At 44.4% G+C, this 142,921-nt stretch overlaps 8 protein-coding genes and 1 long non-coding RNA gene across 12 annotated transcripts in view; 5 read left to right on the forward strand and 4 right to left on the reverse strand.

The window, feature by feature from the left end:
- The first annotated feature begins 5,302 nt into the window (after positions 1–5,302).
- On the forward strand, positions 5,303–18,941 carry LOC131696465 (thrombopoietin-like). The gene is made up of 5 exons (XM_034029152.3): positions 5,303–5,864; positions 13,384–13,511; positions 14,330–14,416; positions 14,535–14,699; positions 15,899–18,941. Exons 1-5 carry the CDS (start codon positions 5,852–5,854, stop codon positions 16,055–16,057), a joined length of 552 nt encoding a protein of 183 aa, XP_033885043.1. The 5' UTR covers positions 5,303–5,851; the 3' UTR covers positions 16,058–18,941.
- Positions 18,942–19,203: 262 nt separating this feature from the next.
- Positions 19,204–28,309, forward strand: LOC117970535 (G2/M phase-specific E3 ubiquitin-protein ligase-like). Its single transcript, XM_059034252.1, has 10 exons — positions 19,204–21,678; positions 22,072–22,292; positions 22,623–22,785; positions 23,233–23,579; positions 23,726–23,827; positions 24,009–24,316; positions 24,423–24,604; positions 24,860–25,032; positions 25,385–25,599; positions 26,392–28,309. Exons 2-10 carry the CDS (start codon positions 22,198–22,200, stop codon positions 26,643–26,645), a joined length of 1,839 nt encoding a protein of 612 aa, XP_058890235.1. The 5' UTR covers positions 19,204–21,678; positions 22,072–22,197; the 3' UTR covers positions 26,646–28,309.
- Positions 28,310–28,712: 403 nt separating this feature from the next.
- Positions 28,713–32,009, reverse strand: LOC117417176 (uncharacterized). Of its 2 annotated transcripts, XM_034924657.2 has the most exons (3): positions 31,396–32,009; positions 30,307–30,684; positions 28,713–29,781 (listed from the first exon to the last, which is right to left on the reverse strand). In XM_034924657.2, exons 1-3 carry the CDS (start codon positions 31,788–31,790, stop codon positions 29,022–29,024), a joined length of 1,533 nt encoding a protein of 510 aa, XP_034780548.2. In that variant the 5' UTR covers positions 31,791–32,009; the 3' UTR covers positions 28,713–29,021. The 2 variants fall into 2 exon arrangements, with proteins under 2 accessions (XP_034780548.2, XP_034780549.2); XM_034924658.2 differs by lacking the exon at positions 31,396–32,009 and having other exon boundaries at positions 30,307–31,294.
- Positions 32,010–33,112: 1,103 nt separating this feature from the next.
- Positions 33,113–65,998, forward strand: zgc:153039 (uncharacterized protein LOC767698 homolog). The gene is made up of 13 exons (XM_059034245.1): positions 33,113–33,609; positions 34,924–35,058; positions 36,722–36,859; positions 37,488–37,787; positions 38,213–38,320; positions 38,966–39,077; positions 47,856–48,013; positions 50,780–50,862; positions 53,534–53,658; positions 58,307–58,499; positions 61,404–61,578; positions 61,790–61,936; positions 62,288–65,998. Exons 1-13 carry the CDS (start codon positions 33,387–33,389, stop codon positions 63,124–63,126), a joined length of 2,736 nt encoding a protein of 911 aa, XP_058890228.1. The 5' UTR covers positions 33,113–33,386; the 3' UTR covers positions 63,127–65,998.
- Positions 65,999–95,193: 29,195 nt separating this feature from the next.
- On the forward strand, positions 95,194–113,517 carry LOC117417174 (endothelin-converting enzyme-like 1). Its single transcript, XM_059034251.1, has 18 exons — positions 95,194–95,837; positions 97,885–98,818; positions 101,853–101,921; positions 102,993–103,103; positions 104,097–104,189; positions 104,762–104,886; positions 108,349–108,571; positions 108,951–109,049; positions 109,192–109,266; positions 109,511–109,614; positions 110,019–110,077; positions 110,541–110,592; positions 111,324–111,391; positions 111,481–111,605; positions 111,735–111,800; positions 111,968–112,063; positions 112,340–112,416; positions 112,565–113,517. The coding sequence occupies exons 2-18, from the start codon at positions 98,084–98,086 to the stop codon at positions 112,662–112,664; spliced, it is 2,277 nt and encodes a 758-aa protein (XP_058890234.1). The 5' UTR covers positions 95,194–95,837; positions 97,885–98,083; the 3' UTR covers positions 112,665–113,517.
- A 190-nt stretch (positions 113,518–113,707) lies between these two features.
- Positions 113,708–117,371, reverse strand: LOC131740034 (uncharacterized). The gene is made up of 4 exons (XR_009330658.1): positions 116,717–117,371; positions 116,474–116,546; positions 116,163–116,249; positions 113,708–115,640 (listed from the first exon to the last, which is right to left on the reverse strand). It is a non-coding gene; the product is annotated as an uncharacterized LOC131740034 (long non-coding RNA).
- Positions 117,372–118,873: 1,502 nt separating this feature from the next.
- Positions 118,874–122,433, forward strand: LOC117417105 (uncharacterized). Its single transcript, XM_034028902.3, has 2 exons — positions 118,874–119,072; positions 119,987–122,433. The coding sequence occupies exon 2, from the start codon at positions 120,019–120,021 to the stop codon at positions 121,279–121,281; it is 1,263 nt and encodes a 420-aa protein (XP_033884793.3). The 5' UTR covers positions 118,874–119,072; positions 119,987–120,018; the 3' UTR covers positions 121,282–122,433.
- Positions 122,434–124,479: 2,046 nt separating this feature from the next.
- Positions 124,480–133,748, reverse strand: LOC117417104 (PHD finger protein 23-like). Of its 2 annotated transcripts, none has more exons than XM_059034261.1 (6): positions 133,445–133,748; positions 133,215–133,246; positions 130,020–130,112; positions 127,097–128,342; positions 126,510–126,554; positions 124,480–125,990 (listed from the first exon to the last, which is right to left on the reverse strand). In XM_059034261.1, exons 1-6 carry the CDS (start codon positions 133,479–133,481, stop codon positions 125,764–125,766), a joined length of 1,680 nt encoding a protein of 559 aa, XP_058890244.1. In that variant the 5' UTR covers positions 133,482–133,748; the 3' UTR covers positions 124,480–125,763. The 2 variants fall into 2 exon arrangements, with proteins under 2 accessions (XP_058890244.1, XP_058890243.1); XM_059034260.1 differs by having other exon boundaries at positions 127,097–128,345; positions 133,445–133,747.
- A 2,150-nt stretch (positions 133,749–135,898) lies between these two features.
- LOC117416659 (ATP-binding cassette sub-family F member 3-like) overlaps positions 135,899–142,921 on the reverse strand; it is a 13,976-nt gene continuing 6,953 nt past the window's right edge. For both annotated transcript variants that reach the window (XM_034027968.3, XM_059034263.1), the window contains exons 12-21: positions 142,848–142,903; positions 142,027–142,227; positions 141,459–141,535; positions 141,003–141,047; positions 140,267–140,399; positions 139,808–139,896; positions 139,611–139,702; positions 138,957–139,089; positions 137,597–137,684; positions 135,899–136,888 (exon numbers count right to left, since the gene is read on the reverse strand). In XM_034027968.3, the coding sequence (XP_033883859.1) occupies positions 136,730–136,888; positions 137,597–137,684; positions 138,957–139,089; positions 139,611–139,702; positions 139,808–139,896; positions 140,267–140,399; positions 141,003–141,047; positions 141,459–141,535; positions 142,027–142,227; positions 142,848–142,903 (1,073 nt within the window). In that variant the 3' untranslated portion in view covers positions 135,899–136,729. The remainder of the gene's footprint in view (positions 136,889–137,596; positions 137,685–138,956; positions 139,090–139,610; positions 139,703–139,807; positions 139,897–140,266; positions 140,400–141,002; positions 141,048–141,458; positions 141,536–142,026; positions 142,228–142,847; positions 142,904–142,921) is intronic.

Below are 142,921 nucleotides of genomic sequence, written 5' to 3' on the forward strand. Positions count from 1 at the left end.
ACACACCCTTTCTATCAGCAGAAGAAACCAATTTGAACATACTGTATCGCCAAGCACAATGGAGACCCCATGCCTCATTTACGAGCTTAAACTCACGAGTTAAAGTTTAATATCCAAAACTGTTCTGGACTATTATTATAAAATGTGAATAGCGCACCGAGATTCAAAACATTACTGAAACATGGAAAATAAACCAGCTGCTTGCATGCATTAGTTTGAATCAACTGTAACACTTGAAATGTATTTGCTTACGATTGTAAGTCGCCCTGGATAAGGGCGTCTGCTAAGAAATAAATAATAATAATAATAACTTGATAAGCTCTGACTGAAACCCGAGAGACAGAAAGTGGCTTTTGTTTTACTTACTGTGCTGTTGTAATAGCATGTGCTGATGTGTAGAGCTGGGTGCTGATGTGTAGAGCTGGGTGCTGATGTGTAGAGCTGGGTGCTGATGTGTAGAGCTGGGTGCTGATGTGCAGAGCTGGGTGCTAGTCTTCTCCAATGAATACAGGCGCCATGATGTCGTGTTTAGAGGAAATCACAGCCGCTTCTGACTGCGCACCTTTCACAATGTTGTTAGGCTTTGCTTTTTTTTTTTTTTTTTTGACTCCCTTTGCTTTAGTTTTTATTAGAAAGGCCACAGCCGGTCAAATAAAAAGTCTTGAATGTTAAAAAAAAAAAAAACAGAGCAAGGGAAAGAGAAAGTTTTATGGCCTAGTCATTACTTTGTGTTGCCATGGAGATCTTCCACATGGTACCCAACAAAGATGATTTCATCTGCGGGGATTGGAGGGGTTTTAAAGAGGCAGAGCCCTGAAGGACTCCTGGGGTCTGAGGCTGCTTTACTGACAGCGCTCTGTCCTTTACTATTCTACCCTGTTTGAACTGCAGCTTATTACAAAACAACCCTTCTACTGTACATTCATGTGCACTTTCCAACAGGTACAGTCATCAACCAGTATCCTAATACACCATCACAACACTTTAGTATTAAAAATCAAGAAGCAAAATAAAAAAAGATGTAGTCTTTACTGAATACAACTGAAACCGTGCATTTGCATATTATTATTCATAGTAATGTAATATATGCATTGAAAAAGCAAGAACATTCTGCCATTTCTCATCATTAACCAAATTCAAAGCACCAAGGTCTAGCATTAGGGTATCAGAGAGTTCCTGGCCTGAGGAATAACAAGGAAACATATGGTATCTATTGAGCTTCTGAAAAGCTGTGTCTGCTTCAGCTCAGAAAGCAAGCTGGTTATCATGCCATCAGCTTTCTAGGGCCTAATGACATTTACTGTTTCTATGATTCACTATCTTCTGGGGAAAATGACCCTCTTAATTGATTAACACCCTTCGTAAGCATGTACCCCGCTAGTCCTTCTGCTGATAATGCTAAAATAAGAGGGAGTGCATTGAATTTGTTTGCCAGTGATCTGGGTTACTGGCTGTCTGTGTACGCAGTAAGAGCTGACCTGTATTACTGCACATCCCTTGTAAGCTAATAATCCTGGTGCCTCCCAGTTTCAATAGCACTGATGGAGATCTCAGCGATGATGCTGGCAGAGCTGGGGTTTGTTCAATAGCACTGATGGAGATCTCAGCGATGATGCTGGCAGAGCTGGGGTTTGTTCAATAGCACTGATGGAGATCTCAGCGATGATGCTGGGCAGAGCTGGGGTTTGCTGCTTTTCCATTAGTTCTGCTAGTGCAGAGACTTGATGTTGGACAAGGAGCTGGTAAAGTTGGTCCAAGAAAAAATAGGTCTATTGAAAAGCTCTTTACTGTAAAGTTCTAAAGTCAGCATCGTAGGGTTGTTTTGGTTCAATATTTAACTAAAAATTAATTCGTAAAAAAGATGGCCAAATTATTTGGTAGTTTAACTATACTATAAACCAAAAAAGAAACAGTGAAGACAATTCCTCCAATCTGATAAACATACAAAGGATATTTAACAGAAAACATGAAGTGGCGTCAGGATGTTGATGGCACTCAGTTTCACCCGCATGAATTCCATGATACATGAGATATGCAGGCATTGCAGTCATGTTTTGACAGTCAGAAATAAAAATGTTTTGCTAAAAATAAAAAATAAAGGTATCACTAGGCTGTTTAAAGATGTTCCAGATCAGGACTGGGTGACACATGATCCTAGAGATCTGGATCCAAATCAAGAACTCTGACCTCTATGTTGCAGGTTTGATCCCTTTTGTTTTTAATGGGATTCCCATTGTAGCACCAGTGCATGATTACCATTAGCAGATCACAGCATTACCAGCAATGGAAATGGATTCGGGACATCTATTGTAAAATGTACAGTCCTGATATGGTATACTGTATGCTGACATTACACCAGTGGTACATTCCATTGTGCTACCATCGCCTCCAGTGAGTATCATAAGCTACAGTCATTCTTACTTTGTGTGGAGTAGCATCTAATGGACTTGTTCAGTGGCATTATGGAGGATTTACAGTGATATTGCTACACAGGAAACGGCAGAATCACCATACAGGTACTTTGCATGGTCATCAGCACATTACACCTGCATAGACCCAGCCTCCTGCTGGACACTCAGCACGTTACACCTGCATAGACCCAGCCTCCTGCTGGACACTCAGCACATTACACCTGCATAGACCCAGCTTCCTGCTGGTAATCAGCACATTACACCTGCATAGACCCAGCCTAACAAGACATTTTTCAGGAAACTTGAAAAACAGCTTTTCCATTCAATGCAGAATTACATGTTTTAGCATGTCTAAGTAAGCTGAAGATTAGCAAACTTTTATTGACAATTATACAATGACAACAATCGTCCTGCCATTCATTTCAATTGGCGATGGGCCATCACGAGATATCACTGTGGTTCTCCCATTTTTCAAAATGAGCTCAAAGCCATTGTATGATCACAAAATCGCACTCCCAGAAGTGTGTCATTGTGGGATATCGCCTCTTCTATATATCGAGATGTGGGATATCCCAAAACAACCCACACTGTGGAGTACTATATTGTTTGAGTCCAGAAGGAAAATGTATCTGCTAGTGCCTTTATCAGTGTTGAAGACACTTGCCAAAATGCCTGTCTTAGTTTATTTTAAGTTGTAACAAAACAATTTTTATTAAGATATTAATAGTTATGGATGAGTGATAAACAAAGCAAAGTATCATTGATACAGGACCTGTCCAAAGACTGGGTTACTAAGTAATTAAAGGGGTGCTAACATTGTGATCCTGGGTTACTGAGTAATTAAAGGGGTGCTAACATTGGTGTGATATTGGGTTACTGAGTAATTAAAGGGGTGCTAACATTGTGATCCTGGGTTACTGAGTAATTAAAGGGGTGCTAACCTTGGTGTGATAGTGGATTACTGAGTAATTAACCTTGTTGTGATGATCTGAGTGGTTCTTAATGCAATTACTGATTTATTTATTTATTTATTTATTTTTTAATTGTGTTAAGATCTTTCACCTTAGTTCAGGAGCTGCTTTTCAGTTTGTTTCCTGCCATAGATAGATAGATAGATAGATAGATAGATAGATAGATAGATAGATAGATAGATAGATAGATAGATAGATAGATAGATGATAGATAGATACGGTGCCTATAGAAAGTCTACACCCCCTTGAACTTTTTTCACATTTTGTTGTGTCAGTGCCTCAGAGTTTCATGCATTTAAATTAGGATTTTTTCCACTTATCTACACACCATACTCCACACTGTTAAGGGATAAAAAAAGTTTTTATTGAGAAAAAAATTATATATTAAAAATACAAAACTGAAAGATCATAATTGGATAAGTCTCCACCCCCCTGAGTTAATACTTGGTGGAAGCACCTTTGGCAGCAATTACAGCTGTGAGTCTGTTGGGATAGGTCTCTACCAACTTTGCACACCTAGATTTGGCAATATTTGACCATTCTTCTTTACAAAACTGTTCAAGCTCTGTCAAGCTCCTTGGGGAGCGTTGATGGACAGCAATCTTCAAGTCATGCCACACATTTTCGATTGGATTTAGGTCAGGGCTCTGACTGGGCCACTCAAGGACATTTACCTTTTTTGTTCCGTAGCCACTCCAGTGTAGTTTTGGCTGTGTGCTTTGGGTCGTTGTCATGCTGAAAGGTGAACTTCTGTCCCAGTTTCAGCTTTCTTGCAGAGGGCAGCAGGTTTTCCTCAAGGACTTCTCTATACTTTGCTCCATTCATTTTCCCTTCTATCCTGACAAGTGCCCCAGTCCCTGCCGATGAGAAACATCCCCATAACATGATGCTGCCACCATCATGCTTCACAGTAGGGATGGTGTTCTTTGGGTGATGTGCTGTGTTGGGTTTGCACCAAACATAACGCTTTGCATTTAGGCCAGAAAGTTCCATTTTAGTTTCGTCAGACCACAAAACTTTTTGCCACATGGCTACAGAATCTCCTGAGTGTTTTTTTGTATACTTCAAATGGGATTCAAGGTGGGCTTTCTTGAGTAATGGCTTCCTTCTTGCCACCCTACCATACAGGCCAGATTTGTGGAGTGCTTGGGATATTGTTGTCACATGCACACTTTGACCATTCTTAGCCATAAAATCCTGTAGCTCTTGCAAAGTTGCCATTGGCCTCTTGGTAGCCTCTCTGATCAGTCTCCTTCTTGCTCGGTCATCCAGTTTGGAGGGACGGCCTGATCTAGGCAGGGTCTTAGTGGTGCCATACACCTTCCACTTCTTAATAATCGTCTTGACCGTGCTCCAAGGGATATTCAAGGCCTTTGATATTTTTTTATACCCATCCCCTGATCTGTGCCTTTCAACAACTTTGTCCCGGAGTTCTTTTGAAAGCGCCTTGGTGCTCATGGTTGAGTCTTTGCTTTGAAATGCACTACCCAGCAGCGGGAACCTACAGGAACTGCTGAATTTATCCTGAAATCATGTGAATCACAATTTCACAGGTTGAGGCCACTTAACTTGGTGTGTGATTTTGAGGGTGAATGGTTACACTTGAGCTAAGGAGGCTGTGTGGTCCAGTGGTTAAAGAAATGGGCTGATAACCAGGAAGTCCCCGGTTCAAATCTCACCTCAGCCACTGACTCATTGTGTGATCCTAAGCAAATCACTTAACCTGTTTGAGCAATATGAAAATGTTTGTAGTATAATATACTCTGTATGCAAGACATTCTGCAATGATACTATATATGTGCCTTATATTTTAATTGGTCAAAAAGCTGTATCTGTGATAGCCACACTGTTTTAAGATTTTTATTATATTGGTGCATCACACTGAGCGCAGGACACAGCCGCCGTTTACAAATGCACATTTCCAAGAGCTGGCTGGCACCTCGGAGCCTGTGTCGTGTCAAACATTAACCGGGAGCGGTTTCTCTTTGTCTGTTCGTATGCATTTAACCCTGAATGGAGAGGAGGGGGGTCGCTGCTCTAAATCAATGCGTGTGCAGTTTTTTGTTCTGGGAGAAACATTTACAAAGTCTCTTCTGTACTGCATGGTGGTTGTTTTATTTTGTTGAGGAAGTTCGTGGTGGCGGTGATAAGAAGTTTTAACTAATCCCTGTCTTTCAGACGTGTGTCTGTTTGACTGTTTCGTCGCTTCGCTGTGGGAGGAGGGAGGGAATGTCACACACACACAGGAAGATCGAAAACTAATTTGGGGATTGATGATCAGATGACATCGCCTTCTAGTGTTTTAACAATAATATATGAGAAAACATATTTGTAAAGGAAGACGCGTTGAGGACGTTTTGCGCAGATCTTTATCAGGTCAAGGACACAGCTTTCTCTTTTCCAGTCCCTCGCAATGTAAATGGAAATCAGATCTGGAAGTGGACGGCTCGGTGATTCGGGGAGCGGGTTATGGAGTTAAGTAGTAAGTGTGGATGGTTTTTTTTTTCTTCTTTTTATACATATTATAAGCAGTGGATAGAGCGTGAGTGCAGCTTTGGTCCCTTTTCACGAAGTTTTAACTGTATTTATTATTAACTTTGCTGTTTAAAATCATATTTAAGTATTTAAAATGTATCTAAATCCTTTTTGATATTCATGAAACTATATTCTGTACCGGAGATATCTTCTTTAACAACATCAGATTTAAGTTGTCAAATCAATCTTTAAATAACTTTAATGCTGTAAGAGCTCTGTGAACAGTTACTATATCACAGTGGTACAATTCAGTACGATACGCTTTACATCACTTTGCCCGATTTGTAAAATTGCTTCTTGCACGAATGGACAATTTCTACAGCAGGGGTTGCGGTTTAGACTACTCAATAGAAGTGCAATGCATGTGTTTTTGTGAATATACGTGTATGTGTATTTAAAAGTTTGCTCATGCCAAGTTCGAGTGAGGGAATAATTAACTGAGTGTCTCTTAGTGTGCGACAGAAAGAGAGAGAACTCGACCTAACTAGATGCGGTGCCGGTAATGGGCAAGCACACCCAGCACCCAAACCTGACACAGGTGTGTTGAGTGCAGAATATGAAGCGAGTCCTCAATGGGCGTTCTCGCAACAGCCACACAGGTGCAATATTTAACGAGAGAGGCGTTCTAGCTGTACAGCGCAGGAGTCTGTGTCTGGTTTTACTTGTCGAGTGGAAGATGTTTTTGTGTTTGTTTTTTTTGCTGCAAACCTGTCTGTTCACTTTCTAAGACCGTTCCATGTAGCTAATAGAACAGCAAGATGGGCGGTGCCACTAGAATCAAAGATCAGCAATCGAACCTCACCGAATTGTCACCCGCATTCCTTCAACATATTTGATACACTTGTTGGCTTCCAACAAACAGTGTTCAACGCATCAGTTGACACGAATGCAATACTATCACGTGTTGGAACAGAATTGTTCTTATGAAACACGAACACTTTCAGCTGAGCTGTAATCCATCACTGTGGACATAAACCTTAGGAGGGTTATACAAGCAAGGCTTTGAAGAGTTCTCGCTCACCTCTTCGGGTCCTGATTATTGCTTAGTTTCACATGGACTCTGTGAAGTCTCCTGATCCTTGTTTAGTTTCATGTGGACTCTGTGAAGCCTCCTGATCCTTGTTTAGTTTCACGTGGACTCTGTGAAGTCTCCTGATCATTGTTTAGTTTCACGTGGACTCTGTGAAGTCTCCTGATCACTGTTTAGTTTCACGTGGACTCTGTGAAGCCTCCTGATCATTGTTTAGTTTTACGTGGACTCAGTGAAGTCTCCTGATCCTTGTTTAGTTTCACGTGGACTCAGTGAAGTCTCCTGATCATTGTTTAGTTTCACGTGGACTCTGTGAAGTCTCCTGATCATTGTTTAGTTTTACGTGGACTCGTGAAGTCTCCTGATCATTGTTTAGTTTCACGTGGACTCTGTGAAGTTTATTGATCATTGTTTAGTTTCACGTGGACTCTGAAGTCTCCTGATCCTTACTTAGTTTCACGTGGACCCTGTGAAGTTTATGGATTCTGACACCACTCATCCTTCCTGGCAAAGCCGCTACAGCCTGAGGAGGTAATGAATGTGCCAGGCTCCTAGTTTACTGAAGATACTGGCAAGACTTGACCCAAGCATAGCAGAACTGGCTGGGATAACTTTTGGAGCCAGATCTCTAAAATGTGAAAACCAACACACTATAACACTAATTCAGCTAGTATTAAAGTCCTGCTGGTATGCATTTTAATAATGTAAACTATAATTGATGTTAGCATTGTTAACCCCACGATCTTGTATGTGCTGATTCCCCCACACTCTCACTACGTGCTTACGCTGCGCACCTCCTATGCTTCCCATAGACGCGTGCAGATCAGAGGAATGGTAGCCTTGGCAGAGCATTGATTTTCTCTTCCTAGTCATGGTCACGGCAGTACCTGGCAACACGCACTTCCTTTGTACCTGGCAGTGGGAACAAACACAGCTGTGTTTGGAAAGTGAAAGTGTTGGATGGACTCTGAGGGGCGTGTTTTCAGGCTGTTTACCGGCCACTATACTGGGGAATCGGTCACTAATGAATTCATATCGATAGGTAAATATTGGAGTAGCATTGCAACCATAGCCGTAATTTACATGGGGGGCGTGCATGTCCCCCTCACCTTTTCAATGACAGGGGAATGTCCCCCTCACCTTTTCAATGACAGGGGAATGTCCCCCTCACCTTTTCAATGACGGGGGAATGCCCCCCTCACCTTTTCAACGATAGGGGACATTCACCTTTTCAATGACGGGGGAATGTCCCCCTCACCTTTTCAATGACGGGGGAATGTCCCCCTCACCTTTTCAATGACGGGGGAATGTCCCCCTCACCTTTTCAATGACAGGGGAATGTCCCCCTCACCTTTTCAATGATGGGGGAATGTCCCCCTCACCTTTTCAATGACGGGGAATGTCCCCCTCACCTTTTCAATGATGGGGGAATGTCCACCTCACCTTTTTAATGACGGGGGAATGTCCCCTTCACCTTTCCAATGATGGGGGAATGTCCCCCTCACCTTTTCAATGATGGGGGAATGCCCCCGTCACCTCTTCAATGACGGGGGAATGTCCCCCTCACATTGCTGGAGTATTAAAACTTTTTGTGATATATTGAAGTGCTGATAGTTTTCCAGAGATTGTTATGTCATTAAGATGTGCCAGAGGCATACACAGCTAGGCTCTTTTTTGTCTGAATTATATATATATATATATATATATATATATATACAGGCGTGCTCAAATTTGTTGGTACCCCTCCACAAAAAACAAAGAATGCACAATTTTCTCTGAAATAACTTGAAACTGACAAAAGTAATTGGCATCCACCATTGTTTATTCCATATTTAATAGAAATAAGACTTTGCTTTTGATTTTTTATTCAACATAATATTGTAAATAATAAAACAAATGAAAATGGCATGGACAAAAATGATGGGACCACTAACCTAATATTTTGTTGCACAACCTTTAGAGGCAATCACTGCAATCAAACGTTTTCTGTAGCTCTCAATGAGACTTCTGCACCTGTTAACAGGTAGTTTGGCCCACTCTTCCTGAGCAAACTGCTCCAGCTGTCTCAGGTTTGATGGGTGCCTTCTCCAGACTGCAAGTTTCAGCTCTTTCCATAGATGTTCGATAGGATTCAGATCAGGACTCATAGAAGGCCACTTCAGAATAGTCCAATGTTTTGTTCTTATCCATTCTTGGGTGCTTTTAGCTGTGTGTTTTGGGTCATTATCCTGTTGGAGGACCCATGACCTGCGACTGAGACAGAGCTTTCTGACACTGGGCAGTATGTTTCGCTCCAGAATGCCTTGATAGTCTTGAGATTTCATTGTGCCCTGCACAGATTCAAGGCACCCTGTGCCAGGCGCAGCAAAGCAGCCCCAAAACATAACCGAGCCTCCTCCATGTTTCACTGTAGGTATGGTGTTCTTTTCTTTGAAAGCTTCATTTTTTCGTCTGTGAACATAGAGCTGATGTGACTTGCCAAAAAGCTCCAGTTTTGACTCATCTGTCCAAAGGACATTCTCCCAGAAGGATTGTGGCTTGTCAATATGCATTTTAGCAAATTCCAGTCTGGCTTTTTTATGTTTTTCTTTCAAAAGTAGAGTCTTCCTGGGTCTTCTTCCATGGAGCCCACTTTTGCTCAAAAAGCGACGGATGGTGCGATCAGAAACTGACGTACCTTCACCTTGGAGTTCAGCTTGTATCTCTTTGGCAGTTATCCTTGGTTCTTTTTCTACCATTCGCACTATCCTTCTGTTCACTCTGGGGTCGATTTTCCTCTTGCGGCCGCGCCCAGGGAGGTTGGCTACAGTTCCATGGGCCTTAAACTTCGTAATATTTAATATCCTTAATATTTGCAACTGTTGTCACAGGAACATCAAGCTGCTTGGAGATGGTCTTGTAGCCTTTACCTTTACCATGCTTGTCTATTATTTTCTTTCTGATCTCCTCAGACAACTCTCTCCTTTGCTTTCTCTGGTCCATGTTCAGTGTGGTGCACACAATGATACCAAACAGCACAGTGACTACTTTTCTCCATTTAAATAGGCTGAATGACTGATTACAAGATTGGAGACATGTGTGATACTAATTAAAGAAACTAATTAGTTTGAAATATCACTATAATCCAATTATTTATTATCTTTTCTAAGGGGTACCAACAAATGTGTCCAGGCCATTTTAGAATATCTCTGTAGAATAAGCAATAATTCATCGCTTTTCACAGCTTCTTTGCTTTATTCTATGACATACCAAAGGCATGCAAGTATACATGATAAAATAGCTTTTAATTTAATCACTTTTCAGGAGGAATGAAGCATTATTTCAGTGAGCTGTAAAGGTACCAACAAATTTGAGCATGTCTGTATATATATATATCCTGGAGCCTCCGATCACTGTAATGTTGGGGAAAAATGGCAAACGGATGGACAAACATAGAGGAGGATGCGCTACGTTGCTGTGTCCAAAACACAGGAACATGGTTTGAGTTTGTAATTCACCATAGCTCGTGTTATTTACTAATGTTATCACACTTTTTTTTAACTTTTCATTTTAAATTGAAACTGTAAACCTAAAACAGCTAAATGACCTTTGTGTCTTGTGTAAATAAATATAGACATTAATACAAACTAAATAAATTACCAATAATATTTTACATTATTATTATACCAAATTATATTACTGATTCTAAATTATTTTGTGTGTTTAAATACATGGCACAGACTATCACATCTCTATTTATCAATGTTCCAAAAACTCACTGTTGGTCACATTTTACTCAACTTTTTTAACTAATAAATAAACAATTACCATAACGAACATTATCATATATAACACCGTGTAACAATTTTTTTTTTTTTTTTTTTGTTCCTGGGTAGTAAGTGTTATTTCCTAATTGCTTATGCCTCAAAAGTATAGAAAATGGCTATTATTCCCCACAAACTTTGCTTTTGTGACCAGGACAGTGATATTTTGAAATTTACCTATTTCTAATGAGAAAACGGGCGAATTTGTGTCTTCGTTCACATAAAGTCAGAAAAAAACAACATATGAATCCAAATTAACATGTATTTATACTAAAGTAATACAAAAATGACTACAAAAGATTTAGAAGTGAGTAGTTTTTCGAGATTTACGATTATACTGTAAATCACTTTCACGAACCAGCCCCCAAATGTAGTCTCCCATCATGTTCTCGTTATACTGTCCTTCACTGACAGCTCATCCAGGAGCCTCAAAGCCGTGCTGCTCCATAATGGTAACAAGTACCCGTCTCTTCCCCTGGCTCACTCGGTGCACCTCAAAGAGGATTACAACAGCATCAAGACCTTGCTGGACGCCTTGAAGTATGATGAGTACGGCTGGGACCCCCGGAAGGTGCTGATGCCACCACTGCACATCAAATTGGGCCTTATGAAACAATTTGTCAGAGCTCTAGATAAGGAGTTTGGCAGCCTTCAAGTACCTTCAAGACTTCTTCCCTAAGCTGTCTGAGGCAAAGGTCAAAGCCGGTGTCTTCGTCAGACCACAGATAAAGAAGATCCTGGAGTGCAATGAATTCCCCAAGAAGCTCACTAGTAAGGAGAAAGCGGCTTGGAACAGCTTTGTCGCAGTGGTTCGGGGCTTCCTGGGCAATCACAAGGCCGAAAACTATGTGCAGCTGGTTGAGACTCTGGTGAAGAACTACGGCACAATGGGCTGTAGGATGTCCCTCAAAGTCCATATCCTTGATGCTCATCTTGATAAATTCAAGGAGAACATGGGAGCATACTCGGAGGAGCAAAGCGAGCGCTTCCACCAGGATATACTGGACTTTGAACGCCGCTACCAAGGACAGTATAACGAGAACATGATGGGAGACTACATTTGGGGGCTGGTTCGTGAAAGTGATTTACAGTATAATCGTAAATCTCGAAAAACTACTCACTTCTAAATCTTTTGTAGTCATTTTTGTATTACTTTAGTATAAATACATGTTAATTTGGATTCATATGTTGTTTTTTTCTGACTTTATGTGAACGAAAAGACACAAATTCACCCGTTTTCTCATTGGAAATAGGTAAATTTCAAAATATCACTGTCCTGGTCACAAAAGCAAAGTTTGTGGGGAATAATAGCCATTTTCTATACTTTTGAGGCATAAGCAATTAGGAAATAACACTTACTACCCAGGAACAAAAATTGTGTTACATAGTGTAATCATAGAAAAGTTGAGTGAATGACTTGGCTGGTCCTTAATAAAACAAGAAAATGAATGAACCATTCAGAAAATGAGGCCATTTAGCATCTGAGCTCATCTGGTTCCTAGTAGCTGACTGACTCTCTTTATCTTTGTAAAGTCGGTCTTAAAGGATCCCAGTGATTTGTGCCTCAACCACATGACTAGGTAACCCATTCCATCCTCTCACCGCTCTCTGTGTGAAGAACAGTCTCCTTCAGCAACATGACTAGGTAACTCATTCCATCCCCTCACCACTCTGTGTGGAGATGTGTCTCCTTCATCAACATGACTAGGTAACCCATTCCATCCCCTCACCACTCTGTGTGGATATGTGTCTCCTTCATCAACATGACTAGGTAACCCATTCTATCCCCTCACCACTCTGTGTGGAGATGTGTCTCCTTCATCAACATGACTTGGTAACCCATTCTATCCCCTCACCACTCTGTGTGGAGATGTGTCTCCTTCATCAACATGACTTGGTAACCCATTCCATCCCCTCACCACTCTGTGTGGAGATGTGTCTCCTTCATCAACATGACTAGGTAACCCATTCCACACCCTCACCACTCTGTGTGGAGATGTGTCTCCTTCATCAACATGACTTGGTAACCCATTCCATCCCCTCACCACTCTGTGTGGAGATGTGTCTCCTTCATCAACATGACTAGGTAACCCATTCTATCCCCTCACCACTCTGTGTGGAGATGTGTCTCTTTCATCAACATGACTAGGTAACCCATTCCACACCCTCACCACTCTGTGTGGAGATGTGTCTCCTTCAGGAACATGACTAGGTAACTCATTCCATCCCCTCACCACTCTGTGTGGAGATGTGTCTCCTTCAGGAACATGACTAGGTAACTCATTCCATCCCCTCACCACTCTGTGTGGAGATGTGTCTCCTTCATCAACATGACTAGGTAACTCATTCTATCCCCTCACCACTCTGTGTGGAGATGTGTCTCCTTCATCAACATGACTAGGTAACCCATTCCATCCCCTCACCACTCTGTGTGGAGATGTGTCTCCTTCATCAACATGACTTGGTAACCCATTCCACACCCTCACCACTCTGTGTGGAGATGTGTCTCCTCCCCTCTGTCCGGTGGTCCTGGTTTCTATGCTGTGTTTACAGTATTGGCTCAGGTTAACTCTGTCAACTCCAGTTCAATTTTAAACACTTCAAGCATGCTCCCTCCTTCTCTTTTTTTGTAGGACTTCTGTTGCTGGCAGCGATTCTGTTCCAAGTGCGAGAGATGCAGACGAGCCCCATTAACTTTGTGTGTAAACCTCGTGCCATGGAGGAGCAAATTGAAATGACAAAAGGCTTCCAGGATGCTTTGGTAAGATGAGGCACCGAGCAGATTGCAGATCTACTGGCAGGGGCCTCTTTGAGCTTCACAGCTTTGCTGGCCTTCACAAAACTATTGCGCTAATGATGATTTGGAGTTAACAGCTTTGAGAATCCAGCCCATAATGTTGCTGAAAAGAAACATTGAAGTAGTTTTCAAATAATCTTTACAAAAGCTAAAAAGGCAATGTTATGATTTTTTGTATGCCTATTAGTCTGTAACATGTACAGTGAATGGCTTAAATATTTGCAATTCCTAATTACAGTACAGCAAGCTGAGTCCCCTAGACTGCACTGACTTCTAGTCCAGTCTGTGCAGGATTCTGAGTGGTCCTGACCCCCTGATGTAACTCTGGCCATGGCCCTGACCCCCTGATGTAACTCTGGCTTTGGTCCTGAGCCCCCTGATGTAACTCTGGCTGTGGCCCTGACCCCCTGATGTAACTCTGACTGTGTCCCTGACCCTCTGATGTAACTCTGGCCGTGGTCCTGACCCCCTGGTGTAACTCTGGCCGTGGTCCTGACCCCCTGATGTAACTCTGGCCGTGGTCCTGACCCCCTGATGTAACTATGGCCGTGGTCCTGACCCCCTGATGTAACTCTGGCCGTGGTCCTGACCCCCTGATGTAACTCTGGCCGTGGCCCTGACCCCCTGATGTAACTCTGGCCGTGGTCCTGACCCCCTGATGTAACTCTGGCCGTGGTCCTGACCCCCTGATGTAACTCTGGCCGTGGTCCTGACCCCCTGATGTAACTCTGGCCGTGGTCCTGACCCCCTGATGTAACTCTGGCTGTGTCCCTGACCCACAGAACCAGTGCGGAATTCCCTCCCTGCTCCCGCAGAAAGTCACGTTGCCAAACGTGGGCTTCCAGATGACGCAGTGGGAACAGAAATCCGTAAGTAATTTGGGAGCAACGGGTTACGGAATTGATCCTATCGATTTTAAAGTAAAGCACTTTCCAGTGAAAGGCCCAGCCAATTAATTGATCCAGTTTTATGTTTGCTGACTGTCAGAGTGAAGTACAGAGGAATGAGATAATCTCTGCACTGACCATGCTCTCGGAGGCAGTGCAGGCAGTGAGGAGCACACCTCAGTCCCACTGCGTTCACGCCCTGCTAGAGAGAGTTGTCCAGAACATCAAGAACATGGTCCTGATCCTGCACAGCCTGCCCCTGCCGGTGAGCATCACACTGAGCAAGCACAGCAGCACTGAGCAAGAACACCAGCACTGCCACACCAGCACTGAGCAAGCACAGCAGCACTGAGCAAGCACACCTGCACTGCCACACCAGCACTGAGCAAGCACAGCAGCACTGAGCAAGCACACCTGCACTGAGCAAGGACACCAGCACTGACACACCAGCACTGAGCAAGCACAGCAGCACTGAGCAAGCACAGCAGCACTGAGCAAGCACACCTGCACTGAGCAAGCACAGCAGCACTGAGCAAGCACATCTGCACTGAGCAAGGACACCAGCACTGCCACACCAGCACTGAGCAAGCACAGCAGCAGTGAGCAAGCACAGCAGCACTGAGCAAGCACACCTGCACTGAGCAAGCACACCAGCACTGAGCAAGCACAGCAGCACTGCCACACCAGCACTGAGCAAGCACAGCAGCACTGAGCAAGCACACCTGCAGCAAGCACAGCAGCACTGAGCAAGCACACCTGCACTGCCACACCAGCACTGAGCAAGCACAGCAGCACTGAGCAAGCACACCTGCACTGAGCAAGGACACCAGCACTGACACACCAGCACTGAGCAAGCACAGCAGCACTGAGCAAGCACAGCAGCACTGAGCAAGGACACCAGCACTGCCACACCAGCACTGAGCAAGCACAGCAGCAATGAGCAAGCACACCTGCACTGAGCAAGCACAGCAGCACTGAGCAAGCACACCTGCACTGAGCAAGCACAGCAGCACTGAGCAAGCACACCAGCACTGAGCAAGCACACCCACACACTTACCCACACACTGTGGAGCCTGCTGACCATGCATGTTACTGTACTGTGGTGTCAGTGACACAGAGTGCAGACTCTTTGTTGTAGAGGAAGCCCATTCCTGCCTGGCTCTCCAGCTCATGCTGGGAAGTGAGAACACTGCAGGACCCCCGGCCACTCCCCCCCCCCCCTTCTCTCCCTCCCGCCCGCAGAGCACTGAGCCTGGGGTCCCTGTTTCCACTCACTCCTGAATAACAGGATATAATAATAATACTGACATCCATAGACATCACCCTGGATACTGAAAACAAAGCTCCTTCACAGTGCCCTCCGGTGTACAGTACATTACACTTAGTGTCCTACAGTATCTCCCAGGGCTTCAGATATCTCAGGTACGCCTGTCTGTCTGATTGATTGATTTATTCTGGTTGCAGGCAGCTGGAACCAGTGAAGAAACAGCACAGCTCCCTAAGAGCTCACTGACCAGCAGCCTGCACTGTGTACTGAGACGCTACACCTCCCTGACCAGGGGCAAGCTGCAGAGCTTCACTAAAGAGACAGCCCCTGAGATCTGCAAGGGGCGGAGGAGGTGACTCCCGGCCTGCCCCAGCGCTGGGGTGCAATCCCGTATTCCTGTGATTCCACAGACACTGCGATGTTTCATTGCCAAGGAGAGAAAGCCTGCTGCCAACTCCTTTCATGAAGCAACAATGGCCAAGCCTACAGCATCAACAATGCTAAATTGTGAGCTTATTGATGGAATGCATGAAAGTATACACAATCAGATGCAAACAAACATGTTGAGGCTTATTGAGGTTCCTCCAGGACCAAGCGGAAGGGTGCCAGCAGGCATGGGGTGTCAGATTGCAATTGGGTGTAAGTAGCAAGGGCCAGGAACGCCTGGCAGGGCAGGAGTGTGCAAGTTTGCAGTGTTGAAAGAGTGAAGCATACATGTGTAACCTTCCCCCCTCTGAAAACCTGCTCAGGGTTGTCTGTTCTGAGCTCACGGCTGGTTCCATGTATTTATATGCTGCTGTTGAAAGACCACTCCAAAGAGGTGCTGTGTATCCCGGTGTTAATGCTGCATTCTGCTGATCTTAACCCTTTCCCAACTATGGGCAGATATTGCCCATATTAATCAGTTAATCCAAGTACGTCTAAAGGTGTCTGCTGAGTTTGTATCACCCTGTGTAGGAGCAGCACCAGGCTCTCTGTATTTTATCACATTCTTTTGCTGAAGAATGACATACTGCCGTGTCTCTTTCTGTCTATGTAAATAGGGGGGATTTTCAAAACTCTTTACTGCAAAGTGTAAATTACTATTTTTATTTCACAAAATGAAACATAAGCATGCTTTGACCCAGAATACACTGGCGGGGTGAAATAGTCCAGGAAGTGTGAGTGAGAGAATTTCATTAAAGTTAGTACAACATCCATTGTGAACTCATCATGCTCTGCACCATCCACACTTCGTTTTGCCTTATTAAATATAAGATCTTTGGCTAACAAGGCTGTTTTAATGAATGACTTTATCCTTGAAACAAACTTAGATATTTTAACTTTAGTTGAGACATGGTTGAAGCAAGATGAAAATGTACCTCTGGTAGAGGCCTGTTCCACAGGTTTCTCCTTCAGTCAGAAGATGCCACCAATGGGAAGAGGCGGTGGTATTGCAACCATTTTTGGTAATAATTTTAATGTTAATTGTGAAAAAACAGATGGCTATACATCATTTGAAATACTATCTTTTAAGGTTCATGGTCAAACTTCTGGTCTCTGTTATATATCGTGCTCCTAGACCTAACGCTCTGTTTCTGTCTGAGTTTAGTGAGTTTTTATCAGCAATTGCTGTCAAGCATGATAGGATTCTACTTCTAGGTGATTTTAATGTACATGTTGATGTTGATAGAGGTCCCCTTGGTAGAGATTTGTTGGCATTACTAGAGTCATTTGGTTTTACTCAACATGTTAAAAGTCCTACTCATATTCATGGCCATACTCTAGACCTGGTTATTTCTCGTGGTCTGCATATTCAGAACATGTCCATTACTGATATAACAGTTTCTGACCACTCTGCTTTTATTTGTGAAATTGTATTACCTGGCTCTATAGTTAAGCCTGTAGGTTATGTTAAAACTAGATCTCTAAATTCATTATCATCTGATTAGTTCCTGGAAGCTTTGTCTGTTTCAGCTTTTATTCAGTCAGGAGTGGTCGGAGATTTGGTGGATAAATATAACACCACTCTGGCAAATAGTCTTGATACTATTGCACCTTATAAAATAAAGAAACAAAAATATGTTCTCCTTAGTTTAATGATACAACACGTATGCATAAACGTATGTGTCGCAAATTAGAACGCAGATGGAGATCGACTGGACTTCAGATATATTATCAAAGCTGGAAAGATAGTATCTTAACATATAGAATGTCACTGTCTTTAGCTCGATCTGTTTATTTCTCCGATCTTATTGACAAAAATAGGAACAATACAAGATTTATTTTTCAGTCAATAGCAAGATTAACAAATCCGCAATCAGAGTGCGTTACACAGAATATTCCTCCAGTAAGCTGTGACGAGTTTGTGAATCACTTCAATAAAAAAGTGACGACATTAGGAATCAGCTGAGCAACTACATACCTCATCGAGATAAGTTGACTGACATAAACAATGATACAAATATTCTTGGTCCGTCTGAACCCAACCAAATCTTACAGCACTTTTGCTTGACATGTGAACAAGAGCTGGATGCCATAATTAAAAAGATTAAACCCACAACATGTGCATTAGATCCCATTCCTACTACACTTTTGAGAAAAGTATATCCAAAAATAAATAACACAGTTTTAAATATTATTAACAGCTCACTCTCATCAAGTACTGTTCCAAATTCTTTGAAGACTGCGTAGTAAAACCCCTGCTCAAGAAGCCTACCCTTGATCCCAATGTGCTTAATAATTACAGGCCTATTTCTAATCTCCCTTTTTTTGTCCAAAGTGTTAGAAGAGTAGTGGCTGAACAATTAAATAGATTTCTTGCTGCACAGAATATTTCTGAGAAATTTCAGTCAGGTTTCAGGCCTTATCATAGCACCGAGACGGCACTAATTCGAGTGGTAAATGATATGTTGATGACTTCTGACATGGGCTCGCCTTCAGTACTTGTTCTACTGGATCTAAGTGCTGCTTTCAACACCATTGATCATTCTGTCTTAATTAATCGCCTTGAACATTTAGTGGGATTGTCAGGTACTGTCTTGTCCTGGTTCAGATCCTATCTCTCTAATAGGTTTCAGTTTGTTAAAGTTGAGGAGGCGACCTATTTTATGTCAAAGGTTACGTGTGGGGTTCCTCAGGGTTCAATTCTTGGCCCAATTCTGTTCTCTCTATATATGTTACCTTTGGGAAATATCATTCGTAGACACAGAGTTCATTTTCATTGCTATGCTGATGACACTCAGCTTTGCCTGTCTCTCAAACAGGGTGATGTATCTGCTGCTAATATTTTGAATACCTGCCTTGCTGACATTAAACATTGGATGTTTAAAAGCTTTTTAATGTTAAACTCAGACAAAACAGAATTGATGATAATGAGACCTCAGAAGCAATACAAGAACATAGATTCATCTGATTTTCTACTCGACGGTCTCTGTACAGATTCTAGAGCAGAGATAAAAAAAACCTAGGTGTCACTTTTGATTCAGACCTCTCCTTTGAATCACACATTAAAAATGTTACAAAAATGTTCTTTTTTCATTTAAGAAACATAGCTAGACTGAGAGGTATGCTTTCCAAGCAGAATGCAGAGAGATTGATGCATGCTTTTATATCTTCAAGGATTGATTAATGTAACAGCCTTTTTGCTGGTATTAGTAACAATGTTATATCTCGGCTGCAACTTGTACAGAATGCTGCTGCAAGGGTTTTAACTGGGAGTAAGAAACAAGATCATATCACCCCTGTGCTAGCGTCCTTGCATTTGCTTCCTGTTCGATTTAGGATCGATTTTAAGGTGCTATTATTATCCCACAAGGCTCTAAATTGCTTAGCTCCACCCTATTTAAAGGATCTTTTAAAACCATACGTTCCTAATCGTCCACTTCGATCACAGGATGCCAGGCTACTTTCCATACCAAGTATTCAGAAACAAAACTCAGGTGGTAGATGCTTGAGTTACATTGCACCGAAATTATGGAACGACTTCCCAGTACTATAAATGAAGCTCCTTCTGCCAATGCTTTTAAATCTCATTTAAAAACACACTTGTATAGCTTAGCTTACGCAAGTTTTTAAAGTGATATTCTCTCGCTTCTGTATTTGTAAGATATAATTGTATGTGTGTTTTATTGCTGATTATGTGTGTGTGTTTATTTGTTGATTATATATTTCTAGATGTGTTCTATTTTCTGATTATATATATTAGTATGTTTTTGTTTTTATCATGTAAAGCGCTTTGTGGCGACCCCCGGTAAAAGCGCTATACAAAAATAAAGATTGATTAATTGAAAGATCCACACGCTGAGAAAAAAAAAACGCCAAAGTCAAATAAAAAATTAGCAGGTTGGATTATATTATTATATTTACCACAGGCTAAAGTGTAGTAGATAAGTTATACAAAAAGTCAAACACTGCCTGAAACGTTTGCACGGTGTAAATTGTCAATTAATTAATAGGCTAAGCGCTTCTTTTGGTTGCCTCGCGGCGCTGTCTCCGCTGTCTAATCAGCATACGATGCCATGCATAATATGAGGGTCACTATGTTGGGCTAAGTTAATACAAAAACGTGTACAGGGCAGTATTAATTACATTTGCATACAAAGTAATTCCCAGTATCTAGCTGTGGTCAGTAATTCAGTCTTATGGCTTTATAGCTGATAGCCTACAGTGTATCAAACACAATGCCTAGCTGGGTCTGCGTGTATGTATGTGTTTTTTGTTTGTTTGTTATGTTTTTACTATTGTAGCGATCTCGGTACCACAAGCAGGTGCGTCCCACAGGGCGAGGCGCTCCACACTCCACACATAGGCGTGGGCGGGCGCGAACCCGCGACCTCTCGCACTAAATGTGCCTGTCTAACCTAATCTTAACACATTATTCACAAAACTATAACAACGACCTTTAATGTTATATGCACATCGATCTATTAACGACCTTCTGGTCACTCGGTGCAAACTGCAGTCTATCTCTATTTGTTTGACTTTAACTGATGAGCAACACATTGTGTTATGTCAAATTATAAACGTGTAGGGTTTTGTGGGTGAACTGCAGTTTGTCGAGTCGGAAATGATTTATGCGGTAGTCAATCACAGCACTGACAGCTTCAAACCTGGGTCAAGTTTTGGTAGGTGTACCACTTTCTGGTATGAGGGGCCGTTCAATTCAAAATTTCAACTTTCTGGCTATAACATATATCAGAACGGGTATAGCATATATCAGAATGGATATAGCATATGTTAGAATGTGTATTACATATATCAGAATGGATATAGCATATATCAGAATGGGTATAACATATATCAGAATGGATATAGCACATATCAGAATGGGTATAACATATATCAGAATGGATATAGCACATATCAGAATGGGTATAACATATATCAGAATGGATATAGCATATATCAGAATGGGTATAACATATATCAGAATGGATATAGCATATATCAGAATGGGTATAACATATATCAGAATGGATATAGCATATATCAGAATGGGTATAACATATATCAAACTTGTGTGGATATACAGCAAACTGGATACATCAAACTTGTGTGGATATACAGCAAACTGGATACATCAAACTTGTGTGGATATACAGCAAACTGGATACATCAAACTTTTTTTTTTTTTTTAAGAATTGACACGTGACACAGCAACAAATGCATGTGCTTCTGTAACCGTCATTTCATAATTATCTTCAGTAATGGCAGAGTCCGCGAAATCTGTAATTGATTTAGTCGACAAACTGGCAGGTGATAGGAGCCTGTTAACAACTTTAGCAAATGTTTTAGAAAACGCGGGTCGCAGGATGCACGAAGTCGTAAATGAAAATAATGTGGAAAAAGAATTAAAAACAATTTTTTTGAGACCAGCTTCATCAGTTGCCGCCGGGCCTACACATTCCGAAATCAGTAACACGTCAAGTCTTGCATCATCTTATTTCACGAGATCAACGATACGACCACCGCAAAGATTAACCCAACCAACCAAAAAGTAAGCATTACCTAGTTATATTTATTATTTTCAAGTGGGTTTTAAATTTTAATAACACGCATTTTGTGTGTAGGCCACACGGTAGTGTCCTATACACCTAGGCACGATAAACCAAATACGTGCATGCACGCCAAAAGAAGTGGTAATTCATAAATTCGTAACAGGCTTTTGTAACGGGAAAAAAAGTTAAGTTTAGTTTATATGTGAGCTACGTTGTTATATTATTGTTATTATTTTAAGTAATTTATATTTGTATACATTAATGGATGCTTGAAACAGCCATACTGAAATGTAACTTGAACGAGTACTACATTTTCACAAAAGTAAGCCTGTATACATGAATGAATAAATGCACATGTTATGAAAATAATGTGATATATTTCTTTGTTTAAGAAGGCGACCAACTTTCAAAGGTCCTGCTACTTTTACAAAGGAGGTAGTATTGCTGGGCGGACCTCACAACAATGTAGTTGTAAAAAACACGGAACCAAGCAATTACTCTATGAAAGTGGGCATGTGATGAATGCCTTTGAATTCCACAAGGAGTGGTCGGCTGAAGAACTTCTAGAGAATATTAGATCAGCTTTCAGCAGTCATCTTCCTCCAGGAGCTAAGTATGCATGTTTATTATTACTAATGCTACAGGGCAGATATACGTTAAGATGTACTATAGATGTTCTGCAATTTAGTGCTGTATAGGTAAAGTGTTGTGCTGTGGATTTTTACAATAGTTATACTATTAATATTAAAATCCACTGTGTATTTGTTACACTTGTATTATGTGTGAAAAATAAATACAAAAAGTGCCACACTGCTTGCACTTTACAAGTGTTTTAAAACATGTTTTGCTTTAATTATTTATTGGTGGTTGTTGAAAAACGTTTTGCAAGAACGCTATCCAAATATCTTACATTTAATGCAAGAAAAACCTTATTTAATTACAGTTTGGAAATACTCATGGCTTGCCACAATAAACTGATAGCTCCTTCTCTAATGAGGAACCAAACACTCAATGGTTGGATGATGAACAAAATATTTAAGCAACGCTCTGTCTATATTCGCCCCTCGGTTGAAATCTTGGATCTGCAAAGGCTGGACCAACAACCTGTAAGTTTTATTTTTCTTGTTTTGTGAAATATTTGCCTCATGTCTATGTTAGGATTAAGTTACTAGGGTTTAGAAGTTTTGCTGTGTTACTTCTAGGTAGATGACATGCAAATCATATATTATACTTTTCTATAATTTGTCAGGGACAGTAATAAGTTATCTGTTCATCTGAAATTGTGTATTTGAGGAAATGTCAGAGAAACAGTATCCATCTTTATTAATAAATTAAGCATTCTTTGGCAACATCTGTCATCGTAATGCAGTTACACAATTCTGTTTCAGGAATAATTTTTATCCTGTTTAAAGAAAATAATACCACAGATTTTTTACTTTAAAAAATAAGTATGTTTTTGATGTAATGTATAATAAAACAAATAGATTTTCTATTTTGAATATTCATACATAATTAAGTTTTTATTCATTTATTTCATTACTTTGCCATTTTAGGAAGACTGGGATAAAACTAATGTGCCAGATAATTCTCAGGATCCTAACTGTATTCGTGAAGAGACACTAGTTGCAGATGAAATACTTGGATGTTCCTCTGAACCTGTGACATCCAATCCAGATGGTCTGCATAATGCTGGAATCGCATTTCCAAACTATCTAGGCTTGGACAGTAATGATCTTCATGCAGTACAGGATGTTTGTGTTTCTGCAGACTCTGTACTAACACAGACACCAGTGTCATTTGGTGTAGAGGCATCTAAAATACACACTACACTGTTTCAGTCTACATCTGCCATGACTTTGGAAACTAATGTTCTGGAGAAAAAAGGATCAGATTGTTACAAGTAAGATATTGCTTCATTTTTCTCAGTTTGTCACCATAAATGTAACACCAGTGTAACACCAGCTTTGTTACCATTGAATTTAGGAGGAACGTGTATGTAAGCAGAAGAGTTTCAATAAAATATATTTTTATTTATTTTTCTTTTAGGCAGTATACATCACTTATCTATGATTGTATTGAGCTTAATTCTTCAAGTGATGAAGAAGGAGTACAGTTTGCTGAGAATTCATCTGTCCGCTTACATGATGGGTATTTTTTTCAAAATATTTATAATGTGTCAAAATGATTGCATTTCTCCCACTAATATTTTTGCAATGCTCAAGTGAACCCTATCGTATACAGACAAAAAATATAGTGTTTTATATTTTTAGCAAAAGTTGTGTTCACAAGCACAATGTATTAACTACCTAAATGTTCTTTTCTTTTATAGAGATCAAGTAACTCTTCATGATGTTATCACAAATCTTGCCCTACAAATAGATGAAGATGCAGTTTCAAAGTTCAATATTGATAGAATAAATATATGGGATGGTGCACTTCGTGGATTTAAGCGCAAAACATACAAGCCAGAAAATAGAATGTCTGTAATGTTTACTGACTCAGATGGCAACTCGGAAGGAGCTGTGGACAGAGGTGGTCCTACAAGGGAATTTCTAACTTTATTAATGCAGACACTACAGAACAGTAAAATATTTGAAGGTTCAGAAGACTGGAAAAATTTGACCTGCGATTCCCAAGGTAATTGCAGTTTTAGGTATTTAATTTGTTTTTTAATATTAATTTTCTTGCAATACACCCATCTATAATTTTTTCACATGCTTCATTCTTTTATGTATTTCAATAGCATTACGTGATGATGATTACTTTCTGGCTGGAAGAATTATAGCCGTATCTTTGGTGCATGGCGGACCATCCCCCAACTTTTTTTCTCTGACATTATATGACAGTCTAGCCTATGACCCTCAGCAGGTCACACCTTCTGTGAAAGACATCTGTGATTGTGATATTGCAGAGATAATTTTGGAGGTGCGTTCAAAGTTTTAACTTGAATACATTTAATGAGAATCTGTGTATCACTATTAATAATAATACTAATGTATTATTGGAAAATATTCCTCTTTACATAGATTTGTTGTGTGTTAGCAGTTTCTGACTATTGCCATGCTTCATGTTATTCTCATACACTCCCCCCACACACTAGTTTTTATAAAGGTTTGGCTGGTATGATGTTGTCATACCAATTCTGAGTTAAGTTTTATACTTATGTTTTGACTTTTTCAGATGGAGAATGTGTCAACACTAGAGGGGCTTAAAGATGTTGCAGCCAAGCATTGCAACCTTCTGCATGTGGCAGGATGTTACCGCTATTTACAAAATCTGCAAGACAGAGATGTACTTGTACAAGACTTCATGAAGTGGTATGTTTGTGGCCGAACAAGAAATTCCCTGGAAAGGTACATTTATTTTGTCATGCATTTCAGTAGATTACTATATTTATACTTGTCAGTTGAAAACATGAGTATATTAAATATGGAGTGAGAGTGTAGCAAATACCTGTTCAACCATTTAATTAATGCTTACATTAGCAATATTCACATTGAACTGTGAGTAATAGTTTGTTTAGATTTATAAAACATGTTACGTACACTGTCACAGTAAAGGTAGAAAATATTCTGTGTAGTTTTGTAAGAAATATCTGAACTGATGTCCAACTTTATTTATTAGTACGGTATGTGTTGACTGGTCACTAACATGAAGAAAGAAGCAGGCATTCTGTTTCTCATGTACTTTATATATGTTTCCTAGGTTAAAAGAGGGATTGAAGACGCTTGGTGTGCTTGACGCCATTGTTGCACATCCTGTTCTTTTCGCCAATTCATTTTGCTGGAGGGAGGAAGTGCTCACATCTGAACAGTTTTCAGAATTGTTCAAAATATCATTCAGCACTGCTGGAAGTAATAAAAGACGTGAGGAACAACGAATTGTGGGCTATTGGAGAGATTACCTACAGGATGTGGAAGGTAAAGATAATGTACTTGCATCAATGTGGAAGGGCTGCTGGGTCATTGCAGCTGACAAAGTGGATATGGTTTAAATGTAATATGTACTTTTTCTGCAAGAAAGTGTAAGGTTACCTTCACCCAAAATCCCTGTATACAGCTAGGTTGAGTCACTTGTCACCTGAAGCTGTCCTAGGAACCAAATTTTCATACCAAAATCGTAATCCCCAAAACTGTAATAAGCCAAACACGATAAAATGCTTGCAGTCAAACATGCAGCCTAATAATATACACCTGCTAATAAGCAAGTAATTACCTTCATATTGAAGGGATCAAGTTTGTTGCACCTAAGGTGACTAGCCATGGCCATCAATTGCAGACTTGCCATTCTGAGATATATACTCTGGCTCAGACCTATATGAAAGACATTTACTATATTATGGTATTCATAAAGGTGACAGTTGCGGGGCTGGGACAAGACCTAAAGCATCGTCAATTTTTACTACATTAATTGTTTTCTGTACCACAGCCACCAGCAAGCTTTGGGGGGAAAAAATGTAGGAATATTTAACGTTTAAAAAAATAAATACACATTTTTCATATTTAGATAAAGTGTTGGAATATAAAAATACCACAAATGCCTTAATATCCCTTTTTACAGTGTGGTAATTGTTTGAATGTAAAATGATTTTAAAGAATATGATGTAATCCATGTGTATAATTTTGCAAAAGAAAGTTTAACTTTGATGCACAACACTTGTTTATGCATTTATATAATTATTTACTTTTATTTTTCACTATTTTTATTTTCAGATGCGGAGTCCAACGTGTCATTAAGACAGATTCTAGCATTCATTACAGGAGCAGACAAAGAGCCACCTCTTGGTTTTCAACCACAACCGTCTGTTGAGTTCCTGCATGAGAATAATGAAGGATATATCTCCAACTTTCCACAAGCTAACACATGCTGCAATATTTTAAAGCTACCAATTTTGAAGTCCTTTGATGAATTTAAGAAGCAGATGGATTTTGCTATTCTCAACTCTCCAGGCTTTGGTCACCCCTGAGGCAGTCCTTCATACTCTTACCAACTCCATGTTCAGTTGGACAGTTTGGGACAGTTCAGGCTTTTAAACTCGCATCTCAATGCATTTAGGTATGTTTTACATCTCGGGTACCTCATTACTTGTTTAAGAGAAGTAGTACTGCACTTAACAGAATGCAATGAAGTGTGAGTTAAAAAGCCTGAACTGTCCCACTGAACATGGAGTCATATGGTCACCTTAAGTATAAAACAGTTCAGTGCAAATGTTTGGGACAACCACACTATTGTACAATTCTTTTTGTTTTGGTTAATTTAACAAGATGTGGTTGTAAACCAGTTTTTGAACACATGGTTGTTTAGTCTAAATGCAAGTTAATAAGCATCTTCATTGATTTTATAAGGCACCTGCAGCCAGAAAGCAGTTGCATGTTTATAGAAAGGGTTGCCATTGTTCTCATGTCCTCAGTGAGCCACCATAGAAATGTTTGTGTAGTAGCAGCTATTTGTTTGCAAAATGTAATTGTGTCAACAATGTAATTCACACATTATTAGTTAATGAAAGATACGTTTTCATAATTATAGATCTGGGTATGCAAACTTTTCTTAACAAAAAGGAATGTAATGTGACTGTTTGCCAAATTTGCTTATAGTCAAATGGTCTCAAAAGACAAATTCATTTTATTACAATTTCTTCATAGTCAATATCAATCAGATTATTTACCTTTTCTGCAAATGGATTTCAAATGTTTGCCCGCGATTGCAGTTTAACAAAAACAGGAAGTGCACAGAAATGTATTGTTTTATTTTTAAAATAATTGTTTCACACTGAATTTAGTTACCTAAACAATTTGCTCATACTCCAGAAGTTTACATGTGTATACATGGTGTCCTGCTATAATAATTTGGCCATCCCAATAAATTGTTAGTTAATGTTAGTTTGGTTCTGAAATTGACTAATAAAAACAAAAGCGATATACTTTATTGTAGCGCTTGGTTGAGCCACCGTTTGCAGTGCAAAGAGCTTCTAACCTGCATTGAATCTACTAGGTGTTGCGTCATTCTTTGGTCCAGGTTTCTCCAGATCGGTGCGAGTCTCCTTTAGTTCCAACATATTGGTGTGTGGGATGTGGATGGGTTTATCTCCACTGATGAGCCAGGCACTTACACAGGTGCTCAATTGGATTTGTGTCTGGGCTGTGGGGCACCCATGGAAGAAGTTCAATGCCTTCATTCCTTTTCAGACTGTGGCCACACAAGACACACTACTAGATGTTTATTGAAGGATATCTCAATTCTGCAGGGTGCATTAACATTTGAAAGAAAAATCTACTGCTGTGCCAAGATTTGATGCCCATACTCTTCAGAAGGATAGCGCTACATACCACTCCTTACATGTGACCAGTCTGGAAGAGAAATCAAATCAAAGCATTTGATTCCCCCCCCCCCCCCCCCCCCAATCTATTGCAACTAAAGGAAACTCAAACATGGATATGGAGAAACCTGAAGCACAGCATGGAACACTAGGTACTGTAGATTACAAAAACAGTAGAAATAACTGGTAAAATGTTGTGTTTTAACTTGTCAACACAGTTATAGTTATTATAAAGAGGTTACTTGATTATTACAAAAACTGGAAAGTATAACAATTGTAGATGTTGAATGAGAATTAAAAGCAACAATTTTGATCACATACTTTGACAGGTTCTTTTGTTAAGTGCATGAATATTTGAAAATTAATAATTTGAAATAAAATGACTAGTTGATTTATTATATTTTTAAAGTAAATGTTTTTGCATTACAATATTTGTTTTCTATCATTTTATTTAGCAATTCATTTTGTAGGTATTACTGAGCCCATTGGCATCTTATAAGTAAGATGTGAATGTTATTACATTTAAAAATAATGCATGTCTGTTTCTGAAGAAAATGTGTAATATTTAAAATTAAATGGTTACAGTGGAAATAAACACGCAAACTGAAGATAAAAAGCAAGGTATAGAGGATTACATGGAAATTTTTAACATGCACAAAAATAAAACCACGGCATATTTTGTTCTATGATATAGATGACTTAGAAAAGAAAAAAGCATGTTTTCAAAAAATAATTTTATTTCTCTTCCATACTTACATTGTCTCTGGCTAGATTTGCACCTTTAAACTTTTACAATTACTTTCAGAAAATCTGGAGAAGCTTTTGCTGTGGAGCAAAAAGCTTTAAAAATCACCCTGAAAATCTCCCATCTATCTGAGGTGCATTCTGTGTGACCATATACAGTTCAATTTGATGAACAGTCTTACACTCAGGAATCCTGAGTGTGTGACTGTTGGGCCACTCTTTAAATGTAATATTTGATGAGCAGTAGAAAGATTTTTTTGTACTTCTATGTGACTTCAAACATCACGCTTCATAACCAAAAACGCTCTGTAAAATATGACACGTGAACATATAATGATCTATTCCATAATTTAAATCATCAGTGCTCGGATCTACCATTGACTGGAGGTAGTTTATTTGCTCTTCAGACAGCAGTGTATTTTCATGCAATATATGGTCATTGGTATCATAGTCTGGATTTTGAGCACCATTGATATAATATTCTGATACAGGCACATCATGAAGAACAGTACTGTTCTGCAACATTCCTTCAGTCCACAACTGGTAAGGAGAACGATGTCCTTCAGTACTCAAGGTGTGGTTATTCCACTGGTGCACAAATTCTGTGACAGATCTATTGATCTTGCCCAAATAAACATAATGAAGAGCATAAATGTGGTACCCTCTTATAGATTCTAATATTCCCTGATTTTCCATCCAGTGAAACAAGTCACTGTAGTAGTGTATGACCACTCTGTTGAGCTCTGCCCACAGCCGCTCAATTCGTTGGTTATGAACACTCCTTCCCGCTATGAAGCTACCTCTATTTACACCCCTCATAGTAATCATAAAGCGGTCAACTCGAATATTCTCTCCCCCTAGATCCCCCCTAACTCGGTATGGTAGTCCAAATTTAGATACTCCATCTTCAAACAGTGTTAAAACTGTTTGGGACAAATTATTTGTGCAACATTTTAAGTAGATGAGAAGTCGACTGAAGCCATCCACACATCCATGGAAAATAAATCTCCATGACACTAGCTTGTGGTTACCATCAATGTGCCTGTGGAAACAATAGAAACTCAATTTAATTACAAATACAAGCTTCAACGTGGATATTTATAATTATGCATGCATGCTGCTGAGATCAGTATTTTCCATCTCTTGTGGCTCCAATAATACAAATGTCCTCCTTGGGTTGTGCTATATTTTAAAATAATAAAATGCCAACTTGAATTATAACTGACAACTGAAAGGAAAACAATTATGAAGTTATTTTTCGTAAGGATAAGGTAGTCAGTAACAAACTTCTTACATGCAAAACTACTGTACGTCTATGCAGATATTTGTGGCATTTTTAACCTGTCCTTGACCATTAGGTGGTCTTTTATCACATACAAGCTTGCAGAGGTGGGCCGAAATAAATAATCTACATAAAAAGATATGAATTTAAATAACTATGCAGCATAGGTTGTGTTACATATCTTGTTTGGTAATATTTGATTAAACTCCTGCGAGCAGCAAGCTTTCTATATGACATATTAGGGCGAGACAATGTCAGGAAATGGTTTAAAAAGAATATGCATACCATAAATGATTTGGCCCGGGCACATTGTAAACTCTGCGTCTAATTGCTCTTCGTTTTCTTACAGCTCTTCCAACTGGATCTAAAATAGAAAGCCGCTCCCGAACCCTCCACCTTTGCACTCTCACTCCTCTCTGCACAAGACTGCCCCTGACATAGCTTTCTCCAGCATTGGGAGTAAGAGACAAAACGTGTTGTATTTCATCATCAAGAATGTGATTACTCATGTCAGAAAATCTGTTGTGATGGGAGGTATCCATTCCCATTTCTTTTCTTCTGCGATACACAGTAGAAACGGAGACTCCCAGGCATTTTGCAATTGCTTTCCATGAAAATCCCATTTTCCGAAGAAAATCGATCTGGTTACTTCTGATTGAAAATCTAAACACACAATAGGAATTCAATATTGTTAGCGGGTCGCTGTACTAATGTTAGTGTGGCAGTATAACACATGGCCATTAAGATCAAAGTGTATGGATAATTTGTATGTAGCCTGTATAGGCAGGTCTACTTAGGCATTCATACAGGAAAGATAACAAAAATACTTATCTTAATACATACGTCCTTATTACACCTACGTAATGTATTACAAGAAAACCTGTAGCCTATAAGAGTATTTTTATGTTTTACAGAAATAAGTAGTGTTCAGATTAGAGTGATATGTCTACAAAAGATAGATTTGTGAGGAAATACATTTGGATTAAAAAAAATGCAATTTTGAGACAATACAAATCGGGGCAGGGCCAAAACCTACCACACGCTGGTCTAAATGATAGTAAAGTAAAGGGTAAGTAAGGGTAAGGGCAAGTGCACATTGGCCCTAATCTTAAAAATGCCGATGGATATATTTATATTTTCCCATCCCAATACATTCGTATTTATATAATGGTGTGTACTATTCAAAAAGTGTATGTGAATTCTGAACACGATAGAATTATAAATAGTTAAAAAAAACAACTTTTTCAAATGTCCCGATAACCCTAAACACGAATACCGGGCATTGTCAACATGTAACTCCACAGCACTTCATTGTTTAAATAAGTACATTCATATATGTGTGCACTTCCTTGTAAAGAAAGCTGTACTTTTTACCTTGGTATTCCCACGTGTCCTTGTCTCGCTGCCAAGGTTCTGTAGGTAGAGTCGCAAGTATTTACTTGCATAGAGTCAATATTAATGCGTAAAGATTCAACTGCACATTTCAGATCTGTGTGAATTTGTTCAAAGATGGAAATCAAACTTGGATGTTGAATATCAGCGTAGAAAAAAGAAATAAGAATTGCTGCTATAATTTCGAGATGACTCTCTAGTTTAAGAAACAAAACTTCCATCAGTATTATGTCTCTACGAAGTTCCGCTTGCTCTAGGCGTCTCAAACACGACTTCAAAGAAAGTAAAAACTCCTCAATATCGATTATTGATGCTACACATGTGTTAATCGGCAAACAGAAAAGAAAACAGCAAAACATAAAATTAATAAACGCCATGATAGGATTACCTTCGCCGCTGCACTTCACTTTTCCGACCCCTTTAATTGTATGTATATTATATATATATTTTAAATATCTATGGTACGTTTATACATCATGTATTAATCATTACATGGCTCCTATCACCTGCCAGTTTGTCGACTAAATCAATTACAGATTTCGCGGACTCTGCCATTACTGAAGATAATTATGAAATGACGGTTACAGAAGCACATGCATTTGTTGCTGTGTCACGTGTCAATTCTAAAAAAAAAAAAGTTTGATGTATCCAGTTTGCTGTATATCCACACAAGTTTGATGTATCCAGTTTGCTGTATATCCACACAAGTTTGATGTATCCAGTTTGCTGTATAGCCACACAAGTTTGATATATGTTATACCCATTCTGATATATGCTATATCCATTCTGATATATGTTATACCCATTCTGATATATGCTATATCCATTCTGATATATGTTATACCCATTCTGATATGTGCTATATCCATTCTGATATATGTTATACCCATTTTGATATGTGCTATATCCATTCTGATATATGTTATACCCATTCTGATATGTGCTATATCCATTCTGATATATGTTATACCCATTCTGATATGTGCTATATCCATTCTGATATATGTTATACCCATTTTGATATGTGCTATATCCATTCTGATATATGTTATACCCATTCTGATATGTGCTATATCCATTCTGATATATGTTATACCCATTTTGATATGTGCTATATCCATTCTGATATATGTTATACCCATTCTGATATGTGCTATATCCATTCTGATATATGTTATACCCATTCTGATATATGCTATATCCATTCTGATATATGTAATACACATTCTAACATATGCTATATCCATTCTGATATATGCTATACCCATTCTAACATATGCTATACCCATTCTAACATATGTTACACCCGTTCTGATATATGTTATAGCCAGAAAGTTGAAATTTTGAATTGAACGGCCCCTCATATTCTGGCCCTACACCGTACGCATGTTTTAACTAGCGCTGATGAAGCAGCCAAAATGTTTGCAATCGTGCTAGACTGCCAGAAGAAAACATTTGGTGAAATACTTATGAACCCGACCTACATGCAATCACTCTACACAAAGTAGCTGTAATAAAGCGGGGCGGATCTGCTATAGCCGGCTGCTGAACAACTTCTGCTTCAGAATGAAGTACTACAAGCACTCTGATTTGCCAGTTCACACTGGCTTGTTAAAGTTGCCACACAAGCAGATGAAGCGACAGTACTACCAGGGCCAACATATTATTACTAAGTACTGTGCTCTCAGCAGCACGGGGAATTACCATGCACTGCGGTCATATGACTGAAACCCGAATCACGTGATCTTTTCAACCAGGGAAATCACGGGAGTTACACGGTGGTGTAACAAGGATAGTGAAACTGGGAATTGCAGTTCCGCATTCTGGCTGAAAAATCGTCTTGTTTTCATCAGTTGAATGATTAGAGAGTTAGCAGCCTCGCTTGGTGTTTATGCGTCCAGAGAGTTTGATGCTTGCTGGCTCGGTGTCGTGTCGGCTCAGCGCAAGAGCGAAGATTATTACACTAGAAGAGAATGACAGACAGGACCCCGCTTTTGCATTACCGGCTTTCCTCCAGTATAACTGACGCGGACCGCCTGCGCCATGCCCCGGGAACCGGCGGGCGAGATGGGAGCCAGCTCCGTGGCTCAAGCAGCCGGACACAGACTCCACAGCCCCAGAAGCTCTCCACCTTTTTCGGGGTCGTTATCCCGACACTGCTCTCCATGTTTAGCGTCGTGGTGTTCCTCAGAATCGGTGAGTTAATTGTGATTCATTAATACTGTCCAGGAAATTAACTTAACAATACGAATAAAACAATTATACAAAATAAAATATATAAAAAATATTTCTGTTCAAACTTTTATAATCAATACAATAAATACATCCATCAATTAAATAAAATAATAAGCGAACACTACTAACTTACAGTAACACGTTGTGCTAGGTGTAGACCCTAAGTAAGTTAGCTATGCCACATACTTGTAAATATAGTGTTTTGATTTTCTGTTTTCAATTTATTTTCATCGACATACCAGCAGTCACTCCAATGGCAAACTCCTTGAAGAGTATGCCGCTACACGTTTCAGAGAGGCGATAATTACATAGGCCCTGTAGTAAATACATCTGGAAAACGAGGGCCAGAATATTTAGCAGGGCCAAAGTACTACAGTGACAGCTGGGTGTATCGTGTATTGATTTTATTAAGCAAACTCCTGTTGAGTTGGGTGAAGTGGAGTTCTGAATCATTGTGGCCAGGCAAAACCTATGACTACTTGCTATGTTAACTTTCATAAGTAACTTCGGGGGGGAACAATATATATAATATATATATATATATATATATATATATATATATATATATATATAACTAATACATTATGTGCCTGTATATTAGTCTTTACCTTTAGTCGTTTTATTAGTTGTTTTTACCTGTTTCTGTGGTTGTGTTTCTGCTTTGCTGTGTTGTTTTGTGAAGCGGTTTTGTCTCAGGTATGTTATTAGTTCAGCCTCTATTGCAGAAACACTCGAGTGGAGTTTGTCCAGGTTTTGCTGAAAAGAAATAAAAACGCTGGCAATGCCACCTGACCTCATGCTACCAGAAGGAACAGGAATGAAACCCCCAACACAGCTCTATAAACTGCAGCAGTTTGTGTTGGGAACCAGTGCTTACCTGGAGGGTTCAGTGTGTATGATCATGTTTATTATACTGTCATGACTACTCATGTGGCTGTGCTGTGCGTCACAAGCGCAGGTCTGGCGATTCAATGGGGGCGTGTGTCTTGGCTGTCTGCTGATTTGCAGCGGCTCCCCCAGCGAAAGGTCACCCTTTGACTGTCTGCTGTATAATAGATTAGTCTCAGATAAACCATCTTCTACAACTGATTAAACAGGCATCTGATCTATACAAACTGACCTGTATCTCATGTTTCAGCGTGTTTATTTTAACTTCAGGAACATTCTCTTTACAGAATAACAATGTAACTTGTAATGTACATGCGCTGGGTGGCAGCCTGCCGATGTAAAATCCCATTGTTATCTGAGCTTGCTGCATTGCGTTTCTCCCCGCAGGGTTCGCGGTGGGCCAGTCCGGTCTGTACCAGACCATCGCCATGTTCATCGTGGCCTACATCATCATCGGCATGACCGTGCTGTCAGTGTGCGCCATCTCCACCAATGGGGCGCTTGACGCAGGCGGCGCCTACTGTATCCTTCCAGTCAGAGTGGAGTCACGTGGCCTCCATCCAGTCGGCTTGCTTTACAGGACACGATGCAGTCAGATTCAGCTCATAGCGTTATGCTGTTATTAACCACAAGCCGATAATTAAATACTGAGCACTACTCCAAACATAGAAGACATTACCACTGTTAACGGCACCTTGCTCTGTGAATGTGAATTCTTACTGTTTGGGCTGTTTTCACTGAGTCTGTGAGTTAATTTGAGACGTGCTGGGTGTCTCTCATTGTTAGAAAAGATTGTGCAGTTTGGGCGAGAGGAACAGGAATCTGAGCACTTCTGCCTGTTCAAACTGCGTGAAATGAGTTCTCTTATAAGAGACACTACACACAATGTGATCATGTATTATAAAGTGCAGAACGAAATATGGCACTCAGGAATGATTACTAAACTGAGTGTTTGTTTTTGTACTTCCTCATATCTGATTTATGTCGTCACCCCCCCCCCCCCCCCCCCCAATCCACCCACACAGCTGTGGTAGAGATTCTCTGATTGTGTTGCTGGTACTGTAGCTGTGTCAGGACTCTAGGCTGTCGTGTTTAATAGGAGGAAGATTTTATCTTCTCTCTGCCTGGCACAGTGGCATGTTTCCAACAAGGAAACCAGGCTCTCCCTGGGCTGCCGAGTCTCTCACAAAACGAGCTGTGGGATTCCCCAGTGCGCAGCACGCAGCACACAGCACTCCTTTCTACACAGGCCACCTGCTTCAGAAAGAAGGAACTGCCACAACGGTTTACTTGGAAAGCTATTTTAGTGTTTGCCTTTTTAACTGAGCAAACACTTTGAGAAGCGACCTAGAGCAGCATCAGTTTCCAAATAGTATATCTAGTTTGTATTTTGTGCTTTTCTTTATGTTTTGTTCTGTTAATGCTTGTCACTCTCTCACAGTTAATGGATTTAGAAAAGGGTTTCATTCTTTCAGTTTCAGTCAGGTTTTGTGTTTTCTACAGTGATCATTTTAATAGTGTTAAACTCTTGACCCCACAGAAGTAGGAATAGTAATGGAGCGTTTGGGTCCCAGACTGTAGGCTGAAGGCTGGACTGTAATGAATCCCAGTATTATTTGCTTATTTATTATTCTCTGTTTATTTAGCAGATGCCTTTATCCAAGGCGACTTACAGAGACTAGGGTGTGTGAACTATGCATCAGCTGCAGAGTCACTTACAACTACGTCTCACCCGAAAGACGGAGCACAAGGAGGTTAAGTGACTTGCTCAGGGTCACACAATGAGTCAGTGGCTGAGGTGGGATTTGAACCGGGGACCTCCTGGTTACAAGCCCTTTTCTTTAACCACTGGACCACACAGCCTCCCAGTGCTAGCCTACTGAAGGGTGCGACGCTAAACTAAATCTAAAGAAATAATCAAGCCATATGCGGCACCACAGAGCATCATAGCTACTCTGTAGACATCAACAGCAGCAGCAGCAATTTGTTTATTACTGTATAATGCATTTATCACAATTCTGGGGGTTTAATCCCTTTTTTAAAACTCTGTATATCACTTAAAAGAACTGGAACCACCAAAGCCTTACCGCTGAGCTAAAGCAGCAGCAACTGCAGTGTAGCTCAGGCAGGTAGAGGTTCCGTGTCCCCTCTCGTGGTGTTTGTGTTTCCCTTGATTGCCCCGCAGACATGATCAGCCGCGCACTGGGGCCGGAGTTCGGGGGCAGCATTGGGATCATGTTCTTCCTGGCCAACGTGTGTGGGAGCGCCCTCTTCGTGCTGGGGCTGGTGGAGTCCATCATGGACACCTTTGGGGTCCCGCAAGGTAGGCATACTGCCCTGTCTTGAGTAATTCAGATATATAACAAAACCACAATTTTCTACACTGTTTTCAAGTTAGAATGTATAATTAATCAATGAAAAGATGAAAGGTTGGTGTCGTAGAAGAGTTTCTGCTGAAACTTTTATTCCTAGGAATCGCAGGACTGTCCTGTCTTCGTTATTCACAGCCAGGCACGTAAAAGCATTTTTAATTACTGATAGCAGAATTTAGCCAGAGACATCAACAGCACTTCCTCCAGAGAGTCAGAGCCCTGGGTCTGGTCAGCCCTTGAGAGTTTTGACTCTATGTGAATCTCCAGTCGAATGGCCACTACCTGCCTGCTTTGAGTCAGCACCTCTTTAGCCAATATTCAGGTGATGCATAAAGAAGATTGTGGGGCTTTAACGCATTCTATTTAGTCAGTGTGTCAAAACAACGAATTGGCCCACTGGTTACATTATTCACTTTGTATAATGGAGCAGGCTGCAGCACTAAACCTGTGTGGGTGTGTGTGGAATGCACTAGCCCAGAGGCAGGGTGCGGTTCTGTATTTCACACCCTGTCGAGTGTCCGGTGCATGGTTACGTGTGAACGGCTTGGCTTGTCTTGTTGTGTGTGTGTATATGTGCAGGTCCCGAGGCAGGGTTGGGCAGCAGCGTGCAGGTCCTGCCGCGCACGTACTGGTGGGAGCTGCTCTACGGCACGAGCATCCTGTTGTTGTGCCTCCTGGTGTGCCTGGTGGGCGCCCACATCTACGCCAAGGCCACCTTCATCATCTTCCTCATCGTCCTCGTGGCGCTGATCACCATCTTCATCAGCTTCTTCGTGGTCAAGCCCCACGAGGTCACCGTGCCCCTGCTCAACGGCACGGGCACCACCACCGCCAACTTCACAGGCTTCAAGCTGGCCACCCTGCAGGAGAACCTCATGGGTGAGTGCTGGGGCGAGGGGTATCAGATTAAAGGAGTGCGAAGCTACCCCATTGTCATTGCCCTCCTCCCTTTTTATTTTTGTGTTGAAGATCTCTTTGGTTCTTAGCTTGCTTTTTTATGCAACAGATGAAAAGGAGAAGTTGCTTCTGCTTCCTGGTACCCAACCCCTTCAAACTCGCTCCACTGGTTGAAGTGCAAAATCATGTTACCTACAGCAAATATATTAACACAAGGATGGAAATAGACTTCTATTGCCAAGTGGTTTCACACATTCCAGGTTTTAGTATGTGCTTGAGTAGCCACAGTGTGTATAGGTAACAAGCTCAGTTGTGTCTTATTAAACACAGTAATACCAGAAATGGATCAAACTGCTATACGATGAGAGTCTTAATAAAGCATACTGTCTTTCTTTCTGTCTCCCCAGGTGGCTACACCGTGGACTACACCACGGGCAACATGATGAGTTTTGCCACGGTGTTCGCTGTGATGTTTAACGGCTGCACTGGGATCATGGCCGGCTCTAATATGTCAGGTGAGACCAGCTGGAATGCAGTGTGCTGTTTGAAGTCTTGCCTGTTACAAACATGTTGGCTTCTGGCTTTAGAATATACATTGAAACCTTGCCTTTGCCAGAGGGAGGGCTTACAACTAAAGGCTAAAATATTTGTACCAAGTTTATTTTCAGGGATGGAAGTAAGACTCCCATTGCATAGCAGTTTGAGCCATTCCTGGTTTTACTATGATTTTAATAAGACACACCTGAGCTTGTTACCTTTACGTAGTGAAACTGCTATGCAATAGGAGTCTTATTCCCCTCCCTGATGTTAGTTTTTTTTTCATATTGTTCTAATTTACTGTGTTTTAGCTTTTAATAATAATTGTTGTATTAAATCCTAAAAAAAAAAAAAAGAAATATGCAAACAAGTAACATCTTGTTGAATTCAAATGTTCACTTTTCAGACGGCTTGGTAGTTGGTAGATGTCGCTCTTTTTAAAGGTAAGGTTTGCTTGTAATACTGAAGGGCTTTATACTGCTGTCAATAGTAGCAAGTCTGCAGTGTAACAAAAGGAAGTGTGATTAATTGAGGCAGGCCTTCTAGACAGTGAAGTATCCAGCTGTGCAGTGAATGTATCTGAAGAGCCCGCACTGTAAAGCCTGTGTCTGTCCTGCTTGCAGGGGATCTGAAGACCCCCAGTTACTCCATCCCCAGGGGCACCATCACTGCCGTCATGTTCACCTACATCATCTACAACCTGCTGTCCGTCATGGTGGCCTGCTCCTGCGACAGGTGAGAGCGCACTCGGGCTCCTCCACTCTCTCTCAGAGCCACGGCTGTTCCTTCCTGTACACCACTGACTTGCCCATGAAGAGGTGCTGTGTGGCTGGGTGGGTGTGAAAAGCCCTGTAATTAAACTGGGTGCTGCGAAGTTGCTTGAAGTCAGCCCCTCTCCCGTATTGTGTAGCAGTTCTTAGTACATGCTGTAGTTGTAATTCGAGGCTAGTTTCAGTATTAGTTAGAACAAAGGTATGGGGTTCATTACACACAGATACACAAGGGTGGTAACAGTGTAATCACTGCAGATATGAAGCTACACAATCGCAAAGTAATAGAGGCAGGAAAGCACTTGCATCATGGAGTTCCAAGCAGAATTGTGAAACGTTTCCGAACACGCCTGTGTCTTACGGAAGGGAGGAGTCCTCGAAACAGCCCTGCACTCGTCAGTCACAGGAGTCCTTGAAACAGACTTGCACTCGTCAGTCACAGGAGTCCTTGAAACAGACTTGCACTCATCTCAGTCACACCACTTCTCTATCTCTGGTTTGCATGTTCCGATCACTTCTCAAACACAAAGGGAATAGATTCCTTTTCTCCCAAGTGCAGTTACTGGAATGATTGTGTCTTGTGTGTGTCTGGTACGCCGTGGTGTGGATCTAGCAGTGAAAGGGGAAGCTGGGGCTGGAAAGGGAACCGTGCAGGTCAGCGGGGTTCCCATGAACACTGACTGCAGAAGAGCCAGCCCTCTGATGGGAACAGATCCAGTACAGGGTGCTGCTAACAATGCAGCTCCTTACCAGGTTAGATTAGTGAAGATACAGAGGCTGTGCAATGGTACCAGCATTGCACAGCATTGTGTAACAATGTATTGGAATGCACTCACAGTATGATCCAGTGCACTCTGAGGGTAATCCAGTGCAGTACCATTGCACCAGTTCAGTGCTGAATCAGGACCATTGTGCAATATCAGTTCCTAATCCACTGTGTTGCAATTGCTGGTAATGCTGTGGTCTGATGGGGATTTCTTTAGCGCAGTACCTGGACATTACCACCAGGAAGGGAAAGTGGATTTGAGAGATTGTAACATGAGACCCGTGTTGAGGTTCGCATAACCACCGCAGCTGAATAGGCTTGCAGACAGGCAGTCTCGGAACAGGAAGGCGCTTCAGATGGTCTAAATGGAGTTACCTGAAGAATGACAAACAATCAATAAGAAGCTGCAGCAAGAAACATTCTCGGCATTGAAACTCAAGTAGGAGGTTTTAAGAGACTTGTCTGGTACTGTTGAGCAGTGTTAACGTCTCTTTCCCCACTGGAAGACTGGGCACTGATCACTGGCTCCCCTGATCCACACACACAGGCACTGATCACTGGCTCCCCTGATCCACACACACAGGCACTGATCCACACACACAGGCACTGATCACTGGCTCCCCTGATCCACACACACAGGCACTGATCACTGGCTCCCCTGATCCACACACACAGGCACTGATCCAACCACGTAAATAACTATGTCAATATTTGGTAATCAGAGCAGCATTTATTAAATTCTGTCCTAAAAGTAATGTTTAAAACGAGAGTTGTCTGCATGCTGTCACATACAGTAAGTTGTTAAAACAGAATGGGATCTAAAGAGGGAGGGGGGGGGGGCTCCAAATCCCATCGCAGTATAATTAATCTTGCAGCTCCCCTCCTTCCACTGGGGCGTTTCATTGACTCTCTGATACTGACAAATAATACAGCTGTACCGAGATCCGCAGCTGTAAAATAATATCTGCTTGCTGGTTCCGTGTGTGGACACCAGGGGGCTCCCAAGATACATGCTTACAGAGTGGCATGCCACATAGCCATCTCAATTTGCTTCCTGTAGCTTTTTTATACTTCAACCTTGAAAGACGGAAAGTAATGGCACTGTGTGGTATCCACATGTTTCTGAGAAGTTTGAAGTCCTGGATGATGAGAAAGTGATTTTGCAGGTTCTGTGCTTTTCTCATTGTTATTATTATTATTATTTATTATTTGTTTATTTAGCAGACGCCTTTATCCAAGGCGACTTACAGAGACTAGGGTGTGTGAACTATGCATCAGCTGCAGAGTCACTTACAATTACATCTCACCCGAAAGACGGAGCACAAGGAGGTTAAGTGACTTGCTCAGGGTCACACAATGAGTCAGTGGCTGAGGTGGGATTTGAACCAGGGACCTTCTGGTTACAAGCCCGTTTCTTTAACCACTGGACCACACAGCCAAATTGTTATACTCTGCATTTCCCATAGTTTACCTTGATTTGCCATGTTTATGAATATGCTTTACCATACCTCTCTGGGCTGTGCCGTGCTTATCTATGCTTTACTATGCTATGCTTTTATTGTGGGGAAACTTTTTTTTTTTTAGGTAACAGTAGGAGTAAATGAGTACAACAAAAATGTATAGTACATGTGCTTCTCCAAGCCAAATCTGTCGACTGACTGACGGGTTATATTATAGCCAAATCCCTCCCTGACAGCTGGAATCGAACCCGCTGCTCAGGGCTGGAAAGCCAGGTCCCACATTGCTGATACACAGAGTCCCAGAGCTCCTTCCCAGTCTTGTGTTGTGCTATCTCTGTGTGTCTGCTGTCCTCCTCAGAGTGCTTTCTGTGTTCATGCTGTCTGGCTTGTTTGCAATGCGCTCTCCTATCCACTGCTAGTAGGAGCTGACCCGTGACCACGGCAGCTTGCTCCATACAATGAGAAGAGAGCCATTTATATAGAGCTCTTTCATGCACTGCAGAATCTCAGCCTGCTTTACCAAGGTGCACCGGCTTTAGCTGGCAAACGCACCGCACTGCTGTGTGTACGGACTGTGCCATCCCTGTGCCAGGTGGGCATTCGTCACGGTTCGTGTCATTGCAGTGCTTTTAAGGTATTGAACCCGATGCCAATGGGAGTCTGTCTGAGACCACCAGCACTGTGTTTGGTCTTCTGCTTGGATTGAACAGGTAACAGGAGGCTGTGTGGTCCAGTGGTTAAAGAAAATGGCTTGTAACTAGGAGGTCCCCGGTTCAAATCCCACCTCAGCCACTGACTCATTGTGTGATCCTGAGCAAGTCACTTAACCTCCTTTTGCTCCGTCTTTCGCGTGAGACGTAGTTGTAAGTGACTCTGCAACTGATGCATAGTTCACACACCCAGGTCTCTAAGTTGCCTTGGATAAAGGCATCTGCTAAATAAACAAATAAAATAAACAGCCCAGGCTGCGTTCCAAGCCTCCCTCAATCAATCAGCACATTCAGATTCATTTCGGGCACTGCTGCCAAATTAATCAGGTTAAACCGCTTTCACTCTAATTAGCACTGGGCACTTCACTTCAAATACAATTCGGATCTCTGCCCTCGCCGATTTCACTGACTTGCTGCATTTCATCCCAACACTGAGCTAGTGAGAAACTGGTCTGAACGCGGAACTCCTGGTTCCCAGTCCTCAGCTCTGCTCACACATTAAGGTGTGGGCTGTGTTGCAGCTCAAGGAGGAGATGCTGTGGGGAGGCAGGATTACTCTGAGCTTGTTAATTCTCTGCTTAAGCATTCCCCTGGGGGCATACAGATTAAATATGTGCTCCCTGCCTATCTCTCTTTCCAAACCTCTTTCAGTGTTCCATTTTGTCTATTTTTAATCTCTTCTCTTCTCTCTCTGACTCATCCACCCCTAACCCTGACCCTGTATTTCTAATCTCATAAAGCCTTGTGATTCTGCAAGCACAGTACACCTCAGAAGTTGTATATTGGTTTCTATAGGGCGCTATGTGCTGAAGGCATAGCTGTCCTACTATTTGTTTGTCTGCCACTAGAGGGCTTGGTGTCCAGTCCTGAAGGAGTTAAAGTCCGCTCTGCAATCCAGACTGTCTTCATTGAGTCTTCAGAAGAAATGAAAACAAACAATCACAAGTGAAGGAATCCATCAATGTCACTCCAGACAAATAGATATTGATTTTTGTGGCGAAAAAACATCAAATGAGATCATAGCTGCAAATGGGGTCTCAGACCTTTTTTATTTTAAACAAATCTGGAGACGTGTTGTTTATTCCAAGTCTCTGAGCAGCAGTGCACTGGGGAGGAGGGGAGGAGGGGGGGGGGGGTCCGGGGGCCCCCCAAAACCATATCGAGGTGGCACAGTGAGGTAATGGACTAGCCTTTCACCGCTGGAGACCCTGGGTTCAAACCTGCACCTGGTCCCAAGTACAATGAGTTAGGTGGTGCTCTTAGGGGGCTGCTTTAGACCAGCTATATTTTCTTAATACTTGATCCTCTTGCATGTGTGTGTGTGTGTGTGTGTGTGTGTGTGTGTGTGCGCTCTGTCATTCTTTAGCATTGGTACTGCTCAGATCAGGACGAGCACTGTACCCACCAGGTGGACTCTAGCAATGGGTTTAAATGAATGCAGATGTATTTATTGAATCAGCACGATCCTCTGGAGTTGCATGGCAGTCGCTGCTTATTAAAAACAAGCCCTCTCTATATAGGCTCAACTCAAATTCCCATACAGAACAATGTATTGCAGTTGACGTGACACTGAAATGACGTGGATTCACAAATGAAATGTGTCCCCCCAGCCGGGGCCCTGTCACATAGGCTGAACTGTTTGTTTCATCAAGAAGGGGTTATTCAGTTCCAGCCAGGAGCTGAAGGGCAGCATGTCTAACAGTTTTGAGCTATTGGTGAGACCAGAGACTGAGGAAGACCTGCCTTTAAACATGTTTAAAACCGCGGTCCAGACAAGCCATGCTGTCACAGTCAGGTGCTTCAGTTACTTTAAAAGGTCTTTACAGAGATCATTAGGTGTGAGTAAAGGACTACAGGGGAAAGAAGTTAGGAAGAACTGGTCTATGCAGTGGACCGTTCACCCAGTCACAATCCAGCGAATGCCAAGTTGTCTTCCTAGTGTAGAGCTGCCCCGAGATGAAGCTAGCTGACTGCGTTGATAGTCCTGGCTTGGAGCAGTGTGATTAGACTGGGAAGCACACTGGAAATTAGTGTGTGCAGATAGGTACTGAAGGGACTGTGAGTGTGTGCGGGTAGATACTGAAGGGACTGTGAGTGTGTGCAGATAGATTCTGAAGGGACTGTGTGTGTGTGTGTGCAGATAGATACTGGAGACACTGTGTGTGTGTGCAGATAGGTACTGAAGGGACTGTGTGTGTGTGTGTGCAGATAGATTCTGAAGGGACTGTGTGTGTGTGTGTGCAGATAGATACTGGAGACACTGTGTGTGTGTGCAGATAGGTACTGAAGGGACTGTGAGTGTGTGTGTGCAGATAGGTACTGAAGGGACTGTGAGTGTGTGCGGGTAGATACTGAAGGGACTGTGAGTGTGTGCAGATAGATTCTGAAGGGACTGTGTGTGTGTGTGTGCAGATAGATACTGGAGACACTGTGTGTGTGTGCAGATAGGTACTGAAGGGACTGTGTGTGTGTGTGTGCAGATAGATTCTGAAGGGACTGTGTGTGTGTGTGTGCAGATAGGTACTGAAGGGACTGTGTGTGTGTGCGTGTGTGTGTGTGTGCAGATAGATACTGAAGGGACTGTGTGTGTGTGTGTGCAGATAGGTACTGAAGGGACTGTGTGTGTGTGCGTGTGTGTGTGTGTGCAGATAGATACTGAAGGGACTGTGTGTGTGTGTGTGCAGATAGGTACTGAAGGGACTGTGTGTGTGTGCGTGTGTGTGTGTGTGCAGATAGATACTGAAGGGACTGTGTGTGTGTGCAGATAGATACTGAAGGCACTGTGAGTGTGTGTGTGTGCAGATAGATACTGAAGGGACTGTGTGTGTGTGTGTGCAGATAGATACTGAAGGGACTGTGTGTGTGCAGATAGATACTGAAGGCACTGTGAGTGTGTGTGTGTGCAGATAGATACTGAAGGGACTGTGTGTGTGTGTGTGCAGATAGACACTGAAGGGACTGTGAGTGTGTGTGTGCAGATAGACACTGAAGGGACTGTGAGTGTGCGGATAGATACTGAAGGGACTGTGAGTGTGTGTGTGTGCAGATAGATTCTGAAGGGACTGTGTGTGTGTGTGCAGATAGATACTGAAGGGACTGTGTGTGTGTGCAGATAGATTCTGAAGGGACTGTGTGTGTGTGTGCAGATAGATTCTGAAGGGACTGTGTGTGTGTGTGCAGATAGATACTGAAGGGACTGTGTGTGTGCAGATAGATTCTGAAGGGACTGTGTGTGTGTGTGCAGATAGACACTGAAGGGACTGTGAGTGTGTGAGTGTGCAGATAGACACTGAAGGGACTGTGAGTGTGCGGATAGATACTGTGAGTGGGTGGATAGATACTGAGGGACTGCGGCTGTCACTGGAATGAATAGGGTGCAGGGGGGGGGTTGAATATGTTTTGTTTTCCTGATGTTTTTGGCAATGTCCTTAAATGTCTGGTCACAGATTACTTCAGATGAGATATTGTCCAGCGCAGTCCCTGAATGGCAGGTTTGCATTACTGCAGGAGCGTCTGTGCCTTTAATCAAGCACACTCGCAATCTCCCGTCACGCAGTCTAGATGGCTCCAGCGTGTTATTAATCTTGTGTATGAAAGGTTATGTCAGCCGTGGCTCTGTGCTGTGATTTGGATTTTAACTGCAGGGCTTTTATTTAATTTTTTTCTCCCCCCGTTCATTAAACAATGTTGTCGCATATTTTATGATGTCTTTGTTTTCCAGGGCAGCAGTTGAAAATGTCAAACGCACAGAGATTTATATTGAAACCCCCCAGCCCCCCGGGAGAATTAATAACCAGAACTTGACAGCTGACATTGACTGCAATCTGAATACCCCGCGGTGCCATCATCCACCCCCCATCCTGCACGCTGGTGCACCAGGGCATCCTTGACTGCACCAAAGCGCATATGCATTGCTTCCCTTTGCCCTTTGAGTTGGATGGCACGTGTTTTACTCGGTACAGAGTGCACAGGCTGTGTGTAAGCACTTCTTGTGGGAGCCCAGTAAAATGGGACGTGAAGATTGATAATGTGGTCAGAACTGAGGCTGAGCAATCTTTTACTGGAGATTGTTTCCTTCCCTTTTCACACAGTATCCTGTGTCTCCTTTTTCAGCGTTGCAGTCTAATAAATAAGAAGTCCATTCTGTTGAAGTGGGACGCGTTGCTAGCACTAGTAGCCGGGTGTGATCGGGTTTACCTCGAGTGATAACCGGGGTTCCTGGGGATTTCACTGTGCATCTCAGCATGTCATTCATTTACCTGGCGTGGCCCAAGGGCACGATTTGCTTTAATAAGGCGGCCCAAGTAAAACTCAATTTCAAACTGTTGTACCTGTGTGCTGTTCTGTGCTCAGATGAGAACCCGGTTTGATTAGTTTCTCCAGTTCTGGTTGTTTTGCAGAGAAAGACAATTTTCATGACTCCAGCCAGCGGTGATAATCTCTGGAGCGCTGCTTTTAGTGCCACTTAGTTTCTTTGCGTGGAATAATTGTGTTCAAATCATTGTATCGACCTAGCAATACTTAATAGGGTTGTGATGATAAGAATTAAAACTGCTCAACCTGAAACAAACGTGATGAGATTTTTAATTAAAAGTGCTCTTCTGCCAGCCTGTTTTTTTAATTATATATATATATATATAATGTACATTAATGAATGAATATATGTTTTTCAATCTCTGTTAGATTTGTGACAGTCGCCTTCACACCAGCATTTCCAGTATATTTTCTTCCAGTCAGCCCCATTCATACAAATTCAGTATCTATCTCTTTCCTTGACTGTTGCTGGCTTCTTTAACCGTATTTCATAATAAATGGGTCTAACGGACTGGGCTGTGATTGAAGCACAGAGGCGGGGGTACATGTGTCTTTCGTGAGCACTAAACCATTCCAAAAGAAACGGCTGTTCAGCTGCTTTGTCTCGCAGTCTTTTAGAGCTTTATCCTATACATAGAGGATTCATACAGGGCTCCTCTAGTGCACAAGGACGTAACTCTCCTCCGAGTGGGTAAAGTACACTTTTTTATATTAGCCAGAGGGAGATGGATGCCTCCAAATGCTTCCTGTAGTTAGAGCTGTTTTTACAGACAAGTGCTTCATTCTTTACTTAAATGTGACTCTGCTAGTCTCTGCTGTCTGGGTTTGCCTGTATTGGTTGTTTGAAGCTAGGCTGTGCTGTCAATGGGAGCCTTTGTGAAGTCCCTCTGTATAGTGTATAGTGCAGGAATCCCATCATCCAATCATTCTGTTATTAGTGGTCAGGTTACTGGCGTGTGTGTGTGTGTGTGTGTGTTGTTATATAAATGGCTTGTTATTCTTTTTTTTTTATTGTTATTATTATATAAAGCCTTTTACCATTTACCATTTACCGTTTGGCAAGCTTCAGAGTTTTCCAAAATAAATAATTAGTAAGTAAATAAATAAGCAAACTCCTTGCCAAGCGCTTGTGCTGTTTGATTAATACAGAATGAATTGCTGGAGTTGAGCTTGTCATGTTAATGCACCACCATTATTCAGAAGGACTGAGGACAATATGATCCTCTGGAGTGCTGGCTCATTTTTCATCCAGATTGAAATGTTTCTCTGCTGCTCATTGTTCTTTTTCCATCATATTAATGCAGCAGACAAATTAAATAAATACACGTGCCTGGGAAAGCCGAGCAAAGAGCAGTCCTCCCCCCGGGTCGCAGGTTCAATTCCAGCACGCGGCCCAGGGGAACTGGAAACCCATAGGAGCGGGCCGTTTCACAGTCAGCCTGCTCTTCACTGCTACACTGGATCAGTTTTTTTATGTATTTATTTTTCTCCAGGCTCCTGCTGCAGCGAGACTACAGCTTCCTGCGGGACATCAATGTCTGGCACCCCTTTGTCACCGTCGGGGTCTACTCCTCCACCCTCTCCGCAGCCATGAGCAACCTGATTGGGGCATCCCGCATCCTGTACGCGATGGCCAGGGACGACCTGTTCGGTGAGTCCACCCTCGCCCAGTCCCATATCGACAGAAGCAGCTGAGGCCGCTCCCTCTAAGAACGCCCCGCTCCCCGTGGTTGTCACAATGGAGGGATTCCACCTTGTAATAAAAACAGTTCAATAAGAAGTTTATAAGATCAGTATGTGCCGATCAAACAGAACGTCATTGATACTGGTGTGGCGTGCTCTCGGTTATGGGATGACGTTGTCGCTAACGCAGATACAGTGCAGGCGGTTGTGGGTACGCACTCTTATGTCACACTTTATATTTTACACATATCAGGAAACTTGAGAAACTTAGTGCTTATATTATTCATCTGGACGTGTCACTTATCTGGTTTATCTGCAAGTTTGTTCATTTTCAATCTTACTTTAAAAAAATAAAATAAGTAAGAGATCCTTACAGAAGTGGCTCACGGAGTGAAGACACTCGCCCAACAAATTTTTTGAAACCCGAGCCAACCGAAGTTCTAGTTACAGATCACACCCAATTATAATTCATAAAGGCAGGTGGCAGTGACAGCCGTCGCTGTGTCAGTCATTAGGCTGCGAGTTCAGGAAGAGGTTCAAACAAAAAGAAAAAAGGAATCCTGCAGGTGCAGAGAACCTGAGCAGAAGAGCTGGAGTTTCCTGCGAGCCGCAGCCGGGAGAGGGAGAGGGAGAGGGAGAGGGAGAGGGAGAGGGAGAGGGAGAGGGAGAGGGAGAGGGAGAGGGAGAGGGTTCAGCGCCTTGATTGCTCTGCCCTAGGCTCCGGGAGACCCTGCTAATTGCCATTCAATTCTGCTGATCTCCATTCCTCCTTGATTACAGATTGCCAGTCTAAGATCTGTGGGCTCTCCTGTGGAGATCTGAACATTAGACTTGGCAGAAGGGGGCAGAGATAAAGAGGAGTGTTTCAGAAGTGATACAATTAAAGAGCTGAGAGTTTAAAATGTTGCCTGCTGTGAATAATGCACAGCGCCGAGCGGTCAGTGGGGCTCCGCCACCTGTTAGGAAGCAGCTAGGCAGCGGGGGACCTTCTGTTTTTAGTGTCTTCTAGAGTAGCACCAGCTCTATATTTCTGCAGGTCTCTCACGTCAGATCCCTGACACACACTAGAGGGTTGGCACCAAGGATGTACCTACTTCTGACCTGCAAGGCTCTGCTAGACTGGGGTTCGGCAAATAACTGTGAATGGCTGCCTCGTGTTGCACAATCCGTGGTATAGCGTTGCTGCATCGCGTATCCACCCAGAACTGTTGGATTCATTAGAATTTGTTCTTCATCTCTAATAATTATTCCATTATGATATACAATTATTCAAATCGATATGCAATACATACAGTAGCGGTATAAGTATGGTAAACTGTAAGTTTAGCATCAAATGATATTCTACCAGGACATATCAGATTACACTTAGAACATGATCAGGTAATTCACATTAAATAATAATAGATCAATGCATTTTGTAGGCCTGGTATATAGAAACTTCTACACATATTAGTTTACAGTTAAGTCTATTTACAGAACAAGAGGTATGTTTACCACAGATGTGCCGGATGTCTCCCCTGCCGAATTGAATGCTGTCTTGCCAGTTGTAAGGAGTGCCATTAACTAATCTCTTCATTATATAGGCTCCTTTGGATGCGGTCTGTGTTTCACGTTCCTGTCTCTCTCTACACAGCACTGCCCATATATGGTCATGTCAGCTTCTTCCACAGAATCAATTCCCTTCCCTCCCAGGAATAAACACATTGTTCAGGACACAGGACCGCACCCAAACGAGTTATATAATGCAGGAGTTTTTTTTGTTTTGTTTTTTTTTAAATAATTGTAGCCATGTGTTTTCAAACAGACGCATTTTACAAAGACTTCCCTTTCCCTCCACTCTGCCAACAGTTACAGCAGCGAGTGGGTGTTTGAGGCAGTGACGGAGTGCTTGGGTGTGTGCAGTGAAGTGCAGGGCAGGCTACGATTGGGGTGCCTGCTGTGTGTCGGTTTAATTGCAGTGCTCACCCACACTCAATTCAGAAAGCCTTTCCCTGTGCATGCCGACACTCTCTCTCTTGCTGTCACTGCCAGAGTGTTTTTACAGCCCTGATTTATTTTGCTACTGTAAATCGTGTCCCCTGAAATCCCTGGGTGCAGCCACCAAGCAGCGCACTTCTTTGCATAATCCAATAAATCGCATGATGCCGGTCCGCAGTACGCGGGGAGGGCCCTGCATCGCTCATACTGACTGACTTTCAAGGACAGGGAGAGGGGCAGTCGGGATGGCCCCTTGCTAATGACACCCTCTCGCTGGCACAGCACTGCAGTACAATAGGAAACAAGCTGCCCTTAATCTGCAGTGCCCCACCACCATGTTCCGCGAGATTCTAGAATATCGTTTTTACTACGTTGCTGCCCGCGCTTGGATGGGAGAGACCTGTAGACATTGCAAGTTGCTTTAGGGGAACCTGTCAACCACAGCAGTCCACTACGTTGCTGCATAGCCCAGCTCTCCAATTCCCTGAGCTGTGCCTTGTATCCTTGCCAGCACTGCTGCCAAGTGAATTTATTTACACTGAGCGTCCCATCGGAGCTGGCATGCTCCAGGGCCAAGTCTTCAGACTGGATGACACCACTGCCTGGTGAATTCTCAGAGCTGATGTATGCAGTTTTTGAAGGACAAAAGCCCTTTTTATTGTGGGGAAAAAAAAAAAACAGCAGAAGGTACTAGCTTGTTAATGTTGGCAAACGCGCTCTGCAGTACCCGAGCTGACGTTCTCTCCTTTTCCCCCAGGAAAGGTGCTGGCTCCAGCCAAGATGATGTCCCGCAGTGGCAATCCGTGGGCCGCCGTGCTCATCTCCTGGTTTCTAGTTCAGGTGGGTGCTCCTGGCTTTAGGGACACAGGTCTTGAAACTTGTGCCAGCCCTGTCGCCCCCACTCCTGGGTTCTGGCTCCTGGTAAACCTGCTCTTTAGTAACCTATCCCACTTCTCACAGCATGAATGCGTCACACCTGAGTCTGCAGGTGTGCTAATAAGGGTTCTGCATGCAGCTATAAGGGAGGAGTGATCTATTAACACCAGACTCCTGGCTCCTGATCATTTAAATACAAAAAATACTTCATTGAAGGTAGTTCTGAAACTCAGGACTGGGTGCAGCGGGGCTAGTGCGAGTTTCAAGCCATGGGTCCAGTTGCTACAGTTAGATCTGTCTAGTTAGGTCTTTGAGGGTGAATAAATCAATCATTGGTGATGTTGAAATGCGTCCACTGGCTCCTGACGTGTAAAAATCAACATGAAAATTATTTATTCCTAGACCAGTCTGCCACTTAAGTGTATTGACGTCTGCGCAGGAATGCAATGGGCTTTGACTGCGGAGGCTAACGGATAAGCAGCCACTCTGACCCTTGCAGGCAGTGCTACAGTAGACTGATTCATTCATTGATCATTCATTACCCACATGCAGTGTAGGTAACGACAGCCCCTGTGTGTGCATGGGCTGTGGATCTGTCCCAAAGCTGTAAAGGATTGACACGGGTATGAAAGAGAAATGTAAAACAAATGCACATTACATTAGAAAGGGACACAGTGCCTCTTTCGCTAGAACTGGGAGGTTAATACGTAAATCAGTCAACAAATAAGTAAAAGTAGTTTCCTCCCTTATAAAAGCCCTGCACAGTAAAAGCATGGCAAAGTGCATTAACGCATAGTGATGACATGGTAAAGCACAGATGGTACAAGCATATTCACGAACACGGCAAAGCACCATCCTCTCTGGTGACTTCATAGTATGACCATGTGGAAAAGCACATGGAAACTACAGCATCCCAGTGGAAATGTGCTGTGCTGAAGCGAAGGGTCTGTCTGCTGAGCGGTCAGAGACAGCAAGTGCTCCACGCCACTGCGGGCTGCACCGCTCCAGCAGCTCAGCGCTCCGTATTGACAGAAATCATCAGGGCTGAAAACACCACACAGCCGCATGATTAATACCTGCCTTCACTCCTGTAATTAGTTATCATTAGGGCTCCAGTCCTGGAGGGAGATGAAATGATTCAGGCCCCCAAATCGACAGGATGCCACAACTAATGGCAGCAATTGATTGGCAAGGTGTTCCGCGCTTTGTGTAATTTCATCAATTACACCCTTTTTCAGAACCAGACTTCTATTATTTTTTTTTTTTTTTTTAAGCTGTCGGTTCCGGCCGCTGGGCTAATACTCCTCTGGGCTCTGCACCGTTAGGCTGGAGATGAGCTCCTTTTAGTGACTTTCTAAAACACGCAGAATTAAAATAAGACACCTGAGACGCTCTGACACTTGTGTGGCCTAATAGCCCGTGTGAAGAAGTGCCTGTCACTGTGTGTGTGTGTGTGTGTGTGTGTGTGTGTGTGATCCTGCATGCCTCCCCACACTGAGACCAGCACAGGATGAACTGTGTGTGTGTGATCCTGCATGCCTCCCACACTGAGACCAGCACAGGATGGTGTGTGTGTGTGTGTGTGTGTGTGTGTGTGTGTGTGTGTGTGTGTGTGTGTGTGTGTGAGTGATTCTGCATGCCTCCCACACTGAGACCAGCACAGGATGAACTGTATGTGTGATCCTGCATGCCTCCCACACTGAGACCAGCACAGGATGGTGTGTGTGTGTGTGTGTGTGTGTGAGTGATTCTGCATGCCTCCCACACTGAGACCAGCACAGGATGAACTGTGTGTGTGATCCTGCATGCCTCCCACACTGAGACCAGCACAGGCTGCCCCCACCCAACAGTGAGGTGAAGGGGCTTCAGGATGTCACACTGTATTTTACAAGCTTCGCTGTCTTGAGAATCGGTTTTTAAATGCTTTTCCAAACTTTCAGGATCACCCAGGGGTCAGGGGCATCCGGCGTATCTCGATGAATGCGTTTTATCTGCCATTCAAGCTGGAATGAAAGCGCACATATTCAGCCTGGCCTTTCGCTCATGATTCCTGAGCACTCAGCCTAGCTCTCGCTGTGTTAAGTGGTATCCTGATCTTTGTTTTTGAAAGGAGCTCTAAAACTATAACTATATTATATTGTATATGAGTAGATGTCATGGGAAGGGTTTCTCTTATTGTTACAAGTTACAACTGTGCGGTATGTTTTATGTGTGGCATGACATCTACGTAGAAGATTTGCTGGAATTTTTACAAATCCTTGACCGTGATTGGGCGATACAGGATTTATAGTACAGTCTTAAATGACATGGATACTATAAACACTTCTTATTGAATGTTGATCTTACAGGGTTTTGACGTCAAAGTCTTATTGCATGGTTTCGATGTCAAAGCTGTGCAATACATCATTCTCGGTCTGATAGATAGAGACAGACAGACAGACAGATAGAGAGAGTAGTAATGTAAACCCAGGGTTCTTTGACACAAGCTTTGCTCTCATGGTTTATGATCGCTGTACCGTGGATGCGATGTATTTGCTAGTAATTTACTTCAGTATGTATGTTGTACTGTATTCTCTCTTCCTGGGCAGGTTTAGCTCTGATGCCAGTCTGTGCTCTGTGTGTTTGCTCTTTGCAGCTGGTGCTGTTCTCAGGGAAGCTCAACACCATCGCGGGGATCGTTGCTATCTTCTTCATGCTGGTGTACGCAGCCGTGGACCTGGCCTGCCTGGCGCTGGAGTGGGCCTCCGCACCTAACTTCAGGTACCATACCAGGGCACAGCTCTCCCGTCTCTGAGCGCGCCGCATCGTTAATATCACAGGTAGAGAGTTCACACTGTCGCTCGCACGGGCACAGCTCTCCCGTCTCTGAGCGCGTCGCATCGTTAATATCACAGGTAGAGAGTTCACACTGTCGCTCGCACGGGCACAGCTCTCCCGTCTCTGAGCGCGTCGCATCGTTAATATCACAGGTAGAGAGTTCACACTGTCGCTCGCACGGGCACAGCTCTCCCGTCTCTGAGCGCGCCGCATCGTTAATATCACAGGTAGAGAGTTCACACTGTCGCTCGCACGGGCACAGCTCTCCCGTCTCTGAGCGCGCCGCATCGTTAATATCACAGGTAGAGAGTTCATACTGTTGCTCGCACGGGCACAGCTCTCCCGTCTCTGAGCGCGCCGCATCGTTAATATCACAGGTAGAGAGTTCACACTGTCGCTCGCACGGGCACAGCTCTCCCGTCTCTGAGCGCGCCGCATCGTTAATATCACAGGTAGAGAGTTCACACTGTCGCTCGCACGGGCACAGCTCTCCCGTCTCTGAGCGCGTCGCATCGTTAATATCACAGGTAGAGAGTTCACACTGTCGCTCGCACGGGCACAGCTCTCCCGTCTCTGAGCGCGCCGCATCGTTAATATCACAGGTAGAGAGTTCACACTGTCGCTCGCACAGGCACAGCTCTCCCGTCTCTGAGCGCGCCGCATCGTTAATATCACAGGTAGAGAGTTCACACTGTCGCTCGCACGGGCACAGCTCTCCCGTCACTGAGCGCGTCGCATCGTTAATATCACAGGTAGAGAGTTCACACTGTCGCTCGCACGGGCACAGCTCTCCCGTCTCTGAGCGCGTCGCATCGTTAATATCACAGGTAGAGAGTTCACACTGTCGCTCGCACGGGCACAGCTCTCCCGCCTCTGAGCGCGTCGCATCGTTAATATCACAGGTAGAGAGTTCACACTGTCGCTCGCACGGGCACAGCTCTCCCGTCTCTGAGCGCGCCGCATCGTTAATATCACAGGTAGAGAGTTCACACTGTCGCTCGCACGGGCACAGCTCTCCCGTCTCTGAGCGCGTCGCATCGTTAATATCATAGGTAGAGAGTTCACACTGTCGCTCGCACGGGCACAGCTCTCCTGTCTCTGAGCGCGCCGCATCGTTAATATCACAGGTAGAGAGTTCACACTGTCGCTTGTATTGGTGTCTTTAGAGATGGGCTTGGACGTACAATATAAACATTACCTTTCATTAAAAACGTGTTTGGAAATGCTAGAGATGCACAGCACTCTCTGTTCTAATTGTGTGCACGGCTTGAAAATAAAAGGCTTGTTTCCGTGTGAGCTGATGTGATCCTATATGTGTACGAACCACACTGCCTCCCAGTCCCTGGACACCACTGTGCCCGTTAAGCCACTTGTTCTCCTCTTCTCTCTGTTTAGTGTAGCAAGCAAGAGGAGAAATAAGCCTCTCTTAATGTCACTAGATCTACAGCACGCCCACACTGACAGCCAGGGGCCCCACAGACTCTTAGCTTTGCAAAAGGTCAGGTGTGTTAGCTGTTAGGAGACTGGGCTTGCTGATCATTGTGTGAAATTACAGTGGAGCGGTGTTGGCATGGCACCCAGATGCATTGGCAAGCTGACTGGAGAAGTGATTCAGGGAGCTGGGGCTAAATAGGGATAGTAAGAGCTCGCACACACACACACAGACACATGCATGCATGATAAAATGCTGTTTGGTTCAGAAGAAGAGTTTTCAATTCTCTAAAGCAGGGGTCGGCAACCTTTCTAATGCGGCGTGCCAGATCTTATTTTTTCGAACTAATTAGAGGGTAGATTCTCTCTCTCTCTCTCTCTCTCTCTCTCTCTCTCTCTCTCTCTCTCTCTCTCTCTCTCTCTCTCTCTCTCAACCAAAGTCCACTTGTTTGTTTGCAGAGACTGAGTGAGTCGCACACTCGGGACGGCTCAATTGTATCCTTCATTTATTTTAGACTTGATGTTGAAGAGAGTAAAAAGCAAGCGAATGTGTCTTCATCAGGTGTTAGCGATTAAAATACATCAGCTGAATCCAATAAAATAGAATAAGTAATTAACTCATTAGTAAAGTATCTCAATTCAAGATAGGTCCTGACATACTTCAAATATGATAGTATAAATATAATTTGTTATTCAAAAAGTACAACCATGGAAACATGAAAGACCAAAAATTCGTAATAGGTCATCAATACATTCTCAAAGAGGACTCGGAGTAAGAAGATCATTGATATTACATATAGTCTCAGATTCAGCAAGTGAAAAGTAACAATTCAAGAGCTTTAACAACACAGATTATTACAATAATGTTGCAATTATTATACATACTAAAAATAACATTTTATCAGGTGATGTATAAAGGTGTTCCAATTTACAGAACAGAGTTGAGTTGAATTATTTTCCATGCTTCATTTGAAAGTGTCGTGACAACACTTTCACAGCAGAAAGCACAAACTGCACGATCCTTCTTGTGAACAATTCCAAATTCCTCTGTCCAACTAGCATGAAATGAACGCACAACAACTTTTGCTTTCTACAGACAGACATTTTGTCAAGCGCTCCCACCAGGTTTTTTTTTTTCTTATCTCACAGCAAGTACTGCCAAGTTATGCGATATATCATGCAAACGGCATACTGGGAAATAATCACACCACTAGATACGCGCAGATTAAATAAATAGATAAATAAATACTATGTTGTTATTTTAAAAATTAACAAACATGATTGTGGCAGAACGTAAAGTAAAAATATTTCTTAACTTTACGTTCTGGACTATAGCTGTGCGAGTGCCACACAAAACCTTCTCGCGTGCCATAAGCTGCCGACCCCTGCTGTAAAGCACCTGTGTGTGTAGTTAGAATTGGTCTGATCGCTCTGGTCTGGAGTTTGAACCCAGTGGCATACAGACTGATACACTGTGGACTCTCCTTCCGCTGTTATCAGGGGTTTGGTTGACAGCCACGAGAGCAAGTCAGAAGCCACTAACGAACCAGGCAGTCGTCGTTGTTTCTTTCAGACAAACTCAATTGTCTGTCTTGATGTCCTCAGGGACACGTACTGTAATTAGCATAATCAATTTAGCAGAATTACTTGTTCTTATTTCCATCTACTAAATACGGCACACTGCTAATCAGCTGTGATCTTGTTGGCATGGTAGCAACAAATAATGAAACCTAGCAGGGGGACAGGCTCCCACGTCCCAGCCACATTCCAGCTGGAGACGCTTCTCTCTGCACTCCTGCGCGCTCTCAGGAAGCTCTCTGTCTGTTTTTGATGAGCAATTGTTGGGTTTTAAAAGCGAGTTACTTTTACCTCCACATAAGGGCAGTCCATGTATACACTCCTGCGCTGCTTCCCCAGTCTCTGAGTTTACAGAGAGAGAGAGAGAACAGTCCAGCCAGGCTGGGATAAGCACGGTACAACCTCACAGTGAGATTCGCACAGATTATATTGTTCGATTGCATGCGATCACGTGCCAGCGGGAGGTGTGTGACTATCCAGAGAAAAGAGGGTTATTGGGGAAATTCACAAAACCATTTACTCCTGTGTCATATTCTACAAAGGGGGCAGCTCTCTTTGAGACACTGGGGGTGAAAGCCCATGTGAGTAGCTGTTTGACCAGTGGAAAGCAGGCATCGCTGTTGGCACAGCCAGACACGAGAGAGAAGCAAGCTGCTGAATCTCTCTCGGCTCCGCTCTGCTGGAACTAACTCTACTCTGCAGCTACAGTAAGCTTTTAGGATAATTACAAACCTAAAGAAGCAGTTGTTTGTCAGCAATCCACTGCTTTGTTTAAACAAACCGAGAGGAAAACCCCCACCCCCAACCTCCCCCCCCCCAGGTATGGGAGGCATATAGGCTTTTATTTTCTATAGTGCAATTTTCCCAGCTGGGTTCATTAATGATCGAGTCGAGTCATTCAAATGGTAATTACAATAGCCAGGAACAGGCTTAATGGATGTTTGTCATTAGGGTCTATTATTGCAGAAGGTTGGGGTCGTCCTGTGATTGATGACCCTGTCCTCACCACCGGGACGACTCAGATGTGTCATTTCCTCTCTCAATCCACGCTGCTATTTTATCAGTTTTAATTATGGTTATTTAGCTGGCTGTCTTTTTAAATATTCGTTATCTGTTTAAGTGCCTATCCGTTTGGTCCTGGGGTATTCATTTGTGTTCAGTTATGTTCTTGATGTTGTTTCCTGTTATGTTTTGGGGCCCATCATGTCGACCCACACCACACCATCGCCACGCCATCAATCTTGCTTTCTTGTTTTAAATGTATTTCTCTCTCTCTCTCTCTCTCTCTCTCTCTCTCTCTCTCTCTCTCTCTCTCTCTCTCTCTATGGATGAGATTAGAAGGATGGTTGTCTGACACAGCAGTATAGATTTGTTTAGCGGGGGGGTATAAAAATCTAACTGCACGCGTTTCGTTCCCCACTGTTATGAAGCCGTAGAAAATAAAGGTAATTCAGAAGTTAGAAACAAACAAACCCAGAAATGATGCTGTATGTGAATACCGTGTGTGTCTGTCTGTATAGTTTGGAGGTATGCAGCGATGGATAGATATTGATCTCCTCTCTCTCTCTCACTCTCTCTCCAGGCCCACGTTCCGCTACTTCACCTGGCACACCTGTGTGCTGGGGATTGTGGGCTGCGGCATCATGATGTTCCTCATTAACCCTATCTACGCCTCGGCCAGCATCGCCTTCATGCTGTTCCTGCTCGTCATCATCCACTACCTGTCTCCCACCAGCAGCTGGGGCTACATCAGTCAGGCCCTCATCTTCCACCAGGTACTTCCAGGCACTTCCAGGTCTTAAAAGGGTCATCAGGTTCATTACAGCTTTTAATAACATTTGGAGGAGGAGGAGGAGGAGGCGGGGGGGGGGGGGGGGGGATAGTGGTTCATATTTATTATGCTGGGGATGCATTATAGTGGACGCAGCTGTACGTCAGTACGCATATATATATATATATATATATATATATATATATATATATATATATATATATATATATATATATATATATAGAGAGAGAGAGAGAGAATGAGGGCCTCCTAGCAGTCTATCATTGTCAGGTGTGATTGTCACTGACGTGCTTCTTAATTTTTATAATTACATTTTTTGCATAATACAAAAACTTGGCTGTTTATTTCAGCTCGTACTTGATGAATGCATCAGGAATAAAAAATAAAAAAGCACCTGTGTGTGTGTGTGTATTACAAGCCCTGGACTTTAACCACTGGAGCACACTGCCTCCTCAAAGTAAACTATACATGAGCAGCTAAAATGAAGTGTTGTAGTAGCTAATCCATCACATTTACCCAGTGGTTCTCAACAGGGGGGGCGGGGGGGCCAATCCAGGGGGGGTGCGAGAAGCGTCCAAAAAAAAAAAAAAAAAAAAAAAAAGTAAAACGTTTTTTTATTTCTCAGATGTATACGTGACATGGCGTTCTGTAGATGGCACGGGTTGATTCACACTGTTGCTCGCACGGGCACGGGCATGTGCAAAATGCCTAAGATTTTTGTACAGCAGTGTGTGTGTGTCTATATATATATATATATATATATATATATATAATGTGTGTGTGTGTGTGTGTGTGTGTGTATATATATATATATATATATATATATATATATATATAATGTGTGTGTGTGTGTGTGTGTGTGTGTATATATATATATATATATATATATATATATATATAATGTGTGTGTGTGTGTGTGTGTGTATATATATATATATATATATATATATATATGTGTATATGTGTATATATATATATATATATATATATATATATATATATATATATACATATATACATACACTGGTGCACAATGAAAACGCAACAGTCTTACGTCAATAGCTCATTCGACACATACATAATGTTATTTACATTTTAAATAGTGACCAGATAGGTTTGTTGATTGTTTGAGTAGTATTGTTCCTGCGGATAACAAAATACTGAGCTCAAGTCATGTGTTTTCATAAAAACGCCAGGTGCTCAGTGTTTGGTATTTGAGTTGAGTTAAAATTGCCAAAATGGGTTGATTTTAAGATTGTGTATAAATAGCCATTCGAAAAGACATGATTTTAATTAACGCAACAACAGCGAAAGATATGACCACGTCCTGCTTGAGTAATGAAGATCGCCTGGTTGCTATCGGCACGATTGAAGGCAGCCTGTCTGTGAGAGAAGTTGCCCAGAGAATGAGATGTTCTGCATCAACAAACAGCAGACTAGTCCAGAGAAACCAGGAAACTGGCTCTGTGAGGGACAGGTCACGTCCTGGAAGGCAGAGGGTCTTATGCTGACTGTTGCGTTCTTCAAGCCAACCGGTGGGGCGGTGGAAGTGTGATGATGTGGGGAGGAATCTCTTTTAACACAAGAACGCCTCTGGTGCAGATTGAGGGCAACCTTACTGCTCATTGATACATTGATGAAGTCCTTGAGGCAACAGTTTCTCCGTTCCTGCAAGCCAATATGGAAGTGTGGATTTTCCAGCAGGACAATGCAAGACCACACAGTGCTAGGATTACAATTGCACGATTTCAAGAAAACAAAGTCAAGGTCTTGCTGTGGACAACTTTTGTCTCCTGACCCGAGTCCAATAGAACATCTGTGGAACCAGCTGACTGCAGCTGCACAGGAAGAGTGGTGGAACATCCCACAGCAGTCTCTCCAGAGGCTGATCAGGTCTATGCGTCAACGCTGCCAGGATTGTGTTAATGCTCAGGGAGGTCATACCTGATACAAACTTTTATTTTCATTTTGACAGTGTGTCACGTTTCATACTGAAAACTTATCATGATTCTTTGGTCTGTATTTTTGTTCACATTTTCTGTGATTTTGTTTGACATCTATGTTTGATTAAATATTTGATTTAAATATTTAATCAAATATTTGATTAAATCCATTAGACCTGAGTGTTGCATTTCTTTTGTGCATCAGTGTATCTATGTGTGTGTGTGTGTGTGTGTGTGTGTGTGTCTATATGTCTATTTGTCTATATATATATATATATATATATATATATATATATATATATATATATATATATATATATATATATATATATATTACACGCATGTATAATTGCAGAATGTGACAGTGTGCTGTTCCATAGCAGTTGAAGGTCTCGGATAGCGTTCGAGGTCTTAATCTGCCCCCCAGCACCTGCTTTGCATGTTCCTGTGAAACAGTCCTTAAATAGAATTACATTTCTGCAGTGTGGACTGCTGCAGTTTTATTGTGATTGATTTGAATATGTTAACAATATAATCTGGGCGATTCTAATGGGATTGGAGTTCTCGCATTGTAACCTAATCAGGCTGTGTGATGTGTGGCTCGTCTGTTTCCAAGGGCGACCTGGAGACATGCAGACACTTCGGTTTAATTTTATTAAAAAGTTTGTTCATCATATTCCTGTGGTGATGCAGAGAGACCCACGGGGGGGTCTCTCTGTATGCTGGTCTTGGAGCCACACACATCAGATAGCAAACTCCAACAAGGAAGTAAAAACTTTGACAGAAAACATATTGGAATATCGCTGAGTTTGATTGGTCAGGTTTGCTCAGTAAAGGGTCTGTGATTCAGTTGTTTTCCCAGCTATCTTGTGGAGAGATAAATATGCATTGTGGATTGTCAGGGCACTGACCTGTATTCGGTTTCATTGTGTGCGTGTGTGTAGGTGAGGAAGTACCTGCTGATGCTGGACGTGCGGAAGGACCACGTTAAGTTCTGGCGGCCGCAGGTGCTCCTGATGGTGGCCAACCCCCGGAGCAGCGTGGAGCTCATTGGTTTCGTGAATGACATCAAGAAGAGCGGCCTGTACGTGTTGGGCCATGTGGAGCTCGGGGACCTGGGTAAGAGACTGGGGTCTGCAGCAGGGGGAGAGCAGCTTGCACCCACCTTAGTGGAGAATATTCTAAGGAATATTGTAAAACTGCCCCTGTTAAAAATACTATGTATAAAATGTGAAGGCGGTGATAGAAGGTGAGTTGAGCAGCCCAGTAGATGTGTTGGCTGGGCCGGCTCTCTGCCTCCTCGATTTTAAAGCACTGTGCTTCCCTGCAGACACGCTGCCGTCGGACCCACTGCAGTCCCGCTACGACTCCTGGCTCACCCTCGTCGACAAGCTGAACATCAAGGCCTTCGTCAACCTCACCCTGGCTGACACCATCCGGCACGGGGTGCAGCAGCTGCTCTTCATCTCGGGCCTGGGTATGTGCGCACACTCACACAGACGCCATCTCACACCGCAGGGCTGGAAATCACTCCTATTGCACAGCAGTTTCACCCATTCCAGGGTTTAATACAAGCTTAATTAGCCATAGTGTATAGTTAACACGCTCAGGTGTGTCGCATTAAACTCATAGCGAAACCAGGAATGCATCAAACTGCTATGGAATAGGAGTCTTATTTCCATCCCTGCACAGGCTCTCAAACGCTCTAACTTACAGCTGTAACTCAAATTATCCAAATACAGAAATATTCATTCAGTAACGGCCTTCCGTTTCCTAGATAGATTCAGTTTGGACAATGTAAACAATCCCTTCTTCCTTCTCCCTCCAGGTGGAATGAGACCCAACACCATGGTCCTCGGATTCTATGACGACTGCGAGCCCCAGGACGGGCTGGAGGAGTTTGCAGGCATCGCGATGGACACCAGCCTCCCGGTCGAGGAACCGCGGCTGAACTTTCCGGTGCTCCGACGGACGGCCGGCAGGAAGGCGCTGTCGATGGAGGATTATGTGGCTGTGGTGTCGGACTCTGTGAAGATGCTGAAGAACGTGGCCCTGGCACGCTACTTCTCCGACTTCGACAGGAAGGAGGTGCTGGGCCGCAAAGCCGTGTTCGTGGACGTGTGGCCGCTGAACCTGATGCGGCCGGACAGCATCAACTACGTGGACACATGCAGCCTGTTCCTGCTGCAGCTGGCCTGCGTGCTCACCATGGTGCGGTCCTGGCGCCAGGCCCGGCTGCGCCTCTTCCTGTGCGTAGAGTCCGGCCGCAGCGTGCAAGGCCCCGAGGAGAAGCTCCGGCAGCTGCTCCGCGAGCTGCGCATCAAGGCAGACATCCACACCGTGGCCTGGGACTCCGTGGTGGCCCTGCACTGGCACAAACAGGCGGGGAGGAAGCCAGAGGAGGAGCTGGAGCTGGAGGAGGAGGACTTTGTGAACAGCTTCCCCAGCAACGCCACCCGCATCTCTGACGATTACCTGCAGGCCATCAACAGGATGATCCTGCAGCAGGCCTCGGAGCCAGCCGTGCGCTTCCTGTACCTGCCTCGACCCCCCGCGGACACCAGCCTGTACCACACCTACCTGCGCCACCTGGACATCATGACCAAAGACCTGGGACCCACTCTACTCATCCACGGAGTGACTCCCGTCACCAGCACTCACCTCTGAGCCTGCCTCGACCCCCCTGCAGACACCAGCCTCTACCACACCTACCTGCACCACCTGGACATCATGACCAAAGACCTGGGACCCACTCTACTCATCCACGGAGTGACTCCCGTCACCAGCACTCACCTCTGAGCCTGCCTCGACCCCCCTGCAGACACCAGCCTCTACCACACCCACCTGCACCACCTGAACATCATGACCAAAGACCTGTGACCCACTCTGCTCATCCACAGAGTGACTCCCGTCACCAGCACTCACCTCTGAGCTGGGGCCGACCATGCAGAGGGGAGTGTTTGTGATATCAGAGCACTTTTATAGTGACATGGAGTGGCATTAATCACACCGACGTGCTTAGTTAATAGAAACCGCAGGTGACTCGCAACATGGTTTTAATAACTCAAAGTCTGATAAAGTTGATAAATTAGTGTGGTTGATGTTACTGGTTAAAGTGTCACCCTCTTTGTATCCCGTGCCAGGGTGGGTGAACTAGGCTGGCATAATTACTACCACCACATCCCTGTTTAGTTATATACACATACACAAAAGAAAAGGTTTATGAAGAAGTTAAAGTAAAACTAGGACTGCCTGCCAAGTTCCTGTTTATTACATTGCTTTCGGTTTAATTCATTCCAATTGATTTATTTCTCCAGGATCAAGAAAACCTTTCAGAACGCGGGTCTCATTGGCAAGGGGGTCCTGGCAAGCGAGCAGCTGTCGTGTTTAGTTACTCTGGTTCTGACATCCAGACAACCCAGATCAATAGACTGCAGTACATAATGTTTAAACCGCTGTCAGTCACACAATGCAGTCCCAGCGTTACAATACAATCGCAGCCGATGCTTTGTGTTTGACATGATCAAGTGGCACTCAAAACCACTGTTAAACAAACATGCTGACTTGCTGCAGCTCCAACAAGATCATGTGCAGAATGCAACGTTTTGTCCGAAGCAGACCCTCTGTTCTGATTAAATATATAATGTTGCCTCTCTTCTGCAGGACAACTTGTCTGAAACCTTGCACACCGGTTCCATCACCTCTCCCAGAGGAAATAGATGAATATATCAAAGCTTAGCGTGGAATCAGAAAGTGAGCTGGGAAAGCAATTCAGCCCTCAGAAAATATGCGACATAAATTTCTCGAAACGGTTCCCTCTATTAAAGCGATAATCATGCAATCCACTCTTGTACAGGTCTTTTAAATGAGCCTATTTAGCATCAGAAAATGACGCATTAGTCATGGAGTATAATAGCCTGGTGAAATAATTACATTTTGGACACCTACATAAACTAGGGCTTTATATATTATGTATATGATTTAATAATATAATTATGCGTGTTAATTTTACATGAAACCTCACGATCGGATCTCTGCACTTTCTATTCAGTAGAGTAGAAAAACTGAAAGTGTGCTGGGGTAGCTGACTCCTGCTTATACCAGCCCAGATAACAAAGGGGGGCGCTGCAGTGGTGGTGTAAAAGGTGCTGATCTAGTTTACCCTCATTGAGCCATCCTGTCTGTATACCAAGAAGTGCCCGAGACAGCAGAGTTTGGCAGACTTTCAGGTGTTGTGGAACATTGTGTGACCGCTGCCTCGTAGTTCCTAAAGGAAATGTAAAAGGAACTGCAATGAAAGCGTAGGGTACAGCAGAGGGGAAACAGACTGCAGTAAGCACAAGGTTATAGTACAACTACATCAACCTGAAGAGCCCCATGAGGGTCTAATTTACCATTCCAGTGCAGGCACTGTGCTCCACTGTTTGTACCCATTTCAGTGCATCCTCATTTCAGATAAAGTTAACAGGAGTCTAGCAGGGGGTGGATCTTCTGCACAGCATAACCCAGAGAGGAAATGAACCTGGTGCTTCACTGCAGGCTGTTCTACACCTTCCTTAGCAATCGGGAAACACTGCAGGTTCCTTCCCAGGAGGATCAGAGCTCACTTTCTCAGTGAAAGCTTTGCTGGCGGACTGACTCAAATCCAGGTTTTCGTTCTTCACACAGATCTGCCAGCGGATTGCCTTGAACCAGGCTTCTCGAATTTGGTAGAGTGGCTTTCTTATGGGCTGTTGTTGTGTAGTGCAGCTAATCTTCAGTGCTGCTGCCTCTGGATCAGCAGGGACCCCCCTGTTGCTTTGTTTACACCAGCCGTCGCTCCCACTGAACTTGATTGATCGATGTGAGAGAGACGCTCACAGTACAGGTGCTCTGCTTCCAGCTTTCTTAAGAAAAGCTTTGCATGGTTCTCCTTTTTATTTAGATAGTTTTACCGTATGTACTTTTGAACAGCTGTCTGGAAAGTAATTTCTGGTTTCCGAGATGATGGATTTTGTGACAGTTGGCAGCGGTACGTTTAGTTTCCTCTTGGACTGAAATCAAATCAAAAATAAAAAGTATATCGTGTGGACACCGAGTGTGTCGTGTGGACACTGTGGGTATACTATGGGTGTTTGCCAGTTACTTAAAGCCATAAATATTTGCGACCAAAATATTTGCAGAATCACACCATAAAACCTATTTTGCTCCAGAAATGTTGGGGACCTGTTGCAATATATCAATGCACTTGCAATGCAAAGTTTGAGTTTTTCACACACAAAAACCGCATAATAAAAGGATGGCAAATATTTATGGCTTTACAGTACCTGAAACATTGAGTCCATTCTGTTTACATATATAAGCATATATTATGATTATGATTGTGATGCTGGGTGACTGTAAAGCCAGTTGTCTGTTTTGCAGTATGCGTGTGAGATGCTGCTGCATTCTGCTGTGTTGTAATGCAGTGAACCCTTCCCTGAGACAGTAGGTGCAATACCATCAATCAATGCAGTAAAATCTCTGTAGGTGTCAGGTACAAGGAGCTGTGTAGCACTGCTACCCACAGCCTGCTGTCTCCACTCCCTCGCCAGGTTCCATTGCTCTGTGGCACTGCTACCCACAGCCTGCTGTCTCCACTCCCTCGCCAGGTTCCATTGCTCTGTGGCACTGCTACCCACAGCCTGCTGTCTCCACTCCCTCGCCAGGTTCCATTGCTCTGTGGCACTGCTACCCACAGCCTGCTGTCTCCACTCCCTCGCCAGGTTCCATTGCTCTGTGGCACTGCTACCCACAGCCTGCTGTCTCCACTCCCTCGCCAGGTTCCATTGCTCTGTGGCACTGCTACCCACAGCCTGCTGTCTCCACTCCCTCGCCAGGTTCCATTGCTCTGTGGCACTGCTACCCACAGCATGCTGTCTCCACTCCCTCGCCAGGTTCCATTGCTCTGTGGCACTGCTACCCACAGCCTGCTGTCTCCACTCCCTCGCCAGGTTCCATTGCTCTGTGGCACTGCTACCCACAGCCTGCTGTCTCCACTCCCTCGCCAGGTTCCATTGCTCTGTGGCACTGCTACCCACAGCCTGCTGTCTCCACTCCCTCGCCAGGTTCCATTGCTCTGTGGCACTGCTACCCACAGCCTGCTGTCTCCACTCCCTCGCCAGGTTCCATTGCTCTGTGGCACTGCTACCCACAGCCTGCTGTCTCCACTCCCTCGCCAGGTTCCATTGCTCTGTGGCACTGCTACCCACAGCCTGCTGTCTCCACTCCCTCGCCAGGTTCCATTGCTCTGTGGCACTGCTACCCACAGCCTGCTGTCTCCACTCCCTCGCCAGGTTCCATTGCTCTGTGGCACTGCTACCCACAGCATGCTGTCTCCACTCCCTCGCCAGGTTCCATTGCTCTGTGGCACTGCTACCCACAGCATGCTGTCTCCACTCCCTCGCCAGGTTCCATTGCTCTGTGGCACTGCTACCCACAGCCTGCTGTCTCCACTCCCTCGCCAGGTTCCATTGCTCTGTGGCACTGCTACCCACAGCCTGCTGTCTCCACTCCCTCGCCAGGTTCCATTGCTCTGTGGCACTGCTACCCACAGCATGCTGTCTCCACTCCCTCGCCAGGTTCCATTGCTCTGTGGCACTGCTACCCACAGCATGCTGTCTCCACTCCCTCGCCAGGTTCCATTGCTCTGTGGCACTGCTACCCACAGCCTGCTGTCTCCACTCCCTCGCCAGGTTCCATTGCTCTGTGGAAGGTCAGTGTTTGTTTCTTCCACGGAGTGCCCAGCTGACTGTAACCACCCTGTGTACTGGTGTGGAATTCAAAATACAACAGCAATGCTGCTTCTGCTCCTGATGTAAATTATAACATGCATATGGTTTTGAAAGTGGCTAATATATAAAATATATGAACTCAGCAAGTGTTTTCTTAAGCCTTAATAATGATGATGGCATACTTCATTGAAAGTAAAACAATAAAAACGGAATATAAATGTGTGTTTGTGAGTGAAATTCTCCTGGTCAGATCTTTGAAAGATAAGGACTGCATTTAAAGATGCATTGTCTCTTCAATGCTTTTACTTCAGCCAGTTTAACTGCATTTTCATATGTGTGTTATTTGATTGTATCCTGTTTAATCCGTGTGGAGACTACACTGCATAGTGATGGTCCAGTGGTACAGACAGCTGGCTTCAATATTTCAATGAGATGCATCTCAATAACCTCCACTGATAAATGACACATGTACCTCTTCCACCCTGCGATCCCATTGGAGCCCAGCTCTCCTGATACAGGCTTGTGTGAATTGTAAACGGAAAGCAGATTACAGTAGTTCTGTATGGAGGTATCCTATAGGAATATTCGAGGAGTTCTTTGTAGACTTCATCTCTGCTTCTATTTGTATTGGATTTTCTTTCAAAGTACAGTAATGTATTAAGAGGGAAGTATAAACCATTGCTGTGTGTGCTGCCTTCTCTTCAGGGATCTGAACCCAGCTTCTGTCCCACACAGGTCAGCCACAAGTGTGTGTCTAATAAAACGTTGTGCTGATTGAGTGAGGGCGAGGTCAGTGTGTGAACCTGTATGAAGAGTGAGGGCGAGGTCAGTGTGCAGACCTGCATGAAGAGTGAGGGCGAGGTCAGTGTGCAGACCTGCATGAAGAGTGAGGTCAGTGTGCAGACCTGCATGAAGAGTGAGGTCAGTGTGCAGACCTGCATGAAGAGTGAGGTCAGTGTGCAGACCTGCATGAAGAGTGAGGGCGAGGTCAGTGTGCAGACCTGCATGAAGAGTGAGGGCGAGGTCAGTGTGTGGACCTGCATGAAGAGTGAGGGCGAGGTCAGTGTGCAGACCTGCATGAAGAGTGAGGGCGAGGTCAGTGTGCAGACCTGCATGAAGAGTGAGGTCAGTGTGCAGACCTGCATGAAGAGTGAGGTCAGTGTGCAGACCTGCATGAAGAGTGAGGGCGAGGTCAGTGTGCAGACCTGCATGAAGAGTGAGGTCAGTGTGCAGACCTGCATGAAGAGGGAGGTCAGTGTGCAGACCTGCATGAAGAGGGAGGGCGAGGTCAGTGTGCAGACCTGCATGAAGAGTGAGGTCAGTGTGCAGACCTGTATGAAGAGGGAGGGCGAGGTCAGTGTGCAGACCTGCATGAAGAGGGAGGGCGAGGTCAGTGTGCAGACCTGCATGAAGAGGGAGGGCGAGGTCAGTGTGCAGAAATTAACCAATTGTGTCAATTGTGTTAACCAAATGAGCCTACAAAACCATCCCTTGTTCTTGTAGATCAAATCTTTGCTTCAGTTTTTGATGAAGTTTGCAAACGTTGCTCTTGGTTTGCCCCGCATTGCAGACTTGCTGTACGAGAGAAAGCAGGCCAGTGTACACACAAGGGCTCCAGAAACACGGCACACGAGGAGAGCTTGGGATCTGTCTGGGATTCAGACCATCATCTTGAGTTTGCAGGGGTTATGCTGCTTCCCATGCAGGGGGCTGCAGAAAAGCACGTTGAACCCAGCGTGGGAGCTGGAGGCACTCAGTTAAGAGGTTGGGATTTCTCCAGGTTCACACAGCGGGTTAGTCCCCATAGTCTGGTTCTCCTTCTGGGAAACTCATTTCCGTGTTTGCTGGATTTATGTTTATGGATATTATAATTTCATCAGCCTGTCTACTGTATGTAGAAAGATTTACTCCAAGTTCCCTCATATCCAGCATGTCAGAAGTTGGTTGCAAAAAATAAAATACATTTTGTGCTGCAGACTCAGCCTAACTGCAAGGACTGTGCAGATTAACTACGTTTCGTTTATTTTTTTGATGAATGGCAGCATATGTTTAACATCAGCCAATGCCTGTCCCTTTGAAATATGAGCAGAGGTGAAGTAGAATTGGTGAAGGCCACGCTTTAATTTAATAAAACAATATGCTATAAACTCCTGCAGAATATATAGTATATTATAGATGGAGAAGATGGCTGGTCTCAATCTGCTCTCTACAAAAAAGAAAAAAAGTGAAATATACTGTATATTGCTATAAAGTTTCTGTATTATTTTGTACTGCACACTACAGCTTCGTTGCACTAGGCAGTTTGATTTGCATATGATTTGTACTCGAATAGCACTCTCTACAGACAATGCCCTGGCACTGGTTTCACAATGCCCTGGCACTGGCTTCACAATGCCCTGGCACTGGTTTCACTAGTTTCCCCTCTCCTGCAGGGTCTGTGCCAGCTGGCTTGGTTATAATTGGTTCATATGACCTTCAGATTGTATATGCTGCACAGCTGCTAAGTATTGAATGCCCACTAGGTGACGGTCATGTATATACAGCATTTGTGGTTAGTTCAGTGTGCATTCCCTGTGTGCTTCTGCTTGCTCGACCCAGGTAATTGAGACTGTGTGTGTAACTTTGAGCAGACAAACTGAAAGAACTTCTTCTCACAGTCATCGCTTTTAAAGAAAAATACGGGAAATTAAGAAGAACCAAAACCCCTTTAACATGGCTGGTCTACAGTACCTGGTCTGTGGCTTTGTGTGCACCAGCCTGAATCCCTGCACTCTGCGTATCATTAACAGCTTCAAATAAGAAACAAAACAACATCAATTATGCTTTTGCTCCATAATGAATGGAAGACTATTGTTGTTTCAGAATATTGACCGTTTTGTTTTTTTCTTTTAAACATTGGCGATTTTGCTCGGACACTCTCACATCTCACATCAGATTTTATTTATTTATTTTTGTCGTTAAAATCGACCCAGAAAAGAGCTGTGTGTTGAGTTACTGCAGCTTTAAAAGTGCTGCAACACTCCCGACTCCAGCCAGCAATTTTTATTATAGCTGTTATTTCACAGCGGAAGTGGCACTCTGAGAGTAATGCGCGGTGATTGCATGCCAAGTGCGAGTACAGTAGCGAGAAATTAGGCAATTAGCGCGGGCGATGTGACCCTCGGAGAGTGTAATCATTACCAGAAGCCCCTCAGGCACGACTCGACTCTTATTAGCGAGCACAGAGAGAGCTGTGACATTCAGGGGAGGTGGAGAGGAGCGGGCCTGCAGTGACACTCAATTCAGCCCAGGAGCTGCAATTCTGTCAGTTAACCCTAGACATGCTCCCCCAATCCCTAGGGCAGCTTCAAGCAACACGTCACAATAACCTACCGCACTCTGTATGAATTCTCAAGAAGCAATTCTCATGTACACTTCTGCCATCTGTTGTGAAGCCTGATCCCCAAAGCAAAGGCAGCTGTGATTCCATTTTATTACAATTTGAGTTTGCTGTAAACTGCAGCTGAGCTGTATTGCAAGTTGATGGGGTGGCTTCTGGTGTTATGATGTCATCTTGTGCCGGTTGGGGTCTGTCCAGACGTATTGTACCCAGGAACTAGTATTGAACATTAAAAGGGGTGTTTTATTATCTTGGAGATTCGCTCATATGCTTCATGCGCCGCGGGTTGACATCCATAGGCAAGGTAAGATACACTGCAATTCTGACAGATTATTGAAGTTTGGTTTATTTGTCATACGCAGTATGTAATGTAACTGCAGCTATTTGCAGCATGCGCAGCTGACAATGTAAAAGAAACATAACAGTGCAGCTTTCTTTTCTTTAAAAAAAAAAATCGCTGACTTCTGTGTTTAGTAAATCCTGATGAAGATGCGCTGCACTGAAACATTGATTTGACTTGTTCAATTTTTTTAAATGTTTAAATATTTTGGTGAACAAATCCTGAGTGTGGATTTCAAAGTGTATAAAGTCGCTGCACACATGCATCACCAGGAAGCTGACAAACGGAAGAAGGATCAGAACTTCATAGCGGCTGTGGTCGGTTTTGAAACACTCCTACGTCCTGCTCTGAAAATAGAACAGGAGATTGTCTGTTTAATTGGCCGGCTGGATTTCTGCCTCTTGAAGTTACTGAGCTGATTCGTAATTAATCTTTGAGACACAGAAATTAAAATCAGTATTGGGTGTCAATTTATCTAAGATTGAGGCAAACTTTGATCGTGGAAGCAGTAAGGATTGCTTCAAAGCAGCAAGGGGAGAGGGGAGAGGGACAGCAGGAGGAGAGGGACAGCGGACAACTTTGCTTGTTTTAGATGGTTAACTGATATGACCACACAGAATCCATAATATGGTGACAGGTGCATTTTATGCTGAAATTCACCCAGAATATAAACAGAGCACTGAAACATCTTTTCATTACAGCAACTCTCTATTAACACCTTTGAATTTCACACTGTCAACTCCTGCTAATTATACTGTACCGTCCCCCTGGACCTCTCACTCGCTTTCTAGATGAACTCAACAATCTCCTCTCCTCCCTCCCCTCTCTGTCTACCCCAACTGATTTCAATATCCATCTCTCCAACCCCGCCCACTCTGGATTCCTTCCTCTCCTTCACTCCTTCAACTTCTCCCTCTCTCTCTCTCTCTCTCCCTCTCCTCCTACCCACAAAGCTGTCTGTCAACTGGCCCTCATCTTCTCCAGGGCCTGCTGCCCCTCCACACTCTCTGTCACCCCTCTGGACCTCTCTGATCACTATTTCATCTCTCCCTACTCCACCTACCCCCTCTGTCGCCTCCCACCATAACCTCTGCTCTCTCTCCCCCTCTGTCCTTGCCTCCACCGCTCTCTCACCTCCCTCCTATCGGCTCCTTCTCCCAACTCTCTGTCCCGTCTCCCTCCTACCCTTCCTCTCTAAAACCCTCGAGCGGGCAGTACACCGCCAGCTCTCTGCTTTCCTGTCTAACCACTCGACCCTCTCCAATCTGGTTTCCGCTCTGCTCACTCCACTGAAACTGCTCTCCTGTCTGTCACTAACTCGCTAAACTGTGCCCGCGCTGCGCCTCTTTCCTCTTTTCTAATTCTCCTCAATCTCTCTGCTGCCTTTGACACTGTCGATCACTCTATTCTCCTATCAACTCTGGCTGACCTGGGAATCTCTGGCACTGCTCTAGCCTGATTCTCCTCCTACCTCTCTGACCGCACCTACCAGGTAACCTAGTGCAGCTCAACCTCCACACCTTGCCCTTTCTCAACAGGAGTCCCCCAAGGATCAGTCTTGGGTCCTCTCCTGTTCTCTCTCTACATCCGCTCCCTGGGCCCCCTCATTGCATCTTATGGTTTCTCATACCATTTCTATGCTGATGATGCTCAGATCTTCCTCTCCTTCCCTCCCTGACCTCACCATCCCCTCCCGTATCTCTACCTGTCTGTCTGCTCTTGGATGCACTCGCATCACCTCAAACTCAACCTCTGAATCTGACCTCCTTTTCTTCCCCTCCTCATCTTCCTGAGCAACATACAAAGAATCCGACCCTTCCTCACTATCTACTCGACGCGACTCCTCATCCAGGCCCTGGTACTCTCTCGCCTAGACTACTGCAACTCCCTCCTGGCTGGCCTCCCTGCGTCTGCCACCCGTCCGCTCCAGCTCATCAAGAACTCTGCTGCTCGCCTGGTGTTCTCTCTGCCATGCTACTTCACTGCTCCACTCACTCCACTGGCTCCCGATCACCACTCACATCCAGTTCGCCTCTTGTACTTGCCTCCTGATGCCTTGACCAGACTGCACCCAGCTACCTCCAGACCCTCATCTCTCTCTACACCCCCACCCGACCTCTCCACTCCGCCTGCACTAGAAGACTGGATCTACCTCCGCTACGCTCCTTCTCCACCCTCGCCCCGCAGTGTTGGAATGACCTTCCTACGGATGTCAGGACTGCCCAGTCCCTGACTCACCTTCCGGCGCCTCCTCAAGACACACCTCTTCAAACCTGTAAAACTCAATTCTTCCCTTCTGGATTATATAGCACTCTGCCTTTTAATGCACTTATAATTTGCACTTATCTGCTCCCTATTTTACTGTATTTAATCCTGCACTTAAACCGATCTGTGGTATTTTGTATTTCACTTGCACTCGTATCTAACCCTGATGTAACTATCAACACTGTTATCTGCTCTTGAACTGCCCCGATATCAAATCATACTGTGTTTTGTATTTGCTCTTATTAGGACTGAAGTCATTGTATTTTGTATCTTGCTCTTAATTGTACTGTAATTCTTTTAAATGTATTTTTTGTATACAACTGTAAGTTGCCCTGGGTAAGGGCATCTGCCAAGAAATAAATAATAATAACAACAAAGACAGTGGTCCATCGGTCTTGATTTCTATAGTTTTATTTTGAAAAACAAGCCCGTGGATGTGGGAGTAAAATTATGGGCCCTATTAACCCTTTCAAGAATGGAATATTGAAAACAGCAGGACACATAATCAATATATTTCACTGAAAATGTTTTCCATTTTTTTTTCCATTGCTTTATATGGGGGACCACATGGCATCCTCATGAGGTCCTCATGCATTTGCGTCTTCCGTATGTCCCCATGTGAGATCGGCGTGCATGAAAGGGTTAAGATAGAATGTCCCGGGACGTTCTGTGCTTGTTTCTATGCTGTTGAAATTGAAATAGTTTTATTCCTCTCACTACACAGGGCCCTTCCCACATCCTCTGCAAACCAACCCTCTCCAGATCCAGCACACATGAACATGACAATGGAAATAAGTGTGTGCTGTGGATGGATCATTGCAGAGCCCTGTCTGACTGAAGCAGCACTAAAGCAATTAAACTGCCAGGCTGAGTGGAGATGGCAGGGCTTCAGCCGAGCGCCTTTCAAGGGCTGCATAGTAAACACACTGGTTTATTTACCGGAGAGCTGCAGCCAGCATTGATGCCTGTGACAGCAGGACAGGGTGGGACCAGTCATGTACTTGCTTCTCCCAAGAGAGAGCGGCTCTTTTTAATTAGCCTGACTCAATCATCCCTTTCACTGAAAAAGAAAAAAAAGAATCCTGTTATCTGAATAATGGTTGTTTGTCAAAAGGCAGGGCTGTTAGTCTGTTAGAAAGCAGTAGTGTAGTTTAAAAACAGCCCTCTCATTTAAACAAAATGATCACTGGTACCCGGGGCCTGTATTTTAAAAACACAGTCGTTGCAAGGAGATGAATCTCGTGCTGTAAGAGCAGATATCCTGGCTAAGTGACTGGATTCAGGGGAAGCTGTGAAACGCCTGGAAGGCTGTTTCAATCGTGGAGGAAAGCATTTGCTTCTAATTGCTCAGCATTCTGCAGGAGGGTCTGCGCACAGCAGCACGCTGCCCAGTCTATTCACTTGGTCGGCATCCTGTTGCATTCTCCAGTGCTGGCAGTCAGAGTCTCGGGGAGTGAATCTAATCTTGGAAAGAGCATGGGGCTCTCAATTACCCAACATTGAGGGCAATAGGAAGAGGTCAGTCTCCCCACAGCAAAGGGGGGTGAAAGAGAACAGCCCATTGCGATTAAATGGACCACTTACCTGGATCAGGCAGCTTCTCGGATTAGCACAGAAAGAAGGCAACGGAAAGCTGAACTCATTTAAGAGAGGATATCTCTGCTTGTCTTTCTTATACGCTAGCAGGCTGCAGCTGTATGAAAGTGAAGCGCGTGATGACGGCAGGTGATGGACAGCAGCGGTCACGAACAGACACACGTGTGTGCCGTGCAGTTTAAAAGTGTTACTGTATGTGGAGAGGCATGTGAAGTCAAGCACTCCTCCACTACTGGAGTCCCTCACTGGGCAATGCCGTAGAACAATGATCCATGCACAGAGGTGCCTGTCTCTATGCTGGCGTCTTCCACAAGCGAGCTTCTTAACCACAATGCAAAACGGCCGGGCTCGTCTACATTCGTGGCTATAGGCTATAGAATCCGTAACGGCAGTGCGTCACACAACACACCTCCTGTTCCACTGACCAGGAGAGGAAGTGGGTGAGCTCTACACAGCCGTCCCTAGCCAGGTTACAGGGGGCTATCTCACAGCAAGTCTGCCCATGCAGGTTGTTCTCCAGGCCTGCCACTTCAGAGGGCAGTGGCTCTGGATTACTGCCCCACTGAGCCTCTGATACTGATGTCTCATAACAAGGGCTGTTACACAGAGTTCATTTGCTGGTAGCACTAATTGCATTCATTTAATAATAAAAAAGTGTTTAGATAAGGCGCTGGCCCGCTGCTAAATGCTGCTGATTGCCCTGAGCACCATTGTGTTTTAATGGTGGGGAAGGTTGGTCTTAAGACAATGATTTTAATTGTAGACCTTGAGGCAGTGAGCAGTTAGTGTGCATTGCAAGCCACATTAACAGATCAGAATTTGTCAGAATTCACCCTGAAAAGGTCGCAGGAAGCCCGGGGACGGCTCTTTTTTGCTTGCGTGCAAAATTGTTCTTTTTCTGGGAGGAAATGGGGGGGGGGATAGTTCCTTATTTCCTATCCACTTCCCAAACTTGTTTTGTGCCATTTTAAACAATACTGTATTTAAAGTAAGCTGACTAAATGCCCTACACAGAGAATAATCATTTGAGGCATGTCCACTGCCCACAGAAAGTTACTGTACACAATCCTTTAGAAACATCTAAAATAAACTTCATGAATTCAATGACAAACATTTCTTTTGCAATGCCTCCAAAAAGACTTGTCAAGCATTGCTTCAGTACAGTTTGTCGATGGAGTGCACTGTACTGTACATTCATTTTGCCCTGCCAGGGAGGAGAGTGGAAGGTAGGGGTGTTGCAGCCTGAGAGAAGAGAAAGCAGGCACACTGCACTCATGTGTGCACGACACTTTTTTAAAGATTCTTAAAGAGTGTGCAGAAAAGTACAGTCTGCCTCTTTTCTTTTCTCCAAGGAGAAAAGCACAGCATGCTAGTGAATTAGCCCACTGTGCCATCTCTCTTCCATGGAAAAGCCTCCTTTATCATTGTCTATATAGGAAATGATCCAATTCTTTGAAAATAATGTAAGGGATCAGCTGGATTTGAACACACTCATCCAAAGAGAACAGCTCTGCTCAGTGGTGAATTAGCCCACTGTGCCACCTCATAGAACAGATGGATAGATAGGAAAGTTAACAAGGTACAATTACACACACACTGACTGAAAGGGAACCGCTCTGTTCCAAAGATAGGGTGGAGTTGATAATCCCAGAGCAGGGATCAGATGTTTGCTGAACATTTCTAGCGTTTTAAATAAACTATTAACATAAAAGCCAGTTAGTAAGCTAGTTAACAGATAATAAAATAAAGAAAGCACCACTTGGATAAAGCATGATAGCCAGCACACAGCATTCCCTTCCCCCTTGTGAAAAGCAGCAATGAGCTCCTGACAGCCAGCACACAGCATTCCCTCCCCCCCTGTGAAAAACAGCAATGAGCTCCTGACAGCCAGCACACAGCATTCCCTCCCCCCCTGTGAAAAACAGCAATGAGCTCCTGACAGCCAGCACACAGCATTCTCTCCCCCCCTGTGAAAAACAGCAATGAGCTCCTGACAGCCAGCACACAGCATTCCCTCCCCCCCTGTGAAAAACAGCAATGAGCTCCTGACAGCCAGCACACAGCATTCCCTCCCCCCCTGTGAAAAGCAGCAATGAGCTCCTGACAGCCAGCACACAGCATTCCCTCCCCCCCTGTGAAAAGCAGCAATGAGATCCTGACAGCCAGCACACAGCATTCCCTCCCCCCCTGTGAAAAGCAGCAATGAGCTCCTGACAGCCAGCACACAGCATTCCCTCCCCCCCTGTGAAAAGCAGCAATGAGATCCTGACAGCCAGCACACAGCATTCCCTCCCCCCCTGTGAAAAACAGCAATGAGATCCTGACAGCCAGCACACAGCATTCCCTCCCCCCCTGTGAAAAGCAGCAATGAGATCCTGACAGCCAGCACACAGCATTCCCTCCCCCCCTGTGAAAAACAGCAATGAGCTCCTGACAGCCAGCACACAGCATTCCCTCCCCCCCTGTGAAAAACAGCAATGAGCTCCTGACAGCCAGCACACAGCATTCCCTCCCCCCCTGTGAAAAGCAGCAATGAGATCCTGACAGCCAGCACACAGCATTCCCTCCCCCCCTGTGAAAAACAGCAATGAGCTCCTGACAGCCAGCACACAGCATTCCCTCCCCCCCTGTGAAAAACAGCAATGAGCTCCTGACAGCCAGCACACAGCATTCCCTCCCCCCCTGTGAAAAGCAGCAATGAGCTCCTGACAGCCAGCACACAGCATTCCCTTCCCCCCTGTGAAAAACAGCAATGAGATCCTGACAGCCAGCACACAGCATTCCCTCCCCCCCTGTGAAAAGCAGCAATGAGATCCTGACAGCCAGCACACAGCATTCCCTCCCCCCCTGTGAAAAACAGCAATGAGCTGCCACTGGTGCTGCCAGACCATCTCCTATGAATTTGTGTAAGTAATTCAATTTCAGAATGGATTGCACATCATGTTTATCGGGAGCTGCCAGGCGTGCTGTCTCCCTCACAGGGCTCTGTGAGACGGGGCTCTGAGTGCAATGGGGCTCTGAGTGAGATGGGGCTTTGTGTGAGACGGGGCTTTGTGTGAGACGGGGCTCTGCGTGCGACGGGGTTCTGTGTGAGATGGGGCTCTGAGTGAGACGGGGCTGTGTGTGAGACGGGGCTCTGAGTGAGACGGGGCTCTGTGCGACGGGGCTCTGAGTGAGACAGGGCTCTGTGCGACGGGGCTCTGAGTGAGACGGGGCTCTGAGTGCAATAGGGCTCTGTGTGAGACGGGGCTCTGCGTGCGACGGGGTTCTGTGTGAGACGGGGCTCTGAGTGCAATAAGGCTCTGTGTGAGACGGGGCTCTGCGTGCGACGGGGTTCTGTGTGAGACGGGGCTCTTTGTGCGACGGGGCTCTGTGTGAGATGGGGTTCTGAGTGCGACGGGGCTCTGAGTGAGACGTGGCTCTGAGACAGCAGCAGGTCAACTTGTAGGAGCCCCTCACTGCTGATGGATCCAGCTAATGAAAGCCAGGTGTTATTGTGTCACTGCAGACAGGGAGGGATGGAAAGAGGCAGCTAGCTGTTCCACCACTTCACACCCACTCATGATTTCTGGATGACCCCGCAGTGTGGATCATGCAACTAGAAAGGAAGATAAACTTCAATGAAAGTGGTGCAGTGATTTAATACATACAGCAGGGAATTACAGATTCTGCAGCGTAGAGCCAATGATGTGCTCTTTCTGCTGCTCCCCCCTCCCTTCATTACAGCCTCTTACTCAGAGAACTCGTCTCCTTCCCAGAACTACTTGACCTTGGTAATATATGACATCATTTATTTTTTGTGTTAGAAGGAATTATGCAATAAGTCATGAAAGCATGCAGTCATTGATTGTTGAATCAGTTTACATTAAGGGTTTCATATAGCATAGCTGTGATTTGTTATCAATAGCTAGGATTCCACCTAACCCAGATTTACCGGTACTGTATCTGCATGATATCTTCATCAAATGCATGTAAACACGAAGGAAAATAATTAAGTAATGGTTGCATGTCCACCTCTATAGGAGGGTGGGGGTCATCCCACAGTGACGCTTACAACACCAGCTGGACAGTAAACTCATAACAGCTACAAGCAATCCCCCACAGCTTCACAGCAATCCTAGCAATGCCATCCCACAGTGACGCTTACAAAACCAGCTGGACAGTAAACTCATAACAGCTACAAGTAACCCCCAACAGCTTCACAGCAATCCTAGCAATGCCATCCCACAGTGACGCTTACCAAACCAGCTGGACAGTAAACTCATAACAGCTACAAGTAACCCCCAACAGCTTCACAGCAATCCTAGCAATGCCATCCCACAGTGACGCTTACAAAACCAGCTGGACAGTAAACTCATAACAGCTACAAGCAATCCCTCACAGCTTCACAGCAATCCTAGCAATGCCAGAAACATTGCACCACCACACCCCACTGGAGATTGAAGAGAACACTGTGTTGGGGAATCCTAACCGGAGCCTGTGTCCCAGACTGCTTGGACTTCACCCTCCCTGACACTGATTTACACAGGCAGCTCATTGCTGGCAGATCGGCACAATGTAACAAGAGTGACACATATGTCATCTCTATTAGCCGTGCATAATCTCTCCCGTGTATGCCATTACTGGAGGAGGTAATTTAACACAGAGTATCCTGTCACTGTTACAGGCGATCGTGTCACCCAAACTAATGGATAGGAGATGGAATACATTAACTTACATTAACTCATGGAACACACACAAAAAAAAAAGAGATTGCTTCCGCCTGGGAATAAATAAATTCTATTACTCTCTTGATTAAAAAATAATCTTAAAAGGCTGCAGTGTGGCTCACAGGACTATCAGTGGGATAGGAAAGTGCGTTTCCAGGCCAGGACTGCAGTGTGTTTATTGTCCAGTAGGTGGTGCAGAACCCCCAAGCACAGGGTGGCATCTGCATGTAGTATTAAAGTGGGATTTGGAGAATTTTACTTCAAACACCGGTCACTCTGTATAAGCAGGTTACCTTTTTTACATTGCTCTTAACCGCGTGTATCTAAGAGTAACTGCAGTCTAACACACCGCGCTGATGTTTCCTGCACTTTGCCTGCGCTGTCTCTCGCGCGACCAATGCTACGTCTTTACAAGCGGCACACAGTGCCTACATTTATAAAGTCATGGCATGCAACGCCTTCGCTCTGCAGGAAATGGAATGGGATCTCTTTCTGCAGTGACGAATGCTTTTGCCTCAAAAGCATTTTCATTTTCTGCCCCTTGATGTTAAAATGATTGTTTTTTTTGGAGATTAAATATGTGCTAAATCCAGGGACTGTTTTGAATGCCTTGGTGATTCTTTATCACATGGAAAGACTGCAAGGTGAGCTGAATCTTGACTGCACGTGTTTGGATTCTGGCTGCAGAGACAAAAAAAACACAAACAACTCATTTCAAAACTTCCAGCACATCGCCTGTACCCTATCCTACCCTTGTGTACTGAATGCACACTATCCTACCCTTGTGTACTGAATGCACACTATCTTACCCTTGTGTACTGAATGCACACTATCCTACCCTTGTGTATTGAATGCACACTATCCTACCCTTGTGTACTGAATGCACACTATCCTACCCTTGTGTACTGAATGCACACTATCTTACCCTTGTGTACTGAATGCACACTATCCTACCCTTGTGTACTGAATGCACACTATCCTACCCTTGTGTATTGAATGCACACTATCCTACCCTTGTGTACTGAATGCACACTATCTTACCCTTGTGTACTGAATGCACACTATCTTACCCTTGTGTATTGAATGCACACTATCCTACCCTTGTGTACTGAATACACACTATCCTACCCTTGTGTACTGAATACACACTATCCTACCCTTGTGTACTGAATGCACACTATCTTACCCTTGTGTACTGAATGCACACTATCTTACCCTTGTGTATTGAATGCACACTATCCTACCCTTGTGTACTGAATGCACGCTACCCTACCCTTGTGTACTGAATGCACGCTACCTTAGCCTTGTGTACTGAATACACGCTATCCTACCCTTGTGTATTGAATACACGCTATCCTACCCTTGTGTACTGAATGCACACTATCCTACCCTTGTGTATTGAATACACGCTATCCTACCCTTGTGTATTGAAGACAGTGCTTAGGAAGGTCCTGCAGTTCATAATCACAGGCCCCATGCTGCTTCACATTGCAGGTAGTTTGCTGAGGGGTGGAGCCACAGCCGCACACGAATCACGTTGTCATCAGAATTCTGCTCTGAGGAGTTCTGATGCCATGCCCTTGGCTTCATCCTTATTTTTCATTATCAGTTCGGAGGAGTAGCCAGGTTTCCATGGGAACCAGACCAGTGTCAAGGTGACAAACGATACAGTATATATTTATATATACTTTGTTATAAAGTTATGGTGAGGAAAAAATATCACACTGGACCTAACAGGTTATAATAATAAAAAAAAAAACATAAAAAACTTCAAATAATAAAATAATAACCCCATAATATACAGGCAGTGCAAGAGGGACTTTCCCATGTCCCTGGTCAGGTCTGCCTTAACATTGAGATTACAAATAAATGACTCCACGCTTGCTTTGTGTCTTGATTTTCACACTTTGTACCCGAGGCATTGCCCCCATAGTCCAGCCTGATCGCAGCATAGCACAAAAGGACCTCAACAGGGTTAATAATCTAAAGGGCCCCAGAAGGGAGCAGGGCTCCCCAATTTGCCTGATCTGTACCTCTAAAACACTGTACACTTACTTTTAATAAAATAACTGCAGCATCAAAATCCATTTTAAATAAGAAATAAAAAGGGGGTTATTATTACACACTATAATGGCTGTAGCGCACAGTCCTGACCCTACCCACTAGCTGCTGTTCTTCCCCTGGTGTCCCGGTGCTACAGGCATTTCACTGACCTGCCTGGAATCTTTCTTATACAACAGACCCTACTAAACCAGGTAGGCAAGCTTTTCCAACATCTAAAAGATGTTTTAACTCAAATCTGCCCCTAAGCAAAGTGGAGTGCTCTAGCCTTCAAGCATTTATCTTACCTGTGATCACCTGCACGGACTTGGTGCTTGGCAGGCTAAGAGCATTAGGAGGTCTCAGTGGCACTAAGCAGCATTTAATCATGAGTGCTATCCATGAGAAATCCCCTTCAATTCCCTCTAAAAGAGAGATGCATGAAGTAGCTTTCTGCCGTGGAGCTGAGAAACTCTATTAGCTAAAGGGCCATTATCTCTCTGGGAGTAAATGATTATTTATGCACACTTGAACAGTAGAGCCAGCGCGTGTAATTCACTGTAAGCAGGCATCATTAGAATTGTAAATCAATGGCAGAGCAGGCATTAGGAGTTTAGAGTGAAGAGTACAGTATATCTTCACAGGAGTGTGGAGTCAGGGAGGGGTTTGAGGCTGCTATCACTGAGCTCCGTGAGCTTGTCACTCACACCGCATCGTTCACTAGCGCTGTCCCTGTCATGGATATCCATCTATCATCAGGCTCGCTGTGGAAAACGCCAGCACTTGAAAGGAATGGAATCTGCCATTAGAGAGCATGCCTGCCCTGGGAATGTGAAAGCACTGTGCTGCTGGGTCGTTTGAAAAGCTCCTGATGTCATCAGGCATCTTCAGCGAGATGTTAGAATATGTGAAAAATGTGGTTTGAATTTTGCTTTGCTCTTTACACTTCATGCACAGAGAAGTGTAACTTGCCACAGCTTAGACCAAAACAGACAGAATTATTAACACTGCTTCCCACTGCACACCTGGCCTGAAAGGTTCAGCAGCATGTAGTTTTGGAGGAAGGAACCCTGTCCAGTGATATGCTTGTTTCTGCAGTCTCGTGGCAGTCTGACATGGGCATGGTGTCTAGCCAGCTCGCTCGCTCTGAGCCACATCTCCTGATCCACCCTGACTGTGTAAGAAGATCATGACTGATTGAAACTATAGTAGCGCTTTCAAGGAATATCACTTTGTGACAGAGCATTAAAATAATAATGATAATAATGTAATAATGTACTTTTCTTAGTAATATCCATTGGTATGCACTCTCTTCGTCCTTCTCAAATGCACGCCTGGACTCCCTCAGCACTGCTGCTCATTTGCATTTACCCGACAGCATGCTGTCTCCCTCACACATTGCTGCGGTTTGGACAGAGATGTTTTTGTGCGGTTTCTCAGTGTTAAAGGCAGATTCGCAGCGTTGTTTTGATTCTTTTTATGTCAGCAGGCTCTCTCTCTCTCTCTCTCTCTCTCTCTCTCTCTCTCTCTCTCTCTCTCTCTCTCTCTCTCTCTCTCTCTCTCTCTCTCTCTCTCTCTCTCTCTCTCTCTCTCTCTCTCTCTCTCTCTCTCTCTCTCTCTCTCTCTCTCTCTCAGGTAATTCCAGGCCCTGCTCACCATCTGATTACCCTTCCAGCCGGAGATGATGGAATGGAAGCAGGGGGTCCCGGTAATGGAAAATCGAGGTGCCATTTGAAAGATGACATTGAACTATTGAGGGGCACATTACACCTGCAGTCCAGATTAGTGCTGATTAGTGCTGTAGATTTGGATTGCTGCTTGGGATTGATTGAGGATGATGTCACTGCCTATTTCAAAGGGGGTTACCGATGACGGTTAGGGCCTCCTATGCTCTGAACTCGGCAGAGAACCCATCAAGGCCGTCTCTGCTGCTTTGCATTTTCGATGAATGCAGTCCCAATGAGCTAGCAGCGGGAGTCGGGGGAATGCTATTTGTTACCTGCTGCTAATGTGTGAGTGCGGCCCAGCGTGAGCCGAGGTAAACGAAGCTGTGGAGCTGCAGCAGCAGCCTGTCCCCAGGGGAGAGTCATCCTTCACTGAGAGGCAGTGACAGGGGCACAGCAGCCAGACAGCCTCCCCATGCCAGCGTGTAGAGAAGGGCTTGAGTTTCTCGATTTAACAGGAACCCTGCACTATACCTACACCACCTCAACACAGCTCCTCAAGGAGCTCCACATGTTCTCGGTTCGAAGTCCGATGTAGAAACTCTAATCACCGCAGGTTAAACCCGAAGACCCAGGCGATGTGTTTTCAGATGGAAAGCAGTACTGATTTCTAATAGTTAAGAATGTGTGGGCTCAAATACAAACCACAGCAAGTGCTGGGTACTAGGACCAATGACATCATAGTAATCTCTCTCTCTCTCTCTCTCTCTCTCTCTCTCTCTCTCTCTCTCTCTCTCTCTCTCTCTCTCTCTCTCTCTCTCTCTCTCTCTCTCTCTCTCTCTCTCTCTCTCTCTCTCTCTCTCTCTCTCTCTCTCTCTCTCAAAGCGCTGGGTAATTGTACAGAAAAGCTGTTAGCCATTCCCAGTGTGGCTTCTGTAATGCACTGCCTCATTACACTGTGCCACAGAAAGACACCTCATGCTAAAAGTAGATGCGATATGCATAGTGCAAATGGCATCCCCTTCCCTCATGTATATATTTAGTATCCATAACGGGCATCATGCACTCTCATGTAGACAAGGGTCCTTCTCTCTTCCCAGAGTTGCTCTGCGCTGCTCTGTCGTTAATGCTATGTCATTATACCTGCAGCTTTTTTGTTTTGTTTTAGTACAAAAATAAAGCTGAAAGTGCTATTCTGAAGAGGACCCTAATTGTCAGATAAGTGATGCGCTGAAACACATTACCTGAGAGAGAGAGAGAGAGAGCGAGCGAGCGAGCAAAACAACGCTGCGAATCTGCCTTTAACACTGAGAAACCGCACAAAAACATCTCTGTCCAAACCGCAGCAATGTGTGAGGGAGACAGCATGCTGTCGGGTAAATGCAAATGAGCAGCAGTGCTGAGGGAGTCCAGGCGTGCATTTGAGAAGGACGAAGAGAGTGCATACCAATGGATATTACTAAGAAAAGTACATTATGCTATTATCATTATTATTTTAATGCTCTGTCACAAAGTGATATTCCTTGAAAGCGCTACTATAGCTTCAATCAGTCATGATCTTCTTACACAGTCAGGATGGATCAGGAGATGTGGCTCAGCCAGCTCTGCTCTGATACACTCGAGTAGTTGTTTTCTTTCTTGTTTTAGTCAGAGACCTGGGTGGGAGGGGCAAACAGCAGCCTTGCTCATGTGTAAAATAGCTATATGAAAAAAAAAGTTTATACTTCAATAAGCATGCAGTCCATTCACAGATGTAAGCACTTTCAATTTAGAGCTAGTCCATCTATCCTATTGCCATACTGTACCTCTGAATGCATATGTGATACTGTAGTTTCCCGACACCTTCAGAAAGGCTGCATCCTGTGACACACTATAACTGCATGCAAAGCCTTCACAATCCCTGTGAAAACCAACATAACATGCATTTCAGAACATGTGTGTCTTTGGATTCTTCAGATATTATATTGTGCTGTATATTGATGTGTTACAGTCGTCTGAAATGTGTTTGCATCAGATCGTTTGTATCAGATGGCTTTGTATTTTACTATGTATTCTAAGACAGTATGGTATGAGGTCAGAGCGCCCTCTTAGCTGTGGAGTGGATATCAGCTTGTACCATACAGCACTCCATGCGCATTACAGATCACATAAATCCACATACACAGGAATCCACTGTGCCCGAGTCTACACAAGCAGCCTGCATTGTTATAGAATGGGACACACTGGTTACTCAGAGCATGTTAGCTATAGACACAGGAATCCACTGTGCCCGAGTCTACACAAACAGCCTGCATTGTTATAGAATGGGACACGCTGGTTACTCAGCACTATAGTCTGTAAGATTGTTGCTGCTAATTGAAAATAAATTGGAACTCAAACTCCTGGATGACTTTGGTAACACTTCTAAGTAATAAAATGCAATCCAAGCAGATTTGAATTAAACTACAACAATGCAATTACTGTTGTTTAATCAAACAATGTGCTGATTGTCAGCAAATACATTCAGCATTAAGCTTTTATCAGGTGTGATCCAGACAGGGCTGGTTGGAAGAAATTATATATATGAGTCTTATAACAGAAGAGCGTTATAAACGGGGGAGAGGGAGAGGGAGGGGGAGAGGGAGAGGGAGAGGGTGGGGGAGGGGGTGGGGGGTGTTGCGAGACACATAACAACACACACCTGACAAATACAAAATACAATAACTCCCTCTCTATAATGCATATATAGTGAAGCAAAAATGCAACTTTCCATGAATTAACCATGCATAAAGCACCATGTAATCAACGCTATATTTTTTACAAAAAAAAAAGTAACATTCCCACTCGTGGATCATTTTAATTAGCAGTTTTTAAACTATAAATAGCCGGGCTAAACAGCGGTCGGGAGTTCAGTTCGAAGCGACAGACAAGCAAACCAAATGAGAGAAGGAGAGCGGGACAGGAGAGGGGAAGAGGGAATGGGCTCGCCCCAGGTTCGGCTGCAGGAGCGGGGCTGAAGCATCTCGTCTCCCGGAGAAAGTCACAGGAAAAAAGTAAATACATTAGGAAAGATAACCACGTAATAGAGCTGCGTTGTCCTCCGACGCTGTAGCTCTGGGTTTGGCTGCATGGCGGAGCTGCAGCGTGTTCGTCTTCGCTGACGGCACACGCTTCGGAGGACAGCGTGTGTTAGTGTTCGCACGCTTCGGAGGACAGCGTGTGTTAGTGTTCGCACGCTTCGGAGGACAGCGTGTGTTAGTGTTCGCACGCTTCGGAGGACAGCGTGTGTTAGTGTTCGCACGCTTCGGAGGACAGCGTGTGTTAGTGTTCGCACGCTTCGGAGGACAGCGTGTGTTAGTGTTCGCACGCTTCGGAGGACAGCGTGTGTTAGTGTTCGCACGCTTCGGAGGACAGCGTGTGTTGGTCTTCGTCGCTTCCGAGTCAGCGCGGGGGTGGTAGCGGTGGGCTGAGCCTAAATACAATTGGGCATTTCAAATTGGGAGAAAAACAGGTTAAAAATTAATTGGTGACTACTAAATTAAAAAAAAAAAAAAGAAATATTGCATGAATCACTAGTATAGGGAATTGGGGGTACATGCTGTAGGAGAGTTATATGCGAGGTGCGTATAACCGAGAGCCTTATAGCGAGGGAGCACTTGTATATATAAAATGGTAAAAATGACTCTAATTACTGCGAGTGATAACTGACAACTGTAAACAATTTGAAAGGTCTGTACGTTTCAGAGATTCATCCTATTCAATGCTGAATACCTGCAGAGATTCATGCTTATCTGCAAAGTGGTCACAGTGGATTAGAATGTCTAAAGCTAACCCAGTAGATCACTTCCGTGGTACAACAATCCAGTAGATCACATCCATGATACAATAACCCAGTAGATCGCTTCCAGTATTCCAATTCCAGTTTTAGAAAAAAAATACTTTTTAAATTTCTGTTTTGTTAAATTTTGTATTTGAAAATGTATATATTTTTAATTTAATGGTTTAATTTGTTCTTTTTTGTGTATTGTATTGTATGTATCACTTCTGTTGCCCAGTAACCCAGCAGATCACTTCTCTCTTCAGAAAAGTCTAAGGTCCATATTTGCATAACAGGAACATAAAGTGTGCGCACATACACTGGAAACAGCACAACAGTCCCTTCTCTCATTTGTTGTACAGTATTTAATGGATAATTAAGAGGCTAATGACTTAGGAAATGCATTCATGTGATTAGACCAAGCAGTAATCACACAACATTAGACAAATCTAACTTCACTAAATACAGAAGCAGGCAGTTCAGCAAGAACAACAGAAAGCATACAATGCCCTGTGGACCATAGTGGCCTGCAATGCACAGCCAGCTCCTAGGAAAGCTGACCGACTATGATTCAGTAAAAAGGATCGTCTCAGAATGTGAAAGAGGTGTTTCAATCCACTCCAGGTGAGTCAGACCCTGGGTGACAGGCACGGTGTGTTTATTATTTCAGAATGTGAAAGACGTGTTTCAATCCACTCCAGGTGAGTCAGACCCTGGGTAACAGGCACGGTGTGTTTATTATTTCAGAATGTGAAAGAGGTGTTTCAATCCACTCCAGGTGAGTCAGACCCTGGGTAACAGGCACGGTGTGTTTATTATTTCAGAATGTGAAAGACGTGTTTCAATCCACTCCAGGTGAGTCAGACCCTGGGTAACAGGCACGGTGTGTTTATTATTTCAGAATGTGAAAGAGGTGTTTCAGTCCACTCCAGGTGAGTCAGACCCTGGGTAACAGGCACGGTGTGTTTATTATTTCAGAATGTGAAAGACGTGTTTCAATCCACTCCAGGTGAGTCAGACCCTGGGTAACAGGCACTGTGTGTTTATTATTTCAGAATGTGAAAGAGGTGTTTCAATCCACTCCAGGTGAGTCAGACCCTGGGTAACAGGCACGGTGTGTTTATTATTTCAGAATGTGAAAGAGGTGTTTCAATCCACTCCAGGTGAGTCAGACCCTGGGTAACAGGCACTGTGTGTTTATTATTTCAGAATGTGAAAGAGGTGTTTCAATCCACTCCAGGTGAGTCAGACCCTGGGTAACAGGCACGGTGTGTTTATTATTTCAGAATGTGAAAGACGTGTTTCAATCCACTCCAGGTGAGTCAGACCCTGGGTAACAGGCACGGTGTGTTTATTATTTCAGAATGTGAAAGAGGTGTTTCAATCCACTCCAGGTGAGTCAGACCCTGGGTAACAGGCACGGTGTGTTTATTATTTCACAATGTGAAAGAGGTGTTTCAATCCACTCCAGGTGAGTCAGACCCTGGGTAACAGGCACTGTGTGTTTATTATTTCACAATGTGAAAGAGGTGTTTCAATCCACTCCAGGTGAGTCAGACTCTGGGTAACAGGCACGGTGTGTTTATTATTTTCCCACATTCCCATTTTTCTCTCTTCCTCTCCTACCGTACCGCCACATGTTTCCTATTCTGTTGAGTTTAATGCAGGAGCCAGTCAGGCTCACTCGCTCACAATCCACAATAATGCAATAAGGCATTGGCTGCATGCTTCATCTGGCTGATTTAATAGAAAAGTGATATTTATGGTTTTGTAAGAAAAGCTCAGTGACCCAGGACTGACCCGACGGTGTTTGTCTTAATCATGAACTGCAGAGGAGAGGAATAAACACACTGCACTCACACTGTATAACTTCAGCACTCACACTGCACTCGCACTGCACTCACACTGTATAACCTCAGCACTCACACTGCACTCACACTGTATAACCTCAGCACTCACACTGCACTCACACTGCACTCACACTGTATAACCTCAGCACTCACACTGCACTCACACTGTATAACCTCAGCACTCACACTGCACTCACACTGTATAACCTCAGCACTCACACTGCACTCACACTGTATAACCTCAGCACTCACACTGCACTCACACTGTATAACCTCAGCACTCACACTGCACTCACACTGTATAACCTCAGCACTCACACTGCACTCACACTGTATAACCTCAGCACTCACACTGCACTCACACTGTATAACCTCAGCACTCACACTGCACTCACACTGTATAACCTCAGCACTCACACTGCACTCGCACTGCACTCACACTGTATAACCTCAGCACTCACACTGCACTCACACTGTATAACCTCAGCACTCACACTGCACTCGCACTGCACTCACACTGTATAACCTCAGTACTCACACTGCACTCACACTGTATAACCTCAGCACTCACACTGCACTCACACTGTATAACCTCAGCACTCACACTGCACTCACACTGTATAACCTCAGCACTCACACTGTATGACCTCAGCACTCACTGGAGATGTATTGTATTGGTTTAGTTTTTCCCCAGAGTTTCCACATACCTAGTTCCTTTGCATATCCCACATTCAGGGCTTGTTGGTTCACTTGCCATTTCAGAATGTTTGCTGCTGTTTTTTTTTTTTTGTTCATTTCAAAAGTTTGCACCATTTTGAAAAAGCAAAAATCATGTTACCGAACTAGTAAGAAACAACATGCAGGTTTTAAAGCATTATACTTTTTCCACATATTAAATGGAAATAGAAACCAATGACAGCACAGGAACGGACCCATTCAGCACCAAAGAGTTATCTCTGAAAGAATGATCAGTCGTGTAACAGACTGAGACCCACCTGACCTCCATAAGGTTGAGCAGCCTTACTTATATACATGCATACATACAGAACAACATTTACTAATACAGCTGAATAACCTTGCAGGTCCTCTGCAGTATGCTACAGTCAATGTTGTATAAATAATGGAACAGGAGTGTACTGCACTACAGCAAAGTTAACATAGCCCCCTCCTGTAATTTAAAGTCTACACAGTTGACCTTTCAAAAGTTGCGCTTCCTCACAAAGTAATAACCACCTGCAATCCACCACAAAGCTATAAAGCTGAAGAAGTTCAAGAAAAGAAAAAAAAAATGAACAAATAATAAAGCGATGTAGAGATAAAAGTGAACACCGGGGTAGCATTTCAGACATCTCCGTCTCAGCTGCTCTAGCACAAGATAATAACACACAAATAATCCCAACTCTGTTGAATTCCCAGCTACAGTCATCAGTCATCAGTCATGGGGGATTCGGAGCTGGGGAATCTATTTTTCTGGAGGGTTGTCATTAAAGTCTTCCAGCTGTGTGAGGTGTCAGGAGACAAGCATTTGAAATCAGTATAAATGAGCAGGAGACCATACTGCAGTGACCGACCTGGAGAGACTCGCACAGCACTGCAGTGACCGACCTGGAGAGACTCGCACAGCACTGCAGTGACCGACCTGGAGAGACTCACACATACAGCACTGCAGTGACCGACCTGGAGAGACTCGCACAGCACTGCAGTGACCGACCTGGAGAGACTCACACATACAGCACTGCAGTGACCGACGTGGAGGGACTCACACTTACAGCACTGCAGTGACCGACCTGGAGAGACTCACACATACAGCACTGCAGTGACCGACCTGGAGAGACTCACACATACAGCACTGCAGTGACCGACCTGGAGAGACTCACACATACAGCACTGCAGTGACCGACGTGGAGGGACTCACACATACAGCACTGCAGTGACCGACCTGGAGAGACTCACACATACAGCACTGCAGTGACCGACCTGGAGAGACTCACACATACAGCACTGCAGTGATCAACCTGGAGAGACTCACACAAAACTGCAGTGACCAACCTGGAGGACTCACACATACAGCACTGCAGTGACTGACCTGGAGACCGACTTGCTTCCAATCCTCACCTGTAAAGACTGTGGTACTCTGTGTAAGACGCCCACATTCAAACCACTTGCTTCAGTCTTCCATTTGTCTGACTGCACTATATTGAGTTTGAACAGTGTGAAAGAAGTTTAATAAACACTGGGAGATGTCTCATAATAAAAACATGCTTTGTGAAGGAAATCTCTGAAATCCCTTCCATCTGAGAGGGAGAGAGTCAAAATCAGGCATTTGAACAAAAACCATGCACATTACCCTCAAATCTGCAGATACCCCTGAAATCTAAACACTGCCTGGGTTCACTGACTGGGCATCCTGTCCTGGGATATGTGGCCCTCCCCCTCCCCCCAGAGCAACACTCCTGTTACAAACACCTGTAATTAGTGCTTCAGCCCGGCAATAAGCTTTCTCGTTGAATTCATAGGGCCGAGTCAGTTCCCAATAGAAACTTGAACTTGAATTCCTAATGAACAGGCATTGACTTTTTATGACTTTCTGTTCCAGCTTAAGTACCACTAGACATAATTGTCTTAGAAATGTAATTGTATTCCATTCACAGTCTGCAGCTATCATTTGTCTACCTTAATAATAAGCACTCGAGAAATCACAAAAAAAATGAATAATTTGGAAATGTTAACCCGTTTTCCTAGTTGTGATGCATCCCATACAAAAAAATTAAAATAAAAACACAATTCTGACTATTGTGCGTGAACCCCATTCACCATGTCGAGTGTCACTGACAGACACAATGAGCTCATAAGGGTCCCCCAGACAAGTACTGGCTGTTTCTGACTGCATCTGTACCAGTTATACCACCAACTGGACTCTGATGCATCAAGCACATACACCAGCTCCACCTGCTGGACAGTTACCACATTGCACTTCCCATAATGAAATGAATTGCTGTGTTTGGCAGGTTGCCCTTGGAAAGGAGGTCCCTGTCTCAATGGGAATACATCAATCTTCATACCACCCTTTATCAAGCACTGCTTTTACACCATAACGATCTCATTACATTCCCTAAAAACCATGAGCTGGAACAATCCGCTAGGGAACAGGTTGCTTTTCATGACCTGTTTTAAAAGATGCAACTACCTTGAGGAAGTAGAGTTTCTCATGATACAGAGGAAATGTTTGTCTTTCACATGCCCTTACTTCTGGAATTGAGAACGTGCCTCTGGAGAGCTGAGGGTTTCGGAAGCACCTGGAAGACTAGAGAAGACAGAGGGAGGCTGGGGAGGTACGTGACCTCTTTGCTCTGCACTCAACATCTATAATGTGTTACTGCATTAACTGCGCAGATTAACAACTAGTCACCAATAAGGGCAATATTGGGAAATAATGTGCATGGAATATTAAGCACTATCTGGTCCCTTATCTTCTGAGCTCCGCGGAGTGTTCCCCTGCACACAGTGTCTGAAGGAGTTCAGCACACAGCAGATGGCAATCCTGCCAATGCTAGATCCCAGCGTTCCAGGAAATCCCAGTCTGGGTGAAGAAGGTCCAGGTGGCACCCTGTAGAAACCATCAGTGTTGATCCGGCGTTCTGTATAAGGGAGAACCGCTTAAAAAAATAGCAAATCTTAGAAGCAACCTTTAGTCTGTGATTTTCAAAAAGAAATGTGTTAATTAACTGGAAAGCATTCCCAAGGCCCTCTGACCTTGTTATCTAATAAACACAGAGGCTGTGTCATGCACACTATTGTTTAATATTTATAGCTTTGATTTATACTGGAGCAGTTTATCCCGCTACCATGATAAACACTTAAAGATATTACAAATGCTAAGATCAATTTAAAATGAAAGATGTGCTGTGGAGAGTGCTGTCAGGTCTTTAGCCCTCCTGCAGCACTCTGCTTTATCGCTTTGAGGGTTAAGCTGCTGTTTATAAACATCATATTTCAAGGTATAACAATAACTAAGACTTTGGAATCAATTATCTTGCCTCTTGTGAGCACAGGGTACAAGCCTCCCTTTGCAGTGCAGACTCAGGCAGTCCAGCAGGGAGCTTGATTAGACACACCTGGGTAATCACTGGGTAATCAGGTGGGATTCGGTGATGGATTCACCTGTAGGAAGCTCAGACAGTCTCAGTGGGTAATCAGGTGAGATTCGGTGATGGATTCACCTGTAGGAAGCTCAGACAGTCTCAGTGGGTAATCAGGTGGGATTCGGTGCTGGATTCACCTGTAGGAAGCTCAGACAGTCTCAGTGGGTAATCAGGTGGGATTCGGTGATGGATTCACCTGTAGGAAGCTCAGACAGTCTCAGTGGGTAATCAGGTGGGATTCGGTGATGGATTCACCTGTAGGAAGCTCAGACAGTCTCAGTGGGTAATCAGGTGAGATTCGGTGATGGATTCACCTGTAGGAAGCTCAGACAGTCTCAGTGGGTAATCAGGTGAGATTCGGTGCTGGGTCCACCTGTAGGAAGCTCAGACAGGGGAGGCATGTTGTAATAAAACAAATGCAATGCTTTTTCCTGGGTGTTTGGTTGTAGTGCCGTCCACACTATCAATGAGAAACCCAGTCGCTGTTTTATTCAAAGGATTCTGCTGTCCCTGTGAATATTCTCAATTCCAATCAGGAGGACACCATTGAGACAGCTAACCCAGTGGCAGGTACGCACTCCCCGAGGGGCCCCTTGCTCATACTGTAAGTGGAAATGCTATTACTATTAAAATGTACCCCTGACACCAGACCACATCAGAACAGCTCCCCAGCGTGCTAGTCTGATACTTCTCATTATTGCCTCTGACACGGTCAGTGTTTCCACTGAATACAAATACACTGAGAGCTAAATCCTCCTCCTTTCACTCCTTTATAGCCAATGTAACGCTCACAAAGTCAATTAGCTTGTTTGTGTCAAGCTGATGATTAATAAAACAGCCTTCCAAGTGGCATTGATTATTCAATTTAATTAAATAAAATTAGCATTTTGCTATTACTTTAATGAACAGTAAGACAGTTTACTAAATTAGTCCCTAAGAAAATACGCCCTCCTCCCTCCTTGTTTAAAACACACACAATATGATCTATTGATTACTTTGCAGGACAGCAGTGCTCTGAATGAAGCTGTATGTACTGTATGCATTTTATATACATTAAACAGAAGTCAGCTTTTAAATATCACAGCTGTTTCTTACTTCTGGTGTACTTATGCAAGACGACTTATTGTTCATTAGTGTAACGCATGTTTAGTTAAACTGCCTTTTTAACTTGGCAAAAAATTGTTGCTCAATTCGTGCCTTGTCTTTGTTTGACTATATATTATAAAAGTATAGTACAGGTTGCTGATTTTAAACCCCTCAAGGTCAGAGCAGCCAGTCAGCCCGCTCGTGGAAGCTTGTATCGTACAGCCCCTACTCGATATTCTCTATGTAATACAGCATTGATAAACACACAGGTCAGTCATTTCATAATTCACTACAAACTCTTCAGCTTCAGTCTTCTTCAATGAGCATGCATGAAATGAAGCTGAGAGAAATGAATCTGGGTAGACTGCTGTGTGTTGTGTGTGTGTGTGTGTGTGTGTGTGTGTTGTGTGTGTGTGTGTTGTGTGTGTGTGTGTGTGTTGTGTGTGTGTGTGTGTATATACAAGTTCCACCTCCCTGCTGTGTGACTCTTGTTTCTGATCAAATACAGCCAAAGCAGGGAGTCCGCTGCATATAAATGACCTGCTGTTTTGTTGCTTTTCATTTGTCATACAGCGCAGTGTATGCCGTGGCTGGGGGAGGGACAGCGGCATGGTTAGGGTTAAATGCTATTGGAAATGCAGGAGGCTCTTTCTCTTGAGCGGTTTCTGTGTCTTTGGCACCAGCGGTGTTTGTTTTAGTAACTGCTTGATAACCAGTAATTTGAGACCCCGGCGTTTCCTTTTAGCTGGAAATCAAGTACCATGAATCAAACAAAGAACGTACATGAAAACATCAGATAATCCCTGTGTGAATCGAGGGTTCCATAATATATTCTAATAAGGATGCCCTCGCTCTGGTTAAATATAATCAAGGAGCTGCTGTCCTTAAACACTCAGCAAAAATAAAAGAGAAGAAAAAATATATATTTTATTTCACTTCATTACTTTGTTTGTTTTTTCTTCATTAAAGCAGCTACATGGAACGCAGCACCATAATTACATTGTATTTACATCAGCTAAATCACACAACAAAACTGCATTTAGATAGTACTGTAGTGGGGAATGCGGCAGTGGGGGGTTCATTTAATGAAGGGGGGGGGTGCAAACACAGGCACACACACACACACACTTAACAACAGGGTTCAGACCCTGGAGTCTAATCAAAAGGATACAAAAGAGCTTTCCCTTTAACAAGACCACACTCCCAACCCTTTTAATGCACCGACCTCTGATCGTCCCTGGACAAGAGCGGGTTGAAAGAACACTCCCTTGAAAGAAAACAAGAAAGAAAGAAAGAAAGAAAGAAAGAAAGAAAGAAAGAAAGAAAGAACGTCAACTCCTTGCATGATGCTCCCTTGCTTGTATCATTTAGTTCAGTGGCTGCTACTCATTCCAGTAAATGGACTATGAGGTAAGATTTTAATGGCATGGGCTACAAGAAAGCTTATTTGCATAATCATTGTGTATCTAATGTTTACACACACAGAGCGCTGGCGCAGTTGACAGCTCCGTACAGGACAGTGTGATCTCGTTTCACAGCTGCAGTACTGAGCTCTCACCACTGACTTTACTGAGACAGGTGGGGAGGACAGGCTCCCAGTCTAGAGCTCAGAGCAGCTCCCACTCCCTCTCTCCCTCTCTCCCTCTCGCTCTCTCACAGTCTCAACACTTGTACATGTGCTGGACCTGCACACTGCTGCTGCTCCCACTCTCTGTAATCTGCAGAGCTCTCCTCACCTCCGCTGCACATCTTACTCAGGGTAAGTGTCTTCCTCTGTCTCTACTTTTGTATTAGAAGCTGTGCAGTATGTGTGCATGTTATATTTGAGATACACACAGTATAATGAATCTATGAGGGCGGCTCTGCTTGAAAGGGTAGCACTCGATACAAAAAGGGAACCAAAAACTTCATTTGTTTGCAGAAATGATTCTTTTCTAGCAAGTGCAGGCACCTTTAAATGCAGAAAAGGCTCACTCGGTTCAAACAGTCTAGATTGTTGTACAGGCTAAAAACCAAAGATACAAAATTAAATGTATCTATAAAAACAAATTAAAAAAACAAGGTATATAAGTCTATCAGCAAGTCAGACTTAAATAAATAAAATTAGATTTTGTTTAAAATAATAATTATTATGTATTTGCCAGGAAACAATAGATAGATAGATAGATAGATAGATAGATAGATAGATAGATAGATAGATAGATAGATTGATTGATTTAGTTGGAGAAAATATAGATAGAAAAGATGTCTAAGTAAAGAAAGTGACAACGCCTGTAAGACAGGGCTGGATATTGATGGGTAAACGGGTGACAGAGAATGAGGTGCAAGTAAGTAAGAAATTAATGAAATCTAGCCAGATAAGTGGGGTTATACACCCACCACAGTGATATCAGACTACATTTTGGGAGGATGCTAGCCTGTTTTGTTCAAATTGTTTATTAGTTTTTCCGGGAGGTCAGTGCAGGAGTCCTTGTTTTAGATTAGATTACTGTGGAGATGAATTACAGCCACCCAGATTAGCTACTTCTGAATCCCAGGGCTGCTTCTCATTTCAATTGCTTCAGTCCGTGCCTGCCTGTATCAGGACTACCTGGGACTCTGGCAGTAATACAGTCTGTCCACAGATGTCTGTTGGAGATTGTGGAGCGGATCAGAGTGGCAACAGTTGTGTTTAACAATGCTGTGTTTTATAAATGCATCCAGATTGTAACATCTGAAATTCTATAAGAATTATTTTTGTTAAAAAAAACATATTTTTTAAACGTGTTTTTTTTTATTACATTAGTATAGTCCACTCCTCATACCATGAGTCCATTAAGACTGAAATAAAATGAATGTTACAAAACTAGAAACTAACAATTCAGGCACTTTGTAGTCCTCAGATGAACCTTGATTAAGCAAGTAAAAAAGAAGGGTGGGTTGGGGGGAGCGCAATACAATCCCAGGTGAACAATGTGACAGTGTTTTATGGCATCAAGCATTTCATTAGAATAAAGGTCAGCAAGGAAGTTTTCTCCTGTACTTCGAACCCCTTGCATCAACAGGCTTTGCTTTGGGCGTTGTTTATGCTGCACCCTATCACTGCATCCGTGTTTCGTCTCACCTTCATTCATCCGATTCTCCCCTTGAAGGAAATTAGAATTGCACTTAGCTTTTTTCCCCTGCTCTGACTCTGTGCCCGGGTGAGGAACGTTTTTACTTAGCCAGATGTCTGTGGCTCGTTGCCAGGTTTAATAGGACAGAGCTGCGAACCTGCTCTTTGGGGATTGATATTCTGCTTTTAATTTTCATTAGCAGGAAAGCGGATCCGAAATGTCTGAAACAACAGTGAAGCTTTTAAACATACCGTGCACCACTTTGTTTGAAAAATATTCAACAAATCAATGAGGAATGAGAAAACTTGTTTTAAATGTACCGCTATCCATTTCATCAGCAGTCGATACCACGCAGGGTTTTAAATGTACCGTTATCCATTTCATCAGCATCAATTTTAGTAATGCTATAAAACAGTGCATATATTTCCCTATGCCACTCTGGGGAGCTAGTTCATGTCATTTCTTGGCAGGTTTTTAACCCGTGACCCTTGTGACGTTAGAGGTCAGTGCTTTGTCTAGGGTACCACTGACACTCATATTAACCCCCCGTCTACCGCCCCCCCCGCCCCCCCCTTCCTCCATGCAGATTACTGCCAGGCAGCAGATCTATATATTTCACGAGTCGACTGCAATGTTAGAGCCAAAATATTTTACGAGTTTAAAACGTCACAGAATTGAATGAAGTTTTCTTGTCTTTTTCTTATCCTCTAGGAAGTCATCCTCCAGCACATGAAGACAGAAAGCATGTTCAAAGAAATGGGATTGTACTGAAATACAAGACTTTTTTGTTGGTGGTGGAAGAGGAGGAGGAGGACGAGGCATGACATGGCATTGAATTAAACTGCATCCTTCCTGCTGGATATCAGAACCCTTGTCTTTCATTGCTTGCTGTAACACCGTTCGAAGCACCATGGATAACACCTATTCCCTGACTGCTCACTACGACGAGTTCCAGGAGGTGAAGTACGTGAGCAAGTACACCAGCGGCAGCACCCTGAGCAATGGGCTGAACCTGCACCTGGCTGGCAGGAAGCAGCCCGGGAGCGCCCTGCCACGCTGGAGCAAGCGGGAGATCTGCCTCATGTCCGCCCTGGTCTTCGCTGCGGGGCTGTGCGTCATCCTGGGCAGCATGCTGGTGCTCAAGTACCTGTCCCTGGAGCCGGAGAGCCACTGCCTGGAGGACTGCCAGAAGAAGAAGGCCTTCCTCAGGGCCTCTCGCTTCATCTCGGGAAACATCGACCCCACCATCGACCCCTGCACAGACTTCTACTCCTTCGCCTGCGGGGGCTGGCTGCGGCGCCACGGCATCCCTGAGGACAAGCTGAGCTACGGGATCATCAGCGCCATCGGGGAGCAGAACGAGGAGAAGCTGCAGAGCCTCCTGCTGCGGCCGGTGCGCCGCAAGGACAGGGGCTCGGCCGAGAGGAAGGTCAAGGAGTTCTACCGCTCCTGCGTGGACATGCGGGAGATCGACCGGCTTGGGGCCCTGCCCATGATGGATGTGATCGAGAGCTGTGGGGGCTGGGACCTGGTGGGGGACTTCAACGAGCTGCTCTACAGGACCCAGGGGGTCTACAGCACGGCCGTGTTCTTCTCTCTGACCGTCAGTGTGGACGATAAAAACTCCTCCAGGAACGCCATCAGGGTAAGTCCAGGGAGCGATAAGAACTCCTCCAGGAACGCCATCAAGGTGAGTCCAGGGAGTGATGAGAACTCCTCCCGGAATGCCATCAGGGTGAGTCCAGGGGATGATAAGAACTCCTCCAGTAACGCCATCAGGGTGGGTCCAGGGAGTGATAAGAACTCCTCCAGTAACGCCATCAGGGTGAGCCCAGGGAGTGATAAGAACTCCTCCAGGAATGCCATCAGGGTGAGTCCAGGGAGCGATAAGAACTCCTCCAGGAACGCCATCAGGGTGAGTCCAGGGAGTGATGAGAACTCCTCCAGGAATGCCATCAGGGTGAGTCCAGGGAGCGATAAGAACTCCTCCAGGAATGCCATCAGGGTGAGTCCAGGGAGCGATAAGAACTCCTCCAGGAACGCAATCAGGGTGAGTCCAGGGAGCGAAGGCACACGAGCCAATCCAGCACTTGTATTCTTGTACTGTAGCATTCTCTCGCTGGAGATCCTAGTTAGGCTAAGGATGGCTTAATCACAGACAGCACTAATGCAAACTAGCAAACTAAGAAGCTGCCCTCGTGCACTAGAGCTAGAGCGCAGTCACAGAGCGAGGATTGCCTAGATCACGGTGGGTACTACTGCTTGAATCAATGTTTGCCATCCGCTGTCCCGACTACATCAGAAGAAACACACCAAGGTGCTGCCTTGTCTGTGAGATGATTGGTTCTGATAAGATCTCTGAAATTGGAAGGCAGTGAAGCACTACATTCCCAGGAACAGTTTAACTGAACCCATACAGTAAGCACCTCACTGTGTGGTTTTGCATTCACTGAATATATGAAGTATAGTTTACTGCCAGGACCTTTTCTGAAAGGCTTAACTTCCAACACGTTTGACAATATAAACAGCACAGGGGGAAGGAGTGGAGCTTGGCTCCATTCAGGACAGACATACCCAGATAATATTAACATGCAGCCAGCATAGCGGCCGCTACGCGCAGACAGGGGGAAATCAATTCTTGAGGTAAAGTGGGCTCCACCATTCAATCCTCTTGAGTAAAAATAAAGAAAGGGAAAGACCAAACACCAAGATTAACAGCAGTCTTTATTCAGGAGGACTGGAGATGCATTATTGGAGGCAGCCGGCTTGGCTGAGCTGTTTTAATGACTATGCCAATGCACGTGGAAGGACAGTTCAGATAGTCCCGATGGCCGAGACTGCGCTGGCTATTCTGTACCATTGCGCTTTACACAGTTGGGCTGTTTAAAGTAATTCCATAATGGAGCATGGTTTATACTTGAAATTTACTATTGATGAATGATGATTAACTTGATGATTAACTTGTACAAGTTCTGAACAGATCCAAACTAACATTGGGATTGGTAGTAAATATACTGTAACACATGAGCTAGTGTCATTGTCCACTGCTATAGAATAACGGTACTATAGTGTCACTGAAGCATTTATTACAAGTGGTTTCCAGCAGATTTTATTTAATTTGCTTTTAAATTATTTGCCTGTTTCCTTATCGGTAATGAAATGCACAATGACCATTTGTCTGTGTGATATAGGATATATATATATATATATATATATATATATATATATATATATATATATATATATATATATATATATATATATACACAATAGGCAAAGATAAATGTGCGTGTGTGTGCGTGTGCGTGTGTGTGCGTGACTGCGTGACTGCATGCGTGTGTGTGTGCATGTGTGTGTGTGCGCGTGTACTGCACATTCTGCTCTAAGAATGACTGATGGCATACGCTCACATGTCAGGCATCACTGAAACTAATGGGGCGTGACAGTCCCAGGCTTGCGATAATAAAGTGTTCTTCAGATGAATGGTGGAAGAGCTTGATGAGCGAAGGGGCTGATCAGTTCAAGTGCTCTCCTGATTGTTTAGGGTGGATTTTCTGCACTGTTTCTCATTGACACAGTGGTTACCCACCGCACCCTTCCCATCAAGATCCCCAACAGTCCTGTACAATAAAATGAACCCCTGCACCTGATTGTAATGAAACAAATCATAAATAAATAGCAGTGTAAGCCCTTGTGATGCGCTGCAAGTTCCACAATATCCAGTAGTTACAGAGACACCACAAGACATCCGTATTAGTTGATCTCCCCGTTTCCTAGTTTTGTGTTTCCCCATCACCATATTTAACTCAATACATAACAAACAGACCCAGAGAATCACAACTCAAGCAGATAATGTGTGCTCATTTATCACAGTGGCAACAACAACCCCTCTGTCGTAATACAATAACTGAGCTACCATTCAAGGCGCGTGATCATTTCAAACACTTGATTCAGATAGCAACGTTACACACATCATAAAGACTAGTTTTACACAGTAGCACTATATAATCAGTAACGTACTGTCATTTCCATAACACCTGTGCTGTGAACTCATGCATGCGGCAATGCTCAAGCTGTGCAACCTGTACTTATCTTTCATTTCATCATATTATAGACTATCAAGGAGAAAGTTGTTTTTCTACATGCATGCTTGTGTGCTTGCTCGAAGCCCAGACCTTTATAGCGGGGATCTGTTTAGCAGGCACTGTCTGCTCTGTGCCACAGATCTGTTTAGCAGGCACTGTCTGCTCTGTGCCACAGATCTGTTTAGCAGGCACTGTCTGATATGTGCCACAGATCTGTTTAACAGGGACTGTCTGCTCTGTGCCACAGATCTGTTTAGCAGGCACTGTCTGCTCTGTGCCACAGATCTGTTTAGCAGGCACTGTCTGATATGTGCCACATAAGGTATCACAGGAGATATAAAGATATTAAATAATAGTTTTATTAGGACGTACAGTATAGTGGTAGTTTACTGCTCCAATAAATAATTCAGACATCATTTGAACAAAGACAGCTATAGGTTATTGAGTTTTTGGAACAGCGCTGATATCTGGTTTCAGTAAATGTGTAATTGCTCATAACAGTTAAACACTAATTCATGCCACAGAATTCTTTTGAAATAAAAACATTACCATAATGAGCATAAAATAAATGATTTATTTATGTTTGTATTTCAGATTGACCAGGAAGGGCTCACCTTACCAGAAAGGACCCTCTACCTGGGGCAGGATGAAGACAGTATCAAGGTGAGCTGTCTGTCTGTCTGCCTGTCTGTCTGCCTGTCTGTCTGCCTGCCTGTCAGGGGACCATATAAGGAGCTGCATCGGTGTGCTCAGCTGCAGACTACATACAAAGGGTGGGGTTTATTCCTCATGGGAAGGTTGAAGACTGAAGATACTGTGAGTCCAGTGTTATAAAAACAGTACAAGTGCATTAGGCAATATGAAGACTGTTCAGAGTATGTGCTGCTGTCCATACTTCAATTAAAGGACTTGTCCAATAAGCTGTCAACTGAGCACTTGACATAGCCTCCAGTCTCTGATTGGAGGAGGGCTTGCAGGGGGGCGGGTGCATGGATGGCCCTCTGCTTTTGCATTGAAGAGAATGAGCCGGCCCTGCTTTTCACATCCTGAGCTGCTGAGCTGCTGAGCTGCATGTTCCTAGTCTGGTTACATCAACAGCTTTTTAAATCTGGTCTGAAATGAGTTTCCCAGAAGCAAAGTCACACAACGCAATTAAAATGTAAAAAATAAGCTGTCCTAGAAATGTGACTTTTGTTTCTGGTAGAGAGAGGGTGAGACTATGAACAAAAAGCCGTTTGCAGTTGGTACTAAAAGGGTCAAATAAAATAATTAAAAAAAAACTGCAGGCCTGTCTGTAAGCTGCCCAGAACTGCGCGGTCCTCCGACGCTGTAGCTCTGAGGTGGCTGCATGGCGGGCCTGCAGAGTGAAAAGAAGAAGTCGGCTGACTGCACACGTTTCGGAGGACACGTGTGTCCGTCTTCGTCTCTCCCGAGTCAGCGCGGGGGTGGCAGCGGTGAGCCGGGTTGAAATAAGAAAAATAGTTGGGCTTTCCAAATTGGGGAGAAAAAACGAGAAAAAATAATTGCAGATTCCAAATTTAAAAAAAAAAAAAATGAACTGCTGTCCGGCTGGTAGCCAGTGTTGAATGAGTCAGTTTGTTCAGAATGTTAATTAGTGCATTGGGCTACAAACACTAATGATGAGGATAATGATGGTAATGATGGTGATAATGATATACACACTATGAATCGTAGATCGGCTTCATTAATCAGAGCCTGTGCTTTTCTGTACAGATTTTAGCTGCCTACAAGACTCTGATGGAGAGACTGGTGAGTCTGTTGGGAGCTGAAAACGCCATGCAGAAATGTGAGGAGATCCTGCTGCTGGAGATGCGACTGGCCAATGTGAGTGACCTCTGTATACTCTACTGGCCAATGTGAGTGACCTCTCTATACTCTACTGGCCAATGTGAGTGACCTCTGTATACTCTACTGGCCAATGTGAGTGACCTCTGTATACTCTACTGGTCAATGGGAGTGACCTCTTTGAACCATCATTTAACCTCTCTACACCTCTGACATACAAAAAAAAACTGGACCTCCGAACAGACGGGGTGGGTGTTAAAGGTGTAAACTCTGTTTAGAAATCCTCTATTCATCCAATAGGAAACATTAATATTATTACTACTATAGTATTGACAACCAACTAGTATTGTGCGTCTATTGCAGGAATACTGTATCCTGATAATACTGTATCCTGATTTATCTAACTTGGGCTCAATTGATGGTACTGGCATTAAGTGTCTTGGGAAGTCATATTGAATTCCCACCTTCATCAAAACCGGGACGATCCGGGGAAAGCAGGGACAGGTGGGAACCCTACTATACTCAATTCCTGTCATACAGAATAACCAGGCAATGCCTGTCCGCATCTTGGCTGGAACTGCAGTCTGCTGACCTTGACTAGGATTCAGTGGAAGGACAAAGTGGCAGTGCCATTTAAAGCAAGGTTTATTATTGTAATGGTGTGCAGTTTTATTTAAATTTTTTTCGATACAGTCACAGCTGAATCCAGGGATTTTCTGGTTTCTTTTACAGATGAGAGAAGCGCTCGAGCCATTTGTGCAAAGTGCCTTCATTTAGCTGGTGTGCGAATTCCAGTTCCATTTGACTTTCACTAGGGTTTTATGATTCTGCCAACCGTAGCTGTTTTTGTTTTTTGTTTTTTAAACAGGATGGCTCGCATTTATTTCCTTTTTTTCTCCCCGAGTTGTGTGTGTGCTTCCCTGAAGATAGCTTTTACACAGAGGGATAGAGTTGTTTGTAGTTCCTCTCTGGGTAATGTGTGCTGGGTCTGCAGTCTTAGTGATAACGCTTCTTTTTTCCATTTGTGCTCAGATAACTATTTCAGAGTTTGATGAACAAAGAAGAGATATCAGCACCATGTATAACAGAATTACCCTCAGGCAATTACAGAGGATAGCACCAAGCGTAAGTGATTTTAATAAATCTGTTATCCACTCCCACACCCCTGTCTCTATCACGGGAGTCTTCACGGGTTGATAAAATGGGATGCTATTTGGGTAATGCTGCATTTTGCATATAAAATATGTGGTTTTATATCTTAAAATGTCTGAAGCTGGAATTGGCCCATGCCCATTTCTGCTCTCTGTATAAGTTGTATGTAAAGTACAGCAGCCGTGTATATGGCTTCAGCAATGGTCTATTATTCAGGGGTGTGCTGATACTCGCACTCGGAATTGCCCTTAATAAGTCTTTATAGACAAGTATTAAATAAATCCATTCAGAAGTCAATTCCCATTGATCGGTAGTCGATTGTAAAGGTGAGGGAAGGACAGCTTTTCTTGTTTTGAAATCAAAACCTCGATGAGTGGATTTATTGAATGCCTGCCGATAGCACTTCTTAAAGGCAATTGCGAGTACGAGTGCCAGCACAGCGTTATTCTATTTAAAAACCCTGCTGATTGCAGGAATTAGTACCGCTGGGTCTTCTGTGGAATTGTTTTCCTAAACCCATTCTGCGTTGTGTGTTTGTGTTGCAGCTACACTGGAAACGTTTGCTGGACAGGATATTCCACGACAACTTGTCAGAAGACGAGGAGATCGTCGTGCTTGCCACGGATTACATGCAGAAAGTGTCTGACATCATCAAGACCACCCCGAAAAGGTACCGGGGGGACGGGGGGGCGGGGGTCAGCGGAGTCATTAATCTGCAGCTCGGTCAACTCTGCATACAACAGCATTCAATAGAAATGCACATATCAAAATGCAAAGCATTTATAAAACTGTCGGGAGACGATTCAGAAAAATAATGCATTCCAAAAAAATAGGGCAGTACATTCCATACTTTAAATGAGAACTTCTTGCAACCGGAGATGAGGGTGGGAGTCGATTCTCTATTGGCAATGGTCGTGCCGAGGGAAATGCTGATATTATAACCCTAAACACTGTTTGGGTAAGAAGACGTTTCTCAATGTAAGGGATCTTATCAGAGCCACAGCACAAGAAAGCCCTGGGAGTCTTAATCAGCCTTCCGCTAATGTAAAAGCACAGGGGCTATCAAACCCAAGCACAACTAAAACCTCGCAGGGCTAATTTGAATGCACCAGGGTGTTCTAACTGGTTTAGTCTCATCTGAGTACACAGATGGCTTAAGATAATTGCTATTGATCTCCTCCAACCTCTTTTACTGTGAAAGTCAATAAACATATTGGAATTCCTCACTGAGCTCCGAGGAGACGAGAGGAATCTTGTTAAAGACTCCAGACATGGCTCTGCTAGGGACTGGTACAGCAGCGATGACTCTCTCTACACCTCACATCCGTCTGTCTGTCTGTATGAGGGACTGGTACAGCAGCGATGACTCTCTCTACACCTCACATCCGTCTGTCTCTGTATGAGGGACTGGCACAGCAGCGATGACTCTCTCTACACCTCACATCCGTCTGTCTGTCTGTATGAGGGACTGGTACAGCAGCGATGACTCTCTCAACACCTCACATCCGTCTGTCTCTGTATGAGGGACTGGCACAGCAGCGATGACTCTCTCTACACCTCACATCCGTCTGTCTGTCTGTATGAGGGACTGGTACAGCAGCGATGACTCTCTCAACACCTCACATCCGTCTGTCTGTCTGTATGAGGGACTGGTACAGCAGTGATGACTCTCTCTACACCTCACATCCGTCTGTCTGTCTGTATGAGGGACTGGCACAGCAGCGATGACTCACTCAACACCTCACATCCGTCTGTCTGTCTGTATGAGGGACTGGCACAGCAGCGATGACTCTCTCTACACCTCACATCCATCTGTCTGTCTGTCTGTATGTCTATGCATCTCTCTATCTGCATATCTGTTTGTCTCTCCATGTAGGTAATGTAGCTGAACAGATGAACTTCACACGTAAACACAATCCATTGCACCGTCAGAAAAGCACTCCACTGTAAACTCCTCCTCGTCAATATTATTATTATTATTATTATTATGGTGATAATGATTATTATTAGTATTATTATTGATTATGGTGATGATTATTATTGTTGTTGTTATTATTATTGATTATGGTGTTGATTAGTATTATTTTTCTTGATGATGATGATTCTTATTATTATGTTGGTGTTTGGCTGGTGCCCCCAGTCTCTGTATCCCATTCAGAGCAGCCCCCCCACCCCACCTCTCCAGTATGCATTACATTCCTGTATTACGCCACTGTTCCACAGCAAGCTGCCTTGTTGTGTTTTCCTGTGATTGCATGTACACCTGCGTTCCTGTCTTAGGGATTGCTGTTCATTTGCAGTGTTAACAATGCTTGTGTTTACAGGGCTCAGTTGCACGCCAAAGTAAAGACCTCTGATAACTCTGGCCATTATGTTGTTTTCTTTTTGCATATTTTATTGTTTATGTTCAGATTCCTTGGGTTACAGTTGATTCTCTTTTTGTCCCACTTGGAAATCACTGGTGGCTCACCGGTTAGGGGGTATTCACAGTAGCTTTGATTTACTGGAAAAACTACAACAGTATCAGGGCTCATGACACCCGTGAAACACCTGGCTGCTGAATCCTCCCTTTACAGCATCACCTGTGAAACACCTGGCTGCTGAATCCTCCCTTTACAGCATCACCTGTGAAACACCTGTCTGCTGAATCCTCCCTTTAGAGCATCACCTGTGAAACACCTGGCTGCTGAATCCTCCCTTTACAGCATCACCTGTGAAACACCTGGCTGCTGAATCCTCCCTTTAGAGCATCACCTGTGAAACACCTGGCTGCTGAATCCTCCCTTTACAGCATCACCTGTGAAACACCTGGCTGCTGAATCCTCCCTTTACAGCATCCCCTGTGAAACACCTGTCTGCTGAATCCTCCCTTTAGAGCATCACCTGTGAAACACCTGGCTGCTGAATCCTCCCTTTAGAGCATCACCTGTGAAACACCTGGCTGCTGAATCCTCCCTTTACAGCATCACCTGTGAAACACCTGGCTGCTGAATCCTCCCTTTACAGCATCACCTGTGAAACACCTGGCTGCTGAATCCTCCCTTTACATCATCACCTGTGAAACACCTGGCTGCTGAATCCTCCCTTTAGAGCATCACCTGTGAAACACCTGGCTGCTGAATCCTCCCTTTAGAGCATCACCTGTGAAACACCTGGCTGCTGAATCCTCCCTTTACAGCATCACCTGTGAAACACCTGGCTGCTGAATCCTCCCTTTACAGCATCACCTGTGAAACACCTGTCTGCTGAATCCTCCCTTTACAGCATCACCTGTGAAACACCTGGCTGCTGAATCCTCCCTTTACAGCATCACCTGTGAAACACCTGGCTGCTGAATCCTCCCTTTAGAGCATCACCTGTGAAACACCTGGCTGCTGAATCCTCCCTTTACAGCATCACCTGTGAAACACCTGGCTGCTGAATCCTCCCTTTAGAGCATCACCTGTGAAACACCTGGCTGCTGAATCCTCCCTTTTAGAGATGTGATTGCAAAGGGGAATGTTATCAGCCTTTGAGAATTCCAAGCTGAAATATTTAATGTTCTTTAAATGCTTTCAGCTGCCTTCAAAAGTTCAGAGTGCACATTCCCCCCTCCCTCTCCTGGTGTGTACGCGCATGGCACCGCAGTTTCAGACACTGAACGCTCCAGAATACAGATCACTCGGGGCTCAGACTCATCCTTAAGGGACCTTTTATATTCTGATTAAGAAGATTGACTCAGTCAATGAAAAATGAATGAGAAACAGCCCTAAAAGGATGTGCAGAACACACACAGACACACAGACACACACTCTCTCTAATACACTTACAGGCAGGCTACAGTAATTCAATTACACCAGTTCTGCTGCTTTTCAGTTTGCGATGGAGGGAAGTGCTTTTTCATTTTTCTCTGCAGCAGACACTGCTGCTAATGTAGGGTACAAATCTTTTGTCTAAATCGTGTATCAGTAGAAAATACAACCTGCCCAGGCTTCATTGGTTTTCAAGCTCTCAGGATGAGATGCCTCATGACTCCTTCCTCCCTTTGGTTACTGTGTGGTGTCAGGGCGTCTGCTAAGAAATAAATAAATGAAATTAAATTAAATGAATGGCGTTATGGAAAGCTCACTGTGCCCCCCTGTCCTCCTCTCAGGGTCCTGCACAACTACATGCTGTGGCGCATCGTGGCGGCGCTGAGCGAGCATCTGTCCACACCGTTCCGCAACACCATCCATGAGTTCTCCCACGAGATCGAGGGCACGGAGCAGCAGCTGGAGCTGGGTCGCATGTGCCTGAACCAGGCCAACAAGCACTTCGGCATGGCGCTGGGGGCCCTCTTCGTGGAGGAGTACTTCTCCTCTGCCAGCAAGGCCAAGGTGGGCTTCTCCACACTGGGGTGGTGGGTTCATTCAGGGGATCGGGGTGCAAGATCAGGTGCTCCTGGCCAACAAGCCATGCAGTACACAGTGCTGCGGTCTGCAGTCCACCAGAATGTATTGATACTGTAGGACAGGGGGTGGCAACAAGGACCATTCCCAGTCTGGGTCAATCCAACTTGAACCAATCAAACCCCCATCCAGGCTCTGGAGTCCTCCTTGTTATCAGCTCCATATAGAGTACCGAGCAGTCCTGCCAGCCCCTTTCACTGACGAGCTCTCTCTCAATCAGCTCACCACTGAGTCGGCTCCACTCCGAGTCCACTCTATTAGCCTTGCAGTGGAATAGCGTGTGACGATGCTGGTGTGTGCGTTGCAGGTGCAGCAGCTGGTGGAACACATCAAACACTCGCTGGACCGGCGGCTGCAGGAGCTCGACTGGATGGACGAGGTGACCAAAGAGGCGGCCAGGGCCAAGGTACGAGCCCCTAGCGTCCTTCCTCCTCCTCTGCACAAAAAATAAAGAAATCAGAGCATCAAACTGAGCTGAACCTGCTCTAAAGACAGGTATTCTCTGGGTATCGGCATTTCCAACTTTTTATTTTTTCTTTTTTCTTCAGCTGCGCCTTATGATGGTGATGATTGGTTACCCGGACTACCTGCTGAAGCCAGAAGCCATCGATGCAGAATACGGGGTGGGTCCAGCTAGTAACCTGGCTCATGTTCTGAGTGCAGGGCGGCTGTAGCGTTGTATCGTCATTGCATTGTTTCTATTAAGGGGACCAGAAGGTCAGTGATTGCTGAAAGAATTCAGTACTACATTTGTGGAAGCCAGAACGTAATGCATATATGAAGATGATGCTGGAATCTCTAATGATGTATTTAGCTGGCCTGGTGTTTATTGCGCTTGTGTGACTCATCTCTCTCGCTCTCTCTCAGTTTGAAGTGAGTGAGAAAACGTACTTCAAGAATGTGCTGAACAGCATCAAGTTCAACATCAAGCTCTCTGTGAAGAAGATACACCAGGAGGTGGACAAAACAGCGTGAGTAACCCTGTCCTGGGACAGAGCATAGTCTCTTCTGTAGGGCAGGGAACCCAACTCTACCCAAAGCAACAGCATGGAAGGTTATCTTCAAAATATGCAGAAGCCCTAAAAAGTGGCGGAGTAAAATCGTAATGTTAAAAAAAAAGACACGGACAAAGACTTGTCATCTTTTGACTCGTGTTTAAAATTACAGATGTTCATCAAAATATGATGCAACCTAATTGGCCTGAAAACCTTAATTATAAAAGCAGCCAAGTTAATGCTTGGTCCGCTCTGTTTCTCTACCCTACCTTCAAAAACAAATTAGCATGAAAAGAATGTTCTATTTGAACATGTCACCTGCTTTGCTAAACCCCATCCCCACCCAACTTCATCACATGTCTACCTCTGCTCTGTTGTAGATGGCTCCTGCCCCCCCAGGCCCTCAATGCATACTACCTGCCCAATAAGAATCAAATGGGTAAGTAGAGAAACCGTCAAGGAGACAAAGTCTGTGAGTCAGGAACATGACAACTAGACTAGTTACTGTAACCTACTAGTTTGCGCTAGTCTTAAAAATGTGCACAGTATGTGACTGAAAGTTGTTATGGGCCCCACTTGTTCATACATGCAGGTTTAAACTTTTGTGTTTGGCTTGCAAACAGAATATGAGGACTGCAAAGTTTGTGCAGCAGTGGTGTGCATTACAGGGTTAAAGAAGGAACCGCAGGGAGCTGCAGTGGGACAGGATGAACACTCGAATGATTGTACTAGCAGCTTTAATAAACCATACTTAGGACTCTGATTTCCAATTCGCTGGCTGGGGTTGATGCAAGCTTACCGTGCACCGGTGCTTTAAATAAACACGTTTACAGCAGTAATGAACACTCCATTAAGTGTGCTACACCAGGTGATTCATCACTCACACTCTGTCTCTCTCTTAGTTTTCCCAGCTGGAATACTGCAGCCCACCCTTTACGACCCAGAATTTCCTCAGTGAGTATAAAACCACCCCCTCACAAAATGATCGCTCTCCAGCTATTGCACCGCTGTAGTGCTATAGTTGCACTCCCACGCTGTCATTTCACAAAGAATAATGACTTTAGTCTTATTTTTACATTAAATATACCTTTCCCCTCCGTATGTGAGCTCCCACTCCAGTGATGTGAGCCCAAAGCATATTTGCATTCAGTGATGTGTGAAATTTCAAAAAGCACTGAGATGTACCTGAATAAATGGTTTCAGAATTGGGGAGTGGAGGGGAGGAGGGGTATCATCTGTTTGAAGAAAGACCAGTAATTGTGGCGCTGAATGAAAACCAACCAAGTGAAGAATACTTTGACGAACGTTTAATGGGATATATTGCATGTGAAAGGCAGGTACGGCAGGTGCAAGAATACACGATCCCACGATCCAAGCGCCCTCATCAAATAAAACAACTGCATTTTCAAACAAATATAAAAGAATGGAATCATAAACCGATACCATCAAAAATCCACATTTCCCTTAGCAGTCAAACACCTGGCAAGATGGGTATTCACCACCCCTAAAAGAGTTCCTCCAATCAGAACCTGTGAACGTGCTCCCATGAATGACAGCCTGTGACACGCCGCTCAGCTGGATTGACCAGGCATGGGCAGAGATTACAAACACACACGCACTATGGAACTTCATGGGAGTGCATTACCCTATATCTGTGTCATGTCCTTGTTTTAATGGTATTTCAGGTCTTTAAACTACGGTGGGATTGGTGCTATCATTGGGCATGAGCTGACGCATGGCTATGATGACTGGGGTAAGACAGCAGCGTTGCAATACACACGCAGAGCAGCATGCAGCAACAATACACCTGCACCCGTGATTCACTCTGCTCCCTCGTTACAGGCGGACAGTACGATCGCTATGGCAACCTGAAGCAGTGGTGGACAGATGAGTCCTACTATAAATTCCAGAAGAAGGCTGAATGCATCGTGCGGCTGTACGACAACTTCACCGTCTATAACCAAAGGGTAACTTTCACTGGCTGTGCTGGTCACCAATCTATTCATTCACCTTTAGGGTCCTGGTCATCTTTAAATCGCCTTGCCCGTCGAGTATTATCAGTAACTAGGAATCTCTGTTCATCTCTCTCTCCACAGGTCAATGGCAAACTCACTCTCGGGGAGAACATTGCAGATATGGGAGGCCTCAAACTATCCTATTATGTAAGTCTGGTTATTTACTATCTCCTTGTTATGTGTATGGCTTTTGGCAGCCCTCCTGGAGCTGTAATTTAACACGCATCTGAAATGTCCCAAGACTGCATATCAATATAATGTCTGCCTGTCCCCGGACCGGTATCAGTGTGTGCCTCTTTCTCGTTCTGCCACAGGCCTATCAGAAGTGGATCCGAGAGCACGGCCCAGAGCAGCCCCTCCCAGGCCTCAAATACACTCACGAGCAGCTGCTGTTCATCGCGTTTGCCCAGGTACTGTAATGATCTGAAAGCAGCAAGGCTCAACCCTGGGAATCAGAACCAGCGAGCTTAAGTTCACAACTGCATTCTACTACTGCAGTGTTTGCTAAGGTTCCTGAACGTTGATGAGCTAAAAGACTGGAGAGGTTGATGTGTGGCAAACTCATTCGTATAATGTTTGGTTCGTTCCAACGCAGCCCAGATCTCGCTGGATATGTGCTGGAGTCTGGACTGAGAGTAGATCTGCCTCTGCTCTGACACTGTCCCTCTCCTCTCTCCTGTGTACAGAACTGGTGCATGAAGAGGCGATCGCAGTCCACCTACCTGCAGCTCCTGACAGACAAGCATGCCCCTGAGCATTACAGGTAAGCCAGCTGGACACTGATAGAAAAGAAAAAACTCATTGACACTTACTTTACAGCCTGCTGGTTTCCGCCTGTTATTGAGGTGATTGCTGTACATGTTGGGTATTGTGGCTTTGCTGAAGCAGCGGTCTCTCTCTGGTCCCTGCAGGGTGATCGGCAGCGTGTCCCAGTTTGACGAGTTTGGCAGAGTGTTCCATTGTCCCAGGGCGTCTCCGATGCACCCCATCCACAAGTGTTCAGTGTGGTGACCGACCCCGGAGTCAGAACCCCGCACCTACTCTGTGCCCCATTTATTTATTTATTTATTTTCTATTTGCTCATTTTTGTTTCCTGCTTCCCTTTTGGATGTTATTTTTATATATTGTATACTGTATGTTTATTACCATCCCATGTATTCTTTGTAATGACACGTATTATAATAACTGGTTTGTTGTATGTCTTAACAAAGCAATTTCTGCACACTGCTTTGTAGCCGTTGAGTTTTTGCTGATGGATATAAAACACCAGGAATTTAAAGGAGAACACAGCAGCACATATCAAGTTAGAGGAAAGGCAGGATAAAGTTACATTCAAATCACAAACTTCTGGAGTGAGTTTGGAGGGGAGGGCTGAATATTTGCTTCTAATGCAAGAGGTGTTTGAGCAGAGTTTGTACAGGGAACATATATTCAGCGTCACCAGAAAGACTTTTCCTTTTAGTACTTCCATTAACATGTATTTTTACAACGCTGGCTTGCTAAAAAAAATGGAATCAAACCCTCCTGTCTGCATCACAGAAAGGAGAGGCTGCTGAGCAGGGATTCGATGGGACTTTGAGAGTGCATTGCTGCAATGAAATCAACACATGTTTAACAGGGAATACTGGCATGCTGTGTTTGAATACTGAATGTAATTTGTAAAATGAACTGAGATGTTTTTGTATTTTATGATCGGTGGTCAGTGTTGTGTCCTGAAGCACCCCTATGGAATGATGTAACTACACACTGTCATTAATGACTGTGCTTTTTGACTTAACATTGTGTGCACATTTTATTTATCGCTTTTCAACCTGAAATCTCTATAAAGTAAAAATATAAATAAAAATCCAGATGTATTCATTCACTTTGCCTCTGTCTCCCTGTATCTTAAAAAAAACGCTGTACTACTGATTTCATGAGATATTTAGTTAAAAAAAAAATCATTTCACTTCAGTACCATTAAGAAGGAGACAGCCATTCAATTTCAATAAAAAAAAAAAAAAAAACATTTCAATCTGGTTAGTAACAAACATTGATTAGATACTGCATTTTATATATTGATCAGATACTGCATTTTATATATTGATCAGATACTGCATTTTATATATTGATCAGATACTGCGTTTTAAGTATTGATCAGATACTGCGTTTTAAGTATTGATCAGATACTGCGTTTTAAGTATTGATCAGATACTGCATTTTATATATTGATCAGATACTGCATTTTATATATTGATCAGATACTGCATTTTATATATTGATCAGATACTGCATTTTATATATTGATCAGATACTGCGTTTTAAATATTGATCAGATACTGCATTTTAAATATTGATCAGATACTGCATTTTATATATTGATCAGATACTGCATTTTATTTTACACAAGTAAAAATATAGAAGTACTAGTGTTACGTATTTATAAAGACATTAACAATCTTGCAGTAAATACTTTATATACAAATGAAATAAGTTAACTGCATTATATAATAAGTACAGGTACTTCCAGCAGACTCTTCTAGTCAGTCACTGGAACAGCAGTGGCTCTATTTGCTGTGGCCACTGGGATCACTCAAGATGTCTCTGAGTGATATCTCCATACTCTTGATAACCAATAAATCAAATGCCCTTCCATGATGCTGAATTACAAGATGCACTCATAAAATGACACAATTACTTCAAATGTGCACGACGGCCATTATGAAACCAAATGGGTTATTTTGTGTACGAAGTCATTTTCAAGTAGTGGACGGCAATGTGCTGTTTGAAAACAAGCTGTTATTACGGCAGATTAAATTTCCTGGATTCTAAACGTCACATGACAGCTCTGCTTGGAATTTCTGATTGGCTGAGACGATCAACAATGCTTGTAATCCTAACCCTCGCTCATAAGTGAAAAAGGTCTTCTTTTTCACCGCCAGTAATGAACCATGAAGTTAAAAACAGCACCGAGTTTCAACGTGGACACACAGCAGTGCGGATAACAGATCCTGCCTCCCTGTGTTTGGGCCTCGCTTCTTGTCCATTGTGTCTGGTACTTCCTGCAGAGCAGTTTCAGCTCCTGCTTGGTCTCCCAGAGCTGGAGGCTGGCTGGGCTGGGCTGGATGGGGTGTCTCAGCAGCAGGGGCTCCCCTGGATCCCCCTGGGGTTCAAACACAGGGTAGAGAAAACACACGAAAACACACACAGCAAACTTCTATCACCGTTTAGATTCTGTTCTCTATAGCAGTCTCTCCCCAGTCATATCTGTGGCTATCCTCTGCTTCCCTCTGCTGCCCAAAGTAAAGCCTCCATGCTTCCATACTAATGGTATAACTGATTGAAGCAGTGCAGCATTACTTGTTGTAATCCCAGGATTTAAAGGCCTGAGCTACAAAGAAAGGATGAAAGAACTAAATCTATTTAGTCTGAAACAAAGAAGACATGATTGAAGTCTTTAAAATTTTAAAAGGCGTTGACATATTAATCCAAACCATTACTTAAAGTGCAGCACAGAAACCAGGACCAGAGGACACAGTGTGGAAATGAAGTGGAGAGAGCCTCAGGACAGAGGGAAGGAGACACTTCTTCACACAGAGAGTGGTGAGGGGATGGAATGAGATATATAATGCTGTTGAGGCACAATCACTGGGATCCTTTAAGACCCAACTTGACAAAGTTCTCAGATCAATCAGCTACTAGGTAGCGGACGAGTTTACATTCAGACTGCAGTCAGTGCTGTACCAATCCCATCTCTCTCACAAACAGAAACCTGGTCACTGGAAGAAGTTGCAGTCAGTGCTGTACAATTCCATCTCTCTCACAAACAGAAACCTGGTCATTGGAAGATGCTGCAGTCAGTGCTGTACCAATCCCATCTCTCTCACGAACAGAAACCTGGTCACTGGAAGATGCTGCAGTCAGTGCTGTACCAATCCCATCTCTCTCACAAACAGAAACCTGGTCACTTGAAGATGCTGCAGTCAGTGCTGTACCAATCCCATCTCTCTGATGAACAGAAACCTGGTCACTGGAAGATGCTGAGTAAGCCTTGCCCTTGACCCCCTCTGACCTGCTGATGCAAGTCCTGCCAGGTTGTAATGAGTGCCCATTACAGTAATAGCTCCAGCTCCAGTATAGTGCACTTGGCAGAGGAATTAATGTGGTCGTGGTGGTGTTGCATATTAAAGGCTGGCTCGTTATTCCCCAGACAGTAAGAGCGTCTTAATCTGGTTCCAGCAGCAAGTGTCTAGTATTGTACAGGGCATGCTGCAGATGTGATCAGAAACCATGCGATTCTGGAAGCGTGGAATCACTTTATACTATCACATAGGCACGTTTATAAATGCAGGACTTTTGAAGGTTCCCTGCAGTACACATTCTGAAAGATTTTCCATGCCCAACTGTGATGAAGCTAAGCTATACTGTGCAAGATACTGATGGATTACTCCTCCAAGACCAAGAATGTGATAGACACTGATGAAGGCCCTGATCTAATCGTTGGTGTTGCTCAGTCTCTCTGCACTGTACCTGCTGGGACTCCAGACTGGCCTCGCTCAGCCTCTGCTCCGCTGCCTCCTTAGCCTGCCTCAGCAGCCTCACCTTCTCCTCCAGGGACTGGAACATACCAGGAGAGAGAAAACTCATTGAAAAAGGGAATTAATCTGGGAAAACAATAACAGGGAATAACAATGGCTATTTAAACATTCACTGGCATTCATAAACCAGTGTAAAACAAGAGTCAACACTGTCTGACAAAGAGTTTTAATCTGAAGAGTGGTTCTGAGCAGCCTGGACAGCCTCCATTGCACTGCTCTTTGCTCCCTGGACCCCCGGCTCACCTGTCCTGCAGGTCCAGCCGCAGCCTCCTCTCGCTCTCCAGCTGGGCCTCGTGAACTGCTGGATCATCTGACCCTGGGGGGGGGGGGCACAGCCAGGTTAGAGTGGGAGAACAAAGGTGTATAGCTTTTTGTATAGGTTTTCTATAGCTATCAAATTATCTTAAATAGAACAAAGTGGATAGACTGACACCTACTGGCAATCCACAGAAATTACAGTACACAAAACATAGTATCCAAGCCAACCTGCTCAGAATTTGTTTTCCGATACTTCTGTTTTATTGATTCCATCTGTTTCAGCTCAGCTTTGATTTCCTGTTAAAAAGAAAGGCAGAAAGAGGTGACCTTCTCATCACCGCTACAGGGGAAAAGGTTGTTATCTTTGCTTTTGTTTTTATCTGTTTTCATTATTGTAGTATTTCACTTCTGGGGACCTGGTCACTTGCAGGCTGCTACGAAATGATTTCCAGATCTTCACTTTTTACACTTTATAATATATAGCAGACCCTGACATTGATGCGGTACAGCCATCTGAAATGTCTTTATAATATCTGAAATGTCTTTATAATATATAGCAGACCCTGACATTGGTGTGGTACAGCCATCTGAAATGTCTTTATAATATCTGAAATGTCTTTATAATATATAGCAGACCCTGACATTGATGCGGTACAGCCATCTGAAATGTCTTTATAATATATAGCAGACCCTGATATTGATGAGGTACAGCCATCTGAAATGTCTTTATAATATATAGCAGACCCTGATATTGATGCGGTACAGCCATCTGAAATGTCTTTATAATATCTGAAATGTCTTTATAATATCTGAAATGTCTTTATAATATATAGCAGACCCTGATATTGATGCGGTACAGCCATCTGAAATGTCTTTATAATATCTGAAATGTCTTTATAATATATAGCAGACCCTGATATTAATGCGGTACAGCCATCTGAAATGTCTTTATAATATATAGCAGACCCTGATATTGATGCGGTACAGCCATCTGAAATGTCTTTATAATATCTGAAATGTCTTTATAATATATAGCAGACCCTGATATTGATGCGGTACAGCCATCTGAAATGTCTTTATAATATATAGCAGACCCTGATATTAATGCGGTACAGCCATCTGAAATGTCTTTATAATATATAGCAGACCCTGACATTGATGCGGTACAGCCATCTGAAATGTCTTTATAATATCTGAAATGTCTTTATAATATATAGCAGACCCTGATATTGATGAGGTACAGCCATCTGAAATGTCTTTATAACATCTGAAATGACTTTATAATATATAGCAGACCCTGATATTGATGCGGTACAGCCATCTGAAATGTCTTTATAATATCTGAAATGTCTTTATAATATATAGCAGACCCTGATATTGATGAGGTACAGCCATCTGAAATGTCTTTATAATATCTGAAATGTCTTTACAATATATAGCAGACCCTGACATTGATGCGGTACAGCCATCTGAAATGTCTTTATAATATCTGAAATGTCTTTATAATATATAGTAGACCCTGATATTGATGCGGTACAGCCATCTGAAATGTCTTTATAATATATAGCAGACCCTGATATTGATGCGGTACAGCCATCTGAAATGTCTTTATAATATATAGCAGACCCTGATATTGATGCGGTACAGCCATCTGAAATGTCTTTATAATATCTGAAATGTCTTTATAATATCTGAAATGTCTTTATAATATATAGCAGACCCTGACATTGATGCGGTACAGCCATCTGAAATGTCTTTATAATATATAGCAGACCCTGATATTGATGCGGTACAGCCATCTGAAATGTCTTTATAATATCTGAAATGTCTTTATAATATATAGCAGACCCTGACATTGATGCGGTACAGCCATCTGAAATGTCTTTATAATATATAGCAGACCCTGACATTGATGCGGTACAGCCATCTGAAATGTCTTTATAATATATAGCAGACCCTGACATTGATGTGGTACAGCCATCTGAAATGTCTTTATAATATATAGCAGACCCTGACATTGATGAGGTACAGCCATCTGAAATGTCTTTATAATATATAGCAGACCCTGATATTGATGCGGTACAGCCATCTGAAATGTCTTTATAATATATAGCAGACCCTGATATTGATGCGGTACAGCCATCTGAAATGTCTTTATAATATATAGCAGACCTTGATATTGATGCGGTTCTCATGCAGAGAAGACAGCGCGCTTACACTAAAGTGTGTGTTGCATATTGCAGGTGTTTGCAGTCCATGTGACACTGCAAGAGCACAATTAACAAGTGCTCAATGGAGCTCGAGACCCAGCTTTGAGAGCGTTTGAATAACTTGTTGCAACTCACCGTCACAGCTCTTTTAACAGTCTGTGTGCGTGTGTGCGTGTGTGCCTGTTTGGAACAGTCGATGACAAGTTCCGTGCTGAGCAAATCACGTGTTCTGACAAACTCCACCGCACGCTCGTACTGAATGAGTCAGAGGTGTCTCAAATGGAAAACGAACACAATTATATCATTATCAACTGACCTCAACGACGCGAACTTCACTTCGCTCTTAATATCTGCACTGAGCTCCGTTTACGCTGGTAAGTACGTTATATATATGATATAAACTGATTTTCAGTGTACATGTTCTGAAATGGGGATTGAATGCCAATTATTACAACTGTTAGATTACTGTAGCTGTACTGATCGGTTGCTAGTCTATAGCCAGACTTGAGTTTAACATTGCTAAGGCAGCGTTACTCTAGTTCCCTATCTAGCACGGCATGCAATACCCGGATTAGTTCAAACATCCGGATTTACAGCGCGTTCGTACAGCGCGCACACACACACACACAATTAGCAAACGAATTCGCAGTAAAATCTCGGACGTGCCAAAATGCTAAGCAGTATTATTATTATTATTATTATTATTATTATTATTATTATTATTATTACTGCATTACTTCAGCCATGCATTGTTTCCTATTATGTCAGTATAACATGGCGTGTTTCCTATTATGTCAGTATAACAAGGCGTATCAGTGTGTGCGGGTCTTGCCAGTGCAATTCCCTCCTGCAGGCACAGGAACAAGCAGCGACATGTTCTTTTTCACTTCTCCTACTGTTGTAAAGTACGTGGGCTGCTATACCAGCCGAAACCGCTTGGCGGCGCGTGGGGGATGTGTTGATAGAATGTTCTCCTCTCTATAGTGCAGCCTGAAGAGTAGACTTGCAGGTCCGTCTTTTACTGTAGATAGACTGCTTGAAACGGGAGAACACCCTTTAAATATAAACAATGTGGCTACTTCAGTCTGAACTGACAATATTGTTATTAGACTATTAGGAAGAAGGACTAAGAAAAAAGGTTTGCTTAGTAGTCAGAGTGCCAGTTTTCACTGGTCGTAATTTGCAAATGCATTGAAAAGGTGTCAGCAGGCGTTTACAGCTGATAAATCTGGAATATCTGTCTATGAAGTTCAGGCGAGCAAGTTAACGGTCTCCTCTCTAACTGTAGAAATCCAGCCTGGACTGAAAGGAAGTTGACCAATGGCACACCCCAAGAAAGGAAGTAGCTGTGCAGTGCCCACGCAGTCCTCTCCAAAGAAGGGCTCTCCGGCACCAGCAGCCAAACCATGCAGCCCAGGAGCCTCGTCCTCCAGAGTCCAGAAAGAACCAGAGAGCCCAGCCCCGAGACTGCAGACTTCCTCCACCAAGCCCCAGGCAGCACAGGCCAGCCGCACGCCCGGCAGATCCAGGCCAGTCCCACCACAACCTGGGAGGCCACCAATGAGTGACGTCAAAACACCAGCCTCTGGTCCACCGCTGGGTAGAGCTGTGCAGGACAGAAGCAGAGCAGCCAGTGCTTGTCAGAATCAATCCAGCTATGCCAGGAGAGCCGCCACCAGGAGATCCGAATCAGAATCGGAGGGGACATCTAGATACGCCAGGAACAGAACCGATGAAACTAGGAGAGGGGGCGACGGTACAGCCCAGAGTAAACCTGCAAGGACCAGCACCAGGCAAACCTCCCCTCAAACAAGCCGAGCCCACCCTCCCCCTGTGCCCCAGGGCACCATGGGCAAGATTGACCAGGAGAAGTTGGCAGCCATTGAGGTAGAAACCAGGGGCCAGCGGGAGAACCCAGAGTGGTTCAAGCAGCGCAGGAACCGCATCACAGCCTCCAACGCCCATAAGATTGCAAACTGCCGCTTTGTGAACGGGCGCAGCCAGGAGGTACCCCAGTCCTACCTGCGCTCTGTGGTGAGCTCGGGTTCCAGCGTCAAGACGGCAGCCATGACCTGGGGCATCGAGCACGAGCTGGCTGCCGCTGTCCGCTACAAGGAGCTGAAGTCCAGGGCGCTGGGGAGGGAGGTGCTCGTCCAGGACTGCGGCCTCTTCATCCACCCTGACAAGCAGTGGCTGGCAGCCAGCCCCGACGGGGTGGTGGTCGATGCTCAAACTGGGGAGACGCTGGGCTCCCTGGAGATCAAGTGCCCTTTCAAGCACAGGGACAGCACCATCAAGAAGGCCTGCGAGGACAAGACCTTCTGCCTGCAGCGAGAGCCGGGGGGCGCCTACAGCTTGAAGAGGAGCCACGCCCACTACACCCAGGTGCAGTGCCAGCTGGCCGTGTTGGGGCTCCGCAGGGCAGACTTCGTGGTCTACACCTCCAGAGACATGGCCGTCACTCCGGTGGACTTCGACCCGGAGTTCTGGGACCGCACTGAAGACAAGCTGGAGAAGTTCTACACCAGCGCTGTTCAGCCTTACCTGGCGAGACAGAACCCAGCTCTGTCCAGAGAGGAGTAGATGCAAGGCTTCGCACAACGCAGCCAAACCAGGAGCTTCTGGACATCCCTGGAAAGCCACTAACACACACAAGCCAGTCAATGCAGGTGGGCTAGTCTAGAACACATAGGATGGGGCGGCGCGGGATTGCAGAAATTAGGTTCCAAGAGTTAGATAGCTTGCCCTGTCAGAAAGATAGGGAACATTACTGCATAGAGATCCACTAAAGTCATATGATAGCGTGAGCACTGCAAGACTGAATGCAAAACCCTGAGCCAGCAAACCAGAGACTCTGCTTCCCTTAGTGCCACTCCAGTACAGCTTGGCCTGGAATAAACACTCCATTTACAAGGCCAGCCTGAACACTCAGTTGCGAAGGAATTACGCAGGGGCAGACTTCAATCTGGGGGCGAGGTCTTTGTTTCCAGTGGCTGGCGTGTTCTATTTGTTTTGTTGGCACTCATCACAAAGAGCTGTGTCTGAATGTTGTTTTTTTCCAGATCTATAATTGTTCCTTTGTTTGTCAGCCGAGCTGTTGTCCGCCCCGCCCCGCCCCACCCCCATCCCCATTTACTGTGTATATACGCACACAACAGTACAGGGACTTCCCTGGCCTTTACCATAGCTGTTCAAGTATTATCTCCGGTCCAGACCAGATTAAATGAACTAATGGTGTAACTAATAGAAATGAACTCTCAATCTTGATATATCACAAATAAATATCTTTGTAAAATTAAAAAAAAGTAAGTCTTGCAGTGTCACACACTGTTACATGTGACACAGAAAACAAGTTCTCATCTAAGATTTTATGAATTAAAATAGAACGATAAAAACAGAACCATTAACTGCCGGGGGTAATTGAGCACCAGACTGCACTGCCCTAGAGAGATTTCGGAGTGCTCTGTGATGAGAGAATTCATCACGGTGAGATAGTGCCCATACACTGTGATCGATTTCATACACTGTGCATTGCACCTCAACCATCCTCAAAATCCACTGCCATGCCACCTTAACACAGCACTTTCCAATCCAAGAGGGAGAGCGAAACGATTCCACCACTAATATTAAGAAGAAGAAAGATGCCGTGCATGTTGAAATGAGTCGGAGGAGTGTAGAACTTGCAAACCTGTACTGTGCCTGCCTTTTTGAAAATAACAAAAACATATTTCATTATGAGCTGACTTGTGTTTTATGTTCCTCTTTGATTTAATGGAATACAAAAGTGTATTTAAATAAAACAAAACTGCTTGGAAAAAAACATGTGAGGAATACGACAATTCGATTTCAGCCCTTCCCTCAGTCCACACATGCACGCACGCACGCTGCTCAAATCATCTTTGTTTAATACTGCATATATATATATATATATATATATATATATATAATTACACAAAACAATAATAAAAATGCATATTTAAAACAGTGTGCAGATCAGGGAGCTGAAGGAGGAAGGGCAGTCGCTTTGTTTTGTGCAGATCAGGGAGATGAAGGAGGAAGGGCAGTCGCTTTGTTTTGTGATCAGGGAGCTGAAGGAGGAAGGGCAGTCGCTTTGTTTTGTGATCAGGGAGATGAAGGAGGAAGGGCAGTCGCTTTGTTTTGTGATCAGGGAGCTGAAGGAGGAAGGGCAGTCGCTTTGTTTTGTGCAGATCAGGGAGATGAAGGAGGAAGGGCAGTCACTTTGTTTTGTGCAGATCAGGGAGATGAAGGAGGAAGGGCAGTCACTTTGTTTTGTGCAGATCAGGGAGATGAAGGAGGAAGGGCAGTCACTTTGTTTTGTGCAGATCAGGGAGCTGAAGGAGGAAGGGCAGTCGCTTTGTTACCCATTGAAAATAACGATTCTGTAAAACGCTCAGCCCAGCGCGGTACAGGCTGATCAGAAGAACCCCAAAGTGAATTACACTGAACTATTTCTTATCAAAGGCATCAAGCTTTGAAACCCAGAGATTCGAGCTGCAGGAGAATATACCTTGTAATCTGTACCGAGACCACCAGAACTAATGCCATACACAGACACTGACAGAGTCCTCTGTCAAACAGCAAGCCCTGGGGCCCCCGAGTGGCGCATCCAGTAAAAGCGCTCCTCGTAGACTGCAGGATGCGCCCTATAGTCTGGACGTCGCCGGTTCGAGTCCAGGCTATTCCTTTGCCGACCGAGGACAGGAGCTTCCTTTGGACAGCACAAAATTGGCCGAGCGCTGCCCGGGGGGAGGGAGGGTTAGGTCGGCCAAGGTGTCCTCGGCTCACCGCGTGCCTGCGAGCTTGCCTGTAAGCTGCCCGGAGCTGCGTTGTCCTCCGACGCTGTAGTTCTGGGTGGCTGCATGGTGAGTCTGCAGTGTGTAAAAAAGCAGCCAGCTAATGGCACACGCTTCGGAGGACAGCGTGTGTTCATTGAACACAGCTAAACTGAGCTAAAAATATAAAATAAAAATAATAAATAAATAATTGGATACTACTAAATTAAAGAAAGAAAAAACAAACATGGTGAAAGCACAGCACAGTGTAATGAAGCACAGCGAAAGCATGGTAAAGCATAGGGAGGCATTGTAAAGAATAGCAAGGTATGGTAAAGCACAGTGATGAACACGGCAAACCAGGGTCAATGCATAGTATAAGCACGGGAAAACTGCAGAAATGCTGTGTAGAAATACCGTGGTGACCTTTTAGAACGGCTGGGCTGGCCTGGATTCAAAATGGAAATACCGAGTCAAAAAACACTCCCAAATTCCACGTGGTTCTCCAGTCTCCAGACTCCCAGGCAAAGACGAAGCATCTTGCTTTGTTTGCCAATGCTGGCACCTTGCCGTTTCCTCCTTGGTATCAAAAGTTTATTTAAAAGCAGTCCTGTTTATTTCTGCAGCCAATTTGTTTTTTTGCTAATAACTGAATTTTCTGTTATGCTGCTACACTAAGAGGTGTGCCGGTTTTGTAGAAAAAGGAAGTGACACGCTAGATTTTAACATCTGCGATTTTGAATGAGGAACCAAAACTGTGTCCGAGACTCCTCCTCCTCTTTCACAAGGAAGACGCAGATAACAAACCCTAAAGAATAACAGCAATACAGGCAGGAGATCGGTCCCAGTACCACCAATGAGGCTGGTACCAGTGCTTACTGGTTTAAGAGCATAGCTTCTCATCACACAAATAAATAGCACTTTATCTCCCCAGTCAGGATTGAAAAAAAAAAAAAAAAAAAAAAGAAAGAAAAAAACACATTTAAAATGTTTCTCAACCAGACCTCTTGTCATTTATTTATTTTTCTCAACATTGTTCTCTTTTTGAAAGCATGAAGTATAAAGTACTCTGGTTAGACATGCACAGGCTGCATCTCTCGACACACAGCGGGATCAGTCTCACAGACGTGGGGCTTGATCAGGAACTGTGAGGAAGGCACGGAGGTGTGAAGCACATCCTTTCTGGTCAAGCCTCTGGAATTCACAGGGATACCTAGCGTGGGGACCCTGGGCACTGAGTGGATACGGATAGCACTTCAGAACCAGGCTATGGGCATGAGTCACACACACTTCCTTTCACCAACAAACCCATTGAAGTACACTGCAGCCAACCAACACTGCAATCCCCTTTGCAGACTCCACAAACTGGAGGAATAGTGCTATTAACTTATAATGCTATTGAAAGAAGGTTGTAGGTAGTTAATGCAATCGTGCGATCGAATGTAGCTCAATCACCATGTCAATAAAAACAAAGAGCGCTCACAATGTAAAGTGTCCAGCGCTGCTGTGGTGCTGAGAGCTGCCTTCATCCAAGGCATCAGGAAATCAGAAGGATGCAAACACCACAAAGCAGATCAAAGCAGAGGCCACAGTATCTCGTGCTCCATGTGCCTGGCAGGCCAGGGCATGGCTCTGTTTACTCTTTGTAAGTGCCGCTCTCGCAGTCAGCATTGTGATGAAGTGTGCAGTGTTTGTTTCTATATCGAATCTCAAAGAGTCTGTATAAGTGCAGCTGCAGCCCCTTTGCCTAACAAAGTGAAAACGGGCAGCCTGTGCTGTGCTGTGCTGTGCTGTGCTGTTCTCACATTGGTTTGGTTATTTCTGTGCTTGATTGTCTTCGAAGAGGGCATGGTATAGCAGTAGAACCCACAAGAGGGCATATGTGTGTGCGTGTGTGCGTGTGTGTCAGTGTTTGTGTGTGTGTGCGTGTCTGGTTGTGTGTGTGTGTCAGTGTGTGCGTGTGTACGTGTCTAGAATGTGGCCGTACCCCTTTACCACCCTTGACCTCTGGAATTGTCTGTTTCTGACCCCCCCCCCCCCCCTCCCCCGGTCTCCCTGTGCAAGGTTTCCTCAGCTTCCACACCCTTTTAAGCCCCCTTAACGCACAGCATCAGCAGTATGTATGGGGTATAGTGCTGTACTGCAGGTGCTTGGCAGGTTGAAGTGAACCTCTGTGTGGTCTGCTGGACCTGCCCAGTCCTCCCAGTAGAATGCGCCTCATTGTAGTTCAATGTATTTGTCTGTTCCCTGTCCCGGCCCCGTGTTCACTCCTCTACTCTCGGAAGCGCTTGCGGGACACGGTCCTGGCCCGGTTGGACCTGCGGATGTCCTGTTTGGAGTCCCGGCACCTCTGGCAGATGAAGACCTCGGGCACGTTGGACTTGCGTATCTTGGCACAGGAGAGGTGGATCCAGGTGCCGCACTCGCTGCACTCGATCATGGGACGTCCCGCGAAGGGCTTCATGCAGAAGCAAGTGATCAGGTCCCACGAGTCGTCCTCTGTGGAGAAGACACAAGAAGATTAGTGCCTCGTTCAATCCCACACTCCCATTTGTAGTGCCCAACACAAGCCTCACAGCTAGAGGTGACTGGTCTTCGTTGAGGAAATGTATTTGTGCTCTACTGGCCTGCCCCCCACTCTTTCCTCCCACTCTGGGGTCTCTCCATCTACAGACGCTGGTACACACCAGCACAGGAATACAGCTGGCTGGTTACACATCACAGGGCTGGTACACACCAGCACAGGAATACAGCTGGCTGGTTATACATCAGAGACGAGCCTCTTCTTTCATTGGCTACACCAGGCTCGACCTAAATCAGGAAGGGCCCTGTGTATCCAATCAAAAGAGGAAAAGCAGTTGGTGTGCACTTGCCTCTAACTTCAATGCACACTGGCCAATTCAAGACAGAGCTTAAAAACAACAGCGGAGAAGAATAATCAGCAAGAGCCCCACCCACCCAACAGACTTCGAAATCCCTGCAAAACAACAGCCCAGCAAGAGGAGGAGTTGCACTTACCTTCCATTCTGCTGTTTTCTGCTGACGTGTTCTCTGTGCAAAAAGCTACAAAAAAATGAACACACATATATTATAGATGTATTAAAATAACTTCAACAGCTGCATCCAGACACAAGAGTGACTCATGAGAATGCACATGTGAAATCATAGAAACTGAGACTTTAGCAATGGCTGTTTAATTATTTCCCTACAAAACAGCCCTCTAGTTGTGTATCTATTGTAGGTCCCGCTGGCTTCCCAATGATAAGTGTGCAGCACCGACACTAGAGCATCAATCATCCCTACAGGTTCAGAGTAAGACTATCACTGGGGTGCCACACCAGGATACCTTCACTGTGCAGGGAGAACCTTCACAGAGCTGCCCCAGCTACTGAGTTCAAGCTTCCTTAGCAGGTACCGGACTGCATGCAATTTAAAAGATATCTGGAGTTCATGCTTTATGGCATATGCAAACACAGTCAACATTGCATTTGCATGAAAGCCACGTATTGGAGACTGTAATACAGACACACACACACACACACACACACACACACACACAGACTCTCCCATTCATACTGAAGATAGACCTGAGGAACGGTTCTTACATGAGCAGTCCGTGACGCTGTCCTCCCCAGCTTTGTCCTCCTGGTCCATATCGCTGCTGTCCTGGTCTGTATGGTAGCCTGTCTCCTGGTCGATATGGCTGTCCTCCTCATCTTGGACAAAGCTGTCCTTACCTTTCCTGTCCACGCAGTCCTCATTTAAGTGATTCAGAATGTCCTTATCCTCGCGGGAGGCAGTACCCGCCGGCTCAGCGCTGTCGGCTTTCATCTGATCAATACTGGCCTTGCTTTTATGGTCAGTGTTGCTCATATCAGCCTGGTCAATATCACTGCACTTATTACACTGGTCAAAGAGCAGCTTATCCTGCTGCTGCTGCTGCTGCTCACTGGTCTCTTTGTCCCTCTGGTCAATATCATGTTTGTTTTCTTCAGCTCGGTCACTAAGATCCTTTTCTTTTTTTGTGTGGTTTGCGTTGTCCTTATTCTTGCGTTCTTTAACGTCTTTATTCGTCTGCTCTTTCACCTCCTTGCACTCCAGGACAGTAGAGTCCCGACTCTCCTGGTCAATAGTGTCCTCCTCTTGGTGGTGGTGGTGGTCCCCTGTTTTTTTGTTCTCACTCTCCCAGTTGCTTTCCCAGTCCATTATGTTCTTATCTGCCTGGCCCATGTTATACCAGTGCTGCCCTTCCTCAATCATCTGTAGCCTCTCCTCCTTCACGACTGGGCGTTCAGTCACCGCCTCTGTTACTTTGTGATCCCAGAGGGGTCGGGGTATCCACTCTCGCTTTGCCTCTGCCTGTTGGGGAAGGGGCTCTACAACGCTCTCCTGGCCAGGCACCCTGGTGCTGCTAAGCAGGGTTGCAGCTGGCCCCCGCAGCCCAGCCTCCTGCTGTTCCCCTGCTCTCCCCAGCACCTGGACCCCGATACCTGCCCCACTCCCGAGGGGAGGCGGTATGGGTGCAGTGGGTGGCACCTTGCCCAGGCTGGTCCTCTTGCCTCCCTCAGCAGTCCTCCTTCTCTGTTTCTTCTCACCGGGTATGGTCTTGCCAGACTGTTTCTTCCTCTTGCCCTTCTCCACGCCGGCAGGACTCCCACAGATGGCTGCAGGCAGTCCTGGGAAGACGTCGTCGGAACGGGCTCGCTTGGGGCCCCCTGCCCTCTCCTTGGGGCGCTTGGTGTGGCGGGCGGCTGTGTGGGAGTCGGAGGAGCGGGAGGACACCCAGCTGTCACTGTCCAGCGTGCTGCCCGTGCTGCGCCGAGGACTCAGGCTGCTGCGAGGCCAGGGCTCCTGCTGGAGAGGAACAGGAGCAGCGTGAGAGACTGATCCGTGCACACACACACTGTGAGAGGCTGATCCACGCTCACACACACACACACACACACTGTGAGAGGCTGATCCACGCTCACACACACACACACTGAGAGGCTGATCCATGCTCACACACACACACACTGTGAGAGGCTGATCCATGCTCACACACACACACACACACACACAGACACACTGTGATAGGCTGATCAGCATGCGCACACGCACACACACACACACCCACACACACTGTGAGAGGCTGATCAGTGTGCACACACACACACACACACTGTGAGAAGCTGATCCACGCTCACTCACACACACATTTGGTTATAGTGTTTATAAGGACTTTGCATATGGAAGACCCTACGAAGGAACAGCCTGGTTTCTCCTTGCCCAGCGACAGTGGACCGCTCTCAACCACGTCCCAACAACGTATGGGAGGCGTGGATATTTCTTCCAGAAATGGAAGATCAAGGACTCGGCAAGCTGCGAATGCGATGAGGAGCAAACCATCAGGCACGTCACTGACGATTGCCCAATACACTCGGAACAAGAGGACTCCACGCAGCGACCCCAACGCTGTGGAATGACTTACAAAACCAAAATTACACTGCAGCACGCAGCTTTTCAAACAGCATACGAACGAACGAAGAAAACTGACTCCCATCCACTGGAGATTTCTTATCTTAAAGTCCAGAGGGGTCTGGGGGAGGGGCGGCAGCACAATAATGAAAGTTCAGGGCTAAAGGAAATACTGCTGCGTTTTTTGTCAGAGTTTCCTTGCTTGTGGGGACTTTTTTTGACCAAGAAAGCGCTATAAATGAGCACACACACACACACAGAGAAAGACTGCTCAGCACAGACACCGGCGCAGTGAGAAGTAATTGGAGAGTTCAATATAGTCCATACATTCATGTATCATAGAAATACAATGTACAGAGATAGTTAACTGACTGACAGATGCCCTGTACAGTGCTCTGCATGCAGGAGACCCACACACAGGCTGTCTGCTTCCATGATAGACACACTCATGCAGGAGACCCACATACAGGATGTCTGCTTCCATGATAGACACACTCAGGCAGGAGACCCACACACAGACTGTCTGCTTCCATGATAGACACACTCATGCAGGAGACCCACACACAGGCCGTCTGCTTCCATGATAGACACACTGATGCAGGAGACCCACACACAGACTGTCTGCTTCCATGATAGACACACTGATGCAGGAGACCCACACACAGACTGTCTGCTTCCATGATAGACACACTCAGGCAGGAGACCCACACACAGGCTGTCTGCTTCCACGATAGACACACTCATGCAGGAGACTCACACACAGACTGTCTGCTTCCATGATAGACACACTCATGCTGGAGACCCACACACAGACTGTCTGCTTCCATGATAGACACACTCATGCTGGAGACCCACACACAGGCTGTCTGCTTCCATGATAGACACACTCATGCTGGAGACCCACATACAGGATGTCTGCTTCCATGATAGACACACTCATGCTGGAGACCCACACACAGACTGTCTGCTTCCATGATAGACACACTCATGCAGGAGACCCACACACGGACAGCCAGGGAACACAGAGAGAGGCTTCTGCTGAATGTTTAATTGCAATTCCAATGTGAGTACCTCCTTAGGGTATGGAATATACCCTGCATAGGCCAGCACAAAAGTGCAGAACTGATTGAAGTCTTCAACCGTCCTCTGTCTCTTCTGTGGAGGCTGTAGAATAAATAAAAAGCATACACATGATGAAGGCGTGTAATGACAAGCCTGCTCTTTCAGACACGGGTGCAAATTGATAAGCATCCCTGTTACAGAACTGTGCTTGAACAATATCAAACTGGCTTACCAAAGCTTACATTCCATTTTCAATGGGTTTGAAACTTTGAGCACCATAGAGTCAACCTTCATTCAACTTGTATATTTGAGCATGAGCAAAAATTCAACTGAACTAAAACCAAAATGAAAATACAGTTCCAGGAGATAAACTTGACATTTTAAACAGAGTCTTAAAATAAAGAAAGCTGTGCATTTTTCCTGCTGGACATTTTCATCCCGAAAGACTGTTAACCCATTACGTGTCATTGTCCTCATTTGAGGACAGGCTATTTTATACTTTTTTTTTAACTGCATCTGTCGATCTGTTATTTAAATTTCCTTTTTAACTATTTTGTTATGATAATTTTGTAAACCGCAAAAGTGAAGTCAAAATGTAAATGTATCAAATTACACAACTACACAGCTTGTGTGGCGATTTTTTCCAGAGACATTTTGATCTGGCACTTAATGGGTTAAAATAGCAAAGGCGGAGGCAGTCAGTCACCCTGCCTTAGCAAGTGATCACCCATCGAAATGCCCGGTTTAGAAATAAACCCGGTTATTGTACATCTTAATCACCTAACAAAACTTGAATCAACCTCTTCCAGGGTTATTGCTACGTTGTTCTAGGAAAAAAGAAAAAACACGCCGGTGTTTACACTGGGCAAGAAAAGAATATTAAGAGGAAGATCGCAAAAAATACCTACAAATGAAAAAGCTCCCCGAGTTATTTGACTTTATTGTGGGCTTGGATCACTTCAAGTTCAACACGTTGTTTGTGTTTTATACAGGCAGGACGTGTCTTGAACACAGCTGTGGAGCCGACACCAGCACGCCCCTTCAGCAGAACATTCTCGCCTCTCAATATTCGCTCGGAAACTGCTTCAGAACTGTATGCGTCCTTACATGAACAATGGCAACTATCTGCGTAGTCCTGACAAGAGATTGCAACAGTATAAAATGGGCGTTGTTTTTTTATCTCCGTCGTCAAATTCCCAAAAAGGTTCTTAGCCAAGGCTTCGGATAGCGTGTTTTAAAAAATGAAAATAAAGCACACAGCCGCCTTTGTTTGAGATATCCCTGTTGCGCCAATAAAAACATTAATGTCTTGGCTTGCACACAAAATGGAACCACAAAGCAATGCCTTATCCTTCCTTTATCAGCTTCTTAAAAGGGAAGGGCCGTATTTAATACTTTATATAAACTACACAGAGAAACGGGACTTTACAACTTAGCAAACCACAAAACTTTAATCTGCGCGGACTGATCGATCCACGATCACTGCAACTTCCACAGGAGTCGAAAACCTACAGATCACACCACATTATTCAACGATGTTAATCGACTGGGAAGTGGCTGATGTTATTGTAGGCAAACAGTACAGTCCGGTTCTGTAATGAACTCGTATCGTCGACGCGGTGCTTCCAATATTATAACTACACTTAGTGCACACCTACAGACAGTAGAAATAGTGCGTTTGCTATTCGGTCTTTCTCTTGTGACCTTTTTTTTAACAATCATAAACGAGAAATGATTTTAATTGGGTGAGCTATCGAACAAAGAACCGGTGAAGGAATGTAACCTGTCCTTCAACTTCAAGACAGGACTCCATATTAACAGACACACAAAGCGTCGCGACAGGAACGCCAATACTGGTTAGTTATTTTTATATAACGTAAAATCGTTTTTTTCTTACAAAAGGCCATTGCATGTTTATTATCTTTAAAAGAAACGAGTATATCCGATTAATGTTAAAATTGTTGAGATATTACAAGACAACGCACGACAAACTGCACCAAAATGGGTCCGTTAGCAGATATTTAGCTGAGCGTACAGCAGCATGTTTGTTCAGCTTTAAATGCATATCGTATAAAACAAACCACTGCTTTAAAAACATGTAATCTGTCATCTTTCAAATTGAACACAGCCCGAATAAAAACACTTAACAGAAATACGGAAGTGAGCAATGCGATCAGATATCACCAAGAACTACATGATGAACGTGTAAGAAAAAAAAAGAAAGTACCCTACCGCACAGGTTTGAAATGTCAAACACACGTTTAATGCACACAGACCGAGGCAACTTAACTAACTAGTGAAAAACGACTTTCACACAAAACGGTGGAGAAAATACGTATATATATATATATATATATATATATATATATATATATATATATATATATATATATATATTGATTGCTTTGCTTCTGAACCAACAGATACTGTCCACATCATGTCATCGCCAGACAATAAGCCAGGTGGGGTGGCTGGTGCTGCAGGGTTTAGCAAGGGCGAGCCTTTCCTAAAGACGCGTGGTGTTCGCTGTGGGAGAACGCTGCCCCTCTTTGTCATTCCTCTGATCTCTTCAGAGGGTTTCAATGAGGAGGCGATCACTTTTCAGACGCCTTCTCCCTGTGTTGTTACTATCTCTATTTGCTAAGATGGCGACTGGTAATCATAACCCTGTCTGCGGTGTGGCGGTCACCCAAGGAACGAGAGAGACGAACCGGTCTAACATCATCATATTAACAGACAAGCCCGGCACCTCTTCAGCACCATGGGCAGTAAACGCGCTCTACAGATCGGCTTTTCCTACAAAACAGCCACCCATAATGATGTGCAATTCACAATACAAGAAAGCGGGCTAGCAGAAGCCGACATCTCTCACCGAAGTCCTGCCAACTTTCAACATAACTTTTCACCCCCACCCCCACTGAACAAAAACGCCACCCTTCTCCGTTTACAGCCCCTCTTGTTTTAAACTTATTCGGAAACTGTTGGGATCGTTTGCTAAGTGAATAAGCTTTGTAGGCGCTGCCTTCTACATGTGTGATTCTGCTGCGTTATCAACACTCCGGCATATTAATTACTGTGGGCATTGCACAACGCAAGAGAGACGCAGGCGTGTCAATTCACCACCAGCGTTTCAGACCCGTACCGTGTATATTAAATACTACTACTAACACTACTCATTATAAGATGTAATTTAGAGAGGCTCACCTCGGTGATCATGGTGGATTCTGGGCTTGGACCTTGAAAAAAGAAAGATATAAACAGATAACTACTCCCCAGCAGAGCGACAATGCAGATGAATTGACACACTTTCAGAGCTGTACCACCATCCGGGAACACAACAACCCAAAGAAGAAAAAAATACAACGACACACACTCTTCTTGCTGCGAAAGCTTTCTTACAGCATCCCCAGAGAGAGAAAATAATCCGAACTAACCGGCACAAAACTCGGCTTGCTTCACCTGTGCTGACATCCCTCAACGCCGAGTCTCTTTCAAAAGCGAGATATTCTGTCTAGTATTATCCGATTGCTACTGTGGCATTTCCTTTTCTTTTCGTTTTATTTCCTAATTACGATCCCTTCTTCTTCTTATTATTGTTATTATCTATTTTCTAAACGGCACCCTTCCTTCTTGGAAAGGTTAAGCTAAAAACTTCACTTGTACCAAACCGACCACATTCTGTCAGTGACATCACAGCGCCCAGCAGGGTTGAGGGGGCGAAACCAACACACCTGAGTGTGGAGGGGACACGGCTCCCAGCAGGACTGGCTCATATTTTAATATTCAAAGAAATATCGGAAAGAATTTATTTATAGAATTTGAGAATAGACTATGATGTATACTTACTAGACCTGGAAGTGACAACAAGCGCAATATATGTTTCCTTTTGTCGATAATGTGTATCGTTGCACCCACAAAATGCGTGTTTTTGGCGCGTCCCGTTAGCTGGCATAGTGCCACAACAAGCCTCAGTTTCATTCATCCCCTATAAATACCGCTGGTGGCGTTTTAAACGTGTTTGTAATGGAATCAGAGGAAGAGCTCTGAGCACTTGACGGTATTGTCATTATACGCCTATGAGAAGTAAGAAAGACACACAGATCTGAACGCTTGGTTGCATATGACGATAATGCTGTTCGGGTATATTTTCACATGGCGTGCTCCTGCACGGGGAAGCGACTGGTTTGAAGTTGTGTTATTGCTGAGTGCTGGATAGAGCTGCACAGATGTCTGTGTGTAATACAAAGACGGTTTTTGGGGGTAGGTACTACTAGGACAGACTGCTAATACTGGGATACATTCTTAAAATGGAGCGTTTTTTGAAAACAGCGGCAGCCTAGGCTGTAAACCTTATTATTTTTTTAAACGACTAAACATTACTAGAAAGGTCATGCGGCGTGAATGCGGGTGTCGTTTATAAAAATGGCACTTTTCTTCTGCACGACAAAACGGCCGCAAGATCGGAGGCAATATATGCAAACGAAAAAAACTGAGCAGTGAGGGGAAACAGTTGCAGATTGCAAGTGCGCTACAACATTTGATAAGTAACTTGAACTCTGCAACTGTGTCAGAGCTGAAAACAAGTAAAAGGTCTAATTAAGCAAATTATCAGTTCAATTAAGGGTCTTGTTCAGTAATTGAGAGCTCGGTTGGAATGTAAACCAGCAGACACAGGGGGTCCCCAGGACGGAGTTTGAGAAGCCCTAGACAAGAGGCTGTACCCAAGCGCCTTAGCGCAGGGGTTCCCAACCCTGGTCCTGAGGGTTCCGTGTCTGCTGGTTTTCATTTCAACCGAGCTCTCAATTACTGAACTAGACCCTTAATTGAACTGCTAATTTGCGTAATTAGACATTTGTAATTGTTTTCAGCTCTTAAACAGTAGCAGATTTGAAGTCAGCTGTACATTTTATAAGTAACTTGTGTAAGCGCTAAAAACAATTCAAAAGGTCTAATTGCAGCGCTGTGGGTCTCTGATGCGCAGACAGGAGCCGGAACGTGCTGTTGCAGGGCACGCTGAGAAACACAGTCGGCCACTTTGCTTAAACCACGTGGATTGTATCACTAGCATATTTTAGGGTTTGACGTTTTCGGGTTTCAGTTTTGATCACATGGCAAACCTTTAAACTTATTGTGAGCCGATTCTGTTTCCTTATTAAACTCAGAAAAATCTGTTAATTACAAAAATGTCATTAATTTTGCCTTCATAACGTGACTGCGCCTGATTATGTTTCGCTTCATTTTCAAACAGAAGTGACAAATTACGTCAATTGCTCATCGCTGATTGCATTTCATTCTTGCAGTCGCCCTAGTTTACTGTTGTGATTGATTGTGTCATTGTCCTGACAGATTCTTTTCAGCACAAAATACCCAGTACAGAATGTACACCGATAGCATGTACATCATTTAAAATCGCCTTGGTTTGCAGCAAAGAAAAACATAATCTTAAACCCAGCCTTTAATTAGTCGTTTTCTCTATTAGGATAGGAGGCGGCTTAACAAGTACTAATTAACATTTAATGGGAGGTAGAGATTAGGCAAATAAAACCCCAAGTTCAAGCCCTCTATATACTGTCGGTCTGACTCTGGTTCCATTATTAAACACAACGTCTTGAGGTTTCATTTCAGCTGAGAGGAGGGCGTAATTGGTATTGTGGTTTTGGTTGTGTTAAGGCACCGTTGCTTTTGTATCACAGGAGTGTTTGCACATAAATTTAACGGGGGAAGCTCCTTCAGGCCCTGATTTACATGCGTCTTTCACCCCAGCTGCGTTGTGGTTTTGTTTGTATTCCAAAACACGATAAATTAAAACACACAAAAAAATGACAATTCTTTAAACAATACAACAGTATGCGCTTGACATGAACACAGTTTGAAGGGAAGCAAGCACGTTCTGTTTTGTTAATTATTTATTTGCAGGTGTCTTTGAAACTGGTATTTATAACTTAGCAATACAGTATCAAACATTAAACCAGAAACAAGTGAAATAAATCATTTTGGTGACGCACAGAGTTTTATATATGTCTAGGTTTATACATCCTCTTCATAATGAACCATTATTTGAAATATGTTACCATATCCAACCGTGCATATGCATGATACACTGGCAAAGCCTGGTAGATCAAAACTACACAGACTTGAGTGTGACCCCCCAGCTTTAATGGAAACACAGCGATTCAGAAGCAGGAGGGGCAGAGCAGTCTACGAGTCAGAACAGCTCTGAAGCCAGGTGCTACCCACAACCATGGAAGGAGAGAGGACTTGTGACTGAACAGACGTGGGAGCATCAGAGCGGAAAGCAGTGGTGCTCGGCACGACAAGGTTACTGTGATCTGGGTCAAGACATTATCATACGGTACAGAAAGAGAGGAGGTGGAGTAACATGACTGCAGAGATGGAAGTGCTCCTGAATTCACATCTCTGGATCTGGGCAGCTCTGCAACACTGACTTGAGGGAAGCTAGCATGTATTTTATTAAATGTCAGGGACCCAAAAAAAAAAAAACTAGGGAGTTTGTCGGCAGGCCTCTACCAAATAAATCACGCAGGTATGAATGAACTGCACTGCTGTATTCAGAATCTTACACTGAGCAGGAGACACCTGCTGGCGCCCATCCCTGGAGAACACGAATGGCAAGGGTACAATATTACAACAGGAACATGTTCTGCAGTAGGGGTGGGGTGCAGTCAGCCTCCTCCTCCTGGGTTTCACGGGTTTGCTTTTTATAAATATCCCTCCTTGCGGAACTGCTCCTGTAGAATCTCTCGGTACTCGTCGAAGCCGCCGTCGATTCTCCAGACCGTCCCGTTCTCGCAGACCCACAATTCCTTGCACACCATGCGGATGAGCCGTTCGTCATGGGAAACCAGCACGACCCCCCCCTAGCGGAGACGAGGAGAAAACATGAGCAGTCAGAGCACTCTGCTAGCTCACAGCTTGTAGGGAGAGATCTGGACTGCTTAACGAGAGACAGTGAAAACATGAGCAGTCAGAGCACTCTGCTAGCTCACAGCTTGTAGGGAGAGATCTGGACTGCTTAACGAGAGACAGTGAAAACATGAGCAGTCAGAGCACTCTGCTAGCTCACAGCTTGTAGGGAGAGATCTGGACTGCTTAACGAGAGACAGTGAAAACATGAGCAGTCAGAGCACTCTGCTAGCTCACAGCTTGTAGGGAGAGATCTGGACTGCTTAACGAGAGACAGTGAAAACATGAGCAGTCAGAGCACTCTGCTAGCTCACAGCTTGTAGGGAGAGATCTGGACTGCTTAATGAGAGACAGAGAAAACAAACCATCCTTTCCCAAGCAGGAAATCTCTTTCCATCAATATAATATTACTATATCCCCTACAGTCCCCATACACAAAACATTACAAATATAGGCTAAATAAACGAATAATTCTAAACTGCATTTCAACATTATACACAAGTCCATTTATGCGCCATGTCCACATGTAAGACATTCCCCAAAGAGGATAGGACATTTTTACAGTAATAACATTACTAATGCTAATACGACTACTAATAGATTATTTTTAATAGGTTACAACCAGAGAATAAATTACTGCAGGAAACAATTGGATTTTGTACCTTAAACTTATTCAGTGCCTTCGCCAGGGCCTCGATCGTCTCCATGTCCAGGTGATTCGTCGGCTCATCCAGAATGTAGAAGTTGGGGCTGAAATAAACCACGAGCAGGTGAGGCTACTGTGCAGACGCAGAGCTGCCCAGCTCAGAGCAAAGCACACCCTAGCATGTTTCAACCAGGCTGAAATAAACCACGAGCAGGTGAGGCTACTGTGCAGACACAGAGCTGCCCAGCTTAGAGCAAAGCACACCCTAGCTTGCTTCAACCAGGCTGAAATAAACCACGAGCAGGGGAAGCTACTGTGCAGACACAGAGCTGCCCAGCTCAGAGCAAAGCACACCCTAGCTTGCTTCAACCAGGCTGAAATAAACCACGAGCAGGGGAAGCTACTGTGCAGACACAGAGCTGCCCAGTTCAGAGCAAAGCACACCCTAGCATGCTTCAACCAGGCTGAAATAAACCACGAGCAGGGGAAGCTACTGTGCAGACACAGAGCTGCCCAGTTCAGAGCAAAGCACACCCTAGCATGCTTCAACCAGGCTGAAATAAACCACAAGCAGGGGAGGCTACTGTGCAGATGCAGAGCAAAGCACACCCTAGCATGCTTCAACCAGGCTGAAATAAACTGTGAACAGGTGAGGCTACTGTGCAGATGCAGAGCTGCCCAGCTCAGAGCAAAGCACACCCTAGCATGCTTCAACCAGGCTGAAATAAACCACGAGCAGGGGAAGCTACTGTGCAGATGCAGAGCAAAGCACACCCTAGCATGCTTCAACCAGGCTGAAATAAACCGTGAACGGGTGAGGCTACTGTGCAGACGCAGAGCTGCCCCTGCCCAGCTCAGAGCAAAGCACACCCTAGCATACTTCAACTATCCTTGTATACAGAGAGCAGCTCAGGAAGGCAATTCTTAAAAGAATAGCTCACATTTGCTTAGTCTCTCATGCATGAAGAACAAGTGACCTCGCCACATTCTACTGGTACATGTATTGCATTGACATTCACATACAAATATGTTTAGGTTGTTTCCTTTGGATCATAAAGCATCCAGCCCCATTTCCTTCTAATAAACCCATGTGATTTGAATCCTCTTCATGGACGGTTCTACCTTAAGTGACGAACAGCGACTTCAATTAAAGTGATTCCTTACCACTGTGAGAAGCTCGTTTTAACAGAACACTGCCAATTGCAATTTTGATTGATTTTGAAAAGGAGTTGAAATTGAAAAACAGGAACTGACCCCAACCCTGGTTCCAGTTCCTACCCTCGTACTGTGTTTCATATGAAACCTGTGCACTACTGTAGTGAGCCGGGGCTGTACGAGGATCAATAAGGCGATGAGGAGGCAGCAGTGTGGGTTACCATGGCATGGTCATCTGTGCGAAGGCGACTCTGCTCTTCTGCCCCCCAGACAGGCTGGCAACGGGGCGCACCGCGAGCTCCCCTGTGATCCCGTACCCTCCCAGCTGGTGCCTGTACTCCTCCTCGGTCCGGCCTGGAAACAGACAGTTACTCATTCTTAATCTGCATGCACATCTTATATGAGGTGCATGTTTTATACTCCAGGATTATTGTAGTATTCTTTGTGTTATTACTTGGTGAACATGCATTGTTTGGGGGACTGAACTGTGAAACTGTCTGTACACAGCAAGCACACAATCACTACTCCAGTACAGCACCCTGTAAGTGATGGTGTTATTGCATACTCCTCATGATATATAGGAAAATTAAACAAATGCATGGTTCATGCTATCTAGGGCTGATACTACAGGTGCTTATTGGTAGCTGGCACCTAGGAGCTTCTCCCTCCTCCCTCCCTCCCTCCCTGCAGTCCAGGGCTGTGTGCACTCCCCTCCCTCCCTGCTGTCCAGGGCTGTGTGCACTCCCCTCCCTCCCTGCAGTCCAGGGCTGTGTGCACTCCCCTCCCTCCCTCCCTGCTGTCCAAGGCTGTGTGCACTCCCCTCCCTCCCTGCTGTCCAGGGCTGTGTGCACTCAACCCAGCAATCCCCTCCCTACCTGGGAACTTGTTTAACAGCAGCTCCACGGAGTTCACGTTCAGGTCCAGCTGATCAACGTGATGCTGGCTGAAATAACCAATCTTCAGATTCCTGGAGGAGAAGAAGGTTATTAGAATAGTTTAGCAGTTTGTAGAAGTGATGTGCCGCTGCAAGTTCCTCAGAACATCCAACTGTCCAGCCCTATAGAACCCTCACCTGTGTCCCTGTCGTACTCCACTGACCGGACTCAGCTCCCCCATGAGCAGTTTTAACATCGTGGATTTCCCAGCACCATTCTCACCCACCTGCACACACAGAGAGAGAGAGAGAGAGAGAGAGAGAGAGAGGAGCAACACTCAGAGACAGTGTGTAAAAACAATGTGATATCTTGTAACAATTGTAAGTCGCCCTGGATAAGGGCATCTGCTAAGAAATAATTTATTATTATTATTATTATTATTATTATTATTATTATTATTAATAAGTGCAAGATAGAAAGACACCCCCAATACAATATAAAGCATGTGCAGTTGAAATAAAGGCGGCTATCGTCTCTATCTGCACTGCAGAGTACTGAAGAGGACAGTCCTGGTTGAGGTGGGCAGGCAATAGGCTAATGATGAAAACACCATTGGGTTTTTGCGAGGCCATGTGACAGGGACAGGGAATACTTACGATGCAGATTCTGGACTCCAGGTCAGCAGAGACACACAGATTCTTGAATATGTGCCGATCCGGGGAGTAATAAAACTCCACCTCGTCCAGCTGCAGCACTGGAGGGGAGAGCTTCTCAAAGTTATCAGGAAACCTGGAGAGAAAAACACACACAGACACACTGCAGTTACAACAGCATGGAGTAATACGCCCCGCAGTACAGGAGGGCCAGCCCGAGAACACTGCTACACACACACACACACACACACACACACACACACAGACTGCAGTCACAGCAGCATGGAGTAATACACCCCGCAGTACAGGAGGGCCAGCCCGAGAACACTGCTACACACACGCACACACACACACACACACACACAGACTGCAGTCACAGCAGCATGGAGTAATACACCCCGCAGTACAGGAGGGCCAGCCCGAGAACACTGCTACACACACGCACACACACACACACACACACACAGACTGCAGTCACAGCAGCATGGAGTAATACACCCCGCAGTACAGGAGGGCCAGCCCGAGAACACTGCTACTGCACACACACATATATATTATATTATATATATATAGCTGACTTATCAAACAAAGACATTTTGGCCAGTGCCTTGCCTTGATCAGTGTATTGTAAAGAAACAAGAACGTAAATGTAACTGAACACACACAGGGATTAGGTGGGCTCGCTTTAGACAGCTGGCATTACTAAACTAAATCAACAAATAATAAAGCAAGCAGGTACCGTAAAACGGCTTCCGCTTCCTTTTCCACGGGTTTCAATTCAGGTCTGAGGAGGAGGAGGAGAGGAAAAGCAGTGGAAGGGTTAAGTAACAGTTTAGAAGATGAAACATCCCTGACATCCATCATTTAGATTAGACAGCCCCACCCTTACACCCCATGCGGGTTGGCATACAGTACACTGTGCACCTGCCTCTATACACAGCACTCTAAACTATCAGGAACACATGCCCCTCCCAGATCTTTAAATGTGTGTTTAGTACCAGTAACAGGGTCAAGTTGCATAAATACATTTCCCCCATACAAAAACACATTGCACTACAGGGTTAAGCTCCACTGACAAGCACTCTACAAAATGAATGACATGTATTACTGAGGCAGAACTCCTGTTGAAAGGGTTAAACCAGGCACAGTGGGGAGCTGATCCCTGCAATAGAAAACAAGGGCAGACCGCACTCACAGTTTCTCCAGCAGCTTCAGCTTGCTCTGCACTTGGGCGGCCCGGTTTGCATTGTACCTGAACCTGTCTATAAACACCTGGAGAGAGAGAGAGAGAGAGAGAGAGAGAGAGAGTGAGAGAGCGAGAGAGAGAGAGAGAGAGTGAGTCAGTCAGACAACACACACCTAGACGTATCAGCCAGGCTGAGTGCTATGCAGGGGAAATTGCAGCACAATACAAAGCCCTCCAGCACATCCAGTCTTGAATGGCTGGTTTCAAGTGCACTGGGAAGCAGCGTATACTTAAAATGAACATTTAGGACCTGGTTGAAAAACATAACCTAGATTTCATTGTGGTCCCTGGATTACAGAGGAGAGCCATTGTTACTGCGATAATATCAATGTGTCCAAAGCATTCAGCCCATTTATCTGAATGAAAGACTTGCTGCAGGGAGCTCTGAATTCAAAGCTTCACAGAGCCCTTATTGTGAGATCACAGCCGTTGAAATGTGAACAGCGAATCCCTGTTTGTACAAGGCGTGGGCTCCCCTAAAGGGCAGAAAGTGGCCGTGCCTCAGCCCAGCTCCCACCTGGATGTGGTCCCTGTACTGCTTCTGCGCCTCGTACTCTCGCAGCTGGCTCTTCTGCCGGTCCTCCTTGGTCTTCACGAAGTTCTCGTAGTCCCCGCGGTACGTGTCCAGCCGCTGGGAGTGCAGGTGGATGATGTCCGTCGCCACGGCGTTCAGGAAGTTCCGGTCGTGGGACACCACCAGGATCGTGGACTGCCACGTCTGGGAAGCAACAGGAGCAGAGATTTCATTCATTTAACATTGTGGACCCACTCAATCCTGTGGGCTTTAGGATGCATTACAATGAATTTACAGACTCCTTGGGCCCTATTTTAAATCGAGGGCAAAAGCAGATGAATAAAATACTTAAATAAAACACAACACTAGCAGGAAGTGACTTGCTAGCACTTAGGCTGCTAGCTAACAAACGTTTACCTGCTTCAAAAAACAACATTTTAGATTCAACGATAGCATTTAGGTAGAAATACACCGAGCAAGTCTACATGATTAAAGGATAAATGTGTTCTTTTTTTTGTTTCATGGAAGTGAATTGTATTTTGCAGACTGCTAGCTAGAACTGCTTTGTAAAACTAGCCCCCGATTCCCTGAAGTAGTGTGTGTGTTTGGGTGGGGTGAATTCAGCACTCAGGTGAGACCGACATCTCTGCTGTACACAAAACCAAGACCTTGCATGCGTGACAGGTAGCATTGTGCTGGCTCTACTGGCTGTGAGAAGTCATGAGAACACAGCAAGGCTGCAGCAGATGGGTGGTTTTGTTGGAAGCTCCCATCACGATTCATGTAAAGCTCCGATTCTCTGGTTTGCATCATGCAGTTCATACCTGCAGGTAGTTCTCCAACCACAGAATGGCCTTGACATCCAACATGTTCGTCGGCTCTGTAAGAGGACATAAAG

The sequence above is a fragment of the Acipenser ruthenus genome, chromosome 12 (genome assembly GCF_902713425.1).
Source record: "Acipenser ruthenus chromosome 12, fAciRut3.2 maternal haplotype, whole genome shotgun sequence".
NCBI classification, from domain to species: Eukaryota; Metazoa; Chordata; class Actinopteri; order Acipenseriformes; family Acipenseridae; genus Acipenser; species Acipenser ruthenus.

Coding starts and splice junctions, on each gene's coding strand:
- LOC131696465 (XM_034029152.3), top strand. Junction 13,512..14,329: donor AAGGCTTCCAGGATGCTTTG/GTAAGATGAGGC, acceptor CCTGACCCACAG/AACCAGTGCGGAATTCCCTC. Junction 14,417..14,534: donor CGCAGTGGGAACAGAAATCC/GTAAGTAATTTG, acceptor GCTGACTGTCAG/AGTGAAGTACAGAGGAATGA.
- LOC117970535 (XM_059034252.1), top strand. CDS start 22,198: ATGAATGCCTTTGAATTCCACAAGGAGTGGTCGGCTGAAGAACTTCTA. Junction 22,293..22,622: donor CATCTTCCTCCAGGAGCTAA/GTATGCATGTTT, acceptor ATTTAATTACAG/TTTGGAAATACTCATGGCTT. Junction 22,786..23,232: donor AAAGGCTGGACCAACAACCT/GTAAGTTTTATT, acceptor TTGCCATTTTAG/GAAGACTGGGATAAAACTAA.
- LOC117417176 (XM_034924657.2), bottom strand. CDS start 31,790: ATGGCGTTTATTAATTTTATGTTTTGCTGTTTTCTTTTCTGTTTGCCG. Junction 30,685..31,395: donor GGACACGTGGGAATACCAAG/GTAAAAAGTACA, acceptor TTGTGTGTTTAG/ATTTTCAATCAGAAGTAACC. Junction 29,782..30,306: donor CCCGGGCCAAATCATTTATG/GTATGCATATTC, acceptor TTGTTTCCACAG/GCACATTGATGGTAACCACA.
- zgc:153039 (XM_059034245.1), top strand. CDS start 33,387: ATGACAGACAGGACCCCGCTTTTGCATTACCGGCTTTCCTCCAGTATA. Junction 33,610..34,923: donor CGTGGTGTTCCTCAGAATCG/GTGAGTTAATTG, acceptor TTCTCCCCGCAG/GGTTCGCGGTGGGCCAGTCC. Junction 35,059..36,721: donor TGACGCAGGCGGCGCCTACT/GTATCCTTCCAG, acceptor ATTGCCCCGCAG/ACATGATCAGCCGCGCACTG.
- LOC117417174 (XM_059034251.1), top strand. CDS start 98,084: ATGGATAACACCTATTCCCTGACTGCTCACTACGACGAGTTCCAGGAG. Junction 109,050..109,191: donor AAGAGGCGGCCAGGGCCAAG/GTACGAGCCCCT, acceptor TTTTTTCTTCAG/CTGCGCCTTATGATGGTGAT. Junction 111,801..111,967: donor GCCTCAAACTATCCTATTAT/GTAAGTCTGGTT, acceptor GTTCTGCCACAG/GCCTATCAGAAGTGGATCCG.
- LOC117417105 (XM_034028902.3), top strand. CDS start 120,019: ATGGCACACCCCAAGAAAGGAAGTAGCTGTGCAGTGCCCACGCAGTCC.
- LOC117417104 (XM_059034260.1), bottom strand. CDS start 133,481: ATGTCAGCACAGGTGAAGCAAGCCGAGTTTTGTGCCG. Junction 130,113..133,214: donor AATCCACCATGATCACCGAG/GTGAGCCTCTCT, acceptor TTTATTCTACAG/CCTCCACAGAAGAGACAGAG. Junction 125,991..126,509: donor AGAAAACAGCAGAATGGAAG/GTAAGTGCAACT, acceptor TCTTCTCCACAG/AGGACGACTCGTGGGACCTG.